The sequence below is a fragment of the Neolamprologus brichardi genome, chromosome 16 (genome assembly GCF_056152115.1).
Source record: "Neolamprologus brichardi isolate AB-2024 chromosome 16, ASM5615211v1, whole genome shotgun sequence".
NCBI lineage: Eukaryota > Metazoa > Chordata > Actinopteri > Cichliformes > Cichlidae > Neolamprologus > Neolamprologus brichardi.
In genome coordinates, this window is record NC_142119.1 from 17575240 (window position 1) to 17717589 (window position 142350).

Consider the following 142350-nt stretch of genomic DNA (forward strand, 5'->3'; position numbering starts at 1 on the left):
CGTTAGCGGCTCTGTGTGTGGTGTGTGTTTGTGTGTGTGGTAGTAGTGCGAGATAAGCAGGTCAGGGCTACAGAGAGATAAAATTCAGGATGAAGCCCCCCTCCTCATTCACAAACACACGCGCACAAACACACAGACCTCTTCCTGTCTGGCAGGAGACAAGGTCTTGGGTGTGTGTCTGTGTGCTGGATCCAGCTGTTGGCTTCATTTCTGTGACCTCCTGTGGTGGGCGTGCGTGCGTGTGGGGGTGTTGGGGGAAGGAAGCGATGACGGGCTCCCACCAACATCATCTCTAATGAAGGCTGAGCGTGTGCATCTGAGTGAGGGTCTGGCAGATGGAGGACATTTACCAAACAGGTTAAGCAAAGTCAGATTTGTGTTGACAAAATGCACAATTTAAACCATTTATTTTATCGCTCATTTTCTAAAACCATGTAAATCCTTTTCTGCATGGGACCTCACATTTCTAATTTAGTCTTTTTCTGAAAATGGTCACAGTTATACCCCTTTTTTAAATTAGTCTCGTGCCTCCCCCTCCCTTCTCTTATTTTATGGCCCTTTGAATAGTCTTTAATAACTCTAATTACATTCCTTTGACATGGCTCAGTGGCACTTCTCAAGAACTAGGTCTAACAGATCACTAGGTGTGTCTTATGTAGACTCTGTGCTCAGGAAGTAAGACTTATTCACTGGCAACAAAGGGGGAAGTTGCCTGTCATTATAATACATCAGTAGAAGCTGGAGGTCAGGGTGGAGGGATGGGTCAGCAAAACAGCAGACCTTGACAGCAGTTGGAATATTCCTCTAGGAAAGTGGTGCTCAGGGGAAGCTAAACCCTAACCACCCTAACCAAACTGATTTATTTTTCAACAATTTCTAATCATTTGTGGCTGACTTAATGTTAATAAAAACACTATTCCTCTAACTGTGGGGCGTGTAGGCCACAACAATGCAAAAACCTAAAAATTCATACACTGTTGAGACATCAACAGCAATGTAAAGCGCCTTGAGGTGGGTGTTGCTCTATCTTGGCACAAATAAAACTGAAGAGAACTTTTGATGAAGAGACGTCAGTGTTAAATTTAGACATTTTAGCGTTCACTCTGGTAAAGTATACTAACTTAGTTAAAGAAGTTGGTATAACTTGCCCATCTTAAGCTGACATTATTTAGGTTTTTATAGGACACATGTTTGCATATTTTTAAAGTAATATCTGTTTTCCAAATTTTACATTGGTCTGGGTGAGGTTTTATGAAAAGTACCTGAGTATCTGTTTGCTCTATGCACAGTGTGCACATACTTTCCAAAAGGTATTTCTGCTGAACCCTCTCAAAGTCTAATTTTTGTGGTGTCACTAAAAATAAAAAAGGGAGGTGAAATATTTGAATTTTCAGGAGCATCCTGTCCGCAGGAGCTGAGTGAAGATCTTGCATCCCTGCGTCCTCTGGCATCATGCAAACATTGATAAGCACCAATAGCCTATCAACTCATTGGTGGCTGCAGGTTTTGAAGACAGTCAGTTAAGCTGCTCTCTACTACCTGCATATCTACCCCTTTTCAATAATTTAAGTTTAAATCAGTCTTTTTATATCTTTCATTGAATTTTGACAAAAATAATAATCAAAAACAGTAATAACTAACCTTTTTTTTTTTTTATCTATAACATGCCAGCAAGTTGATTAATAACTACTATGTTATCACATCCAAGGCATTTCATTATCCAGTGGTGGATGTAAAACTGGATTATAATCCAAACCAAATGTATAAGAATATTCAAGTGTATAAAAAGGCAATAGTAAAAATAATAGCTGCTCCATAGCAAAACAAGGCAAAACAAAAGTATTGTTTTGCTATACAGTGAGCAGCTGTTTGATGGTGTAGCTTGTCTAATGATTTTTAATATTGTTGTGTATATTAATCGTATCAGTATATTGTAATGTGGAAGACATGTTTTAGATCACATGTTTTAAATCTGACCTGAAAAATCAACTTAAACAAGCTGAAAATTGGACTCAAGCAATGTAAATTAAGCACTCAACACAAAACATCAAACCTATTGTTTTTATCCTCATCTCAGTTCATCCTGGAGCGAGGTATTAAGTCACTTGAGGATTTAAAGAAGAATATACCAGTTATAGTTTAGGTTTTTCTGATTTGGGGGATTCATGAAGGTGTGACGTCTAATCTAACAAACCTTTTCTTTCACAGCTGGTATATCATTGTCACACCCTTTTCTCTTGTCTAGTTAAGAGGAAGCAAAGATGGGGCTTTACTCATTAACTTCTGCTTTGAAGAAGAAAGATAAAACAATGAGCGGCTGCTTAGGAGAGATTGAGGGAGGCAGGAAAACAGAGATACAGGAATGTGTATGTTTTAGTAAAGCATGTTCAGGATGTTGTTTTTCTCACTGACAAAAAGATGAAGAGTTCAACTCTTATTCTGACACAAGGTCGGCATGTCGTGCTTTTATTTTGATGTTGTTAAAAAGGGAAGACCTTGACATAGACGAACATCCTGTGACAACGGGAAGAGGTCGAAGCACAAACATGAGCCATCAGCTGTCCAGTGTTGCACCAAAACCTCCATCCCTGCTGTGGAAGAGCACAGAGGAAGTTTGGTGCAGTCGCCATGGTTACCGAGGTATTTACAACCAAAATCAGCTGAGGGGAAGCAGTGGTTAGTGTGGTGAACTTTGACCTTGGGTTACTATGTAATCACAGACGTTTTACTGGGAGTTTCTCTGGAAAAACTAAAAGTGCTTTAAAAGCAACTCCCAGAATGAGTAAGACTGAGTAAAAATGAGTAAAACTAACCAGTCACTATGGCATAGGTGTCAAACTCTGGCCCGCGGGCCACATTTGGCCCGCAGCCTAATTACATTTGGCCCGTGAAGCCATACCAAATTACTATTAGAGCTGGCCTACTGGTATTATACAGCTAATATATATATTGTTTAGTATTAAGCTTTGCTTGTTCCATATTCAGTTTTTCAACAAGACTTGTTTGAGTCCATAAGAAAAGATTCATTCTTATATCTAGAGGAAGATTTTTTTTTTCAATAAATATTAATGTTAGCCCGCGACTTTGTTCCAGTTTTGAATTTTGGCCCACTGTGTATTTGAGTTTGACACCCCTGCTCTATGGTCTGCCAGAAGTACGTACCCGACAAGTTATTGGACACGGACGTAAACAAAAGTGTTTTTGTTTATGGAATAACCACACAAGGAAAACTGTCTGATGGGGTTAAAGACAATTCTAAGGCTTCCTCATTCCTCAGAGACACATGACTCTCAAAGCACCCTAAACAGGGACCAGGGCAGTGAGATCTCTGGGAGGATTTTGACTGAACTGGTTCGACACTGAGGAAAAAGATGCTTGTGAGGTTGTGCTCTTACACTATGCTGCTTTAGGGTAAATCCCAATATTATTATTAAAAAACACATTCAAAAGCTGCATTCACAAACTATACTGGTGCAATCCTGTATAATTAAATAATTATATCTCAGATTCTTGCTCACACTACATGAAACACAGACCATAGACATATACTGTGTTATACAGGTACTATCATTATTAGTAGTAGAGGTAGAAGTATTTGATTGTGGCTCAAGAGTTGGCAGTTTGTCTTGTAATCAGAAGGTTACTGGTTCAAGCCCTGGCTTCAACAGTCTCGGTCGTTGTGTCCTCGGGCAAGTCACTTCACCCGTTGCCTACTGATGGTGGTCAGAGGGCCCGGTGGCGCCAGTGTCCAGCAGCCTTGCCTCTGTCAGTGCGCCCCAGGGCAGCTGTGGCTACAATGTAACTTGCCATCACCAGTGTGTGAATGTGTGGATGACTGAATGTCGTGTAAAGCGCTTTGGGGTCCATAGAGACTAAGTAAAGCGCTATACAAATACAGGCCATTTACCATATTTGTATTAAAAATGCTCCCAAAAACACCAAACACCACAGAAGTTGAGTGACACACCTGTCAATCAAAGTGCCCACGCCCCTAACGCCAGTATATGGATATAAAAACAGTTTTTATCCCTTTGTAATGCTGTAATGTGGAGCATTTTAACACAGGAGTCTTAGGTGACTGACTGCCTTTTGGTTTGGGAGCCAGCCTCTAGTGGCCAATAAAGTAACTGCAGGTTTTGGGGTTTTTTTTGTTTGCTTTTGTTATCTTCAGGTTTAAGTTGATGTTTTCAGCCCCAGATGTTTCCCTTTTATAGTTTTACTTTTGAATTGCTTCATGACACAGAATTACCTGCAGTTTGTGTTCAGTTAAGGGTTAGAAAGTCCTTGAAGTAGTTGAAACCTACCAGAAGAAAACTATATAACCAGACTGATTCTGTCTCTAATGTAAAACTCTTAAAAGTAACCAACCTGCTGTTCAGCCTCTGTTCAGTAAATAAACAAATGATCAATTGTGTGCTGGACAATGAATCTAATTGTACGAGTAAAGCATGGCTGGTGGAATGTGTGTGCTTGACAGGTTGAGTGATATATGAAGCTATTAGACATGCAGTCATGATGGCTGCCAGGAACATGAACAGATAGATGGTTAAAATAAAAATAAAAAACATAAGTCTCTATGTTTTTTTGTCGAGCTCTAAACCTTAGAAATCAAAAGCACAAAAACTGTATGTTGCCCTGCCAACAGCGGTATCGTGCCGCAGGTCAGTTACTCATTTACTAACTCACTGTGGTGGATTTGGAAATATGGAGAGTAGTTAGACTCTTAAAAAGCAAAAAAATAGCCAAAGCAAAAACGGTCTAAGATGACCTGTGTGATGTGGCCAGAAGCCTTGTGGCACTTCCTCTGACTTAGATCAGATTTCCTGATGAAGTACAGCTGTGCGCATCTCTGTGTGACAGTACGCAACGACCACAGCGTAGAGGACAAACAGTTCTCCAACACAACGCTTCGCATCAGGAGAGAGAGAGAGTGCTCCACCTCCAGCGGAGCGTGTTAATGAATCAACAGTTGGAAACCTGTCTGTGGGAGACGACACAGCTGCTAACGTGAGAGTGTTTTTGCAGTGAAAACATCCCACTGCAGTGTCTTTAATATCTTTAACGCTGACATAATCATTTTCCACCCCAAGAAAGCTGTAGGTTGAAGGAATAGACGAGGGTCCCAGTCAGTGACGAGACCCTCTAATTTGTCAAAGTGAAGGTTAATTTAATGCACCGTGTTCCCGTCCCCACTCTACATACTGACACTGTAATCTGCACGCTGCGTAACGAGGCTGACAGCACATTATCGTGGCAGTTAATTAACATCTTGTCCTATGTGGGGGTTTTGGGGGTTTTTTTTGTAAATCAGCAGATTATATAAGATGTCAAACTGTGGAGTGACAATTTAAAAATGTAAGCCCTATCATACAGGAAGAAAAAATAATCAATCAGTGTCAAGACATTAAACAAGAGGCAGGTTTAAGTTGAGTGTTGAATCCGTTTTCATCAATGTGATTGGTATACACTCAACATTCAACACAGGGCTCATGTTGCTTTAAACTAAATGGACCTGACTAGGAAGCAGCCTAGAGGAGGCAGGTCGGAGACAAAAAACCGGAGTCCATGTGGACGGTCATCAATGAGCTTGAACCCTGTTTAATCCGTATTTATACTTCACTCCTTGCTAGTAGTGGGTTGAATCCCCCTTTGACTTCAAAATTGTTTTAAGTTTTCATGGCTTGCATTAAACTAGGTGCTGGAAACACTCCTTAAAGATTTTGGTCCATCACACAGTTGCTGCAGATTTGTTAGCTGCACATCCTCGATGGAATTCTCTGACTTGAGTACAATTTTCACATCAAGAAACCAATTTTAGATGATTTGAGCTTTGTGAGTTCAAGATGGATACACTGTGATCATACAGGACATGGGCAACTACAATACTCAGGCTGTGGAAATAAAAACAAATGCGCACTTAGTAAGAGGCCCAAAGTGTGCTGAGAGAAGCATCTTGATCATGTGTACATGATTAAATGTACTGAGTTGCTGTCCTGCGATTGGCTGCTTAGATATTTGCCCTAACAAGGAGATAAACAGGTGTATTTAACAAAGTGGTTGGTGAGTGTATAGTTCTTCTATATCCATCCATCCATTCGCTTCCGCTTCTCCTTTTCAGGGTCGCGGGGGGCGCTGGAGCTTATCCCAGCTGTCATATAGTTCTTCTATAATACACCCTTAATATAATTATATACTTATATAACACTATTTTCTAGTTCACCTACCCTGGGGGTCTGCTGGCCTGCTGCTCGGACACTAAAAAACACGGATCTCTCAAAGTGAAGCTATAACTGGTCATAATCATCTCTAATTATAACCTCTCTAATTATCGCCTTGAGGCGACTTTTGTTGTGATTTGGCGCTATATAAATAAAATTGAATTGAATTGAATTGAATTAATTACAGCTCGTGTGGCTCTGTCCCCTTTATTGTCTGCGGATGAATATGCAGGTTTCTATTTACCGCTCATTTCAGTCCAAAAGTTAAAATAATTTCATTTAGAAGACTCCTGTTCAGAATGTTATATCACAGCAGCACAATTTAGTTACAGTTTGAGGTCCATGGGTGGGTGCTGGGTTGGTGGAGGGGCTGAAACAACAGGCGGGGATGCAGGACAGGAAAAGCACTGACATGTCAGAGGAAGGGATGGAAAAATCTGCTGTTTAAATAGACTCCCAAACCGGGAGGTTGTGCTTGGTGTGTCGTGTGAGGAGAGAGGCGTGCTGTGTGTGTATGACACACAGCATCTTGACTTGTCTGCAGGTTTTGCTCCATCCATGGAAAAATCCACCTTTGTTGCAGTGCTGCAGGGAGCTTGTGCTAGTTTCCCTGACATGTGCCATTTTGTCTGACTCTTTGTTTTCCTGTGTCTCCACAATGGAAGAGTGCAAAGTTGGCTAAACTCACAGTCATTATTGACAGGCACATTAATGGGAAATAAGGTAAATTGAAATAAACAAGAATTATCCTTTGAATGTTATGTTTACTTGATTGTTTTCTTGACAATATCTCCAGTGTTCATTCATCTCTCCCAAACAAGGAGGAAGTCTTCTCAACCAGCTGACAGCTGCACTCAGAGAGAGAGAGAGAGAGAGAGCGAACAGAGTCTCCATAGTAACCACTTTGCACAATCTCCATCACGCTGTTTGTCTTCTCGGCTAAACCCCCCCCCCCCCCCCCCCCCCCCCAAACAAACAGGAAGTGAGACAGGATGGGGGAATGGGATGTCCTGTAAGAGGACAGCCTCAGTATTAATCCAATCCAATCGGAGACGGGAGCTGCAGTGAGGTCACTTCCTGTCAGGTCAGAGCCATCACACAGTAAACTCTGAAACAGCTTTGTGAAGTCAGAATGTATGACTGCTGCAGCAAGCAGAGAGGAAGGCACACACCACACACACACATCCTCTGTTTGTCCTAATGAAATTGTGTTGTTGTTTTTTAGCTTCGTGGCCACTGTGTTATTATTTTCTTTGGTGTTGCCAGTAGCGATATTGACATAAGGAAATAGAACATCTGCCATAACTGGAGGCATCGCCACAGCAACCCAGACCCACAATGCCTCTGGAGCAAAGCAGCTGTTCTGTCCAGGGGCGAGAGACCCAGAAAAAGACAGAGACTGTGTGAGCGAGAGAGACAGAGAGAGACACAGTTTTACTAATATGGGGGCTGAGATTGGAGTTCCCACACACAGTGGAATGCTGACAGCATCACTATCTGAATTCCTCGAACATCACTCTGTCCCAAACTGTGAGTTTCACTTCATTAAAGGCAGCTTCAGTGGACCTTTAGTTTATTTAGCTACACTTAGCCTGAAAGCTCATCTATCAGTTCTCCCAAACATTCATACTTTTGTTTTGTCTATCGTCATGTTACATCAGGTACATTTGGGGTTCAGCAACCTGTCCACCCCCCGTGCAGACTGTCAGAGCTGGGAATCAAAAGAACTTTTTTAAGCAAACCTTTATTAAAGCAGAAACTGTTTCACGAGGTTAGAACGATGAAGCAAGGGGAAATGATGAAACTACCCATTTTTGTTGGAAGAAGGATGGATGCCAGAATTTATTTTATAATTCACTCACACCAGCCGCTTATTAAAAGCCATGTCACCACCCACCAGCATGTCTCCTGATGTGACACCATGAAGAAGAAAGATATGAAAACCTTATTTAGACCTTTACTTTGATAGGAAAGCAGAGAGGAAACTGGAAAGTAGCGAGAAAGCTAGGTTTACTAGCAAACAGGAAATGTTCCAGGGCAGTTTCAAACTCAACTCTGCTCTATTGCAAACAAGCTTTTTCCCCTATTCAAACAGCAACCTGCAGGCTGGGAAATTCAATTATGTACCAAAAACTGCAGTTCTTCTAATGGCCACTTGAGGCCGGCTCCAAAAGTAAGTCAGTCTAAAGCAGGGATGGGCAACTCCAGGCCTCAAGGGCCATTGTCCTGCAGGTTTTAGATATCACCCCGGGTCAACACACCTGAATCAAATGATGAATTCATTAGCAAGCCTCTGGAGAATTGGAAATTTATTTGGCTGCATCCTCCTGAGGATCCGGCCTTCGTGGTCTACGTGGGCTGGGTCCTCAGAAGGTTGAGTAGGCCGGAAGTAAACGGCTGGGGAAATTGGACGGTCTAGCCTTCAGATTTGTGTCACCGCTGTCTCGGTGGAGTTTAATAAACTCAGCCGTCTGCTCCTTGCTATCTAGAATATAACAGGACACTGGTGTAAATTCTCGACCATCTCACAATTCTGTTTAATCAGTTTTCTGTTTGAAGTTTATTCAGCTGTGTGAAAACCAAGGAGGAACCCACCCGGGGGATGAATAAAGTTTTATTTTATCTAATCTAATAACTTTAATCTCAGCCAAACCAATTTACCCACGAACAAATAAAACACTCAAAAAAGCCAAACAATAACATTTTTAGATTATCTAATTGATTTATATATTATGTTTAACCTGAGTAGCGAAAGACCACGGTGATCTGAAAATGATGTGCTGGGAGTTGTGCCGTTCTCGCCGGCTCTAGTGACCCTCGAGCTCCCAGCTAGCTATCGAGCTGGTGGATAACAGAGATCTCCGACAACATCGGAGCACTTTTGCAAATATGTGATATCTTGATAAACCGAGCAAATATTTGAAGTTTACCCAGCTACATTCTCGCCTGAAAATATGTTAAAAGTTTATTTTGTGACCCAGAAAGAGTAATAAGAGTAATATTAGAAACTTAGTAGCGGCCACCATTGCTGAAAACTGGAATTGGCTGAGCCGCGCTATGAATTCTGGGATATGGTGGGCCACGAAGGATACACCCGACCCATCCTTCAAATTCGGGGAAAAGGAGGACACATTTGTCAGCTGCATTCGGAGGAGTCTACGAGTTTGGACAGCCTTCATTGCGTCGCTGTGACGTGATCGGCCTCAAATGCGGCCTGAGGAGGATGCAGCCCATGAATTTGGACACCCCCAATAAGACATGTTGAGGAGGTAATTTAGCCATTTGAATCAGCTGTGTTGGATTAAGGACACATGTAAAACCTGCCCTCGAGGCCTGGAGTTTTCCACCCCTGGTCTAAAGGCATGTGTGGGGTTAGGTTAACTGCTGATTCTAGATAGTCAAGGAAAGGTAGGCCTCTAGAGGGCATAGGCTCCAGCCCCCCGCGACCCTGAACTGGATAAGCAGAAGAAGATGGATGGGGTTTTTTTTTTACAGCTCATCCATTTGGACTTTGTTAAGCCTTCATGTGCATTGACACATGAGGCTGTAGATAAAACATCTCTGCTAGATCTAACCATCACTAGACCGCTCCACCATGTTTGTGTTCCTGTTGCTTTATGAAGTATTAGGTAACAATTAATACATACAAATAACTTTACTACCCTATGTTTGTGTGATGCACCTACACAGTTTCTTTTATGACTTAGTTTATAAATCTTAATATGCTCACTTCTAGCTCCAAAATCCTAACCACGAGGCTTCAGAACAGAGCTTCACAAACCAGTGGGTGACGTCAAGGTCACTACCTCCATCTTTTATATACAGGCAATGTTTCTGCTGTGATTTCTGTTTTTTCTGTGATTGGGACCACCAACAGCTCAAGCATAAACAGAACAATGTGTGACAGAGTTCTAAGAAGAAATATTGTTATATGTTATTTGATGTTAACCCTTGAAGTCCAAAATGTTCAGTTTAGTTTATTTTGGGGGGAGAAATGGATAATTAAATTCAGAATATTGACACTGGCAGAGGTCTGCGTTGTTGTAGTGCACGTCCAGTTTTATTAAGTTAAAGAGCAGCTGATTCCTCTAATATTTTATTCATTATTTGTTGATCTACTGGTTGAGAAACATTTCAGTACCCTCTGCAAAACTGCAGAGCATTTACAAAGAAACAGTGGCAACACTGAGGTCTGACCTGAAATATGAATCACAACCATGTGTGTGTGTGTTTGTATGCATGCACATGTGTGTTTTAAAGTTAATTAAAGTTTAAATTTGTACTTCCTGTCTGTAGTTCCCATGGAGACTGTGGGAGAGACCGAGGATGTGTTTGATTGTATAGCAACGCACAAATACACACAAACGTCCATACGCAGAGTGAGCAGATATGAACTCCACAGGACAATAGGAGCCTCCTTGGTGTCCAGCAGTATACAGGGACACATAACTGTGCAGCTGCAGTGGAGGAGGAGAACCACTGCTGGACATTTTCTGATTAAATTGGAGAGAAACGGGACAGGAAACAGTAGAATATACAGAAGAGTCTATGTATGTTATTGGGGTTTTAGCTCTATTGTTCTGTTTTGTCCCAGATCTGACAAAGCTAACTGTATTAATGATGAAGAGGCTAATATACAAACATGCACGCCGAGGCAGTGCAGTGTTTAGTTGTTGGACAGCAGAATGGAGCTCTGTTGTCACATCTGCAGCTCTGTGCATTTTCCTTCATGCAGAGGCCGAAGGTTATTCCACCACTGGGAGGTCAGAAGTCAGAGGTCACCTCCTCCTCCTCGTACCCGCAGCCGCTCCCTCCCTTTCGGATGTCCTGAACCTTGCTTTTTATGAGGAAGCAGTTCATTTTTATTAGCAAACAACATGCTACAAGGATCAACTACAGTCACAGACAGTTTATTAAGCACACCTTACTTTTCCTTACTTTTGCCTTCAGAACTGTCTTAGCTGCCTTCTTCATGGCATAGACTCAACAAGGTACTGGAAACATCCCTTGGAGATTTGGGTCCACACTGGTATGATAGCATTATGGGAGATTCCCTGATGTCAATCTCCTGTTCCAGCACATCCCAGAGTTTCTCGACTGGATTGAGATGTGGTGACTGTGGAGGCCATTTGAGTACCGTGAAGCTATCGTCGTGTTCAGGAAACAAGTATGAGCTGATTTGTGCTTTGACATGGGTACACTGTGGTCATAAAGGGGTGGAAATAGTCAGCAGCAATTAAGGTAAGCTGTGGGGTTTAAATGATTATCAGTTATTACTGAGGGGCCCAAAGTGTGCCAAGAAAATATCCCCCACACCATCCTACTGAGCAGAATAGATCCATACTTTTATGTTGTTCATCTCAATCTCTGACCCTACCATCCAAATGTCACTGCAGAAATCGAGGCACATTAAACTTGCAGCGTTTTTACAATCTTTTCTTGTCCAGTTTGTGGTCTTGCGTGAATTGTAGCCTCGGTTTCCTGTTCTTAGCTGATAAGAGAAGCACCAAGTGTGGTCTTCTGCTTCAAGGTTTGACTTCTGCATACCTTGGTTGCAATGAGTCGTTACTGTTACATTCCTAACAGGTCAATGCAGTCTGGCCATTCTCCTCTGACCTCTGGATATTTTCTCTTTTTCATACCATTGTCTCTAACCCCATAGATAGTTGTGACGAAAAACCCAGTAGATCAGCATTTTCTGAAATATTCATACCAGCCTGTCTGACACCAACAACCAAATTCAGAGTCACTTAAATCATAGTTTGTGTAACCACCTCATAAAGCTCAGATATCTGCGTCCACCAGATGATTACCAGTCCAGCACTCACTCTTTAGCTTAATTATTTTGTCTTTTGTCTCTGTGGTGTTGATCCTGTGTGCTGCTGAATGCTGAACAGGCAGTTCTGGTGTTCGCCGCTGTTCCTCCACTGCTGCGGATCAAACGATGAATATTTTCACAGTTTTAAAGTTCATGGAAAAACTTCTGCGTTTGGATTGCCACCAAGCTCAACAACGCCATCTGGCGGTCAGGTATATTAAATTCTGATTGTAGAGGTGAAGGAAGTCTACGCAAGTCCCTGGTGGTCTAGTGGTTAGGATTCGGCGCTCTCACCGCCGCGGCCCGGGTTCGATTCCCGGTCAGGGAACGTCCTTTTCTAGCAACATTTAGAATTTTTACTCTCTCTCTCTCTTTTTTTTTAAGATTTTTTATTTTTTCTTCATTTCTATTCTAATATCTATAAGTACTAAGCATGGATTTTCATCATTTGTTATTATATCAATGTTTTTATACCAATGCATATATTATATGATATATTCCATTTCTGTATCACAGGTTTTTGCACAATGACATTAGGACAAATTCCTCATTTGTGTACAAACTTAGGGATAAATCAAATTCTGATTCTGATTAAGACACATCAAGTAAAAACCTTGGTGTATGTATCCTTATGATGAGTAAACCATTCTTGATGAAACTTTGCACGAACAGTTACTGTGAGTGGCAACATCTATATGGCGTATTTTGTACAAATACCACAATCGTATATATTTGTGTATCTATATTTGACAGTTCAGTTCAGACTGGAGTGTCACAATATAATGTATGTCATAGCATCATACTGTAATGATCATATGTATGTATGTACTTTCCCTGCCTCCAACACATAGCTTGGGAATTTGTTAGTATATATAAATATAATAAAAATAAGGATAGGTTTTATCTTTTAGAGAGACACATAGATACAGTTTTTATTAGCAGAAGCCTCAAGCAAGGTAACCTTGCAATGCCCTCTTACTGTAGATGAAGCCATGAGAAGTGTGATTGAATGATATTTTTCTTACGTTTTTCTTATTGTTGTCAAGGTCACGTGGCTCCAGCCAGGTGGTTGAATTGAACTGTTCTTGCTTTGAGACAGTGCTAATCACCGCGTTGCTGTGCTGCCTGGAGTTTCTTACCAATGATGATAAATATTCTTTAATCATCTTTCTCACTTTAGCATCCAGGTAACACAATAATACAGAAAGGAATGCTTTGTTTCTGAGCTTGTATGAACTCGCTTCTAGCTTTTGTTACAACAATTTAAAGTGACTGCTTTATTTCAATGCATTAAACAGTGAACAGAAACAATGAAACACGGATGTGACTGGTAAAGACATGAAGATCTGAGACTGCAGTGTATTAAACAAACATCTGCAGGGTCATTTGGAGGATCTTAATTAGGATGACTCCTGTGTCCTCAGAAGAAACAAAAACACAGTAACGTGTAAAACCTGTGTGCATGTGTGCAGCATTTATTCATGTTAAGCCTGTGGGACTTTATAAAACAATGCAGCATCACAATAAGTGAACCACCTATTTATCACGGACAGTGTCAGCTCTGTGGGTGTGTGCATGCCCCCATTAATCACAGTGGAGTGGTTCCACCAGCGGGGCACTCGGATCTCAGAAGGGGAGCCAACTGTTGCTCTCACATCTTCTTCTGTGGTGAGAAAAATCACAGGGGACTTGAGGTGAATTAAAGACCTGAGATGATAAAACGCCTTCTTGGTTGAGTTTTGCACTAAATTTACACTTCCTGCTAATTTTCCCATTAAGAGTTAGTGCATCTCGATTCGAATCCCAGAGTCCAGTGGCATTACTTCAGGGGCCACATGATCTTTTAGAACTGGGATGACTTTACCAAACATCACTAGAATGACAGTGCAAGCACATTTCACACTAAAAGTACTGATAATATCCCTAAAACATATTGCCAACATTATTTAACACAGGCCAAAAATTCTGCTTAGTAATTCACACCTCACAAATGTCACTGATTCTGCTTTAGCAAGCTTTGCTTTGCTTATATGCAAATTCATATTTAATCAATTTTTTAAATTGTCAGAAGCTTTAATTTTCAAAAATATTTCAGGCAATTATTTCATGGTTGAGCATAAAAAACACTCTGACATTATTTTGCTGCCATCTCCTGGAGTTCATTTATTCCCACAGTCTTTCTTTTTCTTTTTTTCTTTTTCTTTTTTTAAGAGGGCTGTTCTTCTGTCATTATACTCCTCAGTAAAGACTCAAAGATCCCTGTATACTCTTTTTGTGTAATGCTCAGCTACATTTAGAAAGAAACTCATTATAGGCTACTATAAACATCCTCATAGCCCAAAAAAAGGTTTATTTTTGTTATTTTTCTATCTTCTATCATTCAACGTGTGAAAATGTTTGTAATCCAAATTGCTTAAAGGTAGCGTTTAGGTTTATTTATTCTGTATTTATGCTAAGATTGTGCTCCCATCATTTAATACATATAGAGTTTTAATACCTCAGAGCTGCGATTCTTCTATTTGCGACAATCGCTGCTTACTTCCGAGTTAAAATAAGAAAACGAGGACGAAGCCTACATTTCCCGTCGGCCCCCGCGGTGATTTCTCCGGAAGAAAACCTTGGCTTTTTCCTTTGCACTTCCTCTTTCCGTCAACGGAGTTTAGGTAGGATGTCTACTTTCTGATCCCCGTCCTAAAAATCTGTTCTAAATCCAGATTTAATTAGGCCATCCGCTTTAAAAAGACATTTCTAAATACGGAACAAGTGTATAAGACTAAGACCTAACGAGCATTTTAACGACAGACTTTAGATTTTAAGCTTTTTTTCGTGCTTGTGTGTCCCTGTTGGGTGACATGGCGCACTTACAGCGGTGTGCTGGTAGCTAAAAGGCCGGCAGCCTTTCATATGAGCAAATTTGGCAAGTTGCTAATAATTTAATTTGTATATATGCGTGTAAATGTTGGAATAAAGGAAATTTGTGTTAAACCTGAACCGTTACTTTAACAAATTGATTTAACGGAGGCTAGCTTGGCGGGCTAACGACAGCTAGCATTATGAGCATGTATTACTGCATATGAGAAGCCAAACTCGCTTTGTGCAGTGTTTCAGCCACTATACCGACAAACACACATGAGCTTTAGGTTAAAGTTCCCATAAAGGAAAACTTAATGTGACTTTACATTAGTAGCAGCCCTGTTAGCATTTCATATGTCAAGCCGACAGATACGTGTCTGTTTCAAGCTTTTAAAAAACCAGTGGAACTCATTAAACCCTCACGTTTAAACTCAGGCCTTTGAAACGTTTTCTTTAACTTGCTACTGGTTAAATGTTTGCTTTAAAGTGTTTTTATGTATCTTATAAGTTATGGTTGGATCCATTCAATGAGGTTTAGCTTTAGTAATTACTACACAGGTCTGCTTAGAGGGGTAGCCACATGTTTCTCTCTGTTTTGACCTGTTTGATGGCGATGCTGGATTTAATTTTATCCTGTATTAAACAAGACACTAGAATGTAACTTTTTTTTTAAATTAAATGCTCTGTTTTTCAGTACACGATGGGACGTGTAATCAGGGGACAGAGAAAAGGTGCAGGCTCTGTGTTTAAAGCCCACGTAAAGCACAGGAAAGGTGCTGCTAAACTCCGTCACATTGACTTCGCTGAACGCCATGGTTACATCAAGGGGATTGTGAAGGTAATTTGATGATAAATCCGAGCTGTTTTGGGCAGTGGTGTGGGTGGACGGATTTGTAATGTCTTTCCTGCTGGTTTCCCCTTGCAGGACATTATCCATGACCCTGGCCGTGGTGCCCCCCTGGCCAAAGTGGTCTTCCGTGACCCATACCGGTTCAAGAAGAGGACGGAGCTCTTCATTGCCGCCGAGGGCATCCACACCGGACAGTTCATCTACTGTGGCAAGAAGGGTAAGACGCTGAGCAAGGGTGTATGAGCTGCTCTTAGATTTTCATCTGTTGCCATGGATCTTTCCACAACGCGACACTAATTCGTGAATTATATTTTTGCGTCCGATCTTACACCATAGCTGGGTCCCCTTTTTAACCTTACGCCACAACCTGCTACATAATCTGACATCCATCTCCTGAGAAATGTAGCTAAACATCAGGTCGACACATAAAAAGATGACTTGAATGGCGTGGAAGGTTGAGGTGTAGGGATGAAAGTAGTTTCCAGTTGCTATGCAAGTTATGACATAGATTTCCCACAGAAGTCTAAATCAAGCTTGAGAAGGAATTTTGGACCTCTGTCTCACTCAGACTCTTTTAAAGTTCCTGTTAAGATTGAGTGGCTTTTGAGGTGGCAGTAGTTCCAGGGAGCCATGTAATGATATGATTTAATGTTTTCCTGTCATAAAGTTAGTCACAGGAGTAATGATCATATATGATATAGGAGCTGATAGAATATGCAACATACAGAACAACTCGACAAGAAGCTGCCTGAATGTTTTCTGCTCTTTGATAGTTTGGATTAGTGCTGGACACACTTGAGATCTCAATTTCACTCATAAGTCTTTAAGTCCTTGCAGGATGTAGCTGTTACATTTATTTTTTAGCTTTAGTCAAAGTGTAATTACGCTACATGATTGCGTTTATTTGTATTTCCTTCTACATGAATAAAAATCAGCATTTCCTTCACTGATAATGGTGCTGTTGTGCAGAGTCAGCTGTTTGGGACTGCGGTGATGTTTTTTATTTTAATATCTGCTGACAGAAACTCAACAGTTTGAAGGCATTTACACGCCTTTTTTTTTTTTTCTTTTTTTTTTTTTTTTTTAACTTGGTATCTGTAGTTTTGTGGTCCACACTTGTGCTTTGTGGGGACAGAAGAAGCACCCAGTACCATGTGTTTGGTAGTAGAAGATGGCGACAGTTGCCCTCCTGTACTTGTTATTGGGGTTGGAACCAGCAGCTCTATTCTGATATATAGGTCAGGACTTCAGCTGTCCTCAGCCACACTGCCCACTTCAGGGGGATCTCTGTTTTCCCCTGAGACTTTTAAGTTGTGGTTGTTAAATGACAAACAAAACATGATAACAGCAATTTTAACCATGAAGTGTATAATGTTCGAGCTTTCATCTGCATGGTTAAATATTTTATGGTCTAAAAATAATAAATCTGTTCCATTGGTGGTCCTTGATGGAGAAGATGGATAAAGTTATCTGAATGAACCACATGATGTCTTAATAATAATTTCAGTGTTGGTTTTAATTGAACTATTGTGTCTTATTTAGCTCGTTAAGCAAAGATGAGCCTCCGTGAAAAGAGCAGAAGAATTCTAGGGTGTAATCAGAGGGCGATTATTTGCTTTTATGCTGTGCAGCACCTGCTTATCTGCTGCCTCGTGTTTCTGTTACATTTTTTGATTGCCTGTCTTCAGTCAGCCTCCAATGAAACGCTAACAGAGCTGTTGCTTACATGACACTGTGTTCAGATTGTCAGATGGAAGTTTGAAGCTTGTCCTCTCATCCCTTGTCCCACAGCTCAGCTGAACATTGGTAATGTCTTGCCCGTTGGCACAATGCCTGAGGGAACCATCATCTGCTGCCTTGAGGAGAAGCCCGGTGACAGAGGCAAGCTGGCCCGTGCTTCAGGAAACTACGCCACAGTCATCTCCCACAACCCCGAGACCAAGAAGTCCAGAGTCAAGCTGCCCTCAGGCGCCAAGAAGGTCATCGCCTCTGCCAACAGAGCCGTCGTTGGTAAGAAAGCGTAACGAAACAGCCGCGTGTTTGATCTAGTCTTTGGACTGAGGAAAGCGTTTAAACGTGTCTGCCCTCCTTCTGTGTTGAAGGTGTGGTTGCTGGAGGTGGACGTATTGACAAGCCCATCCTGAAGGCCGGTCGTGCCTACCACAAATACAAGGCCAAGAGGAACTGCTGGCCACGTGTCCGTGGTGTGGCTATGAACGTAAGTGAACATGAGCGTACCGGCACTGTGCTGCGTTTAGAAACACATACAGGACTGAAGGCAGAGCAGCAGACAGATGCATGTATTTATGCATTGAACTGAAAGACATATCATGTAGGCAGATAATCAGACTGTGTTATTTTGGGCACATTATGCAATGTTCACATTGAATCTTTAGAAAAGTTTAATATGGAGCCCCATGAAAAGTCTCAGCACTGATGCAGATGATTGCCTATTCTCAGAGGAGGTGAAGATAATAGCTAATCACTCGGTATTACAGTTACCCTAATGGGTTTCCAGAAGAGTCTGCAGAACTCTCACACACTGCAACGAGTCTGTGGGCGGGCGAATCTCAAAACGTTTAGAGGAACACCTGCTTTGAGGTTTTAGATGGTGCTGCCCGTGTCGTCAGAGCACCAACCACATTAAGAAAGTCCATGTTTGAGCCTTTCTGGTCACAAAGAAAACAATCTTTATTGAACATATGAAATAAAGGCCTGTTGGTTGTGATTCTCAGAGCTAAGAGGCTGGTGAAAGGAAGTGTATCACTATACCTGGTTGTGTGCTTGCTGTTAAATTAGTCAGTGAGGGAGAAAAGAGTAGAGGATGGATTCCCCTTTGAAAGTCCTCATATTAAAGATGCTTCTCCCCCCCCCCCTCTCCTGTCCTCCTGCAGCCTGTTGAGCATCCCTTCGGTGGTGGTAACCATCAGCACATCGGCAAACCCTCAACAATCAGGAGGGATGCACCTGCTGGTCGCAAGGTCGGTCTTATTGCTGCCCGTCGTACAGGCAGACTGCGCGGAACAAAGACCGTCCAGGAGAAGGAGAACTAAATCTGACCGTGTTGATAATAAAACCTGTTCCAAAACATTTGATTGGTTGAAGTCATTCCGGAGTCCACACCACATACAAAACAATGAACGCAATTTCAGTAGGTGGTTAGATGAGCACGTTTTCCTTGTGTGAAACTGAGTAGTTGCAGAATTTTAAAGGTGAAGCTGTAATATTATAATCTGACAGTGTTGACTTTGCAAAATATTTTGTGACTTAAGCTCAACAAGCTTTCAACATGCACAAACTTTGGGGTGTTTAAAACAAAAAGGAATATAGTGGGGGGGGTGTTTCTTCCTAAGTTGTGATGATGATCAGGAGCAGGTGTTCCAGCTGTCACACCAGCAAAGCTTTAACACACTTTAACAAAATACTCAACGGATATTTTTTTTTTTAATTAGTTTTTAATTTAAAACAATTTGTATACAAGTTAGAATTTGCACCAGGTTTTAAAGACTTAGTCAGATTTACAGGGGGAAAACAAATCACACTGAGGTCACCAGTTATTATTTTACTGTTTGGTGACAGGAATAACTTGTTATTACAAATCCCTTTGTCTTAATCTTTGTTTTTAGGTTATGGTCTTCTTTGAGGAGCGAGGGTTGGGATGTGTTTCCCTTATCTGAAAGATTTAAAAAGTTGTTTGGGGTTTTTTAGAAAACCAAAGATTAATTTTAGCTGCTTTACTGTAGTGACCACTTCTAAACACTAGAGGGCATCTTATTGGGCAGGTGATTGAACTTTCAATGCATTGAAGTACATAAGCAGTAAAATAGCCTGACCTCAGTAATTCATCCCTGCTCTCAGCCTTCTGAGTGTGACCCAGAAATCAGTAATAGTGAAGGGTACTTGGAAATCAGACTGGAGACTTGGAGGCGAAACTGCCACATTTTTGGCAAGAGTTGGTTAAAGAGACTTAATTATTTTTGCTCTTGGGGCCACTATGTAAGATTCACACTTTCAACAAATTCTTTTTCAAAGTATGACTCCCTTCAAGTTGGGCCTTATTAAGGCACAGATTCAATAAAAGTCACACTGCACACACACAAGTATACAAACCATGGCAGTTGTTTGAAGAGCTAGTCTTTTTTTTATAAGTTTTGTTAAACAGTTTAGTTTTTAGTCAAACATTTAATTGACATTGTAAACCAAGGATATGAAAAAAAAGACGTCTCATTTTACTACATGGCTGCTACCTCGCATCTTCAGTGGGAGGTACCAAAGGGGAAGGAGAGGAATTGAGGATGTGCAGTTCAGGAAATGAGTGTGAGTGTCTGTGATAGAGATTTGAGACAGTTTCACAGCAGTCAGGTTTTGGCCATCAAAGTAGGAGCACCACAGCTGTAATTTATTAGTGGTGGATTCCATTTAGTGGAGACCCGTCCAGGGACAAATTGATGCACATTTATCAATTAACCAATCGCTCAACAGAACAGTTCATGCAGAATCGAATACAAGTCAAGTATCTTCTGAACTGTCCAACGCTTAAAAATGACACGCAGGCAAGATTCCATGTTCTTTATTTGCTAAGGGCGCAATGCTTTTTTTTTTGTTATATTTCTGTGCACAAAAAACCTCACAAAGTGAAAGTCCACATCGCGACTGTAGCTCCAGAATTCAACGTCACACCATGGCCAAAACAAAAGTCGGCAAAAAACAGGGCGCAGAACTCTGTACAGTCAAATATCTTCTTTAAAAATAACACAAGGACAAAAATGTTCCTCTTAAATCAAATTCTATTTTTTTTTTAGTGAAATACAACAAAATAAATTCTATAAAATAAGAGCAAAATATTTAAATATAATACGGTGGGCAGAATATTTTCATTTGCAGGAGTATTTGGTATGTTTTTGACAAAAAAAAAAAGAAAAAGAAAGAAGAAATGAATTAAAAAAAGAATATTACACGCATTCAAGTTACCAATTAAATACAGTATTTACTGATGTTTACCTTTACTCCTACATAATCACAAGTTAGCTCAAGTTGCAACATGACTAACCAGCTGCTATTCTTACGGTAAAACCCTGCTGTGGGACCTACTCTCAAAGGTGGGGTTAGGTGGGGTGGGGTGGGTGCTCGCTGCTGCTCAGGATCAGTCACATCATCCCAAACCGCAGCCAGATGCCAAACCTGACCAGCTCCACGGCAGAAAGGAGGCCGATGGGCAACAAAGTCTGTCTACGACTAGGCTCTATTGAAGAGACAGAAGCAAACCACACAGTCTATTATACACCAGAAAGCCCAGTGCAGCAGTTCTGTTGCATATGTGTTCATTTTCCTATAGATGAAAGCTAAAGTTGTCTAACCCACCGAAACTGACAGCCAAATGTGAAGTTGGAGGATTATAATGTGCAATTGAAAAGCCACTTATTCATACATTGGTTCCAAAAAAACAAAAGTATCGCCCTCTTTGTAGACAGGGTAGATGAGTAGAAAAAAAAAAGACAACCTAAAGGGTAACAACACCCCTCTGGAGATGTGGATTAAGAACAGCTTTTAGGTTGTTATGATCACAAGTCTTCCCATGGGCTACACTATTCTGGTGAGAAGCCATGCTAAATGTTACAGCATATTAACTAGAGCTTCAGAAAGGATTGAATTAATTACCAGAACCAAAAGAAAAAGAAAGAAAGAAAGAAAGAAAAAGAAAAAAAGACAAAAAAGTGAGAGAAAGGCAATGAGTTTCAGAACAATGTTGCATCAATGCTTTTTCACATCAACCAAACACCATTAAAGTCCACCCAACCATTCCACGTCTCGCAGTAAAACCCAACCACAGCTCGCGGGTTGATTTGGCATGGGTCGTAAGGTTGCCAAGGAGCTTAAGAAGAATATAATTATGATGATAACAATGCGTCCTTCTACAGGTGAATGACCAGAAACCGTCCGATGGCAGAACAAAGTTTTACTGCTGAGCATGGGTGATAAAACAAAGAGGAGTTGTTGTCTTCTTACAGGTTTTTTTTCTGGGGGGGAATTTTTATTATTTATAATATCCATTTTGTTTTTCATAACATCTGCAACATCTCCCAACAGCAAACCACACAGAGTTATGCTACTGGGGAATCTGAACAGTCAAAAACATTAACATACTATGTACACCATTTCGTCGTGTAGACAAGCGCATCAGCATCGTCAGCTCCGGGTAAATTTGTTTTTTTCGTTATTAGAACTCTTGTCCACTCCCTCGCCTCTGCAGCCGCCAACGGGCCCCTGTCGCACAGTCAGGCAGCCTCAGGTCAGGGGAGAGCGTCTCCCGCAGGCTGTCGGGGGGAGTGGGGACAGTGGAGAGAGAAGTGGCCTGGCTCTACCCTGCCCTGGGGCCAGAGAGAGAAAGAGAAAGGTAGGACCCGGCGAGAGGAGAGAGCGGGACGATGGAGGCTCGAGGCACAGCAGAGGAAGGGAGGGGGAGGTTACTCCTTAGGCGGGGCGGGCGCTGGGGTGGAGGTGGGGGTGGGGGCGACCTCCTCTGTGCCCTCCCAGTTCTCTTGTGCTCGCGGGCCTGTTCCTGGAGTGGTACCAGGGGCAGGGGCGGGGGCGGAAGTCTGGGTCGGGCCTGGAGTCGGAGCGGAGGCCGGACCGGGGCGCTGGGGGTTGTTCATGTGCTGAGCAGCAGGCCCGGTGTACGGCTGCCCGTGAGGGTGGTTGTTCTGTTCGGGGGGAGAACGTGGAGAAAAATCAACACATCGTATAAGAATTGCACTCAAATGAAAACATGACATGCTTTATTGCATCCACAGCCACGTGTTTTGTGCACGTGCAACGCTGCTAGGGCCAATAACTCCAAACTAATCTAAACTGACAGACCTCACCTCTGCTGCTGAATCAGTAAAAACATCAGAGCCACATTTCTTCACTACAGTCAACATGTGCACCACAGATTGTTTTTAGTCCGTGTTTGCTTGCTGTAAATGCACTAAACAGGAAATTACTCTGCCTTTCACGAAGCAGAACCTATAAAAAAATCCACATCTATGATTAGTAATGTATGTCTTCAGTAGGGATAAATGCCCTGACAGCCACTCAAGGTGAAGCCACATGCCGCTTCCCGTCTACATTTTACTTGCACTTGACCTCAAAGATGGATGAAGTGTTTCTGATGAAAGAAATGAGCCTGGTGTGGCAATACACAGACCAAACGTGCCAAAATCAATGTAAAGGGATGAACTCAAGTACAGTTTGTACACGTGGAAGCACAAAGTTGTCTGCAGTGCAGTATTATCACAAACTGAGAAAACCTGAGCCTCTGATTGTGTGAGCGCTCGGGCACGAAATAATACTCAGGAAAAAACACTTATCACCATGGTTACCAGCATCATTAACAGATAATAGAAGACTCGCTATGGGATGGAAACCACTGTCTAAGACTGCGTTCTTTTACCTGTGCAATATGAAAACTCGAGAACATCCTGTCTCATAGTGACACTGAAAAAACACTTCACGAGCTGCGCACTTCTGGGATGGACCTTTTTTTTTTTTGTAAAATCAGGTGTCGTAACCCCTCCCTGAAAAGTTTCCAGTTAAGCAAAAGTTGTTGGCAAACAGAAACTAGGAGACGTCATATTTCTGTGTCCCTGTTAAATCCAGAATTCATCTTAAAGTCTTTCCTCTCACACACCAAAGTTCAGAAACCCCATGTTCAGCTAGCAGGCCTCTCTGCTGTGGACTGAGCTCCCAGTTTGGGTATGGGAGACAAATACTTGAACTGTACTGTAAGATTATCCTTTTTTCTTTAGTAAAGAGCTGGATACTCTCTTAGTTATGCTGCTAAAAGCTTAGGCTGCTTTCTATTGCAAGTTCTTTTCCTCACATGTTATGATTTAGAAAGATAGAACATCCTCTGATGGGAATGGGCAGTAAGCTGTCCTCTGAGACACTACCTGCTGAAACTGGGTTGTTCCAGGAGAATGTGGGTACAGAGACGTATCCTCAGGTGGGGAGGAGTCCTGATCATCGGGTGCTTCCTGTTCATCTGGCTCCTAGAATAAAAGAGATAAATATATGTTTGTAATCACATATCAAGACAAAAACTGGAAATGTGCTCATCTATTTGAACAAAGTATAATAGTCTGACAGAGAGTAGCTTGTGTGGGAAAGTCAAACTTCCTACTGTGTTGTCAAGTAAATAAGGTTTAGGAGATTGAATTATGTGTGTGGGTGGCGTCTACAGCTGAGAGCATGAAAAATGGAGCTAACAGAAGGTGCACATGAACCTCTATTGTGGAGGTAATTTCAGTGCGTCGTTTTTAAAGGACATGGCTCATTGGCATTTGTACTTTTATCATGCTATATCGAATAACATCAGCCTCATCGTTTTACAGTCTTATCTCTGAGGCAAGGTCAAGTACACATCAACATTACAACATGATGTAACGGACAGGACCTGAAAGCTATCTGAAACATCACGAGTTTATAAACTTTTCAATTTAGCTTTTGTTCATTATTTTGTCACAGATTAAAACTTAATACTATGAATATGATAAGTTCTGGCTTTTGATTTGATCCAAATAACAAAACTGACAGCTTCACATTAGGGGCTGCCTATGCCTTCAAGAGTAATGTGCAACTTTTGAGATCTAGAAATGTACAAATCTGCAAAACAGCGGCTAAAAAAGCACAACGGCTTAACAGTTAAAATACTGTAACTAGCATTGAATGCTCAAGTACAGCTGAGGCTAGGAGATGCAGGTGGCTGGCCGTACCACACTGCAAGTTGGGGAGGAAGCAAAAACTGGCAAAAGAGCACTAGACTGAGATTGAAGACTGGCTATGTCAGTGCTGCTGAGACTGGGCAACAGGACAGGAAGAGAACAAAGATCTGTTCACTGTGTGCAGCTGCGTAACATGACTTCTCATGCTTAGTTACACTACATAGCATCTCATATCTCACCAGTGGCCAGTACACCTTGCCTTTTACTTGAACAGCCAAGAATTGATTTTTTTTTTTTTTTTTTTTTTTAAATATCATGTACGCTCACAATCTGCTTTACCTACGCAGAGTGGACATGTACAAAATTGGAGTAGTTTACTCTAACTGCACATTCTAAATTATTTACATGACATTTATATTGAAAATACATGCAAAAGGCTCATCGTCATAGTGTTTCAAGCCTCTGACTAATCTACAAGAAACTCAAAGCTGTGCAATTCGATTTAAACTAGTGTTAAATGTGATGGAAGCTAAAACTGTTGTTTCTCTGCTGATTCTTTTGGTAGGTTTTGTCTCACTTCCTTCTTTTATGTCGTGGTGCCTGGAATACTGACCTTCCCTGGGCTTCCCTGAGTACACTTGAGCTGTGTATGGAATATTACAGGAGAAGTGTGTCATTTGACTGGATTTTCCATTCATAAAAAAATATATACAAGTAACGCATTTTAAGTGAAAACAACACAATCATATCTGTGTGTATTGTGAACTGCAGCCATGTAAACAACACAGAGTCAAACATGGTAAGCTGTACTTTAATCAAGCTCAGTTTCTTTTAGCTGAGCACTTAGATTCCAGATAATTTACTCTCTGTATGTTTTTTTTTTTTTAAAAATAAATCAGGATACAAAGCTAAAAATACACAACACATTACGTGCGTAACTACAAGAGGTAGAGAAAATGGTAAAATACAAATTTTCTGATCAGCTTAATATTCGATTAATCGCCGTGTTAGTACTCATACATATCCACATGTTAAATGCTGGTCATGTTAGACCATTCATTTGGGCTTTTTATGTTGAAGTGATGTGATACACATTCACATTCAGCCTCAGTCTTACAATATCTTTTCTGTTACCTCTCCCTAAGACTGCAAGATAGTGTTAAAGAGAATCTGTGGGTGTGTACAGTACAAGGTTAATGGTATTACCTCCTCGGGACAGAGCTCACAGGCCTTGGCCAGTGTCATACGTGCACTGTGAGAGCGCTCCAGGAAATATCCGTTGGAGGTCTCGTTGCTCTGAACAGGAGGGGACCAGTTGTTGTAGGTGTACTGCGGATTTCCTGTGTATGGCCTCCTTTCCAGCTCATCGCCCAGCCACTCCACTGCCCACGTCCACTTTCGCTTCAAGTCACCGTTACTCTGTACAGACAAGCACAGAAATGTAACGTTACGTTTTAAAGCTTCCAGCCTTTTCGCATGCCAAAGCCCATCAATATACCTCTTTCTTGTTGTTATGTTACTTAGTGCTTACTTTGGTCTGCATTAGTAAAAGAGAGACAGCCTGTTTACCTGTAAGATCTGGTAAGCCACAGAGCAGTTGCTGAAAAGGGCCACCATGCACTTAATGCACTGATAAGCTCGTTTCTGATAGTGGTTCTTGGAGCGCTGGATGGTGTCAAAAAGCCCATCTCTGTCATCGGGAATGCCCTTCAGCGCATTGTGAATCCTACACACACAAAAAGAAGCAAAGGAGAAATTTAAAACCACGTTCAAGTTTAAAAATTGTAACTTTCTGCACTCAGCAATCAAGTCTGACCTGTGTGTTTGCCAGGAGTCCTCGATGAGCAGGATTTGTAGCAGCAAGTCCAGGTAAGGCCTCAGCTCATAGGTGTACGAGTACGCCACCTGCAGACAATGTGTACAGTCTAAATACAAGCACTTGTAGACGTTTATAAGAAAGAAACCTATGGAGTTCTGAATATCATGTTGCTCTGAAGAAGCATTAGATGTTTACCTGCCAGAGCAGCTCACTGAGCACAGTGGAGGAGAACTGAGGGTTCTCCCAACAGCTGAAGCGAAGCAGCTTCACTGTCTCTTCAGAGTTGCTGCAGTCCTCAATGATCTTCTTTACGTAGCTCGTCCTCACAAACAGAATCTCTGCCACCAGCTGCTGCACAGGCATCACCGGAGCTGTCAGGTTGGTGTCCCCATATGGGTTAGGAAGAGGGGGATTACCTGCAGGAAATACAAAACAAAAGTTAAGATGAACTATCCTACAAATGCAGGCGGATATTAGCAAAGTCCCTCATTCATCATTTTTGAGAGCCCTCAGCTCCAAGTTGTGCCTACACAGCACAGAGGCTCAGAGTGGCTGTTTGTCAGTCACTAGATCCTGAGCAAGGATGAAAATCCTCACTGGGCTCTCACTAACCCTTTTCACACAATCACTTGTTCACTTTAACTGAGCTCATACAACTTGTGCCTAAAAGGAGAAGGGGGGGGGGACCCCAACAACTCACCATTGATGGAGGACTGCATGCGTGAAGAGACGTCACAACAGCGAACCAGCTGAGAGACGACAGTGTAGAGCTTGCCCAGTTCAGCATACTGATACTTAATTGGAGGGCCAGGCCCCTCGTCCAGAGCGACCAACATGAACGTGGCAGGAACATTCAGCTTCAGCAGTTGCGTCTTTTCAGCCAGGCCTGCATGTGGCAGGAGTAATGACAGGTCAGAAGAAAGTAAAAGCATTCTAAGCACCAAATAACTTTAATTACTAAAGAACTGAATTATAGTTTACATAAAATTTTGTAGAATTTATTGAGGAACAAATGTACATAAAAGCTTAACAATCTCTGTGCGCTCCTTACCCAGATTGGCGTACATGACAAAGAGGTTGAAGTACTGCTGCAGATGACGGCCGTGCTCAGAAACTTCTCGTCTGAGCAGGTTGAGGACAGCTCTCAATAAGTGGTCACTTAGACTGAGGTTATCGCAGCCCTAAAACACAAACATGAAATCAGTTGGAGTCCATCAAAGGCATCGTGGTAACATGTGCGGCCATACAGAGCTAATTAAAGTCCTTTTTCCAGTGCCCAGATGTAAGTCTGGCACCAACCTGAGCTGAGGGTCCAGGCGAGGCGGTGGGGGAGGGGCAGGGGCCGTCTTGCAGGGAGAAGTGAGCGATGAAGACAATGAGCTTGGCAAATGCCCCACGGACCTCAGCGCTCGGGCACTCGAGCAGGTACTCAGAGAACCGGTTAGGATAAGCAAACAAAACGTTGTGTGCAAACCAGTAGCGTACATTCTTACTGTGCCTCAGCAGGATGCAAAGGGCATCATACCTAGAGGGGAAAACAAGATAAACATGTGTAAACAAGGGCAGGAACACTTGAGGGGGAAAAAAGAAAGGAAAAAAGAAACAGCAAGGCTCACCAGTCACTGGCAGGACCCCGTACTACTTTCTTGGTGTGAAAACCTGTGCTGAAGAGAAACCTAGCAGCCAGCTGAGCACTTATCATAGCAATCTCCTCTGCCTCTGGCAAAAGGTGGTCTTGTCCTAAAAGAAAGAGCAGCGGTTACCAAAACAAAGAAAATATTCCATGTAACTGCAGGTAATTCTTCAATGCTTAAACATACAACTAAGGCTTCACCCAACTACTTCTCCTTAAAGTAACTACTGCACATCAACAGAGCTGGCTATGAAACACACAAAGGAAGTGAAATATGCAACTCCACTGGAGTGTGTAAATAGCAAACAGACATTTCCTTTGTTTGGAGTTAGATGAAACATGAAATGCACGTAATGAAATAGCAGATGGAAAGTTGTCGGCTCACAAAACGAGGCAGCAGCTTAAAGGCTCAGAGCAAGCTCAAATAAAATGTGAAACTACCTAAACTGACACTGTATGTCGGGTCAGTGCGTGGGCTAATCCACGTGTCATACATATAGATACATTTTCTTATGATCAGAACAAATTCTGTGTTTTTGGGGTTATGGCATCACTGGGCTCTGGTTCAAATAATAAACAATCAGAGCTTTGTAATGCCTAACACAGAGGTAGTGCAGTATTAAGCAGTCTGTGCTGAACTACTAAACATCAATTTTTTTCCCCCTCCATGAGAATTTTATTTATAACATCGAGCTGAAATAAATAAATAAATAAATTTATTTATTTATTTTTAGGCATAGATTAGTGATACAAATATTTTTGGCAGCAGCTGTATCTTTAAGAGAGAAGCTTTGAAACCCACAGGAATTAATCAAAAAGATCAAAGTAAGTTTCAGGGGCAAGAGCACGGCCATTACTGGAGGAACAACACAATCTGTGCATCAGTAATGAAATACATGCTATTCTTTTTCATACAACCTGTCAACATGAGTGGATGGTTGGACTGTCTTATCTGAGTATTGTTTATTTTATTCTTGCCGGTATCATTTTATCGATTGCCTGTTTTCATTGCCATCTTGTTCAGGTCTCCCTCTCTTAAGAGGCTTTCCAGATTACATGGACCTTACCTTGATTAATAAAATGATCAAACACAGCTATATTAGCTGGTGTTTGCAACCATGATTTATCAGCATGATATCTGGCAGCAGATGGCTTTGTAAACATCTGCTACAGTTAATGTTTCCAGTATTGGAACCATGTCTCAAAAGCTCTGAGCAAGCATAAAGCAAAAAGAAACTAGCACTAAACTAAACTCTAGCTAAAAAGAGTCATTCGTTTTTTCGGATCCAAATGTTAGCTCTGAATTTACCCGCACACACAAAACTGATGCATACCTGGAGGAGGGTTTAAATAGACACTGTTACAGGTCAGAAGTTTCTTAATGAACTGGAAATATTCCAGGCTGTATTGCATTCGGTTGTGCATGAATTGGACGTTCTGTTTGCGGACGCTGCACTCAATAACACCAGGCATCTTGACCTGATGTGGCTTAGTGGAGGAGATATTCAAGTCTGAGATGTATTTGACAAGCTCGCTGTCCTTGTCCATTGAGTCCATACGTTCGTAGAACAGGATGTAGGCATTCCACCAGCGTTTCTGCCTCCTGTACGACATCCTTTTCATCATATGATCAAAAACCTCGCCCATGTATTCCCCTCCAAAGCACTGGTTCTTCATTTCCTCCTCATCGTCCATCTTGCACTCAGTCACATCACCATCATCAAATTTATACCAGCGGTTCTTCTCACCATCACCCCCATTCCTCTGGATTATGTACGAATAGTAGTGTCCGCCACTGGCCTGGCCTGAGTGGACCAGCACTCCCACCAGGCGATACTTGGAGCTGCCTGGTGGTGTCGGTTCAGAGGGCTCATTCTGTTGGATAACCTGGTTTTCCGGATTTACGTCGTCGCCTTCTAGCTTGGCCACACCTGCTACCGTGTACGGCTCCATGTCGAGCTCCCTAGGGAACTCAAAATAGTCATTAAACTTGATGGCACACTCCCTCTCCCAGTCGTAGTCGAAGCGCTTCAGCTGGATAGCGAGGACAGGAGGCAGCTTCTTGATCAGCAGACGTTTCACTGTGTCCACCTGACAGGGAGAACAAGCATCACAGATTATCTATGGCTCCTTTAAAGCAAAAAGCATAAAAACAGGTGAGGAAAAGGGAACTGGTGAGATTCTTTTAAGTTAAACAGAGGACAACAAAGTTTGTTTAGATTCAGTGTGAAAATGATGGTAAAAGTTGGCGTGAATTTCCCATGAGCAGTTACAAGCATCACATGCTAAACAAAAGGACACCAACTTCTCACCTTTTTGTTACACTTCTCACAGTGGTAGGCGTTTGCTCCTTCCAGCAGATCTCCTTTTACATACTGCTCCATTGAGTCCAACAGGTTCTGATGGTTTCTGATGTCTACATTGAGTGTTGTGAACGACTCTTCACACTCATATCTGACAACACATTTTTTGTGGGTTAAGTATACAGTGTCTTAAACTGCTGCCCATATTCAGTCACCAAACACAAAGTATGTGTACTTACCTGTGTGGGCATCCTTGACAGATTTTCTGATCAGCAAAAGATCCTCCCAGCACCTTACTGAGCATGGCAGGGTGGCCCAGTGCTTTTAAAGCCTCGTCTAAACTGTCCACCAAAGAGTTGAAAAACTCCAGTGCATCATGCTGTTCCCTCAAGTTAACTGGCTCACCCCATAACCTAAAACAGGAAGACAAGGATACATTATGGTTGCTACGTTGGTCGCCTTGCTAGCAAACACTGACACCACCACAGCTCTGAAAGCATTTATAGCAGCGCTGAGGGCACAGGCACTCAGATACAACATCAGCATCGACGCTGGTGTAGGAGTAAAAGACGTTGAAGCTGGAAGCAAAAAAATCAACAAGTTTCTTTTTCCCCCCTTTCGACGTCTTTTTCTTTTCAGGGTTTTGCAACATCTCCCACTGTATAATCTGGGACACGCTAAGCTTTTATATTGATGTGGCATTGACATTGTGGTAAAAACGGACATGATCATAGACTGCGTCTTCAACTCAACCGCTGTGGTACCCACGGCTGGCTGAAAACAACAAAATATGCCGCCTGTGGCAGGAGATCTGACATAACTTCTGGAATCCCCCATTCGCAAGGACAAGAACATTTAGTATAAGAGCCCGCTAGACTTCAGGAACAGGTAACTAGGCAAACTCCTGATCCAATCAAAACAAATGACACTTTGCGATACCTGAACTGTTTCCAGAATCCCCTGGGGACGTAGTACTGCAGTCTGGATGCAGCCAGGTGGCCAAAGATAACCTGCAGGTGACGCAGGACCCCGATGTTGTACTCTTTCCTGTCTTCTGACTTACTGGAAGGTTTGTCATCAAACTGGTGATGATAGCTGAACACCTCATCACGAGGATCTACATTGCTCTGTGGAAACAAAATACGTAGGTGAAATATTGCTATCCACATGTGTCATTAAGTCTAAAATTGTTTTAGATTCGTTTTTAACTGCTGCTGTTTAGTTGGGAAAACAAATCATAGCAGCTAAATGAGAACTGGGAGGGAAAGTCACTGTGTGAAGTGATTTGCTATTTGGTCTTGTAATTATGCTGCCCTCAGCTCCAAGCTCTACCTACATGACCTCCATGCTTATAGTTGGCCAGTCTGTCAGTCACTGGATGCTGATAAAGGATGAAAACTGGGACTAAATCTCTTGCAACACAAACTCTCACTGTACCTCATTCTCCTGCTTCTCATCCCCCGACATGTCATCATCCACATCGGTCCCCGTGCCCTCAATGGCAAGGATGCCATTGCGGATAGGAGGAATCATGTATAGCTGCTGAATGACAGAGTTCATGTAACAAGTGGCCCCAGCGTTCTTCAGACCTACAAATCCTTTGTTGGGCCGTGGCCCCACTGGAGGCAAGTACTCCCACTCTGTCAGCGTCTCACAACCTAGATGGAGAACAAAGTAAAAACACCCTCATCTATACTGTAATTTACAAGCTGCTTGGCAGCGTCATCTCTAAAGCCAAAGCAATCTCCATACCTAAATAGTACATGTCAGTCAGAGTGTCGACTATCTGTTTCAAGTTGCGGACACAGCCAACAGCCAGCGCCACGAGGAGCTCAAAACCAGCATTGATGGAAGCGGGAGTGCTGCACACTGGGATGGCCTGCTCTGTGGGGAACTCGCCAGTCTTCATGTACTGCAGGTAAACATTAGATGCTGGGAAGATGAAGTCATCAATCAGCTCCTAAATCAAGCAGGGGAAAAAAGGAGAAGAAGAAGATATGGTTTCTTAGTGATGTTATGTGAAACAAGAAAAATACAGGATGGACATATTCTCATTATAGTAGCACTGTTTTCATGAATGTGTGTTTCACCTTAATGAGGTTTGCTCCTCCCTTCTCGCAGCCGATGTAATACTTCTTTTCTGGGGTTTGGAAGGCAAGAAGCTCTTTGGTGACTCCAAGGTGGCCCTCCAAGATAGTCTCCTCCACTCCAGTTTCCCCTGTCCTCTTCACTTCGTCCTGGCAAGTGAAAACATACAGTACAGCCTCACTTCTGCCTTAAATAACTAGTTGAACAACAGCTTATATTGTAATTCCTTACACATTTTGCACAGCTAAAACAAATCATTAACAATGATTAAAAGGCTCTTTTACCCGTATTCGTTTCAGCCAGTCGATCTCATTGTTGAGCAGCACCTCAGCGTTTGGCAGGTTGATGTTGCTATTGTAGGCATAGTTTAATAAATGTCTGAGCAACGTGAAGTAGTCCCCAGCATGCTTGGCTCGTTCTTTGGCCGTACTCTGGAAACAGACATGGATTAAGTTAGGATTCTGTAGTGTGGACTGCAGTGATGTTATGGCATTAAAATACAAAAGAAATATAACCACTCACCCCTAGTACAGTAAAGAGGAGGGTGATAAAAAAGAGAAGGGGTCGATGGCCCATACAGCACCTAGTTGCCATAAGGAAGAACTGCTCCTGGGCCATTTGCCGCACAGATCTGTTGAAAACAGATTTCAAAATCAGCATCATGTCTCCCCCGCCCCAAAGCATAAATCTCATGCCTCAGAAGGTGGCTAGAATGCAAACTGGTATCCTTACTTGCTGTGGCAGTGTAGCAGCAAGTCTATGATGAAGGTCTGCCACGCCTTCTCTTTACTGAGTGTGTCCAGAGCTGTGGGCATGAGGGCAAAACACAGTGTCATCACCTCCAGGGCTTCACAGCACACCTGCTCATCCTCTCCATCTGGTTCCTTCGCTGCATTCGTCTACAAAAACAAAGACAGATAAAGGTCACCAGGCTGATCAAAACCTTGTATGGATTTAGACTTTTGCTGATCAAGCTTTTGCATTCTTTCCTCATACATCAAACACCTGATGGCAGACATTTTAAAGTGCTGCTGGAACACAGTCAACAAAACACATCAGCATTCAGAGTCATTTTTACCTTCTCATAGATTTTGCTGATTTCCTCATTGGAACTGAAAACAAGCTGCACTGTACCACAGCCTGATGCCCACACAATTTTCTGTATAGCACGGATCACACAAATGTCCGGGATGTACTTCGATGCCTGGAAGAAATTCTAGTGAAAAAAACAGTTCCAGAAAATCTACTGTTACAGACATAATAGCTCAAATGGGTCTACTCATCCAGAGTTTGCTTGAATAGATTTTATGCTTTTCATATAAACATATAATAATTTTAACTATATATCAACCTATTTATGTCAGCCCTTAATCCCAGCCCTTTTAATGCCTATAAACACATTTGCCTTTATCATAAAAAAAAATAAAAAAAATAAAAAAATAAAACATTTAAAGAAAAAAAGAAAAAAAAAAAAAGGTAAGATACCCTGACCTCCCTACAAAACCAAACAAAAAACAATAAAAAAAAAAAAAAGAAATCAGTTCCTTTAACTTATCTCACTAAAATTTACCTCATCAGAAATCTGCTGGGCCAAGCGAATGGCTACATTTCGTAGCATGCATTCTGAGGCAGGGTTGGGGATGTTTTGCAGGGCACTCTGGAGGACCAGTGCCTGGTCATGAGTAGCCTGATTTATCTGCAGAGAGGTGTTGAGAAAGAAGCAGGCATGTAAGAGTATGGCAAGCAAATGTGCTAGTGTCAAACAAGTAATACAGGTTTGTCTATGTGTGCATCATGAGTGTGACCTAACCGGGGAGACAGGAATATTTCCCTCTGCATTAGGCTGGCAGGCCTCAGCAACAGCCTTCACGTGTCCAAAGCCTACTGCAGTCAGGAGGAGCTTGGCGATCTTGAGCGCATTTAGGTAAGCTCCACGCCGTGTCTCCATGTCAGCAGATGGGAGGAAGTTGTTTCTGGTGAGCATGCTTAAAACCAGGGGCAGACCACCACTTTTCAAGAAATTATACTGGAAGTCGCTGGCATCCTCACCCAGAGTGGCACTGGCTGGCATCAGCAAAGCATACACAACCTGGAACACACACAAGAAAAAAAAAAATCAATCTTACATTTTTCTAGCACGCCCCACATCCAAGAATCAAACAGGTTCAAAAGCCACACCCCACAACCTTTGTCAATTGTTGGGACTGAAAGTTTAATCTGGATGAAACAACCAGCATGGCAGCTTCAGCAAACTCATTTATAAAAACACATTCTCAGCAAAAATCATATTCATCCAATGTATGTTTATTTCATTTTTCTCCCTTGCTTGTCAACTCCCATAGGCAGTGACTGCATGCCCTATTAGTGGAGGAAAAAAAAGTTCCTTTAAAAACATGATGAGGGCTGAAAAAAAATAACCTAACAAAACTCACTCCTGTGTAATAGTCCTATTAAATACAAATTACACTATAAAATTACAGGTGCCAGTGGAGTTGTTCCACTGCTGGTCAATGTACAGCAGCATACATTATGCAAATCTGATAATGAAGGGTATATAGATAAAAAGGAACACAATGTATAACAAGGCAGGGCACAGTGACACTCACCTCAATGAGGTAGAGCACTTGTGAGGGTGAGGGGCCAAAGAAGCGCGAGTCCAAAGAAGGACTCAGGCTGTTCTCACCAAGCTTGGCATGGTCCAGACAAACAGCTCTCAGATTCTCCACTGTAGTGTTATCTAAGGACAAAGAAACCGCACAAACAAGACCACTTGAAATAACACCGTCTGTGTGCATTAGCATAGGAGTACATTATCACCAAGCAATCTAGGTGTGTAATATTGTGAGCACAGGTGTGTGTAATACCCGGGGGCATGAGTTTCATGAGATCTCGAGCTCCATCTCTAAGCAGAGGCATGTTAAGGTTACACCCCAGGTCGGCCACTTGCCACAGGAAGGAAATGTAGCGCAGATGCAGCGACATAATCTAAAAGAGAGCAGAGGGTGTTACAGTACGTCTGCTTACATACTGAGCAGCACATAATTGCATTACTGCATCATATTTAGAGGGGTCTGATCAACTATGAACTAGCACTTGTTAGTGCTGTACAAGTATATCGACGAAACATGGAAACTGCATGTGCAGCTTATGCAGAATCTATTCACTTTACTTACCACACCCGGAAGACAGCTCTCCACCTCAGGGTTGGGGCCATCGCTGTAGTGGTTACCATGGTTACCAGGAGAGCCAGTGGATGAGTCAGATGAGCTGTCTGGACTCGAGGGCATATTGGCACTCACCTGGGTCAGCTTGGCTGTGATAAGCTGTATAAAAACAGTTACCGTGCAAAGAAACATTTTTATTTCAAAATCTTAATATTGGTATAGGCAGCATTAATGCATTATTAATAAAGAGCAAAAATAAATATATTATAAGTACATTAAAAAAAAATAATCACAGTACAGCAGCTTCAGCAGAGTGATTCTTTTGTCAGTCCAACAGAATATCACACTCTCACCGTTTTGTCCTTCAAATTGAGCTGTCCAATCAGCTTCCTGTCGTCAGCTGGATCAACAACCTCTCCACCAATAAAGAGCTCGATCTTGGTATGGGCAGCATTTGCTTTTATCCTGTTTAGAATACCACGCCGAACCGAGCCAATTGTGTCATTTGTGTGTGACCAGATATCCAAATCATCCACCTGTCGACCTTGGTTGGGGAAACGTACAATCAATGTGATATGCTTCCCACGGAAAGCTCTGCAAGAAGAAAAGAGTAAAGAGGTTTAAATAACTGAAATATAGTAAAAGTAATGTCAACACCTTACTTATCTCATGAAGAGAAATGTTGCAAAATGTTTGTGCTGTAGTTTTGTTTTCATGTATCATGTTTTTATTTGTCAACCGGATGACATTTGACAAATGAGATATGGGCATTTATGATAACTGAATCAATGATGTAATTGCGACAGTACCTTGACATGGGCAGTATAGTCCTCTCTTCATGGTAGTCACTGTCACACTCATTGATGTACTCCTTAAGCACAGTGAGAACTCGTACCATACGGATGGCCTCCTGACGGGCACAGTTAATGCTGTCTTTATCTCCATCTAACACACAAAGGGTGTCGTAGGATGCCTTCAGGCGGTCAAAACATGACTGGATGAAGTCTTCGTGAATTTCAACCTAAAAGGGGGAGAGGGGGGGGGGGGGGGGGGGGACAAGAAAAAAAACTGGTCAAAAATTTCGATATTAGTAATGTATATAGTACATTTGTTAACTGACACATGCGAACTAACTATTTGGAACAGCAAATGAAACAGTTTCTCTAACTGAGAGAAGTCACAGTACCTGGTTAACTTGTAGTTTTGGTCCCAGATTGGTATAGATTTCTTTCAGCAGGTCTATGGCTCGGTTTGCAATGTCGTCACTTCCTTGAATCACCACCTGGGAGAAAACAGAAGAGCTGCAAGTCAGTCTTTAATGCATTCATGTGTGTGGATGTCTGAGATAAGTGCACAGCAGCCCCATCTTTAAAGGCCATGTGAAAACATTAACAACCCAAACATCAGGTAGTTGTGTGAAGTTTCAAAGCTGCAGAGCATGCACAGTAAATTTTTATTAAAGCACCTAAACAGAGAATTTGTAAGTTAGACATCTTAGCTCTGGCACTAAGGTGAAAAAAAGAGAACGTGTTTACAATCTTCAAGGTATAATTTTTTTTTCTCCTAAATCAAATTCTCATGACCTTAAAAAATAAATGTTAAAGAAAATTAAATGTTCATGTGTGCCTGTTGCAACTTCTCTCCTCACCCTCCAGAGATAGTCCAAGCCTATTAGTTCCAGGTCATCCATCATGTAGGCCCTGCGCTTTGCTACCAATTTCCCCTCCCTGCAGTTGACAGCCTTGAAGAACCTCTCAAAGCACTTCATCCCATTCTCTGTCAGCAGAGAGGGATCCAACTGCAAAACATTGTTCTCAAAGAAGTCCTTATTGATGTCTGGGTCCAGATCTGGCTCGTCACCCATCAGTTTGGAGTACCTATTAAGTGATGGGAAAGAAACACATCGTTCAGAAAGCATACTTTGTGATTATAAAATGTCAATTAAGAAACTAATTATGCCATAGGCAAGGAGAAATAGAGCCATACCATTTAAAGCAAGCCTCACGGTCACAGAGAAACACTGCGTTCTCAGCCAGACACTTCCAGATCTGCTTGGCCTGAGGGGCACACAGCCACAGCTGGCCATCTTTTAGCAGAAACCTGGTGCATACAAATTTAAATTTAAATGGACCCTGGTGGCCAGAAGGTCAGAGTGATGTTGACGCAATATGTGGACTTGTATCATATTAGCACATTTTTACACAGGATCCTACCTTGTTTCTTTCTTTTTTCCCCTCCAAGGAGTACTACTTTACTACTACATTTAATATATATTTAACTATGCAATGCCCAAAGTAATGTACCTCAGGAAGTTGAGCCTTTCCTGGACTTCCTGGACATGGCTATAGCGGCTTCCTGGTCTAACTGTCTGTGGGTCGAACTCTGCTTGTTCCTCTGAAAAAGAGACATGTTCAGTCACACAGCAGGTTGTACAAAATTCAACTGCCACAACTAATATAGAGGACCATATCTGGTCTGACCAAAGTACCTTTAGACAACTGCCTCATGGTCTCCATGTAGGCTGAGAGGTTCTCAGCCACAAGCGTCACCAGAGCGTGGTTATGCTGCAGCTGGTTGATCAGGTCATGGCGGTAAAAAACATGAGGACTTCTCTGAGTTTGACTGAAGAGAGAACAGCAGGAGGATTGGTGGATATAGGGGGTTTTAAAGCAGTGAGTAAAAAAACAAGACTGTTGACCAGCCTGAAATTGAATCTACATACTTTTAGTGATACAACTGTGATTGAGAAAACATAGCAAGACTAATTTCTCATATGTCCGTATTAGGGGCATAAATAAAGCAGCTTTCATTGCATCTGTGTATGTATGTATGCTATAGAATAACCAGCAAAGAAAGTCATATCAATAAAGGCCATTTCATGCCTTATTTCCACAAGAATGTTTTGGTCTGAAAATGAATAAGCCTGCAAACCTGTACTTTTGAGAGCCAGTATAAACCATAAAGAGTCCTGCGGGAATCAGCAGATACTTAAAATCATTTTAATATTTTTTCTTTTCTCCATCCCATTATACTCATCAGCTATATTGTCTTATAAGAACAACTTAAAAAAAAACAGCACGGTGATGACACCAATTATCAATTTGAATTCATAAAAAAATATAACATTTAAAAAAAATATATAACACTAAAAAAAGGGGGAAAAAAACATGTTAACATAAATGAGACATGTGGATCCAAGGCATGAAATACCTCTGATATTTTTGCATTGAATGATTTGAGCTGAAAGGCATCAGGAAGAGCCGGGCTCCATCTCAAAGGACCTTTCATTGAGCTGTGCAACTCACTACTACATTAAATGCTGTGTATGCACCATGGCTCCCACCGAGAAACTCCCACCAAGATTCTCTAGAGAAATTAAACACACTAGAGTTTATCCAGGGATGGCTTTTCTTCACCTATTATATAACTGCATTTTACATCATTGAGTAACTGCTTTGAAAGAATCAACCACACCCTGAATGTATTAATGTCACCATAAATACCGAGATTACCCTGATTCTGTTCAAAACTGAGAGCATAACGTTAGTTACTCATGTAAGCAGTCCACAGACCTGTCACACTTAAGTTGTTAGAAGCCTCATGTGATTTCAAAACAAAAATCCTTACTAAAGATAGTCATCAATTACAATTATGAGACAAACTGATGCAACTTTGGTATATAAGCTATAATTCTCAGTAGGACTCATTTTTGCTCTTAAGGGGAATTGCTCCTATAAACAACCTGACAGCTAAGCAAACACTTGCTACCTGGGTCACCAAGGTTTCAAACAACACAACATTAATGATAAAAGTTAATGCAATTTAGAGCTGTCCTAATCTTGTCTGACCTACACATGCACAAACTTTAAGGAATTTGAATAAGCAGTAAGTCATTTGAGATGAAACCCATGAAGGAATTGCTTAAGCGTATTCACGGCAGGGATTTTGCATTTTTTTTATACATTTTAATGTGTCAAAGAGAAAGTTAGACTTGACGTAACACAGAAATAGGAAGAGCCCTGGAATTAGCATTAAACTTACCCCGCTAAGCTCGTTTGTATGTAAATTGGCATTTTCTTTCTGAAAAACAACAGGCATGTGTGCTACATATTTTCTACAGTTACTATTAAAGAAAAACACTACTCCAAGTCTAAACAATTTAATGTTGCACAATCAAACTTAAAATTATTTATTATAGTAACTTTAAATCAATGCTATTCTGGGGCCTGAAGACCCTGAGTTGCTGGAGCACTACAGCTTAAAAAAAAAAAAAAGAAAAAAAAGAAAAGAAAGAAGGGGGGGGGGGGGGGGGGCTGCACGATAACCTGATTCACTCGCAGAACAAGCTTTAAAGTATGCTTGACGCCAAGTGTTAATAATTAAATTGATAATGGCTGAATTCCATTAAGGTATATTTGTGATCTGTAAAGTTTCTCAGATGAACTTAATTAACTAATATTATTTACTGGACAGAACTAGTGTCGTGTCTATAAAGTATTGTGTATTTTGACTGGCATAATGCGATCTTATGTAAAAGCTTTTGGTCCGAAATAAAGCGGAAAGTGCAGCTTTTCAGCTCTTTCCAGTGTATCCAAAACAAAACAATGCTCACCAACCCATGTTGCTTGACTGATTTACTGAGAGATATTGAACAAATAAAGAAAGAAAAAAAGGTTGTCCAGCTTTGTTGGTTAGTGCTGATGGATAATTAGTGCACTGGAATGAGTTGCAGACAAAAAATGTTATCTTACAGCGGTGTAATAAAACGTAAACTGCAATGCCATTAATTTTCTGAAATGCAAAATTGACACGCCTCAGCCATTGGGACAAATGCTCAGCTCAAACACAGAAAATTATGTTTTCTTTATGAGTGTTCAGGCATTCTGTGCAAAATAAATATAAATAATTCATCATAAAGCATTAAAAGTACAGTAAATGATACCTTTAAAAATAATAATAATTGCCAGTATTAGAACTGTGCTTTTTGTGCATTTATGTAGGAATAGATTTCCACCATGACCTTACCTGAGGTTTTGAGGAGCTTCTCCAAAGAGGCTACAGATTTCTCTGATTTGCTTAAGGGCAGGGATCACCCATTTGTCATTGGTTCGTAGCTCCTCTATGAAGCGATCTATCCATTGAATCTTCTGGGTGTCTCTGTCCTGTGAATGAAAATTAAACATCATCAGTATAGAGTTAAGAAAGACCAGCCTATTATTTTCATATTTTCGGAGTCAAACATAAACCGCAGCATGTACCTGTGAGCAACTATAGTCCAATATCTTGATGTGAGCACTGAGAGCCTGGTCCATGATGTCTACAGGAACATCATCGCTGTGTGCCAGGTTCCACAGCAAGTTAAGGACCTTGTGGGCCATCACACCATCCTTATCATCCTCAGCCAAGCGGCGAATAAGTTCCAACAGTTTTTCACGCTGCTTCTTGCTGGCATTGGTCCAGCTTGCCTATAGAAGGGAGGGGGGGGGGGTTACAGTAGTATCAGTGGAACAATTACACTGCAGCACGATTCAGCTGAAAGAAAATGAAAAATATACATTGTGGACAAAAATCCTTTATCGCCTGTAACTACTGAGGACAAGTCTTACTCACCTTGAAACAGTCAAAAAGGTGATCCAGCTGCTCAGGCGAGAAGTCCCACGCCAGCTTAGCCAACAGGTCGTGGACATTTTTAACAATGGCCTCATGTTTACCAGCCTGCAGACATACACAGAACAGTTCAGCTGTCAGGGTCACAATATTTATATTCTACCAGAAACTATGTGATAAAGGGTTTACTCTGGCTATTATAAAGACACTACAAAAAGTATATTCTAATTTGCTTGTTTAAATGAGAGAAAATTCCCTATTAACAGTGGATCATTTTAAGTCAATTTACTAGAATGTTGAAAGTGCGTGAAGTCTGGTCCAGAGAAGTTTACTTTCCAAATCATGTCCTTTTCTTGGTGATGACAGTGTTCTACATGCTTCAGGCTCCACCCCAGCTCAGCCCTGACTCACCTTCCATCTCATTCTTTCTATCTAACCCTTTTGATAAGAATAAAAGGATGTCTGTATTTTGCCAGCTTAAAAAAAATATCATGCAGTCCAACCTTCATGTCTGTCCTTGACTATGTGCATACATTTTAGTGTCCTGCTGCAAAACAAAACTACATCAGTATCTACCATAGAATACAACACTTCATAAGTTATGAAAAACTTTAAACGTATGTATTGAAAAGGTTGGATTCAATTGCTTTGTAAATGTCATCCATTTATAAGAGACTATTACTGCTTCCAATCCTCCTCATATTTCTCATCTCTTTACATTTTCTAACTACAATTCAAAACCCAGTAAAAACATAACCTTCAATATTCCCCAATGTAAGCAGCAAACTTGGCGTGTCAAGTACATACGCACTCTTCAACTAGAATTAAGTCGAACCTGTCCTTAGAGTTGTGATCATTGCTAACAGGTTTAATTATCCTTGCAATTGTTTTTAATGATTCGTTGATTATTGTTCTGTTCTGTCAGCTGATTGTATTCTTTTGAATCTTTGCCAGCTCTTTCTTGTAAGACAGATTTGAAAGATGACGTATACATACTCAGTAAATTATAGGTGTGAGTACTGCAGAAATCTAGAGCTGTGTGCCATGATCACACCATGGAGGCACAGTTTGTACAGATACTGCACAAACAGGGTTGAGGTTAGAAAAAAACAAATCTATAAAACATACCTGGGCAAGGACACATCTTTTTATTTATTTATTATTTGTTCCGCATCTTTAAAATCTTAAAATTGTAAAACATAGTCCAATAAAGCTGGCGCCAGTGCAAAACAATTATAATCTTCAGGATTCTTAGAAACCACTAGTAAAATCTCTCTCTAAAGAAAAAGACAAAACAAAACCACACATTTAAAAGGTGCTTTCACGCTGCAATCTGAAAGCCATCGTTTTTAATGACTTGTACTGTGCAATGGCAGTCTGTTGCCATGCAGAGCAAAGCCCAAGCATAGACCTCAGGAGCTCTTGTGAAGAATGAAGTTGCCTTTGCTACAGCAAATACAAAAGGGAGGAAAATTTGATATTGTGCGTTGGTGCATGCATGCTTGTACCATTGTACTACATTTACTGCATTCTTTTCTTGGAAAGAGCTGCACCAGGTATGCATTTTAACAGTGACATAGCTTGGTGCATAGATGACTGACATCTTGCACAAGTTTTTGAAAGTGCCCATTTTGCTCCTTTGGCCACAGGTCCCTGAAACAGTGCACTGAACGCGAACGTCAAGCACAGTGCGTACCACGTCCTGGATCAAAGCCCCATAAAACATGTTTTGTAATCTTGCAACAATGCCGTACTGTGCTGTATTGCTGCATCTGTTCAACCATCTGCAAGGTTTTATCTAATTTAGATTTTTGCCTCCGTATGAAAATAAGAGTAGTTGATAAAACCACGAGTAAGGGCTCTTAGGCTATAATTTTTCATTTTTTTTAAATGATCAATTGCAGAGTACCTGTGCAGCCCAGATGTTGTCCAGATCCTGCATGGTAAGAGCTTTCTCTTTGATAACAAAGCGAAGGATCTTCTCCAGTTTCTCGACATACTGTGGCTGATGCAAACTGTCCCTCAGCACAATGGACAGGATGTGGTTCTGTTGGATCCATTCCTGAAGCACCATGATGAGATGTGTAAAGGAGAAATGAATTTCACAGACATTAAAATCCCTGATGTAAAACACAAATGTTAAGAGCTGAGCGTACCGCCATACGCTCTGCAGTCAGCCATTCCTCCTCCTCAGGGTTATGCCGATGAGTGTAGTAGGACACACTGGAGATGACCTTGTTAACTTCATTTAGTGCATTCATTTTGCCATTAAAAGAAGAAATTTGCAATAACCTGGTGGTAAAAAACAAACAAAAAAATGTTTAAAACCTGATCAAACTTAAAGTTAAACAAAATCTTTATCAGAGAAGACTGAATTTGATATTTACCTAAGAATCATTTTTAACCTAAAAATCTCTAAATTCTTCACGGTCTCCTCCTGCCCTGGTACACGAGAAGCCAGATTCTTCAGAGACTTGATTATCATGGACAGTGCGTCATTTTTGGCTTCATTCTTGGCCTCTTTCTTTAGCTCCTCATCTGTGAGATTCTCTAGAAACTGGGGAACCATCTCGATGACCGGAAGGAAGTACTTCTTTACTGTGTGCAATGTGAGAAACTCATAACACTGGCCAAAAGGCCTGTAAAACAGAAAGTAGAAACAGAAATTCAGTTCCAGAAACAAGACCCTTACACCAAAAGCACTTTGCAACGTGGTGTAAAACCTTGTGCTGTGGCAGCACTTACTTGATAAGTGCAGCGATGATCTGGACGTTCAGTGCTTGGCCGCTCATGAAGCGATCGTGCAAAATTTGAAACCCGTTTAACGTGCCAAATTTGTTTATTAAGTCCACCAACCAACCCTGTGATCAGAATAAACAAGGGACAAAAACAAACTGTATAAGCACCCTTTAATGTGAAGTCAGGTTGGTTACACATGCTAAACTATCATCAGCTTCCATTCAGAGACTTTAGGTTGAAACTACAACAGTAATTGTTTTCTCTGTGAAAATGAACAACTTCTCAAACTAAATTCCTATTGACAAGCTTAAAGAAACATATCTATTCTTTGGTTTCTATATTTATTCTCAGTCGAGATGCATGGCTTGTGAAAGAGGCACACTGCTAAGGGGAACAAACTTCAACTCTTTTATTTTAATGTAGCTGGTCTTCCTTTAGCTAAAAATTAACTTAAATTTGGCACTGCCGTTAAATATTTAGTAATGAGTAATTTGATTTAAATTTCCTAAAAATAATAGTAATAATAATAATAATAATAATCTCTGACTTAACAGCACAGTAAAACACTAAGTAGTCCTGGGCCCCCTGCCAATAGACAGGCAGACAGGCAAGCAATACTGCAGTACTGCTTCTACTGACCCTGTGCCCACACTGCATTCATCACTCCTTTACTGTACAATTCTTATTCTCTGGTGTATCCACCTTCCCTTTTATACAACCTGCTTTCTGACATAAGCATTAAATGTCTTAGGGACAGTGAAGTCCATGTTATTCTTTATCAGGCAGCTCCAGAGAGGGATTCTTTATTTCAAAAGGGTCTTCAGGGCAAAACTAAAATGTCACTTGATGGAGTTTGTCTTGAGGAAGAAAGACGAGCTAACTCTCCTCAAAAGAAAGAAAACTCAAAGCTCATCTTCTGCATGACATATCTTGATAATTTTCCATACACCAAAGGATTTGTTATACAATACGCATGACTGGATCAGTCTAGATCACTTAATGCGAATCAGATTATAAACTAGTTATTTTACAGTTTTTATGGTCAACTGTTGTACTGAGTCACCTTGGGAGATCGAGGGTCTGGTGGTCGAGCGTAGAGTTCATCATCAGCCAGCTGTGCTCCAGCAGGGACGGTCTCAGAGGGCCGTGTGCCATTGTAGATGTGGAACTTGCAGTGAGGGTTGGTGGCCATGGCCAACAGCTCCAGTAGAGGAAACCAGTCCTGAGAGAGCTTGGCCACACATAGCTCCACCAACCGGTGTGTGTTATTTATGATACACCTCTGTGGAATAAAACCCGAGATTAAAAGAAAGAAAGGCAGGATCACAAGAACAAGATCAAGGACTGGAAAAAGCCCAGCCTCGACACTGCTGTGATTAACTTCTGGTTTAGTGACGATAACAAGAGTTTCCTTAACAGCCTAATTAAACTATATTAATTAATTAATTAATTAATTAAGTCAATAGCAGTGAGTTGGAAGATCATCTTAGCATAGAAACTAGGCATGCAGCTCAGCTCTTAAAAATTCCAAAATAAAAACATTTTACACTGAATGTTTATAACAAAAGAGGGGAAAACGTGGCTAATCCAATGGCATGCAGGGCCATACCCATGTAAGAATTTACAGCAAGCTTAATCTGATTTTGGATGAATAAAATCTTCTTCTTTTTTTGTTATTTATCTTATAACTGCAGCCTTTATAACAATCTTGCAACACACATTTTACTATTCATGGTTTCTCCCCAGTAACCCTGAAGTCTGACAAGCTTAACTCTTCAGCCCCTAAGCTAGAGAAAAATTGCATATTTCACTCATTACACCCACATTTTGTTGCCTTTAATCAGGATTCCACATTGTCAACAAAAGAAATTACACTTCCACACAAACAAAGGAAGAGCACTCCTGCTAGTCACGCCATTGGTCAAATTCCAGCAACCAGGCTGTTCTGCATGGCTCCTGGCTAGTTCACATGTCTGTAGAAACCAGATATGAGCAATCAATACAGGACTGACTCATCACAGCATTCCCAGCAAGCTTTTAGACTTTACAAGTCTCTGGCTGCTTCATCTTCTCAGTGTCTAATTTTAAAAGGAGCTGCAGGTGACAAGCATGATGATGTATAATATACTGAAAAAGATTAGATTTTAAAAAAGAAAAAAAAGAATCCACAGTGAGGAAGAGAAACAAAAACCCCTTTTCCGCCTTTAAATCCTCACACATCTGTCTCACTGGTTTACTTCAAGGACGTTCCACAGATCAATTTCAAGAACAAGAGCTTAAGAAGAAAAAAAAAAGATCACTGATCACTGCTGCAAATGCCTCTTTCTATTAAATCTACAAAAACTACACAACAACTCACTTTGCAGACCAACCTAAGATCTGAACAATGGATGTATCTAATGAGATAAAGGCAAAGAATGAAGAAACAGGTTTTACAGACTGCCATCCCTCATTATGACCAATTTCACCGAGTGTCTGCTAACATCACCCAGGAACCACTAGCTAACCAGTGGGATTACCACTGACTGATTTCTAGGCCTGTATGACTGGAGCTTTAGCAATCAACTTTACAGTGACTGCCTACAACCACTTGCCGACTGGTCACACAACACCCTTTTTTTTTCCCTAATGAGCAACGGTTGCCAGAGGCCACCAGTTGGTGGCAACTGGTCTCAAGGCATGCTTAACTCAAGCCTTAGCTTGTATAGCTGAAGATCACACTATCACTCAGGATCATTTACTTTTTCATGTGGACCCCTGAGGCGAGTGTAAATCTGTTTTGTTTTTTTGTATTTTTGACTGGGTTGAGGTTTAGAGCTTAATTTTCAACCACAAAAAGCAAGTAAAGAGGGAATTTACCAAAATATAGAAACAAATCACTGAATGTGTTACGTCTCACAAAGGAAGCTCATTATTTGCATAGCTTACTTAGTCATATTTATAACTTTATGAAAAAATTAAAACCCACAAAATGGTAGATTTTCACTTCTGCACCTTTAAATCAAATTTTAGAAAAGCATCTAACATACAACAACGATTTTGTATCTCATACAAATGTGAATTTGCTTTTAAATATACTATATAGGTTCTTTATTGTGATTATTTGAAAGCATACTCATCTTTAAAAAACCAAACCAAACTGTAAGGCAGAAACAAAAAAACTCACATGAATTTCAAACTTCCAACCACTGACTGCCTCGTCTGTGAGGATTTTTGTGAAGGAAATAGTCAAACCATCTCGGAAAAACCTCTGACATGCTTCACACTTCACATCCAGTCCTGCAAAAAAAGTCACCCATTAGAATAATAATAATAATAATAATAATAATAATAATAATAATAATAGCAAGGTGAAGAAGGAGATGGAAAATAAGAAGAATAAGAAGCACAAAAACAACAACAAAGCATTCATATAGTGAAAAACATATTTGAGTTGACTATCTTCTGATTGGGTGCCTCTCATAAACAGAAGGTTTGGAGAGTCAAGGATTTCCTTTCTTTCTGACATTATCCAGGGCCAACAGTAGAAAAAGAAAAACACTTGGAAAAAGTGTTTAGAGAAGTCTGAAGACTAAGAATAATAAACTTGTTCAGTTAACATAAACATAAAATAAGAACCTAACTAAGGGCCTGTGTCTATATGCAGTTTTATGCGCTGTCAGCACTTCTATAGAAATCCTATGAAGCTGAGCACTGATACCACTCATAGTCCTCAGAGCAAAAATGCCCTCAGGCACACAGCATTTTTCCGCTGTGCTTTACAGGCCTCTCGAGTCAGTTTTGGGAATACTCCTGCTCTCATCAATGTCACTTCTCTCTTAGAGACCAATCAGAAGGGGCATAACTTACAGTAGCAACACTAAAAATAATGACAGAGGAGAAAACTTTAAAGAAGACGGTTTTGTAACCTAGCAACAACAAGCACCTGAGAGAAGCCTCTGCTAAGGAGGTCATGGGCACTTCCAGTACAAAAAATGTCTCTGCATACAACTCGCTCTTTTTGATTCCTCACTGACTTTGGTGGATTTCATCAAAAGAGACAACTGCCCTATATGCACAAGATTAATATCATCACTGATGCAATTTAAAAGTTAAACCCTTTTGGTATACTTCATATAAGAAATACAAAACATATGTTAACAACATATTTTGATTGCATAACTGTAAATCTTGGATCAATTTAAAGAACATTTAAAAGGTAATTGTTAGCAATGTTATAAGCAGCACAGAGCTGAACACCTACACTGCAATAGCAAGGCCAGTTCTTCACTGTTCTCTTTACATAATTATGTCAATATTGCAGATTAAATAAAAGTAAAGGTTATGTGTATTTAACAAAAAGTACAAAACCAAGTACCAAATGGGAAAATGTTTGAGTTTAGTGCTAATCTTTTTAATCAATTAATCAATATGATGAAGTTCTAAAAAAGTTACAAAAACACTTGCATCTGAAATTTACAACTACACATGAAGATTTTGTAATATTCCATTTTATTTCTTTGTAAATTATTTAAGTATTTTTACACATCCAGGCACTCTTGATGTGCAAAGCACGCAAGGAAAATTAAGTAAAACAGGCAAAAGAAATCACTGACTATTTTATATTCTACTGAGTGTTTCATTATTTAACAAGCTCAAATGACAGATTTCCTACATCTGTTAGATGTTTCACATTATATTATACTGACAAAAAACTAGCCAGTGAAAGCCATAAGCACAGACTGCAGGATGTCAGTGCCACAAAGCTCCTCTATGAAAAAGAACATTCTGTGCACTCCCACCTTTTTTACTCAGGTCTATAGCAGCTTCCAAGAGGACTTCTAACTCTCCTTTTGGCAAAACTGGAACAACCCAACGAGGCCTAGGAGAACAGAAAGACATGAATAGCCAGAAAAAAAAAAGAGGAAAAGGATACTGTGCAATATTTGTAATATTTATCTGTGTAAAATGCATAAATATTACATTGATATTGTCTACCTGCACCCCAAAGAGCTATATTTACTTTGCTGTTAGGCAACTCTGCTGTGAGAGTGTAAATGGTGTGATGTGTTCAGACTGAACACAAAGCAAATTTTAAATAGACTCTGCAGAGTATGCCAGAAGACATGGGTCCTGCCTTCCCCCCAATTTAAAAAAATGTTTTTAACCAAGTTATGTATGCTTACAAAACAATTTGAGTTTACTCTCTGTCATAGCCGAGACTTAAATGTGACCTACCTGTTGATCATGTCATCGAGCTTGGCTAGGTCAGTGTGAGGAAAAGCTGGCTCTTCCTCTTCCAGCTGAGGGGGACCATCCCCCTGGCCCTGCTCATCTGGTGGGCTCACTGGAGAGTTCTCATTAGATGAGTTAGGAGATGACGTCTAGAAAAAATGCAGACCATCAAAATCAGATCTCATGTAATAATCTTTCTGGATTTCAGGTCTATCCTGCTATGAAAAGAAAAAAAATACAATGGCAGACCAAGTATCAAAAGCAAATGTAGCTTAAAATCCAAACTAAAAACCTAATGTTATATATATGTGTTTAATTATGAATGCAGAAACAAACTGAAAAAAATGCACTCACACATTAACAATTCCTAGCTTCTACATCAATCTACATCATAAATCCAAATAAATTCACCAATTCCAAAAAAGTGCACCAAACAATAAGTTGATGTAAAGAAAATGCCTGAACCAGCTTACAAACACACAACAGCACAGCCCTCAATGTGCAGTATGCCTCCTTTCAAAAGACCTGCACCTGGGCAGCATTTTGGAAAACAATGGCTTTATTCCAGCACACTCACTTCTTTGTTTTTACTAAACATCTAACTAGTGTTAGTGGCCAACTAATTATATTTTCATTTTTCCTCAGTTTATTTAAACTTTAATACCCTAACCTTTAAAAGCAGCATTGTCTAACAATTTCACTGTTCTCACCTTTTCTGACAATTACCTCCATTAAATCCAGTTCACTTAACAGTCAGTTATCTTTCTTTTTTTTTTTTTTTTAGCTCAGTGGGCAAAAGACAGAAGTCATAAAATAGCACCCCTATCTTTTTTTCTTCTTTTTTTAAACACATCCACATGCCTTTGATTAAAAACAAACAACCAAAAAAAACTTCTCTCTTTATGACCAATTTCACCGAGTGTCTGCTAACATCACCCAGGAACCACTAGCTAACCAGTGAAGGAATAATGCTTTTTTTCCTTTGTAACTTGGGATTACCACTGATTTCTGATTGGGATTATCTGACTGATTTCTAGGCCTGTATGACTGGAGCTTTAGCAATCAACTTTACAGTGACTGCCTACAACCACTTGCCGACCGGTCACACAACACACTTTTTTTTTTTCCTAATGAGCAACGGTTGCCAAAGGCCACCAGTTGGTGGCAACTGGTCTCTAGGCATGCTTATCTCAAGCCTTAGCTTGTATAGCTGAAGGTCACACTATCACTCAGGATCATTTACTTTTTCATGTGGACCCCTGAGGCGAGTGTAAATCTGTTTTGTTTTTTTGTATTTTTGACTGGGTTGAGGTTTAGAGCTTAATTTTCAACCACAAAAAGCAAGTAAAGAGGGAATTTACCAAAATATAGAAACAAATCACTGAATGTGTTACGTCTCACAAAGGAAGCTCATTATTTGCATAGCTTACTTAGTCATATTTATAACTTTATCAAAAAATGAAAACCCACAAAATGGTAGATTTACACATCACCTGTGAGGTACTGCTAGCAAGCATAACAATGGGCGGGAATGTGTCAACCAGGTACATTCAAGAACCGAAAGCAAGGCTGGAGATGCACCACAAGACCTGCTCAAAACAGGGTTTTTGTTTCTGCTTTTAGAAAAGGAAATATGTTCTGCTCTAGTGCTGGTTGTACCACTACTGATATCACATTAGTGTGTGTCTCAGAGTTTCATCACTGATGAGGTGAAAGAGGTGCAGGTGGCCAAGTCAAGACAATATGTTAGTTGAGGCTAAAGCCATTTGACAAGAAGTCCCACATTTTGTTTAAAAATCTGTCCTAACAACAAAAACACTTACAGCTAACGTAAAACAAACAAGCTAAAAATACAAAAACCAGTGTGTTAGGGACTGAATGATTTACCTCATATGATGATAAATATTTAAGAGTATTTTTCCTACCGGCCAAAACAGCCATTTTATTCGTTTTGGTCTGTTGTTTGATAACACAAGTTTTTTGTTTGTTTGTTTGTTTTAAGATATATTCTGTGTACTCCTGGCAGAAGAATACAGCTGCTATAAACCTACATAAAAGCCAACTTTCAACTTCTGTAATCTGCATGGCTGCCCTGCTTTTACATAGTCAACAAAATATCAACAAGTGGAATATGTTCAGAGAGGCTTATGGCAAAGCCTAACAATGTCATGACAAAAATGCTTGTTAGTAGATATGGGCTAGCACAGCCATGATCCTACACTAAGCAAACAACTAGGGTCAGCTTTGGAGAGGCTGCATAAGGATCTCCCAGTAGGGGTGCAATTAAAAGAAACTGCACTACATACAGTTTCCAAGAGAACTGACTGAAACAAAAGCTTTCCACCGACAAATAGATTTTAAACTGTTTGGCTTGATGAGATAGTGTCAATAGGCAATAAATACTGAAGTTTGCATACACTGTGATGAGAGAAGATTGGATTCCCAAAAATAAGGTAGGACTGAAAAAAACATTAACCTTTCACATGTAAAGGGCTTTTTTCCTCCAAATTAGGTCCTACAGTTACCAAACAGCTAGGACAGGATCTGCTAGTTTGTGACCACCGGCTCCTATTATAGACATTTTCTAACTTCCTGCTCACGCTGGCTTTGGTGAAAAGCTTGATTTAAAAAAAAAAAGGTCATTCAAGTGATCATAACTGATACTTTAAATATGAAGTATTACTCATTTCAACATACAGGAAATATAATAAGACTTGACATGGGTGACGTATAAATGTGTTAGTATGTGGGTGAATCTTAGGGCTACACTGGAAGTAAGAGTATTTGAGAAATGCAATCAAAAATGTACATCGATGAATATGCATTTAACCACTTTATTTTTTCTTTCATCTATTGAGCGCATCAACAGTGGTGGTGGTGTGAGCAGCTGTGTATAAGAGTAAAGGAGGGATACTCAACGTGGAAAGAGATGCATAACTGAGAAATATAAAATGTGGGGGTGTGTGGTGAAGGCTCCTTCTGCTTGGCTGACCTACATAGGCAGCTTGCCTCTCACGTCTCACCACAGCTCATCTCTAACCAACACAGGCCTGCACACGCACAAAGACGTGCACACACACACCCTTTATCCATCACTCAGGAGGCTCTGTTCATTGATGCTTCGCCTTCTCTCCCTTTCTCCCTCCTTTTCCGCCCCCACCTCCCCTCTCTCTTCATCTCCCTGGGCATCTGTGTGTGGTTAGGTACGAGCAATATCAGCAAAAGAAAAAGAAAAAAAAAAACTGTGCTGTGTTGACTGAGAAAAGCAAAACAAAACAAAAACACAAATATCTTTTTCATTCCTTAAACCGTTTTTCTTTTTTCTTTTCTTCATTTCACGTATCTAAAACGAGTGTTAGAAAGATGATGCTGACCTGGTTTTGTGGCAGTGGGGGTTGGCTCTGAGCATCAGGAGCCTGGCCCTGGCCCTGACTGTCATTGCCCCCCACCGGAGAGCCACGCGTGGTGGCCGTCATGCTCGCCACGGGGCAGATCTTGGCAATCTTGGCCTCTTAGGGAGCGCTGGCCAGGAGGGAAATCACAGCCACCTCAGCTGTAGAGCAGAGGGAAGAGAGCCGGAACACACGAGAGAGGGACACAAGCACCTGGAGATCTGGGTGTGCTGCTGAGACCATTGCATAACCTGGAGCAGAGAAGAGGGGGCAAAGGTCAGAATTATCAGCTGACTGCTTAAGTTACGCATAACATGCAAAAGCTGAATGGGTTAGGAGACTTTGTAATATCTAAAATACATGTTTAAATCTAAAATAAAATAAACTGAACTGAACTGAGCTGTGCCTGTCAGCTCATTTCAGCTTGTGTCACTCAATTTTTCAGTGACTGCCTACATGTTCTTTTCTCTTTTATTCAGAAACGAAGATGATTTGCCAAAAAGGACAAAACCGGAGAGTTCAGTCTCAGCCCATCAAGCCTTAAAGTAATAACAGCCCAACCCCTTACTAACTTAATAAGAAAAGAAAGATAAAGAACAATAAACTACTATTGTAACGCTTTGATATATGTCCCTGGGATTAGCCAATATGAGGCAAACCATAAGTCATCATCCAAAAGCCAGTTTTCATTTTAAATCTAATATTTAACCCAGAAGATGCTCTCTGCCTGAATCCCACAACAAGAAAAATAATCGTCTCAAAGGCAGACATAAACATCTGATTGTATATGAAGGAATGCGTTAACAATGGACTGTATAGAAAAAAACAGATTTAGTGCTACTGCATTAGTTATCAGCTAATTGATCCCTTGTTTTAAACTATACTCTCATTTAAGACTGATAATTATAGCTTTTACACCATCATGAAACACCTTTTGAGCACTGTCATGTATTAGCTCACAATACCTTAGTTCATATTTATTCTGTTTCTTACTCTTCAGCAATCATTTTTTAGATTATAATACAAGTGTGCCTGCCAAAGTCATTTCTGAGATTTAACGACCTTGGTGACACTGCTAAACGGTACAGTTCAATGGGACAAGAACCCCAAGCAGCTCATGATTAGACAGTACGGCAGTCTGGCCTGATTATTTAATCACGTTGCTTTACTTGAACGGAAAACCTGTTATGTCAGTAAAATTCTCTCACTGCACTGCAAAACTATGTGTCCATGGGCAACTGTGATGAGAAGAGCAGGTCAAAGTTAAGACAGGAAGTTTTCCTGTAAACTGTCAAGGCTGTCTAACAAAGAGAGCTTGGGTAATACAATTTTCATTCACATCTTAAATCTAATTCCTTGTCCAGTTTGAGTTATTTTGCCCAGTACCATAGACTGAATACATCACAGCAATGAATTTAATGAGAACCACAAAATAAATGGACCATATATTCCCTTTAAGGTCAGATATGCTCATCAGTAAGAAATTTCAGACACCAGTTTAGCACTGGCACTGTGTGTGGGGTCACCGATAACCACATATTTCTGAAAATAAATGTCATTTAACCTTCTCCCTGGATTTCAGTCCTAAACCATCAGACCTTTAGATCACTTTCATTACATCAAATAGTCTAAAGCTCATCACTTTTTCATATTCAAAAAAATACAGAAAGAAAACCAATTTCAATTGTTAATTTAAATATTTTGTATTTATCACATTGCCTAAAACCACCACTAGAAAGTTTTCCCATTACAATAGTCACAAAAGTGAAATTTCAAATTACCAAAATAAAATGTTATGTTGCTGGAGCAAACCTTCTAGGTTTTCAGTTATTAAAATGAGCACTTAGGATATATTCTTATTCAGAGTGAACGTGTTTTCCATTTAATTTCTTTCCCCACACAAATCAAGAAGGAGCAGATATGACAGATTTACTGACAAGGTCTGAACCCGGAACCTTAGTCCCTTCTGCAATTCCCTTGTAATAAAGAGGGCATATCAACATATTCTCTACACCATTTTACCAGCTGAAAGCAGCTGGCGTGGTATAAAATCTAACAAAGCAGATACTCAAACCGCAGCTCAACTTAGAAACATAATTTAGCAGCTCAATATATGACTAGAACTAAGAACATAATTGAAACAGAGTGCTAGTTGCACATTATACAAAAAAACAAACAAGCAAAACGAGATACACATAAGACAACCCATAACTTTAAATTGTAAACACCAAGAAGCAAAACTGCAGCTGTTCTGCTCCCTTGTATCATAACTAACTACCTGAAAGCAAGTTAAAATGGGTGTGGAAAAATAGCTGATTTAATATTTATTGGTTTAACAGAGGTGAAACTAGCACAAATTCCACTTTACATGCTACCTGCTGCACCACCAACATTTTGATGGTGCAGCAGGTAGCATAACATGTAGTCCATAACAGTTATTAATAAAGGCCAAACCTTATGAGTACTTTAGCTTGCAGGGGACTAAATGTCACAGCATTTAGCCAAGTGTGCTATCTGTAATGCCAGCCATTAACTAACTATCTGCCCAAACAGGGACGAGTGGGTTACTTTCATGACGCACGAAGAAAAAAAAAAAAACATACTATCATGTTTTGTTTGTTTTTTAACCACAGTCAACAAAGTGATATACAAATTTAACAACAGCCATAACTAACGCTAGCTCTCAATGCTAGGTGCAACTGGGGCCTTTTGGAGCGCCCGGCTTTGAAATAATAGTGTTATTTAGCGACATTATTAACGGGTAAATCGGTCGTGTAATGTCATATGCTCTAAGATGGAATACCTTCAAAATGACACACAGCCCAGATGCAGATGAAGTAAACGGTGACATTACGTAACTGTCGTTGCAAACTAGCGCCGTCAACCACTACTAACAGCTGGTGGTCTAGTTAGTTAATAACCCTGGCTGCTAGCTAGCTGCGGCAACTAACGATGGTTAGCCTGCAAGGCGATCCGCCCAGACAGCACAGCAGTGAAGGCCTGGTCGTCCAAAGCCCACTGCGCTGAGACACACAGGCCTCATCATTCGCTCAGGCCTGACGTTATAGTTGCCCTGCAAACCTCTGCTGCATAGTCGATGCGCCTAAATACGTAAAGAATTTGGTTAAATAGCTAAAACCAATCCTGAGAGAATATCGCGTTTCTCCTCACTACTGTCGATCATCTGTGTTACCATAACGCCATTTGCAAAGTACATTAGTCGAGCTAATAAGAAGCAATCTAAACAGTTAATGTTAGCCAGCCGTTAGCTTCTGTTTAAGTAAATGTATTCACCGTAGCTAACCTTTCTGTTTTGACAAGCGGCTTGCTGAGATGACTCGACAAGTAATTAGTGTTCAACCCATAAAATTATAATTTTCCTATTCAACTCAATGCCACTTCGTGGCCATTTTAGCTTTCTGGGATAACGCATAAAATGTCAGTGACAGTGGAGGCGTCTATTTCCTGAAATTTAACTCCCTGTTCTGACCCGTATCGCCTAACGCTAAGTTCTAACTTAGCTAAAACAAACTGAAAATAACATATCAGAGGCCCGGGTTATAGAACAGGTTAGCGGCAATGTAGTTTTGATAAAGCCGCTGTAATAAAACAATTAACAACTCTGGGTGGATGAAATTTAATTTCGCCAACATGTAAACATTAGACGTTTAAAGGAAATGTTCCTTCTCAGTCTTTAAACAGGACCATTTGCAGGTAGCTAGCGCTAGCTTGACTTCAGTGAATCTAGCGGGATGAGCTAGGCAGCCTGCACGTACTGTCAGGACTATGAATTGCAATTTAATCGCATTGACATTGTCAAAGATTCAGTAAGCAGTAGCTAACAGAGAAAACTCCATCAGCAAGTGAATAACACCAACAACCCAAAATGCTATAATGTTACCTTTCATACACCAACAGCTGACGCTAGTACTAGCAGTAGCCAGCTAACAATCACCAGCCAGCACAGCGAGCTAGTTGGCTAACAACTCACCAGGAATTTGATATGACTTCCCCTCTATTCACGGGTTACGTCCAGCCTTGAACGATGGTGTCGTCGTGTATTACATAAACGTGGCCTATATCAGTGACAGTTTCACAGGACACAAACCTGTTACTAGAATGATCTAATTCCTACGTTTTTTTCCCTCTGCTTCTGGGTGTTTTTCCTGCGTCACCGGCGCGGTAACAGCCCCCCTAACTCTATCTAGTCCGATTTCTGGGGCTTGTCACTTCGGTCCCAGCAGTCAGTCACAACTTGATTCAGTTCAACATGGCGGAAGCGCAGTCGGACACAAATGCAGCTCACTAAAACAGACTAGACAACTGTGTGAACTCCAACAGTCAGCGATGTCTGTAAGCTAGTTTGCACCACAACCGAGCACAGCTCAGCTAACACAACACCCGCTGAATGGGAAGCGAATAAAACCCCTTCTCGATTCTGATAACTCACTCCAGCTCCGGCATTGATATCCGATCCATAGTTTGAACAAAACCAGGCGGAAAAAAAGCCGAGCGGTACGATGCACTTGACTATATCGCCTCCTATCGCTTGGGGTGGTCATCAATTAAAAAGTAATGACAATGAATAACAGAATGCGAGCAAATTCAAACTTAAGCACTTACCAAAGAAGGTACAGTACTGTGCAAAAGTCACGGTTTGTTCAGTTCCAACAAGCTTGAAAGTCAATATTTGGTATGATCACTTTTATTCTTTGAAACAGTCTGAACTGTCTAAGGTAAGCTTTCATGTCATTTCCGTCTTTTCTGGAGACCTAGTCCCAAAGACTACGTCGAGAATAGTTCTTCAGGCATCTTGGAGGACATTCAAAGCTCTTTTTTAGATGCTAACTGCCTTTTCTTCTGTTCTCTGTCAAGATGATCCCACACTGCTTCAATACTGTTGAGGTCTGATAGTGTTCTGTTGTGCCTTTGTCTATCTAGGTATGTTTTTACTGCATTGGGAGTGTGTTTGGGATCACTGTCATGTTGAAAAATTAAGCCAATTAGATGCTTTCCAGATGATATTGCATGGTGGATTAAAATCTAATAGTATTTTTCTTCATTATTCCATCAATTGCAACAAGCTCTTTAAGCACACTGGCTAAAATTCAGTCCCCAAACCATGACAGAGCCTCCACCCTGTTTTACAGTTGGCTGTAGACACTCAGTCTCTCCTGACCTCTTCTGTACATACTGGTGATGAGTTCAAGTAAAAATTTCACATTTGGTTTCGTCGCTGCATACGACCCACTGCCACTGATTTCCAGTTGTAGTGTAATTTTTCTTCCTGTTTCCATTCATGAAGAATGGCTTCTTGATAGCCACACATAAACTGAGATCATTTCTCATGAGGCTTCAATAAACAGTAGACAGATCAACTGAAAGGTCAGATGCATCTCTCACGCCCTGTGTCAGATCTTTGCTGGATCTTTTTCTTAGATATTTTTAGGCCTGCCACTTCTTCTTTTGTACTCCACTTGTCCATTTTCCCCAGATTTTTTGAAGGACGCACTGCATAGCAAGCTTAGATATGGCAAGTTTTAGAACTACAAACATTGAAAGGCTTTCAGAATGCCTGGGGAACTATTGCTTAAGACCACTTTAAAAATGACAAGAAAGTCTGGCTTTTTGGAAGGACAATATGTGGAGTGGCTCAAGACTTATGCACAGTACACTGTGACTGAAGAGAATTCAAATCAAGAAACGTTTTTGCAAATGCATACTTCATATATTAAAGTATATTCAGGACTGGTTCCAGGATCGTTTAAATGTTATGGCAATGGTAGGGACCAAGAACCAGTGAAAAGGAGTCTGAAGGAAATTTAAACAAAAAATCTATCAGAAATTAATACAGGACTGAAAACTGAGTTGAAAAAAACACTGAACAGGTTTTTTCATACACCTTTACAGTGCCCTCGTAAATGTGTACGTGAACAACACATTAGCACAAGACAAGATTTCTTGTGAAAGCTCCACTGAAGAATGAAGCTTGATTGTGTATAAGTTAACAGCCCGCATTGTGAGCAAAACAGGGATTACATTTGTTGAGATGTCATCTTTAAACCCTTGGTCTAATAACAATATGGCTGTTTAATTATCTGGCCAGTCTTTCAAAGGTCAAGGCAGCAGACCAGCCGATGAATTCTCTGATTACCTCCACCCCAGTACACATGGTGTCACGTTAAATAGCATGAGATGGAAAATTACAAATTTAGAAGAAGAATTCAGATCCCACAAATCTCACAGGTTTGTTTCCAATTTGATCAACAACACACTTCTTTCTGTTTTATCAGTGTGCACTAATGCAGCATTCTGACCACACTGGTGCTGCATGCAAAAGAGGTCCTGGTAAGAGAGATGTAGATGCAAGTAGGTGGGGAGAGGTAACAGTAAATTACAGAGACAGCTGATAAAAAATATACAATTATCAATATAGCTGTAAGCAGCAGTGAGGGGTAAAAGCAGTTCAGCAGGGCACGGTTGCCATGGCAGCTTGACTGTGTAGCTGTAAGCACTAACTGAAAAAAAAGGGGGCATTTTTTATCATGCTGTACAGGCCAAGTGATGGAAGATTTGTTGACAACTACAGGAAGGTGTTGAGAGAAAACACAGAAATCAAAGCACGAAACAGCTTAAATGACCCCACCTCCAACGTGACTGCTTCACTGCTGTTTAAGCTGGCTTTCACAGACAAGGCGTCTTGAAGACTCACCTGATAACATTTGTGCGCTTTATATGTAAATAGTCTGTGTGTGGCTTAATGCAAGGGACAAGGCATATAAGGTTTAATAGCTATATGCATATGCACCTCAAACTTTGATGCAGAGTGCTCATACAGTGCTACCTGTTTGTTATAAACAAACAGACTAAATTGCAAAGTAGAACAGAGTATATTAAATATGTGATCCAACTTTTTCATATTCTTTATTCTGTATTTAGTGATGTGTTAAAGAAAACATCATTGTGGATACAAATTTTGGTGACCATTCATTTATATAGGGGCTGTATGCATGTGAGAGAGTATAAATAACAGTTATACTCAATTAGATGGTGCACAAAATAGAAGAACAGATAAATATACTGACATTTATAAAATGTTTATAAGTATAACATATACATGTATATTATCCATATGCAATTATATGATCAGATATCCCCTGATGTTGTTCCTACATCATCACAGCATTGTTGTTTGTCTGGGCATTCGGTTAGCATTAGCCAAGAAGTAAGCTAATGCTATTAAAAACTAGAAAAGCTACAGGATTAACCTAAATTTGGCTAACAGCAAATTGATTATATATTTGTTAAATTGCATACATTGATAAATAAAACGCTTTAAATGTTGTACATTTTGTTTCAGAAGATAGTTTTATGTAAACAAAGCTTCTTTCTTTTTTTAATTTTCCCACCACATTTCAAAGCTATGACATCACAACAACACGATTGGTCAGTTGTAACGTTGATCCTGGACCAACATTTTATATGATGATGTAGGAACAACAACAACATGGAGATAACAGATACACCTATACTGCATATGCGTACATATGTATAAAAGTGCTTTTGTGTTTAAAGGATGTAAACAATAAGACTGTAAATGAGGACATTGCACATTAGCACATCTGCAGACTATGAAATGTACAGGAAAAATGGTGATTATATAAACATCTGGATATGTAAACATTTAGAGTTAAACAGGAGAATATTGCACATTACCTAAAACATTTAAAGACTGTGAAATGTTCATAACGTAGAATATATAAATACATTTATAAATATGAGATTATGTAGGTTATATAAATATATTTATATTTCTGAGGGGTGTAAACAAGGAGAATTGAGCAGAATAATTTTGGCATTACCGCTATAAATAAGCTATTGACAGATCAAGTTCATGTAACAGATATTAGGAAGACTCTATTTATCAATCAGATATTACGAGTTTAATAGGTTAAATGAGTAGTATTAAACAGCGTTGTTTTAGAATTTGTCGGAAACAGAAAAGGGAGACTTGTTCAGAATGCGTTTCGTTGTCATTAATATTTTATTATTATTATTATTAATTACAATAATTTGAGACAAAGAATTGCTTTCAAGCTGAGCCTGTTAACACGAAACATTGTGCACAGTTTTTATAGTATTGTAACAGATGTCAAACTCGTGCTTTTGCTCTGGAAACAAACACATAGACTGTGCGGTGTCCCTGTTTGTCGTTCCTCTAAGGTCTTGTCTGGGTTTTCTGTCCGACCGCCTTCTAGGCGATCAGACCCGACAGAAAAGATGGCGGCCGAGCGGCACTAACTGTTCTCTATAATGAGTTACCAAATTTTGTCTATTTGTTGAGTTTTCTTCTGGACAAGAAAAACAAGTCCGTGCGGAGAACCTCATCTGGGCAAGGACATTTTGAGGGACAGAAAAGCTTCTTTTCTGAAGCAGTTAGCTGCTACAGCAGTTTGGTGTAGCAGCGCTGGCTTCGGCGTAGCTAACGAGTCTGTCTCGTCATTGTAAAATGGCTCCGGTGCAGATAGGCTCAGACGGGCCGCTCGTTCACGTCGGAGGTATGATTGTTTCGGGTCCACAGGCACCACCGCTCGGTGCCCCGGGTACACCGGGGGTCCGACTCAGCATGCTTATTGAGTTTCTTCTCCAAAGGACCTACCAGGAAATCACCACACTGGCGGAACTGTGAGTAGCATTTACTGCTGCAGGCCTCAGAGCTAAGTGATGTTGACCTGGCGGGCTAACCTTCTAACTTGAGTAAACTGTGAGGATGTTCGTCTTCCAGATGCTAAAAGAAAGCCTAACAGGCTCATCAAACTGGGACCATCAGTTTTATATTTATATTCAAAGGAGCAAAAAGCTTTAACAGTATAGAAGATTAGCACAGCAGCACAGGTAACTGCTGATATGTTAAGGGGGTACATGTAAACAATACATGGCTATAGGAATATAGAGCCAGGATCGGTGATTATGTTTGGAGATGAATATCTGATTGCTCCCATAGAGTTAATATATTAGTACCCTTTGACCGAAATACTATTATGAATAATGTTTTCGTTGTAAAGAGCAAGGATACATAATTTGAACATTTGACAGGACATAGGTCTTGAGTTCAAGAGCTTAATAAATGATGCTTAAAGATCTTTTGTTGCTCTTCCAGGCTGCCCAGAAAAACAGACATGGAGAGGTATGTTTGTTTTCTCACATTTCATTCCTTCATTCTCCTTTATCCACTCACACATTCAGTTACTGTGTCATATTTTAAAACCCATAACAAAAGACTGCTGTTTCCCCCTTAGGAAAATCGAAATCGTTCAGTTTGCCAGTCGGACTAGGCAGCTGTTTGTCCGTCTCCTGGCGCTGGTGAAGTGGGCGAGCAATGCAGGGAAAGTGGAGAAGTGTGCGGTATGTTGTGTGTGTGGATTAGTAACATTATTATTAACATTCATTCTGGTCATCAGAGCACTAAAGTTATCCTGAACTCTCCATGGTAACAGATGATCTCCAGCTTCCTGGACCAGCAGACCATCTTGTTTGTAGACACAGCTGATAGACTGGCATCACTGGCCAGAGAGGCCCTGGTGCATGCTCGTTTGCCCAGCTTTGCCATCCCCTTTGCCATCGATGTGCTCACCACTGGGTCGTACCCGCGTCTGCCCACCTGCATAAGAGTAAGTCTTGGACTTCTTTCCCTGCATGAAATGATGGATGTAGCTAAAACTTGCTCTCTTGAAGCTTTTTGGTATGTGAGCTCAACTGTTTCTGTGTCTATTTGCTTAGGATAAGATCATTCCTCCTGACCCCATCACCAAGGCAGAGAAGCAGACCACTCTGAACCAGCTTAATCAGATTCTACGACACCGCCTTGTCACCACAGACTTGCCACCTCAGCTAGCAAATCTCACAGTCGGTAAGCAGTTTGTCTAAACCCCTAGTGTGGTGTTTTAACTGGCACCATTCTCATGTCTTAATCAGATTATTTTCATCTGTGCTGAAAAGATCTTGTGTGTGTGTTTATGTAGCTAATGGGCGAGTAAGGTTTCGTGTGGAAGGAGAGTTCGAGGCCACCTTGACCGTGATGGGGGATGACCCTGATATTCCCTGGAGGCTGCTGAAGTTAGATATTCTGGTGGAGGACAAAGAAACTGGAGGTAAAGGGACAGGGGGGCACTCACTCACTCCGACACAAACTGATTGATAATGTACTCGAGTGCTAATGGACTCAACTGGTTTGTCTTTCTGTCACATCCCCCTTCCCGCTCTATTGTAACAGATGGCCGAGCCTTGGTCCACAGTTTGCAGGTGAACTTCATCCACGAGTTGGTCCAGGCACGTCTTTGTGCTGATGAAAAGCCTCTTCAAGACATGTACAACTGCTTGCGTATCCTTTTTTTCCTTTGTATTTAACCATACACATGCACATTTACACATACAGAAAATGTGTTTGTGTGTGTATGTCCTGCCTGCATCCACTTGGCTTTTATCCCAGTCTGCTCTCAACTGCTGCAGTAGGGCGGGAGTGTGTGTCGGAGCATATAGAGTATTGACCAGTCAAGCAGATGAGTGTAGAATTCCAATGAGAAACACAGCTGCAGGAGTGAATCCTGTGTAGTCCCCCCTTCACTAAAACAGCCTTTTGTTAATGACAAGGAAAGAGCAGCACTGTTCTGACTATAGCGAGGTCACCCATCCAGGTCAGGTGCTTCAGTATTTTAACCTCCCTGAGAGATGTGGGCTTGTTAAAGTCACAGTGAAAAAGTTTTCTGCAAAATACAAGTATTATGTTGTCAACCTCAAAATCACTTGAGCGAGCATATGTGTAGATGATATCTTGTAATAGTGCCGATTTGTTCCCATGTGTCAGACAGTTGTAAATCTTTGGTTAAGTGTAGCTTAAATGCAGAGAGAGGTAAAAAAAAAAAAAAACTGTTAGTGAGCAGTATTCACACTTTAATCAGAGTCCTTAATCAAGCATGCGAGCTGAGCACAACTGTGCTTATCACAATGCTAATCAGTACATCTCTGCTCCGCCTTTTCCCCCCAGCATGTCAAAGAGCAGTCTGTATGAGGCACAGATACCTCTTTTACTACTGGACTGTGTGTTTTGAATTTTAATGGGAAGATGGGTACATCACTCTACCTCTACCCACCTGGCCCGGTATTTTCCCACGGTGTGTTTTCTTTAACCTCATTGTTGCCAGACTCCTTCTGTTTGTCGCTACAGCTAGAAGTGCTCCACTCTCAGACTCTGATGCTGATCAGAGAGCGCTGGGGAGACCTGGTGCAGGAGGAGAGATACGTGCCAGCGAAATACCTCACACTCTCTGTTTGGAAGTAAGAGCTTATAAGCGGCCCTCACATGCATGAACACATGACCAGTAACACAAAGAGAGGCTGAAGCTGATTTATTTATTTATTTTTTACTGTTTCTCCAGTCAGCAGGTTTTGGGTAGGAAAACGGGTACAGCATCAGTGCATAAGGTCACTATCAGGATCGACGAATCAGATGGATCGAAGCCATTACAAATTTCTCATGAGCCCCCTCTCCCTGTCTGTGACTCCAAATTAATGGACAGAGCAATGAAGGTGAAATGCACACAAATATCAGTATTTTCACTGTTTTACAGTACAATTACCTTCCAGTTTAGTATAACTCTTCCCCCTCTCTACTCTTTTTATTTTTTACATTTTAGATTGATCACCTGTCAGTGGAGAAGCTTTTGATTGACAGTGTGCATGCCCGGTCACATCAGAAGCTGCAGGAACTGAAGGCAATTCTAAAGACCAGCAATCCCAGCGACAACTGTATGCATCCACTCCTCATTTTTTATTTATTTATTTATCCTTAATCCCTTCAAACGTGTTTATTTAGCAAAGCCTTTCAAACTTCTGTTTCCTTCTGTCAACTGCAGCCAGACTTAATCAGCAGGCTGCAGATAAGACTGATGAGTTTTTGTGGTCATGAGTTAAAAAAAACTTAGAGAGGTTGTCGTTCACACATCCTACATTCTCCTTCTGTCAACTAGTATCTGCAACCAGTCCTTTGAGTCATTCGCAGTGAAAAGACGCACACTTAAATGTTTGTTTGTTTATTTCAGCATTCATCGAGACTGCTTTACCTACACTTGTTATTCCAATACTTGAGCCCTGCGGCCGCTCAGAGTGTCTACACATTTTCGTAGACCTGCACTCGGGCATGTTCCAGCCAATGCTGTATGGGTTAGGTAAGCTTGTGTTTGTGTTGTATTACAATAGGAACATGTATTTATTTAATGGTAATGTGGATCACATTATTTGAATGAGCCTCCACCTTTAACCCTTTGTTGAAGATAAAACCCTAGGTGTGCTTTGTCTATCTCTCTCTCTATAGATCAGTCCATATTGGATGACATTGAAAAGACCATCAACGATGATATGAAGCGCATCATCTCGTGGCTTCAGCAACTGAAGTAAGTCCACATCAAACAGAGATACAAGTCAGAGCAGTATATCTTTACAGCTAACAGAACAAAGTGTTGTTAGCACACATTAAAGATGCAGATGCAAAAAGGAGTCAGTAGTAGGAGATGGAGTCTGACGCCTGACTGTAGCTTGTCAGAGTTGACTAATTGCAGTCAGTAGCAACACTTGGCTCAGCTGGTGGGATGATGGGTGTTGAGATGAATGCCTGTGTTGTGAGTCTTGCACGAGTGAACAGTGATTGGTCAGTGAGTATCAGTTTCTGCAACTCAGCTCTCATGAAGACTGACTCTTTCTTTCTTTCTGGCCAGGTTCTGGTTGGGAGAGCAGCGCTGCCGGCAGTCTGTGAAACACCTTCCCACTGTGTGCACCGATGTCCTTCACCTGTCCAACTCAGCTTCTCACCCCATCGGCAGCCTGTCAAAACACAGGCTCTTCATCAAGCTCACGCGGCTACCGCAGTACTACATAGTGAGTTTTTCAGCCAGTACATTACCGACAAATGTTGAGCTCGAACAACTCTGTTACTTAGATTTTTATGTCCTCCTTCCAACTCTGAATCTTTTCCTCACATCTATTTTTTTTGTTTGTTTGTTTTGTTTTTAGATAGTGGAGATGCTTGAAGTGCCTAGCACTCCCACAGCGTTGCAGTACAAGTACTCTTTCCTGTCAGTGTCTCAGCTGGAAGGAGATGATGGACCGATGTGCGCGCAGCTTCTGCAGCATTTCAAACCCAATCTAGAGCACCTTGTGCAGGACTCGACAACAGGGAGAGGGGCTCAGCCTGGGACTAAGAGAAAGGTAGCTGCACAGACTGCTTTCATCACCCACTCACACACTCATTTTCTTATGTGTGGCATGAGATTGCTAGGGAAAAACATTTGTGGTCAGTTGGACACTTAAAACTGCAATTATGTCCTTTCAGTGTGGGCTATTTATTTATTTTTTTGTTTCTGTTATTCTGTAGATTGTTGGAGACCAAGGGGAGCCAGAGCCAAAAAAGCCTAAGCGGTCTGGAGAAATGTGTGCCTTCAACAAAGAACTGGCTCACCTAGTTGCAATGTGTGATATCAACATGCCTTTTATTGGCCTTAGAGCAGAGGTACTTCACAGTGCTTGGATACTTTGAATCATTCCCACATGTGGTGATTAGACAAGCCCAGTTTAGTGTTTTCTGGTTGATGCTGGATCCCTTTCTCTGCCTTTTAGATGTCCAACATGGAGATTCCAAATCAGGGCGTCCAAGTAGAAGGAGATGGCAGCAGTCATGCAATACGTCTAATAAAGTAATTATAATAGAGTCACAAACATAGACACATATTGACACAATTAATTTTAATTAAAGTGTTATAAACTGTAGGAAAAGTGAAAACTCCACAGTGACTCCACGGTTTATTGGGCTTTCTTTTACAGGATTCCTCCCTGTAAAGGTGTAGGAGAGGAGACCAGGAGAGCTTTAGAGCGTTCCCTACTGGACTGCACCTTCCGCCTGCAGGGCAGGAACAACAGAACCTGGGTGGCTGAACTGGTGCTGGCTAACTGTCCTCTTAACAGCACCCATAGTAAGGAGCAAGGTGCACAGCATTTACAAAGTCTTATTTATATACTTTGATTTAGTCTTGAAACAACTGTAGTATTAGTATTTTTATGGATGTTGTGTCCAAATTAGATGGCAAAGACACCAGCTGTAACTCCATAAAAGGCTCTAAACTGGAGCAAAAAAGAATAAAATGTGTTTAATGTTTGAGAGCAAGGAATCTGTATTTTCTTCATATACCAACTTCTAAACAACCCCATCTTTTTTGCTGTATTAGCCTCCACGCGACACGTGTATCTGACCTATGAGAACCCTCTGTCGGAGCCAGTGGGCGGGCGGAAAGTGGTTGAGATGTTCCTTAACGACTGGAATGCCATTAGTCAGCTCTACCAGTGTGTCCTCACCTTCTCTCGTGCACTGCCAGGTGAGTGCATGTTTTTTTCCGAAAAGATTTGTATTGTCACATGTACACCTGTTTAACGTAGCTGCACATTATGATTCCCCCCCCCCCCCCCTCTAGAGATGCCATCTCATTTGAGTACCTTCTCAGAGGTGCGGCTGTATAACTACCGTAAGCTGGTGCTGTGCTACGGCACCACCAAGGGCAGCTCTGTCACCATCCAGTGGAACTCCAGCACTCAGCGTTTCCACCTCGCCCTGGGAACTGTGGGGCCTAACTCTGGCTGCTCCAACTGCCATAATATCATCCTCCATCAGCTTCAAGAGATGTTCAACAAAAACCCACAAGTGATGCAGCTGCTACAGGTACACTGTGACCCAGTTACAAAATGTAACCACGGAATGATCACATGCACTTTTTGGAGCTGGATTAAGGGATGATTTGAAATTAAATAAAATCAAAAGGATGTGATTGGATTGCTTCAAACATTGGGTGTGGCTTAGTGAATGCAGCAGTGTCATATTACATGCAGCACTGTGGTGCGTTGCATTGCTTTACCCAGACCTACAAAAGCTGTGCGTTTAGTCCAGGTGGAGGAGAAATACATCAGACTGAACCTTATTTATTTCTTCTATCAGTCGTACCCGATTAAAATCCAAACCCACACTGCCCACTGTGACACTGCTTTGCTTATGGAATTGTATTCAAGTTAAAAGATCTGTGCGATAAGCCTCCACACTCCTGAACCATTAGGCTGTAGTACAATATCTCACACTTTATTATATTTAATTTAAAAAATAGAACAGAAACTGAGGATCCAGATAGTAAGGGTGGATCAGTATCTAGGATTTTAGAATAACAGCCAAAACAAAGGCATATTTACCTACCAAAAAAAGTTCCAAAGTTGCCCAGTCTTCAGCAAGATAACTGCATGCACTGTGACTGGATGGGGCTGCTTCAAAACGTGCCTTAGGATCCTCTAATTTATTTATTATTTTAAGATTTCTTCAGCATTAAAGTAATCCACTGCTAGTTCTCAGTACTTTGGCTGATACACCTTTAAAAAAAACAGCCGTTGATTCTCCAAACTCTATTTTCCAAATTGTAATCCTATACTGTATAAAACAGTGCCCACGTTGCTGACATGGTGTACCTGAATTTAGCAGTTAAAACTCAACCTGCCAATCAGAGAACACTTACTTTGAAAGTGACCACTCACATTACTTCCCTTCCTTCTTTGAGCGACGCCCCTCAAACTGTCAGGTGAGAGTCATTGATGAGGAGAATTCATGTTTGAGAGCAGAGCTGCTGGTGAAAGTGAAACCTCCTGCAGCACAAGCCAAGTAGACACTCTCGTGAGTGTAATACTTGCTTTGTGTCCTGATTTTACGTGTGAGGAACTGAATTTTGCGAGTGGCAGCGAATGAATAATTACCTGAAATTAATGTATTTGCTTTTTGTTTAAATGAAAAAATGTTTTTAATTTTTACATTTTCTTTCTCTCCAGGTCCTTTCAGACACACAGGCTCCTCTGAATGCAATCAACAAGCTACCTACGGTGCCCATGTTGGGCCTCACCCAGCGCACCAACACTGCCTACCAGTGCTTCTCCATCCTGCCCCAGTCACCCACACACATCCGACTGGCGTTCCGAAACATGTACTGCATCGACATCTACTGCCGAAGCCGCGGAGTGGTTGCTATCCGAGATGGAGCCTACAGTCTCTTTGACAACACTAAGATTGTAGAGGGCTTTCATCCTGCTCCAGGATTAAAGGTATGCCAGACACACTGGCACAGTAATAATGTAACAGACAATATGCAGCAGAAGTCCTTTAAGCTTAAATTATTATTTGAACTTCCACACAAAAAGTCATTACACTTGAAGCTGTCATTACAAGCTTTGTGACCTCTTGAAAGGACACTAAATATTGGGTGCTAAATATTAAACCACTTCCTGGACCATATTAGCTTTCCTTACTGTAAAGACTAGAGAAAAGGATGCCCAGCCCAGCTCTGCTGCAGGGATACGCTAAATTATCACTGTTTTTGTCTGACTCTCGCCACGCACACAAATAGGCCAGTTTCCCAGATGTTGAATGACTTTAAAATAGATTGAGACATTAAAATGGATCCAATTCAGTGCACAGGTACTTACTACTTAATTTATTCTCTCTCTTCTTCCTAGACATTCCTAAACATGTTTGTAGACAGCAATCAGGATGCTCGCAGGCGATCAGTCAATGAAGATGACAACCCGCCTTCACCTGTGGGTGTAGATGTTATGGACAGTCTTATGAACCAGTTGCAGCCTCAACCACAACCACAGACTATGAGAGGTGGTCCGGGAGGAGTATATCCTCCCCTAACTTCACCGCCACCCAATTATTATGCTAACGTTACTCCCTCACCATCCATGATGCCCACCCCATCACCAGGTATTTGGACCTATTGTACTCTGATTGCTTAATTGTGCCTGTGTGAATGTTGCAGTAAAGTGTTTGTCATATAAGCTTGTTAAGCTGCCATAAAGCATTGTTTTCTCACCACACATTGTGTCATCAGCCACCCCGCTGACTTATGCATTTGTTGCAATAGCAAATTATGCCAAAAGAATGCGATTGCACAACCATGTGTGCCTATTTTAATTTTGTGAAACCATGCGATCAGTTGTTTCTCTTGCAACATGCACACCTCGCAGCCAAAAGGGAACAAAGCATGCGTTTAGTCATGCTCCTTCCATTCCCCTCCATCTCAGCCTGCCAGCCAGAGACTACAGCCCTTCCGCCCAGCTTTAGCTTGTGTGCACATGGAGTGAGTGTGTGTAAAGAGTACTTGTCATCTTTAGTCTGATGAGCCCTTTGATGTGTGTGCGTGTGTGTTGTGCGGATGTGTGCAGGGAACATCCATGCCTCTGGCTCCCCTAGTGGAGCTCTAAGGGCACCCTCTCCTTTCGGGCCAACCCCGTCCCCATCTTCTTTGGGTATAGCCATGGGCCAGACCAGCTTTGCCAGTCCCCACGGTAAGCAGCAGGATAAATACTGGCCTGGTAGTAATTTTGTTCTGCTGGGTATGGGCTGGAGCGGGCTGGACTGAATATCTTTTCTAGGCTGCAGACATTAACAGGCGTATGACAAATGGTCTACACAGCACGGGCACACAGTGGTTTATTTTTAATTTATCTGATTATGTTTATTGTTGTATGAGAAGTGTTAATGTGTTGGTGATGACTGACTCTCCTTTAACCTAGGTGTTTTAGACCCCAGCTCTCCATATGCCATGGTGTCTCCCACCAATAGGAACCAGTGGCCAGGTTCACCCCAGGTCTCAGGGCCTTCACCTGGGGCAAGGATCCACGGCATGTCCCCTGGCAACCCTTCGTTGAATTCACCCATTCCTGACCCGAATTCTCCACGTGCTGGGTCCAGTAAGTACTGCCTCACATTGTCTTTGTATCCTTGTATTTAAAGACAAACACTTTGTAATATTACAGTTTAAATATATTTTACATATATTTTTTTTAAACTTTTTTAACATGTGTCTCTGTCTTTGATTTAGGTTCACAAGTCATGCCTACCAGTATGCCTCCACCCCGCAAGCTACCTCAGCGCCCCTGGGCTGCCTCCATTCCTACTATCCTCACCCACAATGCCTTGCATGTGCTTCTGCTCCCTTCCCCCACTCCCTGCCATGTGCCCGGCCTGGCAGGAAGCTACCTCTGCTCACCTCTGGAGCGCTTTTTGGGTTCAGTTATTATGAGACGGCACCTACAGAGGATCATCCAGCAGGAAGCCAATGTGAGTGACGAGCAGAGCCAAAAATCAGTCTGTTGTCTTTCATTTCCTAAATGATATCATCCTTTCTGCACTGTGCACTGAAAAAGTTATGGAAGCACGCAGCAAGGCCATGTTAGCCAACATGAGTTTTCTCAGTTGTAATTGGATTATTTTCATTTTATAGATTAACATGAGTCTTTATGTTAAATTAACATTTTCTATAAAGTGTTTAGGTATACCTAAGGATTGTAATAGATTAAACATCCTTAAATATAGGATGACATGTAAAAGACTAAACTGAAATCTGAATTCAGTCATGTTGGCTATAAGAAGTCTGTATATGCAAATTCACCAACTGCCCGATTGGCTTTTTTGTTTTTGCTTGTTTTTTTCCCCTCCCCAGTGCAGTAATCACTGTGTCATCTTTCCTCTCCTCCAGTTAACTATCGTGAACTCTAATGAGCCGGGGGTGATCATGTTTAAAACTGAAGTGCTCAAGTGCCGTGTGGCTCTCAACCCAAATAACTACCAGACGCTGCAGCTCAAAGTCACTCCAGAAAACACAGGTCCCTGGTCCCAGGAAGAACTTCAGGTGCTGGAGAGATTCTTCGAGACCCGTGTAAGTCTTCATGTTTTTATTTATTGATTTTTTTTCTGAACTGATCATAAAAATGGGTAAACAATCCCTTGCTATTTTGTATCCATTAAAACATAGTTTGAATATTATATGATATATGACTAGTAACAGACACCAGCACCCATGTTGTGATCATTAATCCATCTACTGCTGTCCTCCCTTCTAGGTTGCTGGTCCTCCCTTTAAGTACAACACTCTGAATGCCTTCACTAAGCTGCTGGGTGCACCCACTAATATCCTTAGAGATTGTGTGCGCATCATGAAGCTTGAATTGGTGAGGAACTTCTTTTATATGGAGTGTTGTTGCACATTTGGACCCCCCCCCCCCCCCCCCCCCCCTTAACCCCCACTTAATAGTCTTTGACTATTGAAAGGTTTGAAAGGTAATGCATGAATAAGCCTTTTCTTCTCCTGCAGTTCCCTGACCAGGCTGCACAGCTGAAGTGGAATGTCCAGTTCTGCCTCACCATCCCCCCCAGCGCTCCACCCATCGCTCCTCCTGGAACCATTGCTGTGGTGCTCAAATCTAAAATGCTTTTCTTTGTAAGTCACTGCAGCGCTTTACCTTTTTGAAACATGTACTTCATTTTCATTTGATGGAAAAAAAAAAACATGTACATGAATATGTTGAAGCCACCTCACCCTTTGTATTTGGTCTGTTTTGTCCCACAGCTGCAGCTGACCCAGCGCATCCCGGTACCCCAGGAACCAGTGAGCATTATCGTACCCATTGTGTACGACATGGCCACAGGCCTCACTCAGCAGGCTGACATCCCCAGACAGCACAGCTCCTCTGGAGCCGCAGCACTCTTGGTCTCTAATATCCTCAAGAGGTTCAATGAGCTGCATCCTGCCAGACAGGGTGAGACTGCCCTCCCTCAGCTGACGAGCACTGAATAATTTACTGTACCTAAACCTTTTCCAACTGAATATTCTAATTAGATGTAAAACAGCTTTGCTAACACTGACTGTATTCTTTTCCTCCCAGGCGAGTGCACCATATTTGCATCTGTTCACGACCTGATGGCCAGCCTCACCCTTCCCCCTGGCACCCGTCAGTAAAAACGATGACGTCAAACCCAGAGCGGAAATTCAACCCAAGTCCCTTTAAAGACAGAAGATGAGCCTCACCCTTAAGCTTACTCGACGCATGAGTGTAAAAGCTGTGGTCCTGAGAGGTCAAAATCCAGCTTGCGTCCCCTTTGATACAGCCACTGGACTTTGATGTGATGGATGATTTCAAAGGGGATTCAATTTTGACAGTCTTGGAGACGGTCTTTAAGATTTGCCATTCAGGTAGACCTTAAAACAAGGACGACATTGGATGCAAATGGATATAAATGTTCATTTGTTCTTCCTCCAGGTGCACTTGTAAACAAAACTTATGTATTGAGGTTTTTTTTTTTTTTTTTTTTACAGAAATATGTATATTTAAGTGTGTAAAAGAATGAGGTGAGAGATTTTTCTTTTTGCTAGACCGCTGACTTGCTTTTTGTTTTTTTGGTAAAATCTGATATTGTTGTAGTATCAGGCAATATTTTCCTTAGCACACTATTTAACTGGCTTCTTGCCTTTACCTTGTCATTCCTCTGCAATCTAATTTCAGACGTACACTTTGGATACTGTAAAAACTGTGATAAACTTTATAAGCCAGTTGTATTTTATTAAGAACCATTTGGAGTCCTGATTAAAGGATTTGAGACATCTTTTCTGACTTTTGGTATTTTATTTAACCAAATTCTGAGTTGATTTGTGGTTTGAGGATTTTGCGCCAGAAATGGAAAAGAATCTGGTAAGTTACCAAACAAACAAACCAACAACAAAAAAAACGGTGTTAAAAGAAAAACTTTGCATTATTTATTCTTTTTCCTCCATTTGGTGTTTTTCATGGTGACAGAGAGCACTGTCTTAAAAAATCTGTCCCATATCTCCCCAAAAGTGTCATTCCTGCTCATCAAGCCATTCAGTGACCCCGAGTCACTGTAGGATCACTTCCACTGAGGGAGAAAATTCTCATTGTAGGATAAAACTTCAATGGACTCAAACAACACCAAAAAATTACCCACAGTAAGTAAAAGAGCCACTGGATGGCCTACATAAATATGAAAGGCCAAGGCTTTGCTTTCCATCCAATGTCTCCCAGCTGGAGCATACCCCAGCTGTCAAAGGTGGAGTACACTTAACCTGTCATAGAAAAACACCCATTCACACCATTTAACCTAAGCCCGCTGTGGGAGGAAGCTGGAGTACCCACAGAGAACCCATGTATACTGCACACAATAAGAAGAGACAGAGGATTTAAACCCCTGATGTTCTCGCTGTGAGGCAGGAGGACTAACCACTGCTCCACCATGTTGCGGTTTTGTTTTCAGTCCTTTATTTTCCAAAATTATTCCGCAATCTTATCATGTTGTGAAGATTAGTTACATTGTTATGGGATTTATGAACTGATTATTATCAGTTTATGGCCTGTTGGACTCCTCAGGTTTTAGGAAGTGTTTTTGTTGTTTTTTTTTACATCATTTATCACTTGCAAAAATACAATAATTATATAGATTTTTTAGTGTGCAATAACCTCTTCTGAACATTGATTGTGAATATAAATAACACAAATACTCAATCCAGGTCGTGAAAGGAGGTTTGTTTCCCAGGGGGGAAAAAAAACTGTTTTCTGCCTGCATCCTCACTAATGTGATGCTGTGCTCCTCATCCCTAAAGCATGACATCATTGTGAAAGGCTGGTCCTCTGCGCGCGTGCCGCTTGAGGGGCGTTCACTGCCGCAAATCACGGGCTGTGACTGCGCCGCCGTTGTTGCAAAAGGGGCGCGGGCTTTTTATTGTTACCGTCGTTGCATCAACATTTCAGCGGCTGCATGAACGAGGCTCTATTGATCAGTGCGCGGTTGCGTGGGGGCATCGTCATCTAAGAGGAAGCGGCGAATCAGGGATGAAGAAACAGTGTTTCACCTGAACGTTTGACACTCGAACGCACCACCTGCGAAACAGACTTCCGACCAAATGCAATAAAATAAACCGACAGATCTGATCTGTTATTATCTAGTCCCACTCTAGCAAGTTGTCATCGCGTTCATTGTCTTCATATGGCTTTAATTAGCGGGACCGAATCAGGAGAATAGGAGTGATATAACACAGCCTGTCCGAGCCATGGCAGTGAGGATATCGGAGCCGCTCTGTCAGCCCTGCGGTTACCATGAAGCTTTTAAAGGTAAGTCCCAGCATCACGCTTTTTAGTCGGGTTCATGCAGCGTTTTGAGGCGTCTCAAGTTCACCTCGGAGGAGTGCGCCCTGCAGGCTCCGACTCCTTACAGCTCACTGACCACTCCCCTTCAGTCCTCATCAACCATCCTTCCTTGGACCTGTAGAATAGACAGCATGTGCGCACTGATTTATAGTCTGCAATGGTGCACCTGTGTGCTTGTGTGTTAAGAGATTATTTTTTGAGAGAAATGTCATGGAGTGATGTGACTGCTTTGTGGTCAGTGGAGTTACAGGTGAAGAGACCTCTGATGCCTGTCCAGCTGAGTCCTGAGCAGGTGGGCCTGGAGATGCTGTGTCTTTGTGGGCAGCTGGACCTCCTCATCAGGGCACAGATGCAGCAGGTAGATGTATGTTTCCTCAACTTTGTGTTAGTTTTCATCAATTTCCAAGTAAAACTTCAGTCAGATGTTCCATCAAACATTTCATTATTCCAATGTGAAGTGGAAAAAATGGGAATAAATATGACTTATACATGTTGGTATGTGGTAAGGACTTGAGGAGGTCAGGGATCCCAGAATGTATTTTGAAAAAAATACAAGCAGCAGTTTCCAAACTGTAAGTAAAGGTTTGTAATACTACTTTTTCTGTGTCATCAAATACATTTTTTTAGGATTTTTAGGTGAGACCACAGTGGCATAATCTCAAAAAATCTGGTTGATTTGTCAAGATAGAGTCAGCTTGCAAAAGTGCTCCTATGCTGGTGACACAGAAACTGCAGTACTTTAAAACTTCACTTAATTTTCACTTCACAAGTTGTTGTTGTTTTTTTAATGTTGGTGCTCTTGGATCCCCATAGTCTACAGCAAATAAACAGTCATTTTGGATGCACAGCTAATGTTCCTACACACCTAATAAATCAGTCAATTAGCTTTGGTAGCTGGTTAATTACTCTGTACTGTCACACACAGACCTTAGATCATTGTATTAAGAGAACAGGAAGTGCACTGGACAGGACCTAATGAGCAAATTAATTCCCATACACATATTGTGCCCTAATTTGGGATGTGCACATGGATGTTTTTCCATCATCGTCATTTCTTTCCAGCAGCTTTTCTCAAGCTTAAAACTAAATAACAATGTATAATTACGATGTTTATTATGTTAATTATGATGTTTATAACACAATAAATAACACCAGGAAATAGTAATTATGGTGTAACATTGTTCAGTCTGTACTGCTTTGATGTTTAATCACTGTTACTCTGTCACAGTTCCAGGAGCAGTTAGGACAAGGGTGTAGTCCAGAGGAATCAGACACATTCCAGGCTCAAGGTATGAGTGATGACATCTAAGAACAAAAGATGTCTTGGATATTTTCTGATCTTCTTTATATATATAATTTTGTTTATGTCTTAAAGGATCTGAGATTCTTGACCAGATGCTGCAGTGCCTTGAACATCTACCAAAGCCTATGCCACAGTTAGAGGTATGACCTTAAACCGTTCTGTCCTAATGAAACAGTAACATTAGAAACACCTGAGCACTTCACATATTATCCGCCCCCAACCCCCTAAAACAGTGAGTTGTAACTGTCAATGTCAAGAATCAAGTGGTGCATGTGTTTCCTCAGGACTACCTGGACATGGTGGGACTGTCAGCAATGTTTCCTCGAGTTGAGGTGTTCCTTATTCAAGGTAGTCCTGTTGACATGCTGGAAAGGCCACCAATGGATGGTGAGAGGAACATGTTTCCAATTCATACACACAAACACATAACTTTTCTTGTATGTTGACAGTAACATTATTAATTTATTGTTAAATCTTTGAGCATAAGGCATCTCTAATGTGTTTGTAGGCCGACAGTATATTGAGAAAAGACCATCCCCTTGTTTCTTTCCTTTCTTTGTGGTCATGGTCAAGTCTCTGTGAACACTTCCTACTAGTGGTGCAACGGATCAAAAATCTCACGGTTCGGATCAATTTTCGGATCAGCAAAAAAAGAAAAAAGACAAAAATTTAACATTTACTTATTTACTTATTGAAGTATTTTTTGCCTGTTAAAAACATTCAACTCAAGACTCATTCCACGCAATTATTTAAAAAAAAATGATACAATATAGGGCAGTATAGGGCTTTGTATCTACCACTCAATTCAGTTCAATTCAATTTTATTTATAAAGAGCCAAATCACAACAACAGTCGCCTCAAGGCGCTTTATATTGTAAGGTAGACCCTACATTAATACATACCGCTAATTATATCGCACTCCGCTGTGATGAGCTGTCACGGTCACGTAGCTTTCCGTTGCCCTGGAGGTCCACCCATTTGTAGTAGTTGGGCAACAGAAGATGCCTGGGACAGTTCAGCCATAACTTAAATCTTTTCCTGCTCATACATGCTTGGAACGATCTTGCCACTAAAGTGGACGCGCAACGGGATATCATTGTCCCTTGTTAAACCCCTTGTTTTGCACAACGGAATATGGCCTCAGGTCTGCAGCTAAACACCCCAATAGCTTTTGTAATAGCTTGAGCCCGGTCGGACTGGGCAGCAAAGGCCTGCTTAAATACCGCAAACTCCTCTGCTCCTCCACTTGGACCGCTAGCGCGCGCCATAACTATCACTTGACAGACCCACCACGCGCACCATACACATACTTTTTTTCTTCTTTTTCGAATCTTCGGATCACGTGCGTACCGAACCGTGGAGTGGGATCGGTTCGGATTACGGATCAACCGTGATCCGTTGCACCACTACGTGGATGCTTCTTAACTAACAATGTTTATAAAACAAAAACAAAAACAAAAAACAAGCATGTGAGAGTTTCTTTGTTGGACTTTTCCTTTTATTGAAGTTTTTGACTCTAAGTTTTGCTGCCTTGATACTTCTGTTGCAGAATACTACTTCCACATTGCCAAACTGAACCAGCTCCTTGTGCTGAGTCAACAGCTAGAAGAGGATATCAGGCACCTTGGAAGTCATAAGTACATTGCCCACCAGCTCTCAGTTATATATGTAAGAGTGATGAACTATAACATCCTCTTTTTAGCTGTGCCTTTTGCAAAATGTGTGCATTTTGTTTCATTCAACAAAAATTTGCTTTGTGCTATTTAATGTCTCTGTTTTACAGCAAGTCCTCAGCTCTTTCAGGGGAATTCAGGTCTTCTCAGAAATAAAGAAGGATATTGAGACCAACTTCAAACAGATGAAACAGTCTCTGGTGGTAGAGGAAGGCTCAAGGCATGAGCGTCAGCTGGCTGTTCATTATATCAACTGGTGGGTTTACATTGAAATAATTAGCTGGGAATGTGGTGATGATTAATTCAGCAAGAATCTGATGGCAAACACGTTCTGTTCTTTGCGCAGGGTATTAGAAATAACTCAAAGCTTAACATCGATGGTGCTGTTACTGCCAGACGAGCTGACAGATGATGTTCACCAGGCCGTGACCTTCGTGTCTCAGTTCCTGTCCTGAGGAGCGCTGAGGAGCGCCTCTGTATCTATGAATCCTTCTCCAGGGCTCTCCTGCTTCAAAAGCAACTGATTATGTTACGACCACTAAAAGGTGCTACACAATACGATTCTACAGAATAATAGTGGGGTTGAATAGCCCACCTGTTTAAAACCACATAGGTTTTTTGTACATCGTCTTTTGGAGTGCGGCCCTTGTTAGTCCCTGTGCTGAATCGGTTGGTTGGAGCTGAATGTAAGCTTATTGAATCCCATCTTGCACTAATGTTACATTTTTTTAAACCTAAAGCAGAATAATAAAACTGAATGCAATGAACGCAAGTTGTATGATATGTTTGCTCTTTGTGGCTGATAAACTCATTGATGAATGAGTGTGCGAGTCAAAAAACAGCTATAAAGGGACACCAGGTATCATAAAACCACAAATTGATACAATTTGACACAAAATAACCACAAAGGTACACCACACAACCACACATCTACAGTGACTACAAAGTAGCATTAGACTACACATGCAAAATGACCCTAAAGTAACAAAAATTCCTGAAAAAAAGGCAAAGGTAACAAAAATAGCATGAGACGCTACCTTGAACTCATGGGCCAGATACCAGGACATGGGCCATCACATAATATGTCCTATTAGGAGACCATCTCTCCTGGTATGAGGAGAGATAGGCGGGCAGTAGAGGGGCATCACCACTCTCTTCATACATGGGAGCAAGTTCCCACAGAGCACATGGTGGTGAATGTTACATTGCTTACATCAACCAGCATAATGGAGTTGGCAGTGGGTCATTCAATATCTGGGACCACATGCTCTCCATGTATTCACCAACACCAGAATATGTAAAAAAAACTTCACGGATGATGAAGACACAGATGTCAGTGACAGGTCCTTGCGTTCCCCAGACTTGAATCCAATTGAGAACCTCTGAGATGTTATGTGTCAGTGCATCCAGTGCTGCCAACAGACAGTCCAGGAGCTCACTGATGCCCTGAAGGTCTGTAAGGTCCACGAGAACAATATCGTCTGTCTCAGTACAAGCATGCCCAGACATTGTTGGGAGTGTATGCAGACATGTGGAGGCCACACACACACACACACACTGAGCCACATTATGATTCACGTTGGATGAGCGTGTGATTTTAGTTTTTATTAACAGCATGAAAATAAAAAAAGACGGAAAAACCTTCAAAACCCTCATTTCACTTCAGTCATTGGTGCAACCTGAGGATTGTTATTGTTTTGAATATCAGGCCACATAACCCCAACTAATTAGGTAAATTGGCAACAGGAAAGTAACATGAGCTGCTGTAAAAAGAGCATGACTCCATTAAAAGAGGTCCCGAACTAGCGAGCAGATGAAATCCTATCTCAAGCAAGAGTAGGAGGACATTTGGCTTTCAAAACCACAGCATCTGCTCTCTCGAGTACCCAAACACTTACAAAGTGTTGCTGTATGAAAAGCTTTAAAAACAAAAACAAAAAAACAGCATCAAACAATAACATAAAACTATCTTTAGTTACATACAGGCTTTAAATTATTGCAATTTGCTTTTGAGTTACATTTTACACAATGTCAGAACTTCAAGTTCAAAAACAAGTGAAGAGGTCGCGTTATATTCACATTAATCTTGCATCTGTTTCACTTCTGTCGATGATGCCAAGAATGTGAAGGTGGGACGACTGCATCCATCAATAATTAAGTTTATTAATTACACCTATGCTTTCTAGCTACTATATGTCATCAGATCTGCGGCGGAGAGAGTTGTCATGCTTATAATGTTATTGGTTACACCTCAGCTTTTGTGCTAAGACATAATCATGTGTACAGGTCCACTGAATGCTTTGTTCATTGTTTGTTGGGAGCTCATTTTGATCTTAAGTGGGCTGGACCAGCAAAACTGCGAGATAAATGTTTAAATTTGGAGTCTGAAAGTCACACAGTTTTTGTTAATTTACAAAAAAAATCTTTATGCACTGCTTCACATTTTCCAAATCTGTCCCTTGGGCCGGATTGGAGTCGTGCCAGGTCAATTCTGGCCCCCAGGCCTTATATTTGGCACTCTTGACCTAAAGGGTCTTCAACCAAATTGTGTTTAAGATCATGGTCAAGGTCACATTTGTTGTTTTGTACAGGAAATGACCTGTAAATTGTCATAGATCGTGAGCTGGATCAGCTATCATTGTTAGAAGTAGCTACTTACATTCTGGTTCTGGTAACTTCCCCTCAGTCTGGCGTCTATCCACTATGTTTGGACAACAGTTACTCATATTACAAGTATAAAATACTTGGGACTAACAGAAAGAAGTTGTCAAAATACACAAATGCCATAGGTGCCCCATTAAAAACTCACCAGGAATACACCAGTCAGAGTACATACAGAACAATCAGTCTACATCTTTTAAATTGAGAATGAGATAGAGCTTGAGCTCAGACTTTCAAACCAGTATTTCACATTTACTAATTGGAAACATGTTTACTTACACTAAACGTGAGCTGTAACAATACAAAAGTGGTTAACTGTGCATATTTTAGAGTGTTTTTGACTGACTTTGTCTCTGATGGAGACTGGCTTTCAGCATTTAGCTGCAGCAGCTTTTATTCTCCCCATCTGTTGACTAATGTCACGTGTATATAAGCAGGTATCTCTTACTGAGAGGGAGAGAGAGAGAAAGAGAGGCAGGTGTGTGCTACAGTCTGTAGGTGAGAGATGTCAAGCAAATACAGCCCACACTAAATGGGCCACACCAGTGAAAACTCACATTTCTATCAGAAGTAAGGAAGTCTAAGTACACATTTAACCTCTGAGATATCTTAACATAAGAAAAAGAAAGTGCAGTTTCAATAATACATACAGTTTTTCAACGTGACAAAAAATGCTGATGTACTAAAGGAAAGAAATCTGTCACCAAAACTTTAAATTGTAAGAAATAAATGTGTCATGCCAGACTGTCATGCAATTATAAAACAGAAGGTTTTTGTTAATTGACAGAAACTCATTTCCCCCCATTTCTGTAGTAGATAGTGAAAAAACCCAGCAACATTTGTGCTATTTAATTATTAATTATTTGGTGTAATATCTTTGTCATGAGGAAACCGCAGTGTTTACGTTTCTGGCCTTCAGGCCTTATGTTTGATACTCCAGCTGTAGGTGATGCAGGGGTTCTGAGAGGCCTTTCTATTCTTTCCTGCATTTATAATATTGCTTCTCAAATCCTTCCCGTCCTTAACTCTTTGCCTGTGGGCTAAGGTGCTCGCATAAGATGAGTGAATAGCTCCCCCTGTTGGTCAGCTCATTCAAATAGTTAAAATCAGGAAATGCCATGACATCTCCCTTCTGAATTGACAGCTGCTACTGTGCTTAATTAAATTACACGGGAAGCGCTTTTGGGACCGAGGTGTGCAGGATACATTTCATTAAAAATCACAGTAGGACCAGCGAGATAGCTAAATGTGCTGCATTATTTTTGTGGTAGCACAAAAAGGCACAATCTTCCTGTTATTCACTCGCTAATAGTTCATACGTCGACGAGGGTCTTCTTACAGACGTTTACAGCGCTGTGGCCTGACGAAACCCGCTCCGTACAGCAAGCCTTCTGTCACCGCCGCCTGAGGAGGGACTCAAGTCACACTGACGTTTCCCGCCAACCAATCGCATCACTCTTTTCAGGCTCGTTAGCCAATCACGACCCGTTAGGCTGTCTGTCAACTTGACTGTGAGAGCTGCGGCTAAAGACGGAGGATATCAGTGGAAATATTTGAATTAAATGAGTCTGACAAGCTTCCAATTCAAAGGCATACACTGAAAAACATCGAGGGGGTTCGCGTTTATGCAAAGAGGGTAAGTTTGAAAAGTTTAGCCTCGACCTTTGAGTCTTTGTCTTACCTTTTAGTTTTATTCTGTGCTTGTTATATTCTGCAAGCCGAGGCACTGCTAATTAGGCTAGTCCTGGAAATTATTACTTATATTTTTTGATTTAGTAAAAGAAAGTGCTCTGTTCAACTTTCATGGAGGCCAAAGCGGCCACTATGCCCAAGTGTCTTTAACTTACCCTTTAAAGCACCGCGGTAGCTCCTCCCAGCGGAGGGGGCACGCAGAAAATCAGTTAAACGCAAGCCTCTGCCCCCACCCTCCAATGCATTGCTTAGTTTTGGTTGCACAGCCTGTCTGGTACTGTGTTTGTAGATGCAGAGTCACACAGCTGAGCCCTGCACGTGAACGTCTGAGGGGATCATGATACCAGAGGCCACAGCTGCAGCTGCATCCAGGTCCTCAGAGCAGAAGTAAGTTAGCAAAGTTAGTCGTTATTTGACAGTGCCTGCTATAATAACCCAGCTTCCCTCTGTTAACCAGTTCTCCTGTTTCTGAATTCCCAGTAAGAGCTCTCGTGCCAAGGCGGACACCTCTGAAGCTGTCAGTCACTCAGAGGAGGACTCTGGGAATGAGAACAGGCGAAAGAGTGTGGTACGTGTTATCCACTGATGCTCATGCAGGCTTACACAAGAAAAACGCTTCTTCTGCTTCTTTTTCTTCTTCTTCTTTTAGCTGCTCCCTTTAGGGGTTGTCATATCTGATCCCCTGCTTCCACCTCCACCTATCCCTAGCATCCTTTTCTATCACATCAACCCTCCACATGTGAGGTCTTCCTCTTTTCCTTCTGCCTGGCAGCTCTATATTCTACAGCCTTTGTCCAATATATCCATTAGTCCTCGTCTGCACATCTCCAATCCATCTCCTAACTCTGAGCTCATTTGTAATCTTGTCCATCCTGGCACCAGTTGGTGGAAGCTGCCATGTTGACCCAGAACATGAATACAGTGGCCCAAGTGGACATCAGTGTTCTGCCTAATTGAGTTTAATGTATGTGGCTACAAACCAGCCACATACGTAGTCTGGAGAAGAGAAGTTGTAGATGTTCTAATGCTGTGGAGGCAAATTTGTGTCTGCGCCATTCAGACTGATTTTCACTCGACCTCGACTGGAAATCGTTGCACATTATTTCATCCGGCTGTATTTTCTTCACCTGTCACGTTTTCAATCCCGGCAGAGACGAAGGAGGCGAACACACGAGAGCTCTGAGAATGTCAAGTGCAAAAGTCCCAAAGCCAGCTGCAGCGGCACGAGGAGAGCAGGAAGAGGACACGGCAAACAGACGCACGTGGAGGCCGTCACCTTGTTTGAAGTGATCACAATGGGCAGGAGTGCCATGCAGGTAACTTCGTACACATTGTGTCGCTTTGTTGAATTTAAAAAGGGAAACGTTGTAATCTCTGCTATCTGTCAGAGCTGCTGATTTCACCCTGGCTATTGAGCAGTTATAACAGGCTATAAAAATCCCACATCCTCAGTGTAGAAATGGAAGATTCTTAATTGTGTACAATAATATTATGATTCACCGGGTCTTCTTTGATGCCTGAGCAGGCGGTGATAGATGACTGGATTGAGGCGTATGGGTCAGACAGAGACTCCTCTCTCCTCGACCTCATCAGCTTCTTCATCCAGTGCTCTGGGTGCAAAGGCAAGCAGACCTGCCAGCGCGCACATACGTGCAGCATACCAACAAAGGGCTTTGTCTTTAGCGTGATTTCTGTTTTTTTTTTTTAAGGTGTTGTCACAGCAGAGATGTGTCAGAGCAAAGAGGACAGCGAAGTCATGAGCAAGATGGTCGAGGAGCTGGATGAGGTAAGAGGATTTCAGCTCGGCGCTCTTTCGTGTTATTATGTGAAGCATGTTTTGGATGTTGTGGAAGAGAAACTGTATTTGCGTGTTTCAGACTGCTGGTCTGCAGTATAAGAAGTTTCTGGCTTTTCCGTGGATCCTCACAGTCACGTGGCCCATGGATACAGTCAGTACCCACTCACTGCACTTTAAGCACTTCATGTCAGCCAGTTACTGCTCTTCCATTTTTTTGTAAATGAACTTTTATTTTCTTTTATCAGCTTTAAACACAAAGTGACAAACAAAGTAGTGTGGTATATAGAGATATTTGTGGCATCTTGGTGTTTTTTACTTTGCTTTTTCTTCTCTTTCCAATATATTTGTTGTTATTTCAGCTACACTCACACATTTGAAATAAAACGGTCAATCAATCAGTCAAGTAAAGCCGATAGTTCAGTAGCTTGTAGAACCACCTTTAATTGCAGTAACTTGAAGTAACAGTTATATGTATGACTTTATTCGTCTCTCACATCACTTTGGAGGAATTTTGGCTTGCTCATCTTTACAGTGTTGCTTCAGGTCATTGAGGGTTGCAGGTATTCGTTAACAGACAGCTCTCTTAAGGTCCTGCCATTTTAATCAGATTGAGGTCTCAGTGACAGGGCCACTGCAGCACTTTGATTCTTTTCTTTTTCAGCCATTCTGTTGTAGATTTTCTCAGGTTCTTGGGATCGTTGTCCTACTGCGTCACCCAACTATAGCTATGTTTTAGCTGGCAGACAGGTGGCGTTATATTTGAGTCTAGAGTACTTTGGTATACGGTTCCAAGCCACTCAGTGATTGCAAGGCATCTGTTTCCTGTGGCTGCACGACAAACCAAATTCATCACGCCTCCACCACTGTGCCGACAGCTGGTATGAGGTGTTTGTGCTGATATGCTGAGTTTGGTGTTCATCAAATGTAGTGCTGTGCATTACATCTCCACTTTGGTACACTTATACTTAGTCTGGTGGTTTGTTCGGATGGAACTTTGCAAACCTAAGCTGTGTTGACATGTTATTTTTTAGAGAGAACAGCTTTCTCTTGGTGTTCATTAAAAGAAAAACAGAATGACAAGGATGCTGTTTTTTATTTTTAATGTAGGAATCTTTGAAGTTGAAGTCTTGGGATTCAGACACACTGACAATAAACCTGCAAAATGTGGAAGTTTTTAGTTCAGTGTTGCTGTTCATTTGTTCACACGTGGTGGATTGACTGAGCATGAATCCTGTTTTGCAATTACATACTGTTTACATGTCAGGCTCAGTTACTTTCATTTTCACATATAATTCACTGAGCGGTTCCACCACAGCGGCAGGGCGGGGTTACAGTTGTGGTCAAAGGTTTACTTTCACTCATCGTGAGCATGAATGTCAGGGCAATTTGGCCTTTAATGATTTATTTCAACTTACAGTACAGTTTGCATCTTTAGTGACTTTAAACAACAAGAACTGGATGCACTAATTTGAATTTGTTTAGGATTTTCTTGAATATACACAGGGTCAAAAGCATATTTACAGACAAATTTTCTCTCATTTGAGGGTCACAATTTAAGTCTTCTTCTAGACTTGTGCACTTGTGCACTTGTGCATAAGTATACATTTGAGAAAATCCAAAATAAATTCGAACTTGTGCACCCAGTTCTTGTTTTTGAATCATGAGTGTATTTAAACTTCTAAGCACAACTGCAAACTGGTTTTGCTTAAAAGTGGCGTATACCCGTGTTTAAAATGAAAAGTCTTGTAGTAGTAGGGGTGATGCAGTACGGCTGTATGGCACTGAGATTAGCCGGTCTGCCGGGATTGTGGCTGAGCTTGACTTTGATGCCTTCCTAAGCTAATGCTCTGCTCAATTAGTCAAAAAAGAGACAAAAAAGCACAATAAAAATGTTTGACTCCTTGCACAATTGTAGGTTTTACCTGATTTTCTATACATGTTGCAAAATTATTAGCATTAATTTTCTTGTTCATGAAAACCTTCAGTACGAATCTGATATACTGTATGATACTAATCACCTGGAAAAAAGCATTTCAGTAACATTTTGGATACTTCAAAGGTCTTAAACTTGCTAAACCTGCTTTCTCTCTTCTGCTGTAGGACAGTGTTGAGTATCCTCTGGTGCAGTCTGGACCGTACGGCCGCTGGTTTCACTCAGAGTTCTGCGACTTTGTGTCTGTGCTGGTGGCTCAGTGTCAGCACGGCATCATCTTCGACGGCTACCTGATGAACACCCTCATCTCGCTGCTCACCGAGCTGTCAGACTCTTGCGTGCGAGCGTTCAGACACACCTGCACGCTAGCGGGTAAGAGCGAAACTACGTGAATCAGCATTCAGACACACTTGCGGATAAACTAACCCGTACTTTCGATGTGGACTTCTCTAATCAGCGGTGAAGCTGCTGAGCTCTCTGGTGGGCGTGGCTCTCAGCTTGAGCGCTGGCATTGAAAACAGTCAGAAGCTGTATGAGGTGCAAAAAACGAAGACGATGAGGCAGAAGAGCGCGCAGCAGCTGGAGAAAGTACAGAGGAAGATCGCAGAGGTAAACAGAGAATGAGCAGGACGAAACTGAAAGGACTTTTATTGACGGTGTGGCTTCTGTGTAACCTTCCTGATGCTCCTCTAGTTGCAGGAGAAGCGAGCAGAGATCGAGAGCATGATGGACATCATCTTCAAGGGAGTTTTCCTTAAGCGATACCGGTACAGTTTTCTCTGACATACTTCATTATTTAAATGTTTAATCTATACTGCATTATTATTTTAACTCAACTCGGGTTTGTGGGTGTTTGCGTGCTCGTGCAGTGATGTGCTTCCAGAGATCCGCTGCGTCTGTATGGAAGAGTTGGGTTTGTGGATGAAGCTCTACAGTTCTGTGTTTCTCAGCGACAGTTACCTCAAATACGTGGGCTGGATGATGCACGACAAGGTAGCCAGCAGCAAAATAACAACAAAAAAAATCATCATGGGATGATTTTTACAACACCGCCTGGCTGCTGTTTATTTTTCAGGTGCCAGATGTGCGTCTCAAGTGTGTGTTAGCTCTGCAGGGTCTGTACGGAGATCCCCTCTTCCTGCCTAAACTAGACCTGTTCACCAGCCGCTTTAAGGTAATCGAGCCTCCATCAGGTCCGGTAAAATCTGAATTACCTACACTGCCTTCAAATATCACTGGCTTGTCATGTCATGTTCGAGCCTTAAGAGCTCAATATAGCTGGAGATCTGGACAAGACTTTTAATAAAGCGCTGCTCATAATAATGATCTAATACTGCAACTACTACTACTTCTACTACTGATAATAATAGTAATAGTAATTGATAGGGTTTTTTGTATAGCTCTGATTAAAACAAGCATCACAAAGTGCTTTAATGCTCTTGTACCGTTGTGTTCCAGGACCGGATCATCTCCATGACCCTGGATAAGGACAGTGAAGTGGCAGTGCAGACCATGAAACTCCTGGTGCTCATCTCCAAGTGAGTCTGTTTGATCTGTCATCTAATCTTGTCACTCATTTCTTCATTCTGTTCCTCTTCACATCCACTTCCTTCCTCACTCCTCAGGACATCTGACGATGTGCTCACTCCAGAAGACTACAAACACCTCCTCCAGTTTGTTTACTCTTCACAGCGCCCTCTTGCGGCCACTGCGGGGGAGCTGCTCTTCTCAAGGTATGTCTTCCTATGTCACTTGAAAAACAACTTAGCGGTTTATTAGTGCTTCCATATGATATAGATTGTCTCTGTCAGGCTTCTCAATGCTGTAGCCCCTGCATCTGATACTCAGGATGGATCGAATGAAGAGGAAGCGTGTAAGCAGCAAACATTTGCCAGACTGAAGGCTCTGCTGCACTTCTACCAGGAATCTGAGGTGAACACAGACTGGCTGTTTCAAGTTGAAGCTCCAGTCTGAGCTAAGAAAGGACTTTCTTCTCTATTGTGTTATCACCTAGTTTACATTTGTGATGTTGTGAATCATGTAAAGCTTATGCTTTCAGCTGCACAACCACGTGGTGTACTTGGTGGACAGTCTGTGGGACTGCGGTGGAGCTTTGCTGAAGGACTGGCCCTCCTTCACGTCTGCACTGCTACAGGACTCTTCCTCATGCAGTCCAGGTAAGGAAATGTGTGTGTTGTCAGTTCCTAATAATTTTCCCTCACCAAAGATTTTTTTGTGGATTGAAAGGGCAGTTTAAAATCATCCACAACCTTCATCTTCCTCATTCTGGTTTTCAGTTGTTTCCTCCACAAAACAAAATGTTAGATCCTCTGTGAACTCCTGCTTTTCTAAGTATATGTGTGTGTATGTAGGTTTCGCCCTAGCTGAACAAGCAGTGCTTGTAGAGATCCTGGTAGCGTCGGTGCGTCAGGCATCAAAGGGACCTGTGCTGGCAGGGAGGAGTGGAGCGAAGAAGGTCAGTGGAAGATCTCTGTCCTCTCTTTGTATGTGAGATAGCACACTGATAACTCATCATTTAAAAGACATAAGTGTTTATTTTGTTGTGTTTCAGGTAATGAGTGCTAGAGATAAGAAGATTCAGAACGATGACTGTTTGAAGCTCACTGAATATCTCCTGACGGTGCTTCCAAAGCTGCTTTCTAAGGTGTTTATTCCACATGTAGCTGTTGCTATATAAATCAGTGTGATTCTGTATCCAGGCATCTGTGCTGCACTATTAAATTCTGGTTGTTATATTGTAATGTCTCTATTCTCTCTGCAGTTTTCAAGTAGCAGTGACATCCTTGCCTCCCTGATGAGGATTCCTCAGTACTTCCTCCCAGAGTGTCTGCACGCTGAAAACACACAGGTGTGTGCACACCTGCACTCGGTTTACACTATTTAATCACACAGAAATGGGAATGTGGTAATGTGCTTTCCTTATCCTGAAAGGAGGCCTATTCCGCTCATTTCCATCCATGTGTTTTTATTCACGGACTAGAGCAGCGGTCCCCAACCCCTGGGCCGAGTCGCTTGGTACCGGGCCGTGAGAGTCGAGGGTTGGGTGTGAAATTTATGGTTTTCAGGGTTTTTATCGTTAACTCGGTTTCAATGGGTCTTTTCCCGTGTTGTAGTTGTTTCTTATTTTGAAAGAAATATTTACACATTACCATAGCAACCAGAGAGCATTAAGGGGCAGAGAGGAGGATGTTACTCTCAGTGTTGTTGGTGCATTTCAGGAGGACGCTGCTAATAAAGTTACACAATTACACAGTGAATTTGCATTTATTATTATATTTACAAAATACCACAGTTTTTGTCTTAGTCGTATTAATTTACTTTGTTGCATTTATCTGCGACACCTTAAAGGCCGGTTTGTGAAAATATTGTCTGACATTAAACCGGTCCGTGGTTGGGGACCGCTGTACTAGAGTATCTTCGAATGATTCATAATAGAAGATAACCTTCTAATGGTTTTTTTAACAGAGCGAGGGATTTTCAACACACAATTTCTCAACATACTACTACTAGTTCTGTTTGGTAAACTTAATGGTGAAATGACACTACTCCAATACTCAGCTGGGCTATTGTCTTAGCTTTTTACTTTCATTATACATCACAAAGCCTGCAAATGAGTTTTGCTACCAAATGCGATGTTTTCAAACTGCTTAAACGTATAACATGAGTCGTGTCGCTCCTGTAGGCGGTGTCCAGCCTGTTGACAGAACTGGAAGCTGTTTTAGACGTCCACTCAGGCCCGGCTGTTCTGGAGGGGGGGGCCCGCGTGTTCCTCTCTCTCTGTCGCGAGGAGACAGCTTGGTGCTCCCCCGCCCGAGCTGCTAGAGACTCTCTGGTCCAGCGTTGGGTGGACCGACTGACAGCACTGCTGGGGGAATCGCTCAAGGTGAGTTCTGCTGGATTTATGTGGACGCAATTATTGTGTGTCAGGCTTGTATTCATGTATCCAGAAAAAAAAGAGTGATTACCTTGTACTTCTATTCTGATTTTACTTTTACTCATCACGCCTAGGGATGCACCAATACCACTTTTTTGGAAACGAGTACGAGTACAAGTATATTATATTATGTACTATAATTTAACAAAAAACAAAACAAGGGACTGGTTTGGAATTAAGAACATTTATTTAAAATGAAAAGCATGTTGTATGCAACATATTACAGAATAAATAATTATGAAAAAAAAATTTAAACAGTGACAGTGCAACTCAAGTATTGTTTTCAGTTTATTGTAAACTCGCTTTGGACAACACAAGGGGCATTAATAAACATCTTTGCTATTTAGTGCACAATATTTGAATAAACTAACAACATCCACCAACATAGAACTGTGGGAGTCTATTAACATCAAGTCTAAGATGACTCACTTAATGGAGAGAAAAAGTGAGTGGCAGGGTTTTTTGAAAGAAAAGTAGCTTTTCTGCATTATCAGCAGTCAGACTGTTTCTGTTTTCATCTATAATGTGTGACACTGAGCTAAAAAGCCTTTCACTTTCCACACTGCTCCATGGGGCTGAGAGGTATTTACTCGTCTGTTTCTCTGTTTAGAAGTCTCACTAGCACAGTCACAGCTGGGATGACATCAGAGGCTAGTGCGTCGTAGCTGCTCACTTTTTTAGTTAGTTCCTCAAAGGGGGCGAGGATGGCAACAGTCGTCTCCATAAGAGCCCATTGGTGAGCGGTGAGAGAGTCAGGGAGTTTGTGCTCGGACACCCCCAGCCCTCGCTTTTGCTCAATGAGGGACTGGAGCATGTAATACGTGCTGTTCCAGCGCGTCTGTATGTCCTGCTGCAGTCTCTTTATTGGCTGGTTGAGCTGTCCCTGAATGTCCTCGAGGCGGGAGTAGGCTAAGGCGGAATGTTTAAAATGCCCAACTATTTTCCATCCCACTGCTATAGCATCAGCTATGCTTCTCTGTGCTAATAAGCGTGGGTAAATAAGCGTGGGTAAACTCTTTGTACTCGTTGTTGTGTTGGGATTTTGGTGCTTGATTAAATTACTTGTGTTAAATGCGCTACCTTTAGAGCCTCCTCTGGACAATTTCGCTGAGCACAATTTGCAGTCCGCCTTTGTTTTCGCGTCTTCGTTCACTTTGAAATAGTTTCACACGGCTGACTTGTCTCGCCTGCCCTTCTCTCAGCTCTGAGCTGCAGCCGGGGCCTGGGGGCGGGCACTCGGGGCCTGGGGCCGGGCACTCGGCGCCTGTGATTAACCCCTTACATGCCGCTCAAACATAGACAGGTCTCAGACCGTGGTATCGGTCCCCGGTATCGGGGACTTTTAACGAGTACTTTAGAAAATGTGGTATCGAGGCCGATACCCGATACCAGTATCGGTGCATCCCTAATCACGCCTGAAATCCTCGAAATGTTAGAGACTGAAAGCCACTCTCATGAAGTCTGACTTCTCTTACACAGGGTGAAAGTTTCTCTGCTGATGAGGAGAAAATCAGAGAGATTTTAGCCATGCTGAAGAAACTTAGAGCTTTCAACAAGTAAGACTTGACAGTCGTTTAAAGTCAAGCGTGAGTATGGTGCTGCTGATGTGGATTTATGTGGCTGTTTCTCTTCGTGTTTCCATAGTTGCCATGACCTGAGCCAGTGGGGTCTGTTTGATGTGCTGTCTCCTCTCCTGTCAGTAGAGAGCAGCCTGGAAGGAGCTCCACCTGAGGTATCATCCCCGCCTGCTGTGTAGACAAATGTGGTCTTTGTACTGCGCACACGTCTTCAGTTTATTTCCACTTCACTGTGTTTGCAGGTGTTGCTGGAAGTACTGCAGTGTTTGTCCTTTTCCATGATCTGGTCGCTCAGCACCAGCAGTCAAACTCTGACCTGCAGGGTGAGCTACATCCGCTTTACAGCTCAGTCTTTAACCTGTGTGAATGTAGTGATATAGAGATGAGGTGTTAGCAGCGATGTATGTGCACTTACACAGAAAACACTCTATGTGTTCCCAACATTTTAATCATTTTTGATAATTAAAAAGACCGTGTTTTATTTTAAAGTCATATGTAGTGTTTCTTTTTTGCTTTTGTTTGGTTTTTTTGAGTCTGGATGCTTGGGTCAGAGTAAAATTCTCACTCAAAATAAAAAAACATCCCCTCAGAACAGCTGTATTAAAAGTGAAGGAAGATAAACTGCAAATAAAAGTATACTACTGTTCAGAGGTTTTGGGTTCTTTTCCCTGTAAATTAAGGATTTCAATTTTACTGTTTAAGCTAAAATAACATAAAAATAATATAAAACCGGTTGTTATTGTGTTAGCCCCCCGACAGGCTAGAGACCTGTCCATGGTGTACCCTTCCTCCCATCTTATTACAGCTGGAATAGGCTACAATCGCCATGTGAGCCTGAATTGGATAAATGGAACAAGATTGATGGATCTACCTAGGCTTACAAAGGCTCATTTTCTGTGTTTCTGTGCTGTTTTGTGTTCCCTAATTCAGGATTATCTTTTGAAAGGCTGATTTATCAGCTGTTTTACTGATCACAAAATAATAAAATCTGCATTGTTGAGACTCTGTAGCATCAAACTCTGTGGGTTTAATACACTTCTGAGGGTTTGAAGGGTATACCATGCAGGAAACTGCTGAAAAGTTTCTGTACAACCGTGTGTACTACTTCCTGGCTTGTATGAGTAAAATGTGATGAAGCAGCCAGCTGAGGAACTGTAATGTGTCAGTTTCTCAAGCCCTAATATACTTGTGAGCTGATCGTTTTACCTTCTGCTAATAAGGCAAAATGCTAATGCTAACGCTATAAAAGGAGCAGTACACACTGTAGCCGTCTAGTAGCTCCCAGATGTAATAATGTATTTCTTAGAAATGTTCTTTCAAAAAATGACATTTTTAAATGAACTTTTAAACAGTAATGCTAATTTCTTGACAAAAAAGGAACAAATTTTATTTGATTTGACAGTTTCACATCTTAATAACATCTTAGGAAGTTTTCATTAATTATTACTGTATTATTATGCAAATCAATAGAAGTTTAAAATCATATTTACAAGTTATTACAAGCAGCCAGAAACAGAAGAATTAGAACTGAAATGATCAGTCAGTTAATCAGTCAACACTGTTTGTGTTTAGGAGAAGGCGCAAGCCCAGAGGCTCCAGCTGCGTCTCTTCTGCGAGAGAAGTCATCACTGTCTGTCCCACGGTGACCTCAGTGTGAGACAGCAGGTACGCCTGCTAACCATTTCGACACTTCCTCCTTCTTCTTCTTCTTCAGGCCTTTCTAACATCTTCTCATTTTTTCCAATTTCAGGCCTTCCTGGGCGTGTGTGACGTCCTGACGGCTCACTCCTACCAGCTACGCGTGTGGGATCCCACCTCTTTCGGTCCACTGCTCTACACGCCCAGCCCCAAACTGCAGAGGGCGCTGTTGACCTTTGTGTGCATGCACGTCTTTGTCGGCTCAGACTGTGACAGCCAGAGCAGGGGTGAGACGCCAGCCTGTTTGATTGGCTTTATTTTTTCTTATCCTTACCTCACTTTAAAGGATGTTTTAGCCTCTCTGTTCAGGATGATGTAAGTCCACAGGCAGTGGGTGGCTCTCTCTGTGCTCACCTTAAATCAGGCTTTAAGATTTCTGTGTATGTTTGATTGTGAGCAGAGAGGAAATAAGAGAGAAGGGGAATGAAGAAGTATGAGAAGTGAAAGCAAAAAGTCCTGCATTAAAAATGTGACCCGAGCAGAGGAATAAAAGTATCATTAGCAAAATGAGCTTAAGTACTCTCCCGGTGATGGAGTATTATTTATGGCATGATTGGATTGTTAATACTAATGCATCAAAGCCTGAGCAGCATTAGCTGGTCGAAGTTTACTTTTAATCAGGCCTCCTCTGAAAGCTCACAGCATGAATCTTTGGGGATCGTAAAAAAAAGGATTAATGGGTCAGGAAAGAGGAGAAAACAAAAATCCGATGCTACAAATTTGTATTCATTTCTCTTTAATCCTTCGATGCAGCGGATGGAAGGCAATGGATAATTTGACCTCTTTGGGTCTTGAACATGTAGTTAAGTGAAACCATCTGAGAAGTTTAAAGGGGAAATGACTCTCTGGTGAAACGGCTAAGCAACTCATGGATATCTGAAACACGACAAGGGGGCCAGCGGCAGGGGGGCACAAAAAGCCAAAAAAGTGTCTAAGGCATTGGTTTTCATTTTTATTTTAACTTTTTTTTTCTAACCAATGCAAAGTATTATGATTTAATGTTCGTTTTTATAGCAAGAAAAGTAACTACAGCTGGTTTTTGGAATAAAGAACAGAATACTGAAGCGTGCTCATTGCAGCGCCGCGCGGTAGATGGCACTCTCCCTCTGCCGCTGCTCTGAGCGAGCCGCTGATTGAGTGTGGCGGCCCCGCTGTGGTAAAAATATGCAGATATTAAATGCACGGCCACACATTTGGCTTAATAAGTCGCTGCAGAGCCGCCTGCTGACTGTAAATGGGGTCTGATTTCCAACCTGACCTGACAATTGACCCTCAATTACAAAGGAAGCCTTGTTAATGTCCTCAGACTGAAACAGGGTTGACTAATTTGTAAGAAAGGATGTTAGACTTTGTTATGCAAAGCGATGCAGCTTGTAAGCAGATGACGGCGACATGCTCCTGTCTGCTCTGAAATGAAGAAAACAAGATTGACATCTTGGAAATACATAGTTTTTTTTTCTCTTTATAAAGTCCTGCAAGTAAACTTATGAATTCATCCACAGCTCACTATATCTAAAACATTTTATTATCTTTACTATAGCGTCTGCTTTCAGAGACATATTGCATCCAAATATGGGGATAGTCTAGAGAAGTCAATAACTGTCCTGGTGGGAATCTCTTAAATGTTCAACCAAATACGATACAGGATTATTGGTTTTTGAACATGTAATAAAAAGCTATTGTTTTATTGGATTTGCCTGGTAACGATTTTGTTCTATAGACAGTGTTTTCTATTAGCTGCTGGATCAGAGATCACTCGGAGGGCAAGGGCACTGAGTTAAATCATAAAATCAGGGCAATCTCTTTCCGTGAGAAAATTCCATTAACTCTGGCTCACCTCCGAGCCTATTTTATTAGCCTTGTGAAAGATTGAAGCCACATGGTGTCACAACCATAACTCCAGCGTTATGTTATCTTTGATATCCACCTGTTAAAGCCATTGTCCTGAAACCAACTAAAACACTCTTTCCTGTGTCTGCTTTGTTCTTTTCTTTCTGTTATATGACTTCTCATCATTAATCACTCTTTGGCGTTCCACCACTTCGCGACCGATCGCACGCCCTGCCTGCTTTTGGGCTCTCAGTCAGTGAAAACTCTCAAGTGGAGAAACTGGAGGACCTTCACAAACGGAGAAATGTGCTCGCAGCCTACTGCAAACTGATAATACATGGAGTGCTGGAGATGAGCATGGCAGCAGAGGTCTTCATGTACTACATGAAGGTAAAGGTGAACTCCTCAAATCAGTAGTGTGACATTATGGGGAAGAGCACTAATAAGCTTTTGAGTAGCGAGGAGGTCGAGTGCCTCTCTTAGCATAAAGACTGGAATCAGTAGATGCTGAAAAATGTAACAAGTCGGGTCAATGCAGCCCACGATGACTTGAATGGCGTGGAAGGTTGCGGCTATACGGGTTAAAGAGGCGTTTCCAGTTACATCGTAAGTTATGAAGTCTTAACCAAGCTTCGTTCGATCTTTTTTGGTCCATTTGTAAATCTTGGTTATACTATGTTTCAGAAGGGATCTTTATCACTGGGTACTGTTATGATTCACCAATCATTAGCCAATGAGCACGCAGTTTCACAGTCAGACCCGCCCCCCTCTCATCACAACAAGTTTTAGAACACCAAGATTAACATGATGAAACCCAGTTTGTCTTCCACATCTGTAAAAAGTGATTCTTCCTGTTCTGTCCTTTCAAAATAAAGGTTGCTAATATATACACTATTTGATTTTAAACATTCTGATAGTTGCATGAGCTATTATTATTTAGACAGACAGACACACACACACACACACAAAGAGATTGGTAATATAATTAACAGTTAAATAATTTTTTTTGTATGAACAAGCAAAAAAAATGAAGTGTATATTTCTTTATAATATTGATATTGATGTGAACATAATATACAGATGTCTTGGAACAAAAATGCAGCAGCTTTAATCCAACACTAGCAAGAAGACAACTTCTTATAATGTGTTGGGGTGACAGGAAGTACACATGCGTAAAACAATTCGAGTTTTGTGATGGGCCTTCAGAAACCAGTGGTGAAAACCCAAATATGTTTCATTAAACTCTCTTAAATTATGGTTAATGTTATAATCTTGTGTTATTTAGGTTGCTCGTTCAGCATCCAGTTGGGTTTAAAACCCTCTGAAGGACCTTTTCAGTTTCTTCAGTTAGTTTTGTGTTAAGCCTGTTTCATATTAGCCAAAATAAGCATTTCATTTAATATCACAGGGAATCATCTGCTGACAAAGCTAACTAGCCAGTGGCAGCATTAGGTAATAACTCCCTTGCTTTACCCTCTTGGGCAAATTTGGTTGGAAAAAAAAATTGGTGCTAGCCAAAATTTCTAACTTTGATACATCAAAAGAGTGATGATCCACAAACCAATGGGTGGCATCCATCTTTTATATACAGTCTAGACTTCGTAAGAAGATTTTTCTACTAACTTATCCAAGAAGTAGTTTAGCACATAACAACAAAAAAACACAAATCGTTGTGGGTATTGAACTAACATGGTATAACATGTTAAACAGAGACTTTTAAGGGTGCTGCTGGGTGGATTTTATTGCCTTTGAACCGCGCCAAGGCTGTTCTCTCTGTTTTTGTGCTAAGATATTCAACTCAGCCTCAGTTTGTGTTCCTAATGCATTATCAATAAATCCCCAAAATACTATTTTAACCATCTAGCTTCCTGTGGTTTTGTGACTTACAAAAGATGAATATGGTTGGGTACTTGAATCAGGACATAAAGGTGCACTTAAAATTTTTTTTTATTTATGGAGGGATGTTTGGGTTGCCTTAATCAAATGTAGCACTTTAATGCTGCTGCTGTTGCTTCAGTTCATCTTTGGATTAAACGTCAAGTGTCATCGTCTCCCTCTTTGTCCGCAGTATTACAATGACTTTGGAGACATCATCAAGGAGACTGTGTATCGCACCAGGCAGATGGATAAAATAGAGAGTGCTCGCACACTGGTGCTCTGTTTGCAGCAGGTATTGTCACTGAAAAATATAAACTTCAGCCCCAAATTGTCACTAGAAGGCAGCGAGATACTGATGTGCTGTCGTGTGCACCTCCCAGCTGTTTGTGCGCCTTAAGCAGGAGCAAGAAAGCAGCGGCAGGCCTCACCCAGGAGTCCAGACTTTCACCAGCATTAAAGAGCTAGCCAGGCGATTCGCCCTCACCTTTGGGGACCTTGTCAAGTTTCGTGAGTGTGTCGTCCTGATCCACAGGTTGGCACGTGACCTAATTTCTCTTTTTGTGTTACTTTTTGCTGATATTTTTCCTTTTTGTTCCTAAAGTCTGTGTGTATACATCTTTAGGAACGGCATCGAGTTCGTGTTCCAAGACTTTACTCAGACTCCAGACTCATCTACACCACTGTACCTCTCCTACCTGACCATCCTCAGCGAGTTCTCCAGCAAACTGCTCAGACCAGACAAGAAAGCAGTGTGAGTGCTGAAAGCAACAAACAGGAGTTTAAATGGTTTTTTAAGAAAAACAAAAACCTCTGAAGGCTGCTCATGTCTGTGCAGGTTCTCCTACCTTCAAAAACACACTGCTGAGCACATTATTGACCTCAGGGAGGAGTGCTGGCAGCCTCTCATCTACTATCGTGCATCCCTGTTTGCTGTAGCCGAGGGGGAGGACGCCATATCCTACGTAAGCTCGGACAGGAAGGCAAACCTGCCCAATCGCTTGCCCTTCTCCAAACAAAAATGGGAAGGTAGGAGAGCCGAGTTCAGTCAAGCACAGAGTGATTTCCTCACCATCACCAGCTGCTTCAGGTGTATCCTTTTTTATTTTCAGGAAGAAAGTCCCCCTGTCTGTTTAGCCCTGGTGAATCCAAAGTCAGCAAGGTGCGCAAACCGAGCTGCAGCCCAAGGTGAGCCCAAGTGAAGTGTTTTCAAACCAGCTACGAAGCAGGTCTCACATGAATCACTGTAACCTGACCTCTCTCATTAGCCATCAGGAGAAAGCAGCTGATACAGATCCATTTTCTGTCCCTCTGGATCCTCCACCCAAAAGACTGCACGCTGAGGGATCTGTAATCTGTGTCACCAAGGAGCCAGATGATGGTGATGGTACCGTGGAGGTTGAGCTCTGAGTGTGAGGAGGTCGGGAGAATCGGTGCTGCCGTCTGCATGATGAGACCTCAACAGATGTTTTACTTATGATGCACCTTGTTACCAGTGTCCTCTGTGTGTGGACACTGGTGGGTTTTTTTGTACAGTGATCATGCAGCATGTCATGTTTTCAGAAGGATGTGATCAGAAAGGATAAAGGTGGCAATATTCTGCCATGCAAAGACCAAAACCACAACAAATGTGTTTTAATCCACAGCTGAAAATAGTTCCTTACATTATTACCAACCACTGCTGTTTCAGTAAAGTTTCCCCAACACTGGACTTCCCAGATGTTTAAGTAAACAACTGAGGTTGTCTTACAAAAAAAAGAAAAAGAAAATCCAATTTGGGGTCATTTAAAAAAAGATGGAAAATTTTCTGAAACTGTACATGAGATTTGAGTGGAGTGATACAAACTGGCTGAGTCAGGGACCAGAAGTACAAATTGCTGGTTTTGGCCTTTTAATGGAAAAAATAATGACCAACACCAGGATTAATCTGGTGTTATGATTTACAGACCACTTAAATTTGAGGACCATTTGTATCAGTATGTGCATAGATTTTTTTTTTTAAACATACAGCTTTACTGTAAAAATACTTGATTTTTAAAAATGACACTAAATACTTTCTCTTTTAGTTTTCCTATTGGACACAGGGTCAATTAAGAATTGTAGTTTTTATTTTGATACCTGCTACGTATGTATTTAATATCAATTAATGTAAATTAAAAAAAAATATTGTCTTCAAGTTAATAATATATTCTATACTTGAAATAAGTTAACAAGCACTTTGTTACTTTTTGAAACAGCTGTACGTTTATGTATTGTTGTGCACAGAAACATTGGTTAGTCTGGTAAATGGTATTCTCTTATCACTAACAAACAGCGCAAACACTTGAAATGTGATATAGATAATTTTCAGCTGGCACAGATACACTTACCAGCCACTGTGTTAGCTACATCTTTTTCACCGCACGTTAATTCAAATTTTCAAATCAGCAATTCGGTGTGTGCAGGACCTGGACAAGATAACCTGCTGAAGTTCAAATTGGGTATAAGAATGGGAAGGATTTAAGTGACTTTGAGTGTGGCGTGGTTGTTGGTGCCAGACAGGCTGGTGCCAGTATTAGCTGGTCTCTATGGTTTACAGATGGTCTGAAAAAGATGAAATATCCAGTGAGTCACAGTTCTCTGGGCGAAACTTCCTTGTTGATATCAGAGGTCAGAAGACCGGTATGCAGAAAAGCATCTGTGAACAGCAGCAGAAGACCACTCCTGTCAGCTAAAACTAGCTATGATTTGCACAACCTCCCCCAAACTGGACAACAGATGACTGGAAAAATGTTTCCTTCATATAAAGTACAACACTGAACGTAACAAAAAGCATTTCTTTACATCACGCACCACATTAAACTGCACACTTTGTTTTCTTTAGTTTTCCATTAACCAAGGCTTTATTATTAATTTAAAGAAACAAAACATTTGAAAATGGTTCCTTTTGTTCTGTCAAAGTAGTCAACTGAAGTACTCTGTGACATAGAAAAAAAAAGGTCTAAAATACTTGCTCAAATCACATTTACAGCACAGCAAGCACAAAATAAATATTTACATTAATTTATAAATTCATCTCTAATAAATTATAACCCCATCTTGCACACACATTAAAGTCATAACGAATATAGGTCTGTACAACAGATGCTGTGTGTGTGTGTGTGCCTGTGTGTGTGTCCAGAAGGCTTAACGGTGGCTTGTTTGGCATTTACAGCAACCTCCAACTCCACTGACGAGTTTACAGCAATATAGAAAACACTTCGTTGTGATCACTGGAATGTAAGACTAGCCAATAAGTTCGATATCTGAATCCAATCAGCATGGTTTTTGTCCAAAATACAAAACAAAATGAAAAAAAAAAACCCAAAACAACCAAAACTCCCAGAGCTCCAGTGTGTGATTTTTATGTGACTGATTTCAAAACATTTATGTTTAGATGAAACTAAACTTGCCCCGAACATTATTGATGACCAACCATTACATGCAGAAAACAACTTGTTAATGTGTGGGGAGGGAGCAAAGGTCTAACGTGTGTCACTCGTGACATCTCGTCTGCCGGGCTGTTTACTGTAAGTGTGAAAATGTAAAACGTCTGGTTCAGTATTGAACTACTGTCTGTACTTTAACGATTTCTTTGTCAAATCTGTGTCAGCATGCACGTTTCTCCCTCTGTTTGCAGAAAAAGAATATGGCACTCTGGCAGTGCTTGACTGCATCTTTCTGGTTTACTTTGGTGATGTTTGTCCACTAACCCTGGTGCATGACTTGTGTTTCTGAGAGTGGAAGGTGCTCAGCAGCTACACTGCAGGATAAAAAACCCCCCAAAAATCATTCGAAGTCATCGTCATACTCATATTCATCCAAGTCCAGGTTGCAGTGCGGGGTGGGGATCTCAAAGAAGTGTCTCTTTGTCAGACCCAGCTCACTGGAGATGTGCTGCCCTAAAGGGCTCAGCGGATTTTCATACCTAAACAAAAATACACACAGACAAAACACTCAGTGTCATCAGGGAAAAGATACTTTAACACATTTTAAACTGTCACGAAACAGAAGTCAGAAGTAGTCAGACCAGTTTTTCTTTGCTGTCAGGCCTCCTGTTCTTTCATATTTAGCAATGTGGGATAAAATTCACAGGCAAAGTTTAGAACAGTGACAGTGAAACTTTGGAAAGAACATCTGATCAAGCCTCATATTTCCATTCTAAAAACGTCAGAATGCATTCTGATATTGAGTGAGGCCAGTCCGTTTTTCCCTCCACCTGTTCCTTCTTCACAGCTTCTATACTGGCCTCGACCCAGAAGTCATTCAAAGTCATTCAAGAATAAAACTGAATTTGACCAACATCTACAGAAACGTTGGAGACATGGTTGGGAAATATATATCTGCCTTCTTTCAGAGAGCTAGATGAGTGAATGTACCAGGATATCAATAAAACAAGCGAGAAATTTGTATTATTTTTCCTTTGATTTAGTTGTAAAGTTGATCAGTTTATTAGCTTTAGGGGTGAGGGTGATTGGATCTTTATTTAGAGAAACAAGTCTTCCCATCTAATTCTTAGCAAGAAAGTATATTCCCCAAAAATGTCAAAGTACTTTTTCAGTAACTTGGGTAACAGGAGCACAAGGCATGAACAGAGGCGGAAAAAGTTCATTCACTTATTTTAAGAGGAGGAAGGATAAAAACAGAAGCTGTCCGGTTCAAAAACAGACTCCCAGGTCCAGGCAGTGGCCATGATCATGACACCTTGCTGGCTGACATTACAATTATCTGCCCTATGCTCAGATCAGTGATGGGACAGGTAGACGCTAGGAGTGGGTTTAGGACTAGACTTTCCCAGAGGAAGAAGAGGAGAACAGCTGAACCCTGGTGGCACCCTCAGTTTCTTACCTGCTCTGGTTAGCAGCCATGCTTTAGAGTTAGTCGGTAGTGTTCCTAAAACCGCCACACAACATAGCTGTCAACAGTCTCATTTATCACAAACTCGCTCTCAGGGCGGCATTGAGCCATGACTCCTGAAAACTTAACAACACAGTGCACTCTCACTCATCTTATGACTTTATCTATGCCATCTGTGAATACTTTACAGCACACTTTCACTTTTCACACACGAAAAATGACTTTACTGATAATGATGAATTTTAGATTTACATAGTCAAGCTTAAGGTTATGTGCCTGCTGCCCAAAACAACTTTAAGTAATCAGATATATGCTTACTAAGAGCCACAGTTCATGTTCCATCTTATGTGAACAGATTACATTAAAGGAATCATCATACAGATGGCATTAATAATACTCAAATAAGGATAAAATAATCAGTAATTGCCTCAAAGGGGAAAAGTTCAAATTAAACTGGAGGCACTACAACTTTCAGCTGTTGTTGTTCAGGCTTGCAAGCAAAATCAATCCCAGTTTTATTCTCATTTTTTTGCACCAATGAGAACAAAAAAAAAACATCCAATTGAAAACAAGGAGGCTAAAGCTACCATATTCCAATTTATCATATTGCATCAGCTATTCATCATCAAACTTCAGAGACCTCTGGTGCCGTCCTAAATGTAAAAGCATTTTGAATTTGTAAGAAGAAAAGAACTTTTTTTTCTAAAGACTATGAGTGGACATGAAAGTGAATCCTTTTTTCTTTTATCTTTGCTTAAGAAAAACTAAATGTTTGAGAAAAACTGAACCTTGGATTGTAACTGCTGCCATTTCTGACCGACCTGTGAGTAACATCACACTTACACATCGTTACACTGGTCATTGGCTGCCTCCTCGGCTACCAGTATGTCGTACTCCTCAGCAGCATATTTCTCCCAGTTTGACAGCTCCTGTCCGTCCGTCTCCACCTCCTTAAAAACACGACAAGTTACATGATCCGCTGGCAGGAAAACGAGACACGATGCTGTGTCAAATGTGGTGGCATCCAGTCAGAATTCAATCTTGCTCACCCTTATGACAGAGAACGGGTCCTTTTGCTCGTGGTCCAGGTACTTCTCGATGTTGAAGAGCGTGTCAAAGAAGATATGAGCCATCTTGCACCTCTTAAGATCCCGCAGAGTGATCTTACCTGGACGACAAAAATCAGCTACTTCAAATGGAACATTTATGGTGTGGATATTAGGTAACTTTTATCTGTCTATATGAGGTTTAGCCTAGGAAGTAGTATTGATAACCCAGCTACAACATCTACTAAGTCATTTTACGGTTTGCCTCATCTTGGGGTGGAGGGAGGGATGGGTGTGGTGTTTTGTCCGCAGATCAAAACAGAGTATGGCTTTGGTGACAATATTTCAAACTCTGGCTACAAATAACGATTTCCCTACCGCTTATTTTGACAATAAATACTTTAAAAGGTAAACTATACTTAATGTTTACTTTCTTGTTTGATTATATTAAATTAAGAAAGAAAAAAAATCTTAAAACAAAACTTTTTTTTAAAAAAAAACAAAAAACAATTCAGCTCATAAACTTAATTTCACCTAAGTAAGCTGTGCTGCTTGGTGACTTAAACACAGTGAAAGTGATGGAGCGAATTTATATCACACTGTGGATAACACCAGCAGCTGTCTCTCATCTATCAGTGTCCCCTCAGCTAATGATCAATGACCTGGCTTCAAAATGTGTGTGCACGCATGCCACTGTGATTGTGGACGAGGTGAAAACTACAATGTGAATGCCTGAGTGTGTATTAATGTAAAACAGGTCTGACCTTCGACCTCAGGCTTGACAAGGTCAAGCATTTGGCAGAGGCAGTCCTCAAAGGGCAGCGGCTCAATAGCCATGGCCTCCAGCTTCTGGCACTGCTCCTCATAGAAGTACTCCAGCTCATACATGCTGAGCACTCCGTCCCCATCCAGGTCCATACAGCGGAACCAGTACTCTATGCTAATCAGACATAGATAACGTGAAAGAGGAGGGGCCGGACATGAGCACAGATGAAACCTCTAAGCAAAAGGATGATGCAATCAGTGTGGCTGAGTGTCAAGGTACCTGGTGTCAGTCTTCTTGTCTTCCTCAGAGATGAGGAACCAGACGAAATCAGCGTAACTCAGCCGCCCCTCCTTATACACTCGTCTGTCCCTGATGGAAAACACACAAAACTAGTATTAAAGCTGGCAGTGGAGACTAGATAAGACTTTCAATCTTTTTAAACTTGATTACATTTACCTTGTTACTGTTCCTGAGAATATTCTCTCAATCATCTTCTGTGAAATGGCTGGAAAACAAATACACAAAGGGGTCACTTCCAATCCACTGTGTTTGGAAGAAATATCTCTTTCCCCTCTTAGGCAACAGCTCCTTCAGTTACTATACAACTTTTTCACAACACATGTAATCCATTCTCACAGTCTGTAAATCCAGACTGGCTAGTGCAGCTCTTTTTTTAACTTGACAATGCTATAAATCCTCTGGTCATCATTTTGACTGTACGGTGTTAGAAATTGTTCCAGACATGGCGTCATTGGAATCGAGTATATATGCTGCTCTCTTATTGATCTCGTGTCTCATTTCCCCTGCTTCACTCACAGACCATCAACCAAGAACATGTGGTGTGGAGTGTGTGGGGAGGAAGTGTCAAAGACAAATCTTTTTTTCCTGGCTGCGTGTTTGTTTTGTGAGGAGTAAGCCCGGACGGACCAATAACATTTACAAATGCCTTTTTTTGTTCTATGTAGTTTCAGCCTACTGACTGTGCTGCCACTGGCAGCAAGACTTAAGCAAAGTTCATTTGGTTCTGATGAGGCAGAGCACTCCTCTTCTATCTTCTGTATGCATTTTTATAAAATACATGTTGATGGGACATAAAGAAAAAAACTATATTGACCAAACTAATGATTTAAAAAAGGCAGGGGTGTGTTTGTGCACCTTGGTCATTGTGTCCTGCTAAGTCCTTCTGGTCTATGTAGAGGTCGTGATCGGTGTCCAGCTCCCAGAACTTGCAGTAAATAACATAGAAATGTTCGTAGGAGAAGAACTCTGTCAGCTGGTTCACATCCTCTTCTTGCTCCAGCAGCGCCACGTTCTGTCCAGCAGGAAGTAGAAAAATCCCTCATTATGATTATAGGCCAGTTACTATTGAAAATGATTCTTTTAACAGTTTATAAAGTCCCATCCCCCCAAAACTGAAGTTAATATGCATTTCCATATTGATGTAATTTCATTATGTTTTTTGAAAAGAGAAAAAAAACATATTAGATGTTTTAGAGTCCAAACACACTGAGAGAAATGGTTATTATACATCTCTGTTTAAATTTTTAAAAAAAATGCAGAGTATGTGAATAAATACCTGGAGAAAGTTACTCTTCCTGAGCTCAGAACATGTTATTTTCCCCGTCCATGACCGGTTCACATTGTAAAATACCCTCTGAATCACCTGAAAAACAATGGACAGTCTTATCTTTGAGATAATGCCATTTCCGTGTTTCACTACAAAGTGCAGTGGTGTATAATTGAGGCATACCGTTGTGATGTATCGCGAGTGAAAGTCTGGTGCCTCTTTTAGAAAGGCCAGGCCCGGGTGTGAGTTCACCACATCCTGGGAACATAAAGAACAAACCAGCTCACTTTGATGTTACTCTGCTTGATTTATAAAGCCAAACAAAAACAAAATAAACAAACAACCAAGCAATAAAGATCACCCTGATGACACGCTATGCCTTCTGCACTAACAAAAAGATACGCTCAGTTAAATTCTGCAGTTATTTCCAGACACCAGCTAAATGACAGACAACATCTGTCTTTCTTTACAGGTATACAAAGCACATGACTTTCAAAGAAGGAATGAAAATGAACAAAACTGATTCACACATCAGAAGCTGCCAGTGTTTATAGTTCATAAACGGTGCTATGTAAAGAAATTCTCCTTTTTAGGAAATCAGAATTTTCTTTGATTTACAATTTTTTTTAAATTCTCGTCCAACTTGTTTCGGGATGAGCTTGAGCCCTTTTTAACTGACAACAAACTGTTAGGAAGGCCAAAAAGAATATGTTTACTGAGTGACCTTCTCTCCTTTCTAACGCCATAAAGCCACAGTGAGGGTGCTGCATTTCAAGTGAACACTGCAGCTATATTCTTGCTGTGAAACTCCCTCATGTCGTTTCTTTGTTCTACTCCCCGTCTTTCTACTGGAGGAAAGAATTGTTGACATAAATGTGAAGGCGGCAATGAAATTAAAAGGCCTTATTTCAGGGCAGCCGTCGTGCCTCTTTGACTCTTACTGTGAGAAATTAAATCATAGAGAAACACATAAATCACAGGGCACAGGAAACAGGCGGGGACAGTCAAATCTACTCCACTGCAATCCGCCTTTCATTCATCAAAACAGTCAAAGGCGATTCGCTGAGTGGAACCATACAAATTAAACGGCGTGAGCCACAAGACATCTCTGGTGGTATGCTAACGGGCGTTCAGCTCAGATCGCCACTTCTGCCAGCATGAAAATGAATCAGGTGTAGGGTGGGGCGTGTGTGGCACACCAACAGCTTGTCAGCTGGGATGCGAATACAAATAGCCGCCACAGCAGGTCCACATGGTAAGAATTTCCAAACAGTCAATTAAACCTCTCTTTTGAGGACACTAAATGAACCATAAGTCCAGGTTTTAGTGACTATTTTAGTACCATAATGCATTTATAACATGAGCCACATTTTTATCTCTATCAGGGGACTCTTCTCTCATAACACTATATTCCTAGCTTACAGTAAGGTGGCCGAATTAGTCCTCCGCAACATGAAAAAGCACAGTCTCAGCAGGGCAGTCTAAAAACATAAGTCCAGTTTGCACCACCCAAGCCAATGCTATTTTGCCATCCCACACTGCCAAATTCAGCCCTCTCCCTGGGTGTGCTACAGCCAGTACCTGCAGGAATGGAATAAAGTCATCTTGTTCCAGGTAATTACAGCCAGGCTTGGCCAAGAGGTGCACAAATTTAGAAGCGTCATCGTGACAGGTCAGCAGAGTTCTGGAGGAGAAAAGAGAGAACAGATGGTTACAAGGTTACTCCCACTTTGGCTGTTAAGTTGCCTCTGTCCGTTTTATCGTTCCTTCAAAAGCATAAGTTTGACAATGTTGTACTAAAAAGTGCTTATGTGAAAGTATAATACATTCTGAAATTAGGATTCTGTATTGCTGCCGGGTGATTATAAGCATAGAGTGTTATGGTAGCAACTCAAAAATAATGGGAGTGTCTGTTGTGGCCTCTTCTAAGAATGGCTCAGTCATGAGCTAAAGTCAAAGGGCAAGTCTGTCCAGTTCTCTGGAGGCTTAAGATATTAATACAAGAGCATGCCTATTGCACACAACCACATTCAGTGCAAATCACCAGTATAAAAGCCCCTTGGTATTCCTTTCAGTTTCATTTAGAAAGACACTGAAAGGATGTTTTCTTTCATACACTGCATATATACAGAGCATCTTTCCCCTTGTGGTGTTTATGAGGGCAAAGATTTTTGTTTAGGAATGAAAAGGAAAATGCAATAACAGCAGAGATAATAGCAGTGTATGTTATTCCCAGCGAGTGGTCATCATTGTTCAAAGGAGATTGTTTAAGCCATTTGGCTGTGAGTGAATGCACCAGTGGTCTAGTGACAATAAGAGAAGCTATTGTCTTACTTTCTCCACATAGCCACAAACTTGTGAACGGACACGAAGCCCGTCCTGTCGCCTCCAGCTGAGCAGAACAATGGCACTTTCCAGTAGAGGGGACACTCACAGGCCTATGGAGACAAGGTGGCAGAAGAAACGGGATAGTGTGTGATCAGGATTTAGAGAAGATAGAGGGGAAAGATTAAATAGAAATGCAAACTCCACAAAACACACGTGACCATTAATGCAGAAATGAATAGTGAAAAGACATCAGAATCAAAATGAGTGTTTCACGGTTTAAAGACTTCCCAGAGGAAACCTAGCTGTCATTGCTCTCTTTACTCAGGTTCCCCTCTGACCATCACCAACCTTCTTCAAGGTCACGGAAATAATATTTTTCCAGGAGGTTTTAAACATCAGCAAACATTCGTACAGTCAGGAGCTAAATGGCACTAATGAAAATAATTTGCTGTGTGGCAGCTCCATGCTACAAATTATGTACTCACCTTGGCAACCTGCCCCATATCCTCAATGGTGGCTCTTTCATTTGGGAATTGGGAAAATATTTTCTCAATTTTGGAAATGAGGCTGTCAATGTTAAGGTTGGCTTGGGGGCGGCCCTGTGGGAAGTAAAACTTGGGAATGCTTTCACTCAGTGCTGTGGTGACTGGCTCCTCCGTCCTCACCTGAGCCTGGGATAAACACAGAGAAACAAGCAGTTAGCGGCTGATGCTAGCAAAGGCTAAGACCACTCAGCTCAAGTATTCCAGCATGAGCTCGAGGCTCGCCTGAACACAAACTCTACACATTGCTGGCATTCATGTAACTATACCTCTCAGCAGCCCAAAGGCCATCAGGGAAGAGTTGTGACTACTCAGCAATCACAATTATTCATGTGACTGACATTTCGCTCCAATACAAATTCACTAAAAGATTTGAAATAATATCTACCAGTGTTTGTAACTTATAATCATTTATTTATGAAACAGTGTCAAAAGGATTTAAGAATGTAGGGCTTTAGACTGGATATAGCAATCTGCAGATAGTAGAAGTCTATAGTCATGATGTGGACAACTGCTACATTAGTCAAATGATTGGTCTAAAGGGTGTTTTGTTTGAAATCTTGATGGAGAATGAGCAGTTTGTACTGAATAATGATTACAGGCTACCTGTGGCCAACTACAATAGGGTATTATTCTTGCAATCTTTGTGCACTGTGATTCAGATGTAAACATGGTGACTTAAAACAACAAGTGTGTTTTAATAAGTCATTTTAAAACCGCTCTACTTTTGTTTCCACTTAAGGAAAACACAGAATTTCAAGACTTTATCTTAAATGTTAGGATCCATGTAAAGAGAAGTGAAAAAAATAATTGGAAGATTTTAAGACAAGCTTCCTAATAAATACATGTAAATGGAGAGGCACACTATCAAACATGGTTCATGGCAGATGTTATGGATGGCTCTCTCAAGTACCCAAGTAAATCACGAGTGACAGTGTTATCACTTAAACGAGAGCTGTTCGTTTACGGCCACTATGGTTGTCTTTAGTGGAGGGAAACACAGCTGAGGAACTAAATGAGTTACGGACTGCAATGTTATGAATGTGTGCCTCAAAAGGAGAGCAACAGCTTTTTAAAAACAGAAAAATGAAAGCCTGCCTTTTTTATTTGTTTTTGTTTTAGCTGTGGGTATCTTTCTTCTTTATTATTGACTGTGATCTATTTTATTCTGTTCTATGAAGCACTTTAGAGTTATGTCTTGAAAAAAATGTTATACAATACAATAAAGTTTATTTGTTTTATTGGCAGGATATTATAGGCAAGAAACAAAACTGAAACAGGATTAAGTCAGGGATATACTCTGTACACAGCAGAGGCTAGTGGCTTGAAATGAATGTATTCACCTTCTAAGCTTGTGTTTGTGCAGTTTCCTAAGTGATATAAAAACCTGCCTTTATGTTGGAGCTTGCATACGTCTGTGTCTGTTATTATTACTATGATCCCAGGCAGAAAACATCATTTTTTATTGTCAGAGCTTGGTTGCTTGTGCTGTATAATTATTATTTTGTTCATTTATGCTTTGTTTAACCATGAAAACATGTGTTTCCTGACAATGGAAAATAACATATTCTCTATTCTAACAATGGCGACATAATATTATGTCCAAGAATGTCACAGTGAATCCAACTGGCCACACCAACAGAGCATAGCTGACATATTAGGAAGATATCAAACTCACTGATAAAAATGACCACAGTGTCACTCACACGGTGCTATGAGCCTTACACATAAAAAGACACAACACGCTCAGTGCCAAATGTGTTGTTATGCTGCAGACTTTAAAAGACATACAAATTACCTTGTAAAATCATCACTAGGAACTTGAATGACTGTGTAAACATTAGACTACTTTTTATTGTTGCTATTTTATTGCCATTTTATTATTGTTGTAATTTTAATGTTTGTTTGAAACAGGTTTCTCTTGTAAATGAGACAGTGAGTCTCAATGGGACTACCTGTATAAATAAAGGTTACATTAAAAAAACAAAACACCCAGTTAGTAAATACAGCCTGAGCAGACTATACTTTGCTCTCAATCGTCATTCTCAAAGACTATTCAAATGAGTCAACAATGCTCTAACTGAATCATTTTGTGAGGCCTCTAATAACTACATAAACACACCCATGCTTTGCTCAGTTAAGACACCAGAAATAACATCTTGCTGTTTCTTTTGGTCAAACATGTATTCTACCATAAGTTTATTAGACTAAGTCTCCGTGTAACATCATGACTGTAACAATAAAACATTCAACAATAGCTTAGAAAGGCCTTAAATTACAGATCTAAACATAACAGGATGGTAAATCTTTCCTTGCCAGCTTCTACTTGTATGACTGTTAGTACTATCTGAAAATGTTTTGTTGTACTCTAATAAATGATGAATGCTGCTGATCCTCCGCTCTTGTCCTCTGCGTTGGTGTGAGCCATGGCTATAAAAGGACATAAACATCTCCCGTTGCCCTGCCCCGCACTGTCCCCTCTTTCTCTCACTTCATGCTAACCGCTAGCAAAGCTCTTGAGCACAACTGCTAAGCCACATGACATTTTACATATTCCCCATGATGTGGTCTGAAAGAGGACAGAGAGGCAGCTGTGCATAACATACCACAAAAGATGAAACACCATCCAGTACGCTCAAATTTCCTACATCTCCATACAAATGAAGAATACCTTCATTAACTCCAAACTCATAAACAAAAAGAAGAACTGATTGCACAACGACATTTCACATGACACAGCTGTGGGTGAAAGCAAACTTTACAATATGCCCAGAAAAAGACTTAACTACTATGTTGCCTTTATTTGCCTAATCCGTTATTGTACTTTAATTAGTAATTGTGCTACAGTGACTTCTGAATACCAAGAAAGTAAGCCCATAAATACCAGTCAACATTAATAGACCTGTCCCCTCACTGACAGGCCAGCAAAGCCTGTTTGACACAGCGTACACTCACACAAACACCTGCCTGTCCTTGCTGGAAGGCTCTCAGCCTCTTCTTAAACCGAGAGGGCAGAACAAAGTCACATCCACGTGCCAGCAGAGCCAGCTCCTTCCTCAGGTCAGGGTCCTGACGCAGGGATAGCTCCTTCATCCTCATCCTCGCTCCACACAGAACGAGGAACACATAAACATAAACAACACTCAATCCAGCGTTATCCCCTTGACCATGCAGTCACCACTGTAAGTTAAAAGGCAGTGGAAGCAGTGAAGCTTCTCTGTGCGTATGTCCCTGCGGTTGTCCTCCGTTTGAGTGAGAGCCACTTAATGCATGAGAGCAGCTGCTACTGTGACTCTCTCTCCCATTCCAGATCTGGTCTCACAATTTCAGCTCAGCCTGCTGCTCTGTCCCAGCCTCTACCCAACATGCACACGCACACACACAGACGCAGCAGTGTCAGGGAGCCCTTGCCTCAAAGCTGCTGGGGAGATAAGGAAGAACTGGGTGCATGTGTGTGGGAGTCACCTAGTGTATGTGTGGGATGGGAGGGGGTTCAATGGATCTGCCCTTTCCAGTTTGCATTCCTGAGTCCTCATTGAAGGTTATGTAAAGAGACAGACCTGTTGTTGCAGCTAGCAGTCGCCAGAGTTCAACTGCAGGATGGATCTACATATGACAATGTCACACTGTTCAAGCTAACTGGTTTTCCTTCTGAAGGCTTCCACAAAACAAAAAACTTGGGAAACTGACCCCCTTATTCTTTAAAAGGCATCAGGGTGCTAATGAGAAAATTCAGAATAAATTCCTGAAGTGATGGAATATAATGAAAGCTGCATATTACTTCTACTGTCACTAAATCTGCCTCCAAGCATAGTTCACAAAAAGAGATTGAGCCAGAACAAGCTACTGATGCATGGGTATGTAAAGTAAATAAGAAGGGTATTTATTTAATACTATTTAATGACAGAAAACAAGGGTCCACTCATCAGATCATATCTAGACAGCCATACATTTTCCCATACGTTCTGCATGCTGTCTTCTGGTAGTTTTTGTTTTGCCTTCCCTTTGCAAGCTTAGGCTGCCAGCCATTCCACATCTTATTATAGTTGATGGGCAACAGAGCGAGGCAACGGGACATGCCAAATTCAAAGACTGATGACCGAACCAGTCTGGGCCTATTAAAAGCACCACCAAGCACTGTTTGGGCAATCCAAGAAACTAGATCTGGAAAAACATGAGTGTATCTTTAGTCCTCAAACAAACATCTACTTCCGATTGCTGTTATCCTGAAATGACGGCAATTATGTCAATTCTTCATAAACGCACTGATCTAACAGCTGTAGAGTTGTGTTGACTGCAGAGATTGTAGACAGGACAAAGCCCAACGCCTAAACACCTTCTCATGCAAGTAGCTAATCAAACAGAAATGTCATAGAAATGTCCGCATCAGAAGACTATGTAAATAAACCTGTATCTGTTAATGTCATTGTCCATAGAAACTAAAAGCACACCCACTGTATTTTTAGATGACAGGACTCCACAGTTTTTCACTGGTTTCTGCTCAGTCCCAGTCCCTGGTGTCTTCCCTACAGGATGCTGCTGCTGCTTGATAAGCTGTTTGTATACATTCATTTCACATCAGCTGCCTTTTGCTGATGCTCATCAATACAAATGAAACGTAGAAAGGAAAGCACAACCAAAAGAAACAAAACAAAAACAAACCCTTGACCAGATTCAAGCTTGAACTCTCATCTACTGTTCAGTCTATTTTTGCATAAGCAAACAAAATGTGAAGTCTGTTCCATAAACAGAGCCATCACGACACAGCAGGGATAACAATGTGTTGTTTTACACATGTAAAAATAACCCAATGGGTGTGAGAAGTGATGGTGCACAGGTTCTGTATAAAGTTTTTGCTTTTTAATTAACTAGATAAGACAAGCTCCAGCAGGCGCTATAACAAACTAAATCATCTTAGGGCCACTCCAGGAAAGTTGTCTGAACAGCACCTTGAGAGGCAACTATCTTACAGACAAGCTGCTAAACATCCCCAGGCTGATGGGTCACTTAGTAAACAGAAAAGCAGGGAAACTCAAGCTGACCCCATAATGTGTCCAATCTCTAAACTGTGAAATCTGATTTGTACACAATAATATGTTAAGTCATGTTGACTTAACTGAATTACAGATGAGATTATGAAACACGCTGTTCACTGTTAGAGACCTCTGGCAGATCTACGCGTTAGCATTTCAAGCACTCAGATGGCAAGATGAAGCTGGATTTTAGATGGGCTTCAGCAGACTCATACTCTACAACTTTGATATTCAAGAGACCAAACCCACCAATCCTATCTGACAGTGACATGATTTCTACATCCAATCAGTGGCGACTTAAACCATCACAACCCTTTGGTAGAGCCACAGCTTGTTCACAGAATGAGAACAAAGCCAGTGCTGCAGTGAAATCCAGAAAGCTCTAACTCAAATCCCCACAACTGGGATTTGAGTTTGATGGGGGTTTGGGATACATGTGAATATTTGTCAGACATTCAACTGAGTAACTGATAACACAGTGGTCACAGACAGAACATGATGTGAGTAACAAATGTCATAGCAGTCTAACCTAGATATTTGAATGAAAATCAATGTAACCAATATGAACAAGAAGTAGAGCAAAGGGTTTGTAACAGCAAAGGAAGAAGCTGTAGCTAAGACACAGGCACACCGGTACTTGTATAACAGCACTGCAGTCTGTTTGTTTAAAGATTAGACTGTAAAGGAAGTTTGTAAAGGAGTTTTTTCTTCTATTGGCACCATAAGATATTTAAGCAGGATGACAAAAATTTTGATGTACCGTACTTTTTTGACATTAATGGCATAACTAGGTAATAGGAATTAATATGTCAAACAATTACACTTTTTATCAAGATATTCAAATCTCATGAAAGTAGGAGATGCCACCACTGAAGAAATATGCTTTCAATGCATCCTGTAGTTTTACAGAAAGCTCACAGTACTAGTTAAAAACAACATTTGCTATTGTACAACGTTGACGCACAAATAACTGAGACTCCAAAATAATAGCACTTGTGGGAAACACTTTAACACCTGGTGCTCTCTGACAGGTCAGACAACTGATAACGTGACCCCAGACCCCCTGCTTCAAATAGCTTGTATGTTGCTGAGTGCAACCAAGCATGTTATAAAAAGATGTCTTAAGAAATGCACAATATACCAAATGCAGATGTGGAGAACAGGAAAAAAAAAGTGAAACCCTCAAATGCAATGTGCTCTCACTGCCCTATATTTCAATAACTCACTGTTTGACCAATTGGACTCCTAACACTGAAGTGATTTTACGTGTTGAACTACACAGCAGTTCTGAAAGCCAAGCATTCATGGGAGAGCTGATATTTACTGTACATAGTGTAAATAAAAGACCTGCGACTACATATCCTGACAATGAGCAGCATCTAATGGAAGCAGTTTCAAAGGAAATTACGCAGAAGATGAATGTGCTGCCACACCTCATCTCACTGGCAGAGTTCTGGGTATCCAATGCCAGCACAAGGGAACCAAGGCTATCTATATCAGTGTCTGATGTCAAAGTCAGACCAGCTGTTCCAGGCTGCATCAGTGTGACATAAATCGAATTTTTTAGTAATCCTTTGAAGAATGCATCTGTATGCAGGAATTCATTTTGTTGTCTTAAAATAGAAGTATTGCATTTATTCACCCTCACAATCCCTCTAATATTGAGTGACACAATGTGGCCACATGCCATGACACATCACAGCAGAATATACAAACTGCCCAGCAGTTGCCTTATAACTGATTGATCAGCAGAGAGAGGGCATTAGCGGGCAAATTTCACAGTGGTGTGTGAGAGAGTGTGTGTGTGTGTGTGTGTGTATGCATGTATGCAAATATCCAAAAGTTTAGATTCAACCCTCCAACTGTTCAAATGATTAAGGCTCAAGATAAAGAACAGAAACAAAGAAAGCCCCTGATAGACAGTTAAAGATAATCGATTACTCTAGTTTCAAAGAGTGACTCTACAATCCACACTTCCTCTTGTGGTCGGGCTATTAAATAATCAACTATAGCTATTAAGAATGAGTTTTTACCTCAACCCCAAAATTTATAATAGATAAAACTGATGGATGTTTAATTAGTTAATTTCATTTTATTGTCCTCTATTGAAATATGCTGTTTATCTGTGCCTATAAGGCTGTGTAGTAAGTTGTAAGACCATAGTTAAGCACAGTTATTTATTTTATAACATACTACCACTAGTGCTACAACTGGTACTGCTAGTTATGTTTCTAATATATAAACATGTAAGTTGAAACAAACATTAGATCTCATTCTCCTGCTCTGTTATTTCACATGTCTACTTGAAGATCTCTTCATGCACCTCTTTAGCATGTCACTAACATGTAGGAGGTGGGGTCCTGAGGAGCGTATGCCTCCAGCTGTCTCAGGCTGTCTCACTGTCATCACATGCACTAATGTCCACAATCTATCACTACTCTAGGCTTTCACGTTGCACTTCTCATCCTAACAGATTATGAGTCCTTGAGCAGATATACGGGCAGCTAAATATTTTGTGTAGATTTTTTTAGGCCATAATCTAAACAATCCAAAGTAAAACACCTTGGACCCAGCAGGGTAAGAAGTACAGCAAACAGACTGAAAGAAGTAACCAGAGCGCCAGGGACAGGCTAGTTTCAGACACTCCCACTTCTCATACCACACTAATTCGTGGGTGAGGCCTGAACATTTGGAAAGTATTTGACTAATAATCACTACATATGCCTACAGACAAGAAGGCTCCACTGTGACTGGTTAGAGTGGACAGCCTCTAAATGTCTTTGATGCTGTAGGTCACTCAGCATCCTCTTGTGGCCAGTGAGAGCAAACAGATCCCAGAACATACAAGTAAGGGAAACTTGACAATTAAATCAGTTTAATACAGAATTTAAAAAAGAATTACAAAAAAACATTGCAAAGACAGATGTTAAGCAAATATAAGTGAAATCTACACTATGTCCATTTAGATGTACCATTAAACTGGACATGTATGCTTTGTATGACAAAGCTCAACTTATGACTAAAACAGAATTGTTTTTAGATTGCAAAAAAGTAACTAGGAGGAGGATAACATTAATGTTTACGAATTTTCACGTGAGATATTTTGATGCTAAAGTAAACTATCAGTGGCAGAAGCCAATGTTTATCTAGTGTGTTGCATTAGTGTTGCACTGGTTAAAAGTTGTTTTAGATCTTGTTTAATAAAGTGTGATGAAGAGGGAAGTTTCTTTTTTCTCCCTTGTTTCCATGTGGCAAAAAGGAAAACTAAACAATAACAACAACAAAAAAGGCCCCCAAAACTCTACCACTTTTGGCTAAATTGGCATTTTTAACACTGACACGGAATTTCAAGCTCAGACATGTCCTTTTTGCAAGTACATTAAATTTGTACGTCATTCATTTAACTCACACTAGCATAGCAGTTGTTATGGCCATTACTGACTGGAAAATCACCAGTTTATGATTTCAGCTAGTTTAATTAATTAGAGTTTAATGAGCCGGATAAACATTATTTGATCCTAAAATGGTCAGAAATAACAAGAAAACCCATAGTTTTCTATCAAATAAGGTGACACATAGTGACTGCATTTTCTGTTCCACATCATACTCGTTTTGCTGCTGCCCCACCAAAAGGCCCATTCTGTGCCAGGAAAACCCTGGTTTAAATGTGCAAATATGGATTTAATTTCAGGTTACTGTATGGATTGCACAATACTAAAACGATATGCAGATAAACTGCCAATTAAACATACAAATAAGTGCATTACAACTATAAAGATAAACTTACCAGACTGATAAGCTGTTGTGTAAAAAAATGCCAAGCCAGGATTGCTTTATAGTTGGCTTACCAGAATGCAAAGAGAGGTTCCCCTTTCGACTTTTAAGTACATGTTTACTATCAGTATGCAAAGAGTTTAAAATATTCAAATCATTGTGCAACACACCCTCAAGTACCTCAAGGTGGTTTCAGGAAGAAAAAGAACAGGGTGGCACAACTTGTTTTTCATACTAGTAAATCAAAAACTCTCTGCAGTGTAATGCCTTTAGGATAAAAAAACAAAACAAAAAGGGGCTAACAGCTGGCACAATGTAGAACTCCTTGTTTAGTGGATCTTAGTATGTTTGTGGATTTTTTCCTGTGGCACCTTAAGACCTTTTGGCTAAATTTTTAAACAATTAGTTAAATGCTTACTAAAAAACATGGAAAATATTTTTTGGAGTTATTGTTCGAATACACAGCTTACCTTCTTTGTGCTGAGAGATCTCCGTAGTACTCTTCCACTTGGTCCAGTCATTCTGGTGTTACTGCTACTTCGGGAAGGCAGGGTACTGGTAGATGGGGTGCTGAAAGGTGTACTTAAGGGAGCAGGCTTCTTCTCTGCCAGGTTCTTCTGTGATGCCACATTGTTGTTTTCATTGAAGCTTAACGACCTTTTATCTTGAGCGTCCCCAACACTTAATTCAATAGGCTGTCCACTTTTGATTAGATCAAGATAATCTTTGAGTATTGACTGAGTTGTAGGATCACTCAACCAGTTGAGAAATAGCTCGTCTACTTTCATTTTAAGAACCGGCTGGAGAACTTGTGGTGACGGCATTTTGGGCAATGTCGTCTAAAGCTTCCTCTGATGACCGTACCTGCGAAGAAATAAAAGCATCTTTAAACTCACACCACCAATATCTGCCTCCCACACAACGTCCATAGATGACACGAAACTGTCAGAGCAGAGGCGCTGAGTAGGTCACTGAGCAAAAAAAACATGACACGAGCAGTAGCCCTTGCTTTGAGTACAAACCAACACTCACTCATGTTATTGAATTTTAGCGCGAAGCGTCAATGCTTTAGCCCATAGGCGAAAGTGGGAAACCCATATTACTTCAATAATGTTTCGAGCCAATTTTAATCCACCACACGTCAAAAACGGCTGCATAAAATAAACATTTCAAAAGCTTCCATCAATTAAACCTATCCTACTATGGAAGAACGGGGACTACAACAGGTTTAGCTACTATAGCTTTAGCAGCTAGCGCCAACTAGCCAATAAATGCACCCACCTTGCCGTGAATGGACAGCAAAGCAAAACACGTTAATATGACTCTACATTTCCTTCATAAGCGATGATACTCAGCGTACGTTCGGCTAACAGTCAAAAATAAAAGCACAATGGTAAATCCGGTGACATTCATTTCTCTGGGAGAAAACACAACAGACAGGAACAACTTTTCAGGCTCTCGTTCCCCTGGTAACCACACAGCGTTATCGCGAGATCGTCCACTCTGTGGCAGCGGTTTCTCCCGCGGAATCAGTAAGCACTTGAGCTGACGCACACCTGTTAAAATTTGAAAGTGTGGACGTATTTCTCATATAATGGTTCTATTTCCCCCGCTACATAAGCCTATTCTAACACTGTAGTATTCTCAGTTATAAGTAACAACAAAAGTCTTACTGCCAAGTCTGTCTCAGTAAGTATTAGAAGTGTTTTCAAAGAAACGACTTGGACTTAATAACGTCCAATGATTTCATCTCCTAAGCTTAATAAGTTCATTTTTATGACTGTTAAGTATTATAATGGTAAAAAATATATAAGCATGTTATATAATACATAGTAAGTTTACAATATATTGTGGATTAGTATAAATTGTATGAGGTTGCTATTATTGCCTTGTGCATCTTAAGACACTAATTTAATACAGGCGTTCATTCAGTCTTTTTCTCATTTAACCTGTACATCTACATTCCCTTTGATAATGTATGGTCGGTTTGCATGATGTCCGGCGAGAGCTGTTCATCAGTGCACTACTCATTTCCATGAAACTAGTCCTGTGTGTCCAGTTTAGCATCGTACAAACCTGATAATGACTCTGTGCATGAATAACAATGATGCATGTGTGTCCAATTTGACTCTGTCTTCTCAAAGCAGCTGGACTGAGCACCTGCTGTATATGGAGCTGGACATACTTATTGATTACTGTGCGGAGGAGTGGCCCCAGACATCGTGGCTCCCTCATTGCATCCCCCAGCACAGAAAACAAGCAACACAGGAAAAGGTCAGTTTAGATTATTGATACCATATATGACACCTGCAATAAAAGAAAACACAGTGGAGTATTATTATTATTATTTTTCATCAGAAAGGCATGCTTTATAACAGACCTAAGACCCAGGCTTCAACCACTGATTTAATGGTTTGGTTTTTTTGTACTTGAGTCTTGTCTACATTAGTAAAACTGATTTCATGATCACAGGGTCGGTACTAATGGCACACCAATTTCACGTGGAATTCTTCTCATTTACACAAGCACTGCAGCCAAAACCAACATGTTGGTTATTGTTTGTTTCTGTGAATACAATGTTGCTGGGTAATTATGTTTATTATGCAGCCAACAGAACAAATTTTGTCTGGACTAATCTTTCTCTTTCGGCATTGACTGATTATGCCTGTAAACATTTTTTTTGGCATTTGCGCTGTGTGTAATTATTTGTTTCTAATGACTTTAATTTACTTCACTGGAGCTTTATGACTTCTGACATGACGGATGTATTTTCGAAGGTGATTTTGAATTTTTAAAAAGTTACTTTTTGATGGAACCCATACCGCAGTGGTATGCTGACAGGCTTTACTGATGTTTCTCTTTCTTTTCGGCATGAAAGACATTGGGGACACCTATCACTCCAAACCTCTATCTCGTTAATAAGAACATTCAAAGTGCCTGTAGCTTTGTTTTTAAGAGCGCATTAACGGCGGTTCCGCAGTTGTGAAAAATATCGACTGAATTCCTCTGATTGCTTCCCTTGATAACACGAGTAAATCCAATCTGAAACATCCAAAGTTGTCTGAGGCGCGGCACGTAATGAGAAACCTCTTTGTTCTGTAGAGCAGCGAACCTTACATGTGTTTTAGAGCCCAATCAATATCCGAAATGAGAAGAGAAAAAGTGAAGGTCTTGAAACTTTAGACTTTGCAACTTTTCAAAGTGTAATTATAGTGTACAAATAGGATTTTACCCAAAGCAGTGTGCATGTTGTTTTTTCACGCCTTGAAGGACATTTCAAAGGTTTGGCCGAGTCTGAAACCACAGGGGGACAGCTGGTTAGCGTAGGAAAGTGTTAGTGAGGGGTTTATGTGTGCAGCTCGCCCTTACTGCTGTCAGCTATGCTATATGGGCGCTCTGTGAAGTAGACGATAAGCAATCTGCTCTAATAAGGGGAGTGAATAAAGTTAAAAGTGTTGTGTTGTAGTTATGTGCTGTAGAGAAATATTTGGACCATACCGTACTCACATGCTAGAAAAGGCAATGGGCCATGGTTGTTTTAAGGTTTAAGTTTGTTTGACATTGGTAAGTTTAGCTACTACTCTTTTTTCTTCATTTAAAAGATCCAGATGGCAATGTGAGATTTTTTTGTGGCTGAAGTTTCACATAAATTACTTACATAGAAGGAGAGCAGTCTTTAATAAGTAATGTATGGGTAACTTTTGTTGTGTAAAAGTGTAAAAATGGCTTTAAAACATGCTGTAGACGGACAACAGGGTCTACAGTGCTTTTACTTACACTCAAAGAAAATCTGATAGTTCTCTCAAGCTGGTTGTTCTTGAACATCTTACAGGATCTGATACGAATCCAAACATCTTCACCTTTGACTCTGGCTTTCATTCAGTAGGGACGTTTACAACGCAAAGTCAAAACAGTGACAAATTTGTGAGCAACGTTGCCACCTTTGTCTCAATTGCTTCTAAGTGATCTTAACCTCTGTTGCACATTTGTTTTAAACCAGCTCATTTGGTACATTTTTGTACAAGGCAGAGATAAGAACAAGGCCCAATCAGACAAACAAATTACTTCTCCATCTGCTTGAAATTTGACAAAATGACCCAAATAGTTTTAACATATTTCCCAGCAATTTAATATTTTCTTTTCTGTTTTATGACTTTGAATATATAACAACTAAATAAGTACATGATAACAGCGAGTTGAAAAGATTTTGATTGTGAAAGGGAAATAATATGCAGTTACTGTTAAGTTACGGTGATATTATTCCCCAATCGTTTTGCAAACACAACAGAAACTAGTAGAAAGTGCTTTCTTAAAAATTGTATTTCATTATGTAGTTAAACTATTTGTTCAGCTGCAATTTATGTGTATGTTGTTTTAACTTTTAAAATAACTCACCGTGGCACTGTTCTCCTCCTCAGCGACACACGAGCAGACTTTGCTTCAACATACATTGTCAAATGTGTGCTGCAGAAAACAGCAAACTGCATAAGAAATGATTTTAAGCTTGGAGTACCAGGAGTAAAAGTAAGCAGTAGATGCGTAAAAAGTAATGCTGATATAGACGCTGCTTCTTTTCAATATCTCAACATTTAGAGCAACATATATGGTTTTATCTTCCCCGGGCATCTCCTTCTTTTATCTGCGCTCCGTCGAAAACACAAGTGTACTTGCTTTAGTTAAAAAACATACAATTCTACTGAACCAAGAGCCAGTGTTAGCGCTGGAAAAACACATTTCAACCTCTCTGCCTGTCGATGGGACGTTTAACATTGTAGAAGAGTAGATTTACATTTTTTATTGTTAGAGGTCTTATTAAAAGTCCAAATAATTGTATATATAAATTACATGGTGGACTATAATGAATGTAAATCAATTAGTGTAGGAGTAGTATTGACGTGATTAATCATTAGATTTAAATCAAAACTATTTGTACGAGCAGATTAATGATCATAGTGCCTGTTGTTGCAACTGTTTAAATGCAGGAACTACTCAGGAACCCACTTAGCTGGAAATATTTTAAGCACAAAGTTTCTATTCTGAAGTGCATTAATATAATCAGAAAGTTGCTCCCATCCTCACTAGCCTTTATTAGATTATTTATTATTATTATTATTATTATTTTGCTGTTGTTGTTGCACAGCAAGTGATGAAACTCTGGCTGACAGGGTGATTTAAACTCTCAGATTCCTGTGGCATGTAATACAAAACAAGGTACACGAGTTACCACAACAGTCCTGAAATGTCATTTTTATTTGCCTCTGCCCATTGTGCACTGCGTTTGTTTTATTTCCAGACACTGCTGAAATAATTGTTAGCATAAAGCAGAAATTTTACAAGGATGTTTCTATAGTCTAGTGATATTTTTTGAGCAGAAATCGCTTTGATCTTGGTCTTAAACAATCCTCTGTTTGATATGGCTTTCAAATGAACTGTGGTATGAACCTCACGTTCCGCCTCCCAAAATGGCATCGGGTAGTGATGAGCCTTCTCGTAGCTCTTTCATGGCTACACTGTAAACACGCAACGCTGTTTTTATTCCTTAAGAAAATCACAGACGCAGAATCAAACTGTCTTCAGTCAACATTTAGATTCCTAATATGCTGTGCGAAATGGAGCCGCGGAGGAGGAGACTTCTTTCATTAGACACTTCACTGAGGCTCTGAAGTTCACTCCTTCCATCTGAGATGACTTTAAAAGAGAAACAATGCATCTGCCTATTGGGGCCTTTGGAGATTTTCTCTCTCATCACATATTAATGAAAGAGGTGCATGTATGGAGTTGCAAAGCTTAAGCAGGAAAACCTGGTTTTGAGCATACCAAAGAGAGTCGACAGATATATAGATATATAGATATATTTAATGGAGTTGTATATAGTGTGTCTAATCAACTTGGTATACTGTATGTTGTTTCTCAGGTGAAATGCTTTGCAAATTTTCTTCAGTCTAGTTCTGCAGATGCTATACAAGGATGTAAAATGTGTAACAGTTGCCTGTAGAGGGTGCACTTCACTTGGGATGTGTTAGGGCTGTACTCCTCTCACTTGCTTTCTAAGCAGACACAGATACATACACAAACAATTCACTCAAGTGTAATGATCTTATATGAGGCACACAGACAGCATGAATCAGAGGTGAGTTCATGCCAGTTATTCTGCTGAATGCACCGTACATCAGTTTCTCACATTGGCCTCCATTTCTCCTTTAATGAGACAGGCCCATCAAGACGGAGCAGGAGCTTTTTGATATCCTCAGAGGGGCATGGTGAGCAGACACATTAATGCTCATAATTCATAGCAAATCAAGGAAGATTTTGTTGGAACAGAGGATCACACCAATTACCAGTTGTTTATTGTTTGCTATTGTTGTGTTTACTGCAGTCTAATCATATTTGGAGGTCGGCCACAGCACTACATCAGCTCCAAGTGGAAAAGCTCTTTTGAAGCCTTTCATTTCGTTGTGCCATATTAGCTGCACTGAGCAGCCCTAGACAACATGCTGCCTTTGCTTTCAAGATAAAAAGAAGCAAGCATTACATCACTTTCTAAATAACTTTACAAATTAAGAAAATTGCAAGTAAATTGGTCACCTAGAAAAAAAATAAAATAAAACACCAGCCCATTAAGAAAAATGTGTTTCATCTATTAATTTGCTTCAAGATAGTAATCGTTTCAATAATGGCTTGAACATGGGAACAAGAGTTCGTGTTCGATTCTGGGCTGATGTTGTTTGGCTAGACAGAGCTCCGTCTTTTCCCTTCTTGCCCCTCCTATGGAACAGGCAAATTCGTGGCATGAAAGCAAGAAAATCATGGAAATCAGCAAGGCCTTCATTATACCAAGGTCATTACATCTGGCTTTTATCCTCCTCGGTACTTATAGGAGGTAAGAGAATCCTATTCTCCATCACCCAAGGCCTCACCTTTGAACACACACATGCACACATAGGCTTACACCAGAGCCAGCATTTGCTCATGCACGGGCACACACATATACACAGGCAAACACACGTAGGTTTCTCTTTCATTTGGCCTGCTTGAATTTCATCATTCATTTTTACATCACATTAGTGTGGTGTGTTAGTGGTCGACTTGTCTGCGTGTAGAGGGCGGCTGTTTCTTCAGGAAAAGACTGAATAATGCACGGGAGAAGGCAGGGAAAGGCTCAAAGGGGGTCTGTAACAGAAGAGATGATTGCCTCCTTATATATGGCACAGTTAGGGTGTACACAAAGTGAGGTAAATAGATCAGTGTCTTGAATCTTGCTTCACGGTAAACTAGAATGTAGGTGGGCTGTTTTTGGGCCATGCAGTAGAGTAAGAGTGCTTAGTTGACTTTTTTAAAATGATAAATCACACTTAAATGTTATGTCCTGTCCCCTTACATCAAAAAAGACCAAGAAGATGGAAAATATAAACAAGAGTTGAGCCAAGTGGGTGAAATGTGCTGCTGTTTTGTATCATTAAATCACATTAGATTATTCTTGGAAAAATGGCAAGTATTAACAGCAGATTTAGTTTCTCTAAGCAGTCAAGGTTATCATTTCAGATCTTTTCAGAGACATGTGAGTAGAACAATACATTAAGTTACTGTAATTAGGCCATTACTTTCAAAGTAACCCAAACCTACAATCTGGAGGGGAAAAAACTCTCCACCTTTAAAGTTAATATTTTTAATGGGCATCACAAGACAGTTGAGTCTTACTCAATGCCTCCTTCAGAAAAAGCAATAACTGTGATGTTAAGGGGAAGAAAAGTGTTCTCTTAATGTGCGCCAAAGATGGTCTCTTTTGTCTGCCTCCCTGGCTGTGTCTAACTTAAAACTCTCGATTGATCTGATACCACCAAGAACTGGCCTGCATATTAAACCAAAGCTGCGATACATCTCCTCTAAGACGGATGAATTCGGTGCATGTGTGTTTTAGTGGGCTCGTGGCTGCGGTCCAGGTTTGGATTATTACAAAAAAAAAGCTGAAAAAACGTATTCAGCGTTTGCTGTTGTCCATTAATAGTCATACACACCATAATATCCCTCAGAAGTCCAGCTTAGCGCCTGCCAACACACATTGGCCTTCGCTTCTGATGCTGACATCATTTAATCTTGGAGTTTCTATCCCAAATCCTTGATCTGGTTCACCTTACAGGACGAGCCTCTTTGTCTCTAATCCAAAATAAACAGACTCGTTCTTGTATTCTCTCTCGTCCAAGGCACACGGACTTCTTTGCCTGTCTTTAGGTAAAGCAGTCTCTCTACTTTGCTGCCCATCCACATTGAAAATAATTAAAAGAGCAAAATGAACACAAATGTTGTGCATGGGAACTGACAAAAAGCCAGGAGATATCCCTTTTCAGAAAAGCAGCGTACTGCCAGCGCATAAACACACACAAGTCCTTTGTAGGTGTATTCGGTACAACAGTATGAAAAACAATCCTCTGTTGTCTCACTGTTTTTTTGTGCCTGGGTGTTTTATAAGCATTGAAAAGGATGCACACTTCTCAGATTAGGACTGGCAGAAGTGCTCAGGAGAGCGCGCCGGGAAAAGGATGAACATTAGGCACCTGATCAGACAGGATCAATGAAAAGCAATTAGATGATAAGTCTGCAGGAGCAGGCCTGCGTGCGCATGACTGCAGGGGCCAAGACCTTTACAACAGCCAGAAGAGTGAGCGAATAAACATATCTCCTTCAACCTTTATGCAAGAAGTGAATAAGGCTGAAGGAGTCTGTGACGATCTGTTTAGTGTAGTACAGTATTTATGTGCGTTTGTCTGCTTCTGTCTCCTTGTGCGGCTTATGTGTTTTGCCTAACATCTATTGTCATAATGATGTGTGATTATTAAGGGAGCAGGGATTTCACAGCAGGGGAAAAAAAAGGGGCTGAGCCGACAACAGGTTGGGCCTCCCTTTGTGTCTTTGTTTGAAAGCTCAGCAAATCCATATTCATGCTCCCAGTATGCACACAATAGCAATATGCAACACATTTGTTTATAATCTTTGTTTATTTGGGTTGCATACATTAACAAATTCCCATTTCGTGCTGCTGTAATTCAAAGAGGAGGTAAAAGGTAACGGTAAGGAAAGGTTTCTCGCGAAAGAGGTGGACACAGTCTCCAAGAGCTGATGCATTGTTATTTTAGTTCTATCCATGGGAGAGGTTAAGCTCTTGCAGTAGGCTTGCTATTAGGCTAAACCACGGTGCGCTGTGTTCTGTGTGGGTTGAAAAGACGAGTTCTGACCATTAGCGTAGCTCCCGTTCCTGGTTGCAGAGTACAAAAGTGCATAAGAGTTTTTCTTCCAATTTGTGGGTGTAATGATGACACACACAACAAATAACTCGGCGCTTAATCCAGTCTTTGTTAGTTCATTGAAATATTTTTCCCTTTGTCTGCTCTAACTAAAATATCCATCATTTGTGGCCCTTAAAACTAAATGGAGGTGTAAACATAGCGTACAGGATGCAGTAAAGTGCCTTTCCTCCTTACTTGATTCCTGCATGTGCTCATTTCCAACACTAGATGGCTGTCTGTGCTGTGTATGCTCTGTGTCAGCACCAGTGCAGCCTCTTCCTGCTGCTTTTTATTGGCCTTAGAAATGCAAGGCTGAGCAAAAGATTTTTGTTAATAATGCTTTGAGACACTCGGGTTATGAAAACACAGGGCTGCACAGACACAGCACCCAACTTAATGTTTTGATGTTTGAATTTGCCAGCCCTTCGGTTTTTTTTATGATGTCACGAGCAATGGATTAAATACACTGTCATCAGAAAAGTCAGTTGCAGATTTGCACACACGGAGGTGAAAGTGCATTTGAGTGCATTTAAAAATAAACTCTATGCGATGTCAATTCTAATATATATTCCACATATTTCGATCTTTTTAATGTGGTTTAGGAAAGACTTCAACTAAGCTGACAGATTTCAAAACAAGTCAGAGGTAATGCTAATGTCAAAAAACCCACCAAACACATAATTTATCATTCCAGTTATCGTATAATTATTCTGACTGCAGTGCCATTTGTGTATGTGCTTTGTTTGCGTTGTTTAAGAGGCTATTTGTAGTTTCATTATGTGCAGTAAATGGGACCACATAGAGCACTTGGTTGTATTGACTTTGAAGATTGCCTTTCTTCCTTCTTCAGAGGCTGTCCGTCTCTTTAGCCTGAAGCTCCCAAACCACACAGCCGGCCAGTTCCTGGTGGCCTTTTATTATGATGTCAGCACTTCGCTTAAAGAGCATTCAATATCTCCAGGACGGCCGTTGGTGGAACATCAATAGAATAACACAGACGAGCAATAGATGGCTATTCCTCATAGCCGGTCAGTTCATTTGCTCATTGATTTATTGGTAGCTGACAGTGTAATGGAATTAAGTAGCAGTGATTATCACAAGCAAACAGGTTATTTGTTTGTTTGTTCTTCCTGCATCTGTTTGCAGAGTTTCAGCACTAGCTGTGCACAGGTGAAAGATTACACACGCGCTTACGGACACGTAAATAGATCTACGAAAACACAAAGTTCTACTGAACTATTTGAACAAAATGAGAAAGGTCTCAAAGTGCAATGTATGTTATGTGATTTATTATTAGACAGGGTAAAAACTAGGTAATGCAAAGGAAAGAGAAATGAAAGAGCAGGAAAAACAAAAGCATCCCCAATGGAGGGGAAAGCTATTGGACACAGCCTGATTTTCAGGCCTATTAAAAGATGGTCATCTAGAAAGCAGGCAGGTTGTAAGACAATTGAACCAAAATCACCCACATAAATCAGAGCGTGATTACCTCAGGAGCTGGAGTTATTGGGTGTTAACGTTGCTGTGCACACACTTTAACTTATTAACACTCTTAATAGTGAGGAACAGATTTTAACAGAAGTCCTGCAAAACCCGAATGAGGTGGAACAACAACAGGAAACCAAAAAAGAAGTAATGCATTCAACTGGTGTTGGTCTGTTTCATCTCGACAGTGGCACCTTGATGCTGAAGTCCTCCAAGATTTGACAAAGTTTGGCAATTCTGTGTTGAAAGGTTTCTCTGTTTTTTTGGTAAAGGTGTACAATCATATCTCTCCATCTCCATCTACTACAGCATCCCTGGTTCTGTAATTCATGCAAAATGAAATGAAAACCTTCTTAGCAATATGCAGATTTCTTTATGCAAAACAGCATTACCTATGGTGCGCGGACGGCAGCTAATGCCTTTGATCAGTCTCTCTGACATTCTAACTACTGAGAAGAAAAGAACTTAAAAATTGTAAAGGCTCTTAATTGAAGTGAACATAAAAGAAGATACATGGTGTTAATTGGTATACGCTAAGAATAATCTAGACCTTGGAGACCACTGTCCCTTACCGGCCCCCCTGCCAAAGTGTCAGGATTTACATCTTTAATTCAAGATTTCCCCACATTAATTACCTCGCAGGCAGCGAAATGCGGATTACTTCATTTTAAAGTATAATAAACATCCAAATAGCCCCTCCACCCTCCTCATCCATGAATATAAATTTTGGTTAGTGTGCAAAAGCAGCACTGGGTCTCGTGTTCTTAAAGAGGTTGTGCGGCAAGCATGTGTCTCAGAAAGAATTTGAATTTAGTAGAAACATAATTGAAGTACACATTGTTGGATGAAAACCTTTAATCATAACTGTTCAGAGTTATAACAATAAAGTTAGAATGATGCATATGGAGAATTAAAGATGGAATTATACTTAGAGGTCACTGTGCAGGTGTTACAACAGATTGTTTTGGAAAATGCAGAACATATTTGGCATGGTATCATTTTGGCATAACGACTAATTTGTATGTGTTTCTCTGTGTGTGTGTGTGTGTGTGTGTGTGTGTCTTTTCAGTGAGGTAAAGCAATTTGAACACTGGACTCCAATATGACCTTTGATTATGAGAGGAATAAAGCAGTGCTCATATCCCAGGCCTCTCCGTTTCCTCTCAACATGATGAATGGGACACCCTGAGCTGCAGGACAGAACAACCATTTGAGAATCCAGGGTGACACACACACACACACACACACACACACACACACACACACACACACACACACACACACACACACACACAGAAATGCTGACAGACAAATGACACTCTGATGGAAAGTGAAGCACTTTTAAGCCCTTAAATGCCACCACCAGCAGCACACACGGACACACACACACACACACACACAGTCTGTACTATTCTAGCTGCTGCACTTATCTCCCTCCCTTTAGCACATTTAACACTATACTGCCCTTGAAAATAACCAGCTAAGTTGTGGCTTTTATCTCGTGAGCAGGTTCATGTATGGATTTATTAGTGGAAAATAGACACATCTACCATGGCTTATTGAAACAGTTTCAAACGCATCCCAATGTGGTTAATATTATGCAGTTTATTAAGCAACAATAAGCAATTTATGTAAACACAGTTCAAACGAGCGCCGCTCCTGTACACCTTAAAATCCTCCTCTTTTTTTGAAGTGGTGTTATTTTGGGGATTCATTGTAATTTATTGGCTCAAAGTGCACAATATAGTGTTAAAACTGATTTGATATGGAAACCTGCAGGGACATATTAATTAAAATAGCAATCTAATTAGCATTCCACTGTGACCTAAAAGTTGAATATTATTAGAGCTGCAACCGTCGGCTGTGATGAAAAGAGCTTACATGACAGTGAAATTGAAATTCAAAGAGCTGGAGATAATGTACACACAGATCAAAAGAACAAACGGTGGGGAGAAAAATAACACACCAAGAAGTTTTACATTTCCTCACAAGGGGGAAAACCAGTGTGTTGTGCACACTCCTGCACCCACATACACACACATGAAAACACAGTTACACTCAGTATTAGGTAGTTGAGTATAATTTAACCTAAAAATGTAGCACGTAGAAATGTCAGCGCAGTGACAAAGAACTTACACCGGTAATGTAATAGCAGGTAAGTTCACTATTTATAAAGTTTAGGAGGAAGAGTAATTTGGGCTGACATGAATATTTTTATCTTTAGGTTATAAATTGGCTGTTGATGTTTTAATTCACATCAGTTCATATGAAGACATAATGTTAGAAGGTTGAAAAATGTATCAATAATACCAAGTAACTTTTTAGTTTTCTACAGTACTCAAACGCTATTTTACAAGTTTTAAAGCCTATTTCTCTGCTGGAGCAGGGAAAAAGTACTCTAATTGCAGGACCTACATTATACTTTGTGATCCGATATTAGGAATGTGTCGATATGCTGGCTGAATATAGCAAAAAAGACAATATAACACATACTGTTATCAGTGGTTGATGTTTGTCTGTTGTGCTACATAATTAGTTCTAAATGTTTAAAGATAGCGTGAGGAGCTGAAATGCAATGAGGATTTTTTGTTTAACTGGCACACACAGGGCATAACAACAAAACGTTCTTATCAGCACTCCTGACTTTGAGAATAGTTGCATAGTTTTGGAAGTATTGGAAGTATTTTAAAGTAAGTGCTTTCTAACTAACAATCACACACGTACGCACTTGAGGTTTATTTTACTCAAGCATACTTTAGCATGCAGACTGGAGCAGCCAGAGATTCAATGAGAATTAGGTAGCTGACCTGCTCTGCCTCTTGAGCCACAGCCATCTCACCAGGATATGAGTAAAAGACCAGTTATTATAATATTTCTATGAGTAAAGTTAAGAGTAGTGCATTTAACGCACTTGAAGTAGAAGTAGGACCGCTCATGATGTAAAATGACTTTTTTGTTATGTTATGACATTTTGTACTTTTATTACACAGTAATATTGTTTCTCTTATTATAAAAACATAATGTAATATTTTTCCCCAGTGGAGTATAATGAGGCATGCAAAATACCTGAAAACTTAAGTATTCTAAATAAACATGCTTGCTTGCTTTACACCACTGCTGTTATCACACTGTCACAATAGTATGTCAGAAAAGGTAAAGAATGTACAGACAAACACTTTTCTATCCTGATCTGTTGAAGTAAATATTGTGTTTTCAAACCGAATAATAATACCAAGAGTTATTGATTATTTTGTCCACAAATGACTGTCCTTGATTACTGAAATCTTCCTATTTTTTTCCTAATGATTTTGTGCTCTTGTTAAATAGAGACTTCAGATAAGACAAAGCTGAAAAATGACACGCAGTAAGAATCGAACCTGAGCAGCAAACCAACTGACTATCTGGACAGCCGTTTTTTTAATATTTTATGATGATTGCTGACTTTAGGTCATAGGTTTCCAGCCTGTTTTCCCCATCTCTTGGCTCCTGTTTGAAATCCAATAAGCAGTTCTTCACAGTCATATTGAAGTATAGATTACCTACAGCACACAGCAGGAGGAAGCAAAGGAGAGGTTTACATTGCTGCGATCATTGACTCTACACTTGGTCTGACAGATTTCATCATTTTACCAAAGCGGTTAACCTGTATTAACTGCCACAGCTTTCCCCAATATACATTAAGCCTAACACAGGTCATGACAATCAAAACAGTCCTCACAGGGGTCAGTGCGCTCCACTCTACTCATTGTTACTTCGGTTTAACCTTGAGGGGTTGTATGCTTTTCCCTGCCTCCCTTTGGGGAGACTTGCATATTTCTGCATAGCCTTGTGCACCAGTTGAGGTGCCTGTTCTCTGGGTAAGGGCCTCTACGCTTCTCCTGCAGCTCTACAAGCGGGTGTGTTAACATGTGTCCCTGCAGTGGGCCGCCGCGCCAGCCAGCAAGTGATAATTATTCATTAGTATTCATTAGTGTGAGGTGCTGGCCGGTGCAGGGCTCATGTTGAATCAGTGTTCTGACGAGGCCTCGGCCCGGCGCGGGTCAGTGAGGAGCCAGTAATTAGGCCCACCAGTCAGGAGGCATTTTCCTAAGCACAACACATGAGCTTGAGAGAGAGGAGATGCAACCACCAGGAGAGAGGCTGCAGGAAGAGAGAGAGTGTGCATTTTATTTTTAAAAGAAAGCCAACCTTGGCCTCCTTGCTTCCCTGCCTGGGTAGTGCCGAGTATCTTAACCTTTCTCCATCACTCACTCCATCTGCGGTAAAAATGTGAGATAACCTTGGCTGTCTGCTTTGTTTGCCTTGTGCGCTTTCTCTTACTTCTCTTTGAAGATTTTTTTAAATCCTTTTTTTTTTTAACTTCCCTCAGCTCTCCTCTCCATTTTTTAATTGAAGGATATATAGCTTATATGATTCTGTTTCCTTAAATCTAATATGTTGGTTGCATATGTTTATTTATGGATCTTTGCATGTCAAATGGTTGATAATAGCAGCAGTTATTATCACGTACAGAGATAATTGTGTAACAGTTAACATGACAGAGTGGTCGCCTCCCAGGAATGCTGTTAGTATTGTAAATGGGACCGAGGCCTAACCGAATTCATCTAATTGAAAGATAATTACACTGGCTGCAACAAAGCTGGACCAAATTCATCAAACTGCTTCCTGCCCCCGTGAGCCATTAAGAGGAAGAGATCTACAAGCAAGCACGGGAAGGTTAAAGGCATCCGGGGTGCTCAAAGCTGGCTGTGCAGAAGCTGTCAGTACATATCTGACACAGAAAAAGAGGATTTGACATTGACTGACAGCAATTGAGAAAACAGGGGGTCAAATGTTGAGCTGTTGCGAGACAGGAGAGAGGAAAGGCGCGAACCCCCCAGATCCAAGTCTCTGTGGAGGACAGCAGAAATCCAAGGAGATGATAGCTTATCCTGTCAACACATAATGTCAGTTTCCCTTGAATATAAACAAAGAGCATAAGACGCTGACAACCTCTCACTCTGCTTCTCTTTCTGTTTCTTTCTATGTTGTTTTTTTTCTGCTTGTTCATTCATGTGCAAGCATGGGTACACATGGATGTGGGAAAGGGAGTGCCTCACGTAACCTCGCAATATCCTGACATGATTCCAGATTAGACGAATTCCCTAAACTACAAGCGAATGTCACGGCACCCTCGTCTTTCCCAACAAGCCCCCTTCCCTTTACATTTCCTCATTCCTTCCCTTGGTCTCCAGCATGCACATTTTTCTCCTTTGGATTTATCAGATTGGCATATAGGTGGGTTGACAGCTCTCAAACTGGCACTGCAGAAGGGGGAGATCCCAGAGTGTGAAGGTTAGCTGGGTAAACCTATCCGGGGTCTGCCCAGGAGGAGGAGAAGGATGAAGAGGGTGTGTATGAGGGGGGAGGCCATGGGAGAGCTGGAGAAGGGGAGAGGAGAGTGAGGGAGAGAGGCTTGGTAGGGCCCTGCTGAGCACATAAGCTTCCATGCTGAGTGCAAACGTGGCTGGCTGACAGTTGTGCTCAGCCTTCACTGTAATAATGAATAAAAGGAAACTCCCTGCAGATTACACATCTTCCGTGTTTTGACATTGACCTTAATACATAATTTAACCACAAAGCCTGAACAGTGTGTAACGAGATAAGAGAGGACCAGAGGATAGAAAAAAGATGCCTGGCCTAAAACATACAGGCCAAAAAAGGCGCCTCAGCCGTAATGGCTCTAATATGAGCCAGTCTGTGAGGACCAGTATTTTTTTTTCTAAACAAGATGGGAGTATTTGTGGGAGAAGACTGGAAGATTGAAGGCAGCAGGAAAATTATGGATATGTGTGCGTGTGGTGTGTGTGAAAAATACAGTGATTTTCCTGCTTATCGAATTCCCAGTGGGAGGAGAAGGTAGTGCTGCTAAACCTCAATAGAATAGTAATGTGCCAGCCCGGCTGGTGTGTGTGTTTGTGCTTCTTCCCACTGTTCATATAGTTCTGTTTAGTGTGTAACTGTAGACTGGCTGAGCGTGATATCTGAAAGAGGTATTTGTCACTCTCATTGTCACTTCTCGGTCTGTGTGTGTGTGTGTGTGTGTGTGTGTGTGGGTGCATCGTGTGTTTGTGTGTTTTCCTCGGGGCGTGTGAGCATTGTGATGTTTGAGTGACTGTTAAGCGCAGTGTTTGCTGAGCCAGCACTCTCTGCCACAGGTTATGTCACTTCAGCTGAGGTCACCATGTCACAGAGACTGTCAGGAAATGCTTTCTTTAGCCAAACTCCCTAAGGAGAAAGCTACCAGACTCTCTCACACACAGCCTTTAGCTGAATGTGTCCTAAGTATTCACATCCTAGATGAGCCACCATTATGTTACCAGCAGCTCGAAAGGCTGCGACATGAAGAGGGACACAGCAGTGATCTCGATGCCATTTATTTACTAAAACACAAACAAAGAGAATAGACTAAGCACAATTACTTAACTGCAGTTTCTGTGTCTAACCATTTATGCCATCATGGATAATTTGTATCCAGTATCATTTAGTACTTAATGTTATTCATTACACATGGAATCCCATGTGGGATCAATGTTTTTTAAACTTCTTTTACTCTTTTTCTACACTTCCAGCACATGTTCATTTGCTTAGCCCTTTAGTTATTACTAAAAGGCATGAAAACTCCTTGTTTAGGGTATGAAAAGATTGTGCTTTAGGTTAAAATACAAAGAAAAACACTTCTTTTAAAGCTTTGATTATTATCTTGCCTGAGTGGCGCACTTTGTACCCGCACAAAGTCAAGAAAAAAAAGGTGATTCCTGCCAATGCACACAAAAGAATAGACTAAATTTCAGGCTTTGCCATGAGAGTAGGAGCCCCTAATACAGACCTGGCCCACATCCTCATACAGTTTCCTTAGGGTCATAATCAGGGTCAGCACCTTGAATGTAAGGACATAGCGATTGGTCCCAATCCTGGTTTGAAAAATACTTTTTCCTTTTTTTTCTACTTGCATTTGGCACATTCATGTGTGTTTTACTGTTAATGGTAAATGCTGCAGATTGAGAATCATTACTACCACATTAAAGCGATGATTACATCACTACTCACCCGCTAGGTGCTGTTGAACACAGATACAGGTCTTAAATAAGAATTAGGAAGGCTGTACTTGCTGCTTCCTCTTCTACCCTTTCATCCTCTTCACTGCTCTCACACCCTTTGTCTTCGGGCTCTACATGGACAGACTGTTCTGTAATTGAAGTAGCACGTCAGAGCCGTCTTCCTGTCTGCATGTAACCCTCTGATTCACACTCTTCTCATTAGTGTCATAATTACCTCGTGTTGAAAAGCAAGGGCCTGAACGAGCTCCTCAATGAGCGCTAAGGTGAGAGTGCGGGCCTGTGGCACTCTTGGTTGGGGGGGTTAAGGCTGACCTCCAGCCCAACAGGGGGCAGTGGTGATGTACTGAACTCAGCCTGCATGATGTCCACAGCTGAGCGCATGAGGTCTTTTTAAGGGCTGCCTGCTGTTTTGCATGGTAACAAGCAGTGAAGGGAAAACTGATTGGGCAATAAATGAAACATGAAAAATTGTTCCCTGGAATAGATAAGTGCTGCTGCTTTTTCATACATTTTCTGTTTCTTCTATCAGCTATCTCTTTATAAAGCCGCCTCCTTCTCTTTGTTATGGGAGTCCAGGAAAATATACACACCTGTCAGTCTGTGCCTAGTCTTGGACTAGACCTTTGTCTCAGAGCCCTTGGAGTTCTTCAGGGGATTTGCTTGGCTGCGGCCTAACCGGCCCTGAACAGCCCATAAAGTGGTCCAGCTGGGGAGGACATCTAGTATGTGTGTTGTAAGTATGCCTGTGTGGACTTGTGCCATCATGGCTCAGTTAGCACACAGACCCACAGCTATGATTGTGGTGGCAATAGTACTTTGGTGCTTTGCCATCAGGCTTCCCTCCAAGGACTGTGTCAAGACAGTGATGATGCAGGGTGGTGCTCTACTTCTGCAGCAGTAATCTAATGAGCCTGTAAACACACTCATTTGACATCATTAATTGGAGGGAGATCAGAGATCCAAGAGGGTGTGTGTGTGTGTGTGTGTGTGTGTGGTAGCAGTTGGAGGGTTCTCCCATCAGAGAGGGTTCTCCCAGATCAAAGATTTAGAGTGTGAAATCCCTGATTATGCGACAGAGAGACACATTAGAGGCAGTTTTCTGCCAAGCTGAGAGAGCAGCAGTGTTTGGTCAGTGCCAGCAGAAGGCCTTGTTTTCAGCAATAGAAAGCACTAAAGCAAGACACTTGAAGCTGCCCTCTGTTTTGTCAATTATACAATGAGTGGATAAATCAAAGTTGGAAGACATGGAGTTTATCTGCGTCCAGTTTATTGATTTTTAACTATTTCAGGAATCGTAAACGTGTGAAACTACATTTTAAACGCATGGTGACAAAGCTTCTCGTGGTGCTTTTGAAAAAAGTTTGAATCTTCTTTGTGACTGTCACAGAGTGCGATCCATTAGCTTTAATTGCGCTGCCATACTGGTTCAGTCACATTTGTCAGCTGGATCTAAGCGGGGGGGAAACAGAGGTGCAGCGCTAGAGTTGCTTGCTACTAGTAGTCCTCTGCTCCGAGAGCAACCCAGTCCAGTCGTTAATGATCTATCTGTCTACCACCCGCACAATGGCCCACACCGCTGTTCGCTTTCATTTACAGAGTGCCAGTCTCTGAACTCCCCTCATCAGCCCTTTGTTCCTGACTGTTTAATGTTTTTTGGGGAGTTGATTGGTGTAGCTTTGTATGGGATACTTTTGAGCAAGTGGCTTAGCGAGACAGCTAGAGCAGGAATTTTCTAGTTTAATACATTATGAAGATTTCACTTTCTGCCTTTGATTCTGTACTGACAGTTATCCTTCAGTCCTCCTTTAAAGTCCCACTTTCAATCCCTAATGGCTGTCATGTCGCTGCACTCTCTGGACTCTTACTCAAAGTGTCATTGGCATAATGGTCGGCAGCCGTTGGCCTCTTTTGATCATCCATGCTGTGTGCGAGAGCAACTGGAGCTGAAACAGTGAGGTGTATGAGGTGTGTGTGTGTGCGCGCGCACTGCTTGCGCCTCTGCTCGGCTGCCACTCCCAGGCAAAGCTCCACCACCGGAAATCTAAAATTCACTTTCAAATAGTTTTCCTCCTGTTCTTGGTGCCTAATAGCCACGCACTGCAAAGTGTGTGTGCATGTGTGTACTCATTAAAGGGATAGCACGGGTTTCTCCTGTATCAGCATCTCAAGCTCAGCCCAGTTTGGCACTCTCTCAATGGTTATGCATACTCCAACAAAGAGATGAAGGGCCGCAAGGGAGTGAGAGAGGCCAGGAGTGAGAGAGAGTGTGTGCGTCTGTGTGTGTATGACGGTGAGCTGAGGCCTTGGACGAAGCCAAGCTCAAGTTCAAACACCCCGGCCTGCGTTCGTATGTGTCATGCCAATCCAAGATAAAATCACACTCACCAGGCCAGAAAGAACACATCTAAGCAAGATGATCAGGGCCAGGAAACATCCGGAAGGGTTCTGAGGCTTTCCAGCAGAGACGTGCTTGTAATAGAAGCCAGTGTGCACTTACTGAATGACATTATGTTCAAACATCCTGGGCTGGAACCCTCTGTGCTTGGATCCAAGTAGTGCAACACTTCCAGGATCAGTATCCTCTCATTTTCTGCCTGCTTCACTTACCTGCCCCACAGCAGCTTAGGCCTCAGTCCAGGTGTTAGGCAGGCTCGGCCCAGAGCCCAGGGCACTATTGATGCTCAGACAGTAAGACTAGCCGCAGGGCTTCTGCACATCAGTGTCTGTGGTTTCATGAAACCAGAGCAGGTATTCTGCTTTGATGGACTCACTTTGAATATATTCCTTGAATTTGACAAGAGCATAATTTATTGTATAGATATTAGTGAAGTAAAATCTCTTCTAGCAATGCTATTCCTTTCTTGGATTCTCTGCTGCTGTTTGGTCCTTTTGTGGCCTTTTTCCTGAATCTGCTGTTGCTTCCATTGTGTTGTATTATCAGATTTTCTCCCAGTCTTCCTTCAAACCCTAAAAGGCTATTAAATTATACAAAGAAAAGTGCTTCACTGTCTGAAATTTGTTGTTGTTTCTCAGGTGGTAAAGGCTGGTTGTCAACTAAACTCGGGGTTGGCATTGCGATCCTGGCCCCTCTCATTACAAAGCACTCTTGGGCAGGAGAAAACTCAACCTCAAGTTGTTCCCTATAGTAGGCCAGGATGCACACTCATACTCACAGTCACTCTGGTGTGTGTGACTGGGTAATGAGAAACACATTTTGACGCACTTTGTGAACCTAGTTAAAGGTGGTATATAACTCGGTGCACAGAGCGTTAGCGTATGCCGTCACAGTGCCGCATGTAATATTGTGGTTTCTCATCATACGTTGTTTTTTCTGCAAACTTTCCCCCTTCTCTGTTAATCGATTTGCCTTTGGACTTATTTATTTAATGCACTTACTCGCACACACATACATGTGCAGCCCTGCCCTCCCCTTTATCCACAGAGGGATACAGATCAGAGCACTCGGCCAAGATTGTGTGTGATGTAAAGTTCTGGAGAATAAAAGACGTCTCTTCCAATAACATATTTCCGCCATGTATCGAAAGACGTGTCAATTTCAGTTACACCTGGTGCGGCAGCTGGAAAACAGCGAGTTCTTCACTTCTAAAAGACAATGCCATAACAGTCACTCCCCACCTGAATGACTGATACATTAAACATGCAGAAAGCAGCGGGAGGACACCAGGGAGGGAGCGTTCAAAGACGAAAACAACGCATCCAAAAACAGAAAAAGAGAAATATGTTGCTTGCTACAGTACAATGCAATGCACCTGTCTGGTGATGCTGACTAGCAGGAAGGATTAAGGATTAAGCCTTAGTCTTTCCAGGAAAAAAAGAGTATTTTACTGTACAGTCAGTAAAAAGTAAGTGCTAATATATGCATTTTCTTGCTGTATAAATCCCAGAAATTCTGTGTTACATTCCAGCTCCCAGTTTATTTCTCTGTCACTGTATTATTCCAGCTACGCATATATATCTTGTCCCCAGTTCTGGTCTTATCCATGGTCTGAAAGCAATCCCAGAGAGGCAGCTGATCAGACAGGGCTTTTGTAATAGCAGCAGAGGACCCTCTCTGTCCTCTAGTTTCATGACAGGACTGTCAGAGAACATGCAAGCTTATAGACCAGACGTACCAAAATCTGCAGCCCTTGCCTTGGTTATGAACTGCTGACACAGCTGCTCTGGCCTGTTGTAGAAAATTAATTCAGGCAAGTCAGAGGACGCCTCAGTCAGTGGGATAGACAGACAGAAGGGGTCCTGTAAGACAACAGTGTGAAGAGGATAAGAGTCTGCGCTCCTCTCTGTTCACTGCTGGACACATTAAGACTCCATTAAGGAAGCCTGACACAGACGGTGATGGCTGCCTCCGTTCTAACTGAGCAAGCAACTTATTAGAGAAAGTGGAACTTCTGCTCTCTGTCTTTTACTCTGGCCCACATGACAGTATTTAAAGTCAATGAAATGTTTGTTTTGACTTGAGTCATTATATAGACAAAACAAAAATTTGACACTATTATTTGTGCTATCTAAATTAATGAAGTGTCATTTATTTTCATGAGCATTAACATGGTTTAATTTCTATTTTGTAAAATGGAGTCACCAAGTCGTCATTGTTCAGTCTAAATTTGAGTAGTAAAACAGTGTTACACAAGTATTAAATAAAACTTCATGTCTGTAGCACTGGCTGCAGCCAAATTGAAGTATTTCTTGGAGAAGGTGACTCTCTGCATGATGATAAATGAGAGATTCTGTGTGATCCAAGATGATTTCAAGTGGATTGGATAAACATATCTAAACGATGGTAGAACTAGTTAGGGAAACTTTGTCAATTGAGACATAGCTTACGATTTCATACTTGTATATCATTTATACATTAATTATAACATCCTCTTCTTCTTTCGGCTGCTCTCTTTAGGGGTCACAACAGCACATCACCTGCCTCCATCTTATCTTATCCCCAGGATCCTCCTCTGTCACTCTGCGTGTCCTCCTTCCTGACATCCTGAATCTTCTCTGAGGTCTTTTCCTCATGCCATCCACTGGCCCATATATCCACTATTCCTCCTTTTCACATGTCCAAACCATCTCAGCCTTGCCTCTCTAACTTTGTCTCCAAAATGCTCCTCCTGAGCTGTCTCTTTGATATACTCATTCCCAATCCTGTCCATCCTGGTCACTCCCAGTGACAATCTTACCATTTTCAGCTCTGCCTCCTGTCCTGTTAGTACTACTGTCTCAAAACTGTAATATTGAAAAATATTTCTGTCCCCCATCAGTGGGCTGACTTTAGACACTAGTCTTGGCTATATAGACTAGTATAGTGCATCATACATGACCTCTGCAGCTATAAAAGTTTAGTTATAGTTGTGCCGATAGCAAAACTATAGTTGTGTGTAATAAATGGTTCCTATTGTTATGACATAATTGACAGACATAATGGAGCCGAACTGCATACCTGCTTGTAGACATCCCCTTAAAATATAATGTGGGCTTAACACAGCACTAATTTTGTGGGAACAGTTAAAGTTAGTGGGAGTAAGAAAGCTATGAAGAGCAGCAGCTTCAACTTTCCACGTAAAATCATGGCAGCACAGCTCAGTAGCTTGCACTTTCTGACTGGTTGAATATTGTAGATGCCATCAATTGCTTGTAAGACATAATCATCACTAAAAAGGAGGAAAAAAAGGACAGAAAAACATGTTTGTTTCATTGTCGTTAGGTTATACAAGGCTAGACCAGTCAGTACAACTGAGCAACAAGTCCCTCAGCAGCTGACACACAAAGTCTACCCAGTGGTTTGAATATTCAGTGTTGATACAAACAGGTGACAAGTGAAAGGAAAAAGCATCACAGTTTGGTGGTTGAGAACACTATCTAACACGTCTGTCCAAGCTCTCCCACAGGTGTTCATGTGAGGGTCTTCATGCTGACTCTGAAAGACATAGCATATGAGCCATGTTGCTTAATAGTATGCTGTAGCATTCAGTGACCCTCATGTGGATGGGGACATCAATATAGATTTTTCTTCAAAGAATACAGTATAATTTAAGATGACAAATGGACACAAACCATGCCAGCAAAATGACCCCCAACGCTTAAAACACTGGATACTCCCACAGTGTGAGACAAACAGTTTTTACCTATAATTATTAAGACAAATGTTTTATCCCAGTTTGGACAAAAAAAGTGCATAGTTGTATTATTTTAGGTGGTAATTATTATACTAAAAATGAGGAAAATTTCTAATTCCAGTCAGGCTATCAGACATCTAAAATAAAAGATAAGAGCATCAGCGAGTGGACTGAGTAGCTTCTAACTGCTTGCCAAATCCTTCAAATTTACCCTTGATTAATATTACTAATTGTGTCTTTCTGCAAGTATTTTATCTGAAGATGAAACTGTGATTTTATTTAATCAGCTTGCAACTTCTGTTTCTAGCCCTACATTCAGATTGCAGACTTAATCTTTAGTCTTTAGTTAGGCCTTGGGGAATCCTTGTTAATAGATCTTCTTGCTTAGGGCCTCTGGCTTAATCCTTGCCATTTACCACTTCCTGTGCTAGTTTTCTAAATACTCTCAATTAGGTGGCTGGCAGGGCATTTTGTATCACTCTATGTTCTGACCACTCCTCTTTTTTTTGTGCAAAAGGGTTTTAGGGGGGTGACCTTGGCGATTATAGATATAGCCATGATTGGACCTTGGTGATTCATCTTCAGCATCTCTCTGGATATACTGCTAACTTCATAGTGAAATGATAATTAACTCCCAGCATCAATTAGCATTCACCATGTAGAAGGGTAACGAGGAGCCAATTACAAGAAAATATACATAATCAATTATTTATTCATTCTTAATTACAGTGAGTTTTACCCTGTTACAGCAGCGGTAGTTCAATTAATGACCTTCAGCTATCTTCATTTGAAATTGCCACGGAGCAGAGGAATTTACCAAACCCCAGTGTGAAACAAAGCCGGGGAAGCACAAACACACACATGCACGCACACACGACAGACACGCACAAGCTGAAAATGAATAAGAGAAAGCAAGAGGGAGAGAGAGGAGAGAAAGAAAGAGATGTAGTGAGAGAGAAAAGAGAGAGCAGAGGAGGGAAGGGACTGGCACTGTCTGTCAGTCAGATGCCCAGAGTTGCGGTGTGCACGGTGTCACCCACACGACCGAGCCGTCTGTCGAGGCCACCTGCCTCATTATGGGAAATGTATGCATCTGGGGCAGGCTCTGGCTGGCTCATCCTCAGCATGGGCAGGGAAAATGGCACACTGGCAACTATTACTGCATTATGTTAGCAAGCGGTACACACTGCATGCATACATAGTGAACCGGGAGACAGGAAACTAGCAAGCCAAGAGTTTTGCCGAATGGACTGAAAAATTATGGAAATGACTCTGACTCTGTATATGTGCGGATTTGTCACATGACTTCACACTGGGATAAGACTGATATTGTTCTAGGAGTGCTGGTTTATAGCATGTGGCAGTGTGCCACATAAATCTTTTTTTAATATTTGATGAGGAAGAGTTCACAATAACTGCCGTTTTAAATTTGTATGCACAAACTTCTCAAAAGGAGCGCGATGTTAGAGTTAAGTTTGACAGATGACAAAGGAGCTGTTTGTTTTAGATAAGCACAGAAGACAGCATGTCAGTGAGGAGACAGCTGCATGCAGACCCTGTGTAGATGTCCTCATCTCTGGCCACAGGGTCCTGCAGAAACCAATAAGCACAAACAGAGCAAGCTGATCACAACAGAAAACTTTCTCCCTGTCCATCCCTGCTCCCCGCCTTCTGCCCATACCTGGCCTGAATACCATTAGACTTAATAGAGCGTGGTGTGAGGGACAGCCAATCATGATGGCGTCCCGTCAGTGACACCGACATGTATCTTGGTGCTCATTATCATCCTTGAACAGCTCCAATTTACATCTGATGCTCTGACTAATTCTGCTCCAGTGTTGTCAAGAGGCATAGGAAGTGGCCTGGCCGTGATGACAGCGCGGCTGTCAGGAGCCCGTGGATGGAGGATTCCTCGGGGCATGATTTAATGCCCATGTCAAGCCCCGCTGTCAGCCT

The 142350-nt window shown here is 41.1% G+C and overlaps 6 protein-coding genes and 1 non-coding gene across 23 annotated transcripts; 5 read left to right on the forward strand and 2 right to left on the reverse strand.

Moving 5' to 3' along the window:
• The first annotated feature begins 12292 nt into the window (after positions 1-12292).
• trnae-cuc (transfer RNA glutamic acid (anticodon CUC)) lies at positions 12293-12364 on the forward strand. Its single transcript has one exon. It is a non-coding gene; the product is annotated as a tRNA-Glu (tRNA).
• A 2262-nt stretch (positions 12365-14626) lies between these two features.
• On the forward strand, positions 14627-18827 carry rpl8 (ribosomal protein L8). Its single transcript, XM_006788129.2, has 6 exons — positions 14627-14699; positions 15584-15727; positions 15815-15956; positions 17531-17749; positions 17842-17957; positions 18634-18827. The coding sequence occupies exons 2-6, from the start codon at positions 15590-15592 to the stop codon at positions 18790-18792; spliced, it is 774 nt and encodes a 257-aa protein (XP_006788192.1). The 5' UTR covers positions 14627-14699; positions 15584-15589; the 3' UTR covers positions 18793-18827.
• Positions 18828-20294: 1467 nt separating this feature from the next.
• Positions 20295-57106, reverse strand: usp9 (ubiquitin specific peptidase 9). Of its 10 annotated transcripts, none has more exons than XM_087853020.1 (48): positions 57024-57106; positions 52383-52651; positions 49012-49157; positions 48576-48655; positions 46961-47073; positions 44858-45076; positions 43801-43916; positions 43443-43694; positions 43212-43347; positions 42965-43117; positions 41059-41163; positions 40707-40913; positions 40474-40610; positions 39490-39528; positions 37937-38070; positions 37752-37842; positions 37435-37548; positions 37097-37325; positions 36635-36730; positions 36258-36469; positions 35802-36042; positions 35458-35607; positions 35149-35269; positions 34891-35021; positions 34095-34373; positions 33855-33980; positions 33363-33500; positions 33017-33183; positions 32807-32915; positions 32569-32715; positions 32287-32433; positions 31949-32156; positions 31634-31854; positions 31136-31323; positions 30436-30609; positions 30206-30347; positions 29228-29984; positions 27877-28000; positions 27560-27785; positions 27312-27441; positions 26961-27146; positions 26456-26676; positions 26258-26346; positions 26011-26167; positions 25648-25860; positions 25055-25084; positions 23671-23769; positions 20295-22440 (listed from the first exon to the last, which is right to left on the reverse strand). In XM_087853020.1, exons 2-48 carry the CDS (start codon positions 52482-52484, stop codon positions 22204-22206), a joined length of 7839 nt encoding a protein of 2612 aa, XP_087709146.1. In that variant the 5' UTR covers positions 52485-52651; positions 57024-57106; the 3' UTR covers positions 20295-22203. The 10 variants fall into 10 exon arrangements, with proteins under 10 accessions (XP_087709146.1, XP_087709144.1, XP_087709147.1 ...); XM_087853018.1 differs by lacking the exon at positions 57024-57106 and adding an exon at positions 56851-56934; XM_087853021.1 differs by lacking the exon at positions 57024-57106 and adding an exon at positions 56392-56836 and having other exon boundaries at positions 33363-33488.
• Positions 57107-60640: 3534 nt separating this feature from the next.
• Positions 60641-72916, forward strand: med14 (mediator complex subunit 14). 3 transcript variants are annotated; one of them, XM_006788130.2, is made up of 29 exons: positions 60641-61085; positions 61561-61587; positions 61700-61805; positions 61898-62071; positions 62181-62310; positions 62423-62551; positions 62674-62781; positions 63602-63734; positions 63836-63986; positions 64094-64205; positions 64499-64624; positions 64771-64849; positions 65171-65330; positions 65466-65660; positions 65827-65961; positions 66069-66145; positions 66273-66433; positions 66674-66820; positions 66917-67161; positions 68304-68573; positions 68985-69234; positions 69696-69818; positions 70047-70223; positions 70355-70593; positions 71012-71191; positions 71376-71483; positions 71627-71752; positions 71882-72071; positions 72198-72916. In XM_006788130.2, exons 1-29 carry the CDS (start codon positions 60910-60912, stop codon positions 72269-72271), a joined length of 4308 nt encoding a protein of 1435 aa, XP_006788193.1. In that variant the 5' UTR covers positions 60641-60909; the 3' UTR covers positions 72272-72916. The 3 variants fall into 3 exon arrangements, with proteins under 3 accessions (XP_006788193.1, XP_006788194.1, XP_006788195.1); XM_006788131.2 differs by having other exon boundaries at positions 66273-66421; XM_006788132.2 differs by lacking the exon at positions 69696-69818.
• A 1112-nt stretch (positions 72917-74028) lies between these two features.
• On the forward strand, positions 74029-78211 carry si:ch211-218d20.15 (uncharacterized). 2 transcript variants are annotated; one of them, XM_006788133.3, is made up of 8 exons: positions 74029-74435; positions 74711-74835; positions 75700-75760; positions 75847-75914; positions 76059-76161; positions 77324-77442; positions 77558-77703; positions 77794-78211. In XM_006788133.3, exons 1-8 carry the CDS (start codon positions 74375-74377, stop codon positions 77900-77902), a joined length of 792 nt encoding a protein of 263 aa, XP_006788196.2. In that variant the 5' UTR covers positions 74029-74374; the 3' UTR covers positions 77903-78211. The 2 variants fall into 2 exon arrangements, with proteins under 2 accessions (XP_006788196.2, XP_035762710.2); XM_035906817.2 differs by having other exon boundaries at positions 74711-74829.
• A 2997-nt stretch (positions 78212-81208) lies between these two features.
• si:ch211-269e2.1 (cohesin subunit SA-2) lies at positions 81209-98642 on the forward strand. Its single transcript, XM_006788139.3, has 32 exons — positions 81209-81744; positions 82090-82187; positions 82281-82368; positions 82952-83116; positions 83326-83422; positions 83510-83586; positions 83678-83749; positions 85699-85903; positions 85989-86140; positions 86225-86298; positions 86401-86524; positions 86607-86705; positions 86990-87069; positions 87157-87264; positions 87343-87463; positions 87591-87708; positions 87904-88007; positions 88104-88196; positions 88314-88400; positions 89235-89435; positions 90966-91042; positions 91131-91218; positions 91306-91386; positions 92636-92728; positions 92814-92988; positions 94845-94981; positions 96660-96761; positions 96850-97001; positions 97092-97220; positions 97305-97495; positions 97579-97654; positions 97735-98642. Exons 2-32 carry the CDS (start codon positions 82138-82140, stop codon positions 97874-97876), a joined length of 3558 nt encoding a protein of 1185 aa, XP_006788202.3. The 5' UTR covers positions 81209-81744; positions 82090-82137; the 3' UTR covers positions 97877-98642.
• Positions 98643-99315: 673 nt separating this feature from the next.
• On the reverse strand, positions 99316-117861 carry ppp2r3b (protein phosphatase 2, regulatory subunit B'', beta). Of its 5 annotated transcripts, XM_006788136.3 has the most exons (15): positions 117679-117861; positions 116868-117261; positions 107534-107719; positions 107055-107158; positions 106302-106404; positions 104904-104978; positions 104730-104816; positions 104309-104465; positions 103610-103658; positions 103433-103522; positions 103152-103327; positions 102391-102509; positions 102185-102291; positions 101333-101377; positions 100303-100412 (listed from the first exon to the last, which is right to left on the reverse strand). In XM_006788136.3, the coding sequence occupies exons 2-14, from the start codon at positions 117219-117221 to the stop codon at positions 101362-101364; spliced, it is 1623 nt and encodes a 540-aa protein (XP_006788199.1). In that variant the 5' UTR covers positions 117222-117261; positions 117679-117861; the 3' UTR covers positions 100303-100412; positions 101333-101361. The 5 variants fall into 5 exon arrangements, with proteins under 5 accessions (XP_006788197.1, XP_006788198.1, XP_006788201.1 ...); XM_006788134.3 differs by lacking the exon at positions 101333-101377 and having other exon boundaries at positions 99316-100412; XM_006788135.2 differs by lacking the exon at positions 101333-101377 and having other exon boundaries at positions 99316-100412; positions 117787-117857.
• Between the last annotated feature and the right edge of the window lie 24489 nt (positions 117862-142350).

What these genes read in the sequence shown, in the direction of transcription:
- si:ch211-269e2.1 (XM_006788139.3), top strand. Translation starts at nt 82,138, where the DNA reads ATGATACCAGAGGCCACAGCTGCAGCTGCATCCAGGTCCTCAGAGCAG. An exon ending in TGGAAGGAGCTCCACCTGAG is followed by an intron (nt 91,219 to 91,305) that starts GTATCATCCCCG and finishes CTGTGTTTGCAG; the next exon opens with GTGTTGCTGGAAGTACTGCA. An exon ending in TCTTCATGTACTACATGAAG is followed by an intron (nt 94,982 to 96,659) that starts GTAAAGGTGAAC and finishes CTTTGTCCGCAG; the next exon opens with TATTACAATGACTTTGGAGA.
- si:ch211-218d20.15 (XM_006788133.3), top strand. Translation starts at nt 74,375, where the DNA reads ATGGCAGTGAGGATATCGGAGCCGCTCTGTCAGCCCTGCGGTTACCAT. An exon ending in AGCCTATGCCACAGTTAGAG is followed by an intron (nt 75,915 to 76,058) that starts GTATGACCTTAA and finishes GTGTTTCCTCAG; the next exon opens with GACTACCTGGACATGGTGGG. An exon ending in GCTGTTCATTATATCAACTG is followed by an intron (nt 77,704 to 77,793) that starts GTGGGTTTACAT and finishes TTCTTTGCGCAG; the next exon opens with GGTATTAGAAATAACTCAAA.
- med14 (XM_006788130.2), top strand. Translation starts at nt 60,910, where the DNA reads ATGGCTCCGGTGCAGATAGGCTCAGACGGGCCGCTCGTTCACGTCGGA. An exon ending in CATGCAATACGTCTAATAAA is followed by an intron (nt 66,146 to 66,272) that starts GTAATTATAATA and finishes TTTCTTTTACAG; the next exon opens with GATTCCTCCCTGTAAAGGTG. An exon ending in AAGTGATGCAGCTGCTACAG is followed by an intron (nt 67,162 to 68,303) that starts GTACACTGTGAC and finishes CTTTCTCTCCAG; the next exon opens with GTCCTTTCAGACACACAGGC.
- usp9 (XM_087853020.1), bottom strand. Translation starts at nt 52,484, where the DNA reads ATGACGGCCACCACGCGTGGCTCTCCGGTGGGGGGCAATGACAGTCAG. An exon ending in CATGAGGCAGTTGTCTAAAG is followed by an intron (nt 37,843 to 37,936) that starts GTACTTTGGTCA and finishes TCTCTTTTTCAG; the next exon opens with AGGAACAAGCAGAGTTCGAC. An exon ending in GAAAGGCTCAACTTCCTGAG is followed by an intron (nt 37,549 to 37,751) that starts GTACATTACTTT and finishes TGTATGCACCAG; the next exon opens with GTTTCTGCTAAAAGATGGCC.
- ppp2r3b (XM_006788134.3), bottom strand. Translation starts at nt 117,221, where the DNA reads ATGCCGTCACCACAAGTTCTCCAGCCGGTTCTTAAAATGAAAGTAGAC. An exon ending in GATCTCTCAGCACAAAGAAG is followed by an intron (nt 107,720 to 116,867) that starts GTAAGCTGTGTA and finishes TGTTTATCCCAG; the next exon opens with GCTCAGGTGAGGACGGAGGA. An exon ending in ACTTTATTCCATTCCTGCAG is followed by an intron (nt 104,979 to 106,301) that starts GTACTGGCTGTA and finishes TTATGTTCCCAG; the next exon opens with GATGTGGTGAACTCACACCC.
- rpl8 (XM_006788129.2), top strand. Translation starts at nt 15,590, where the DNA reads ATGGGACGTGTAATCAGGGGACAGAGAAAAGGTGCAGGCTCTGTGTTT. An exon ending in CATCTACTGTGGCAAGAAGG is followed by an intron (nt 15,957 to 17,530) that starts GTAAGACGCTGA and finishes CTTGTCCCACAG; the next exon opens with CTCAGCTGAACATTGGTAAT. An exon ending in TCCGTGGTGTGGCTATGAAC is followed by an intron (nt 17,958 to 18,633) that starts GTAAGTGAACAT and finishes GTCCTCCTGCAG; the next exon opens with CCTGTTGAGCATCCCTTCGG.